This window comes from Lactuca saligna, chromosome 7 (assembly GCF_052625555.1).
Source record: "Lactuca saligna cultivar CGN05327 chromosome 7, ASM5262555v1, whole genome shotgun sequence".
NCBI lineage: Eukaryota > Viridiplantae > Streptophyta > Magnoliopsida > Asterales > Asteraceae > Lactuca > Lactuca saligna.
This window is the reverse complement of record NC_136423.1, coordinates 139242536-139386714: the sequence shown is the minus strand read 5'-3', so window position 1 is coordinate 139386714 and position 144179 is coordinate 139242536. Positions and strand designations below refer to the sequence as shown.

The 144179-nt window shown below is 39.0% G+C and overlaps 7 protein-coding genes and 1 long non-coding RNA gene across 17 annotated transcripts; 4 read left to right on the top strand and 4 right to left on the bottom strand.

Moving 5' to 3' along the window:
• The first annotated feature begins 35964 nt into the window (after positions 1 to 35964).
• LOC145004858 (uncharacterized) lies at positions 35965 to 38460 on the top strand. Its single transcript, XM_078963863.1, has 9 exons — positions 35965 to 36377; positions 36744 to 36824; positions 36922 to 37042; positions 37144 to 37238; positions 37323 to 37394; positions 37487 to 37684; positions 37755 to 37863; positions 37946 to 38126; positions 38210 to 38460. The coding sequence occupies exons 1-9, from the start codon at positions 36354 to 36356 to the stop codon at positions 38298 to 38300; spliced, it is 972 nt and encodes a 323-aa protein (XP_078819989.1). The 5' UTR covers positions 35965 to 36353; the 3' UTR covers positions 38301 to 38460.
• A 1903-nt stretch (positions 38461 to 40363) lies between these two features.
• Positions 40364 to 43093, top strand: LOC145004859 (transcription factor bHLH84-like). 4 transcript variants are annotated; one of them, XM_078963867.1, is made up of 6 exons: positions 40364 to 40782; positions 41859 to 42052; positions 42137 to 42310; positions 42430 to 42495; positions 42582 to 42647; positions 42754 to 43093. In XM_078963867.1, the coding sequence occupies exons 2-6, from the start codon at positions 41978 to 41980 to the stop codon at positions 42844 to 42846; spliced, it is 474 nt and encodes a 157-aa protein (XP_078819993.1). In that variant the 5' UTR covers positions 40364 to 40782; positions 41859 to 41977; the 3' UTR covers positions 42847 to 43093. The 4 variants fall into 4 exon arrangements, with proteins under 4 accessions (XP_078819993.1, XP_078819992.1, XP_078819991.1 ...); XM_078963866.1 differs by having other exon boundaries at positions 41727 to 42052; XM_078963865.1 differs by having other exon boundaries at positions 40364 to 41726.
• Positions 43094 to 43140: 47 nt separating this feature from the next.
• LOC145004857 (vacuolar-sorting receptor 1-like) lies at positions 43141 to 46638 on the bottom strand. The gene is made up of 12 exons (XM_078963862.1): positions 46152 to 46638; positions 45286 to 45978; positions 45123 to 45211; positions 44982 to 45051; positions 44792 to 44875; positions 44622 to 44698; positions 44455 to 44536; positions 44281 to 44363; positions 44099 to 44165; positions 43881 to 44009; positions 43683 to 43792; positions 43141 to 43434 (listed from the first exon to the last, which is right to left on the bottom strand). Exons 1-12 carry the CDS (start codon positions 46465 to 46467, stop codon positions 43336 to 43338), a joined length of 1899 nt encoding a protein of 632 aa, XP_078819988.1. The 5' UTR covers positions 46468 to 46638; the 3' UTR covers positions 43141 to 43335.
• A 2184-nt stretch (positions 46639 to 48822) lies between these two features.
• On the bottom strand, positions 48823 to 50998 carry LOC145005155 (uncharacterized). Its single transcript, XM_078964206.1, has 6 exons — positions 50322 to 50998; positions 50112 to 50241; positions 49802 to 49971; positions 49442 to 49733; positions 49176 to 49360; positions 48823 to 49052 (listed from the first exon to the last, which is right to left on the bottom strand). Exons 1-6 carry the CDS (start codon positions 50908 to 50910, stop codon positions 48892 to 48894), a joined length of 1527 nt encoding a protein of 508 aa, XP_078820332.1. The 5' UTR covers positions 50911 to 50998; the 3' UTR covers positions 48823 to 48891.
• Positions 50999 to 81733: 30735 nt separating this feature from the next.
• LOC145006386 (Radical SAM superfamily protein) lies at positions 81734 to 84095 on the top strand. Of its 3 annotated transcripts, none has more exons than XM_078965471.1 (8): positions 81734 to 81904; positions 81990 to 82152; positions 82263 to 82373; positions 82525 to 82659; positions 82735 to 82839; positions 82934 to 83103; positions 83173 to 83296; positions 83744 to 84095. In XM_078965471.1, the coding sequence occupies exons 1-8, from the start codon at positions 81813 to 81815 to the stop codon at positions 83972 to 83974; spliced, it is 1131 nt and encodes a 376-aa protein (XP_078821597.1). In that variant the 5' UTR covers positions 81734 to 81812; the 3' UTR covers positions 83975 to 84095. The 3 variants fall into 3 exon arrangements, with proteins under 3 accessions (XP_078821597.1, XP_078821599.1, XP_078821598.1); XM_078965473.1 differs by lacking the exon at positions 83744 to 84095 and adding an exon at positions 83408 to 83689; XM_078965472.1 differs by having other exon boundaries at positions 81735 to 81904; positions 83173 to 83272.
• A 138-nt stretch (positions 84096 to 84233) lies between these two features.
• Positions 84234 to 85932, bottom strand: LOC145006384 (endo-1,4-beta-xylanase 5-like). The gene is made up of 3 exons (XM_078965470.1): positions 85826 to 85932; positions 85630 to 85733; positions 84234 to 85543 (listed from the first exon to the last, which is right to left on the bottom strand). The coding sequence occupies exons 1-3, from the start codon at positions 85875 to 85877 to the stop codon at positions 84380 to 84382; spliced, it is 1320 nt and encodes a 439-aa protein (XP_078821596.1). The 5' UTR covers positions 85878 to 85932; the 3' UTR covers positions 84234 to 84379.
• Positions 85055 to 92639, top strand: LOC145006387 (uncharacterized). 2 transcript variants are annotated; one of them, XR_013662882.1, is made up of 4 exons: positions 85055 to 85191; positions 85311 to 85457; positions 91111 to 91677; positions 91810 to 92639. It is a non-coding gene; the product is annotated as an uncharacterized LOC145006387 (long non-coding RNA). The 2 variants fall into 2 exon arrangements; XR_013662883.1 differs by lacking the exon at positions 85055 to 85191 and having other exon boundaries at positions 85335 to 85457; positions 91810 to 92265; positions 92431 to 92639.
• Positions 92640 to 96147: 3508 nt separating this feature from the next.
• LOC145006643 (DNA/RNA polymerases superfamily protein) lies at positions 96148 to 99490 on the bottom strand. 4 transcript variants are annotated; one of them, XM_078965721.1, is made up of 12 exons: positions 99309 to 99490; positions 98879 to 99051; positions 98589 to 98762; positions 98367 to 98490; positions 98177 to 98277; positions 97905 to 98087; positions 97705 to 97825; positions 97501 to 97629; positions 97317 to 97408; positions 97132 to 97243; positions 96608 to 97049; positions 96148 to 96513 (listed from the first exon to the last, which is right to left on the bottom strand). In XM_078965721.1, exons 1-12 carry the CDS (start codon positions 99406 to 99408, stop codon positions 96396 to 96398), a joined length of 1869 nt encoding a protein of 622 aa, XP_078821847.1. In that variant the 5' UTR covers positions 99409 to 99490; the 3' UTR covers positions 96148 to 96395. The 4 variants fall into 4 exon arrangements, with proteins under 4 accessions (XP_078821847.1, XP_078821848.1, XP_078821849.1 ...); XM_078965722.1 differs by having other exon boundaries at positions 97501 to 97611; XM_078965723.1 differs by lacking the exon at positions 99309 to 99490 and having other exon boundaries at positions 98847 to 98980.
• Between the last annotated feature and the right edge of the window lie 44689 nt (positions 99491 to 144179).

Below are 144179 nucleotides of genomic sequence, written 5' to 3'. Positions count from 1 at the left end.
GTCAAGTGAAGGACTTGGAGATCAAGTACACAAAGTTGTGTGTTGATCAAAGTCCACCATAAGAGTAACAAAGATATTCGTCATGATTTGCTAAAGGTTTAGTAAATATGATTATACTTACAAGATTAAGTGTAATTCTGAATTGATTAAAGGGTTTAGATCAATAGTGAAACGAATAAGAAGAATCAAGTAGGCAGAAAGATAAAAGTTTCTCCATTCTAAGAAGAAGGGAGAGTAGCTTTTATGCTTTATGATAAGTCTTAAAGATTAAGAACCATATCTCAATTGATCCTCTAAGTGAGTCTTAGTACAATTGTATGTTTAAGAAGAGGAATCAAGGATTGAAGAAATGGTTAGATCAAGAAGTCTATCATACTTCGTTCCAATAACAAGTCTTAAAGTTAAGATTGTGGCAATGAGTGAAAAGTATTAAAGGTTTATAACATTCATAAAATGTGGAAAGTTATGATGTCTTGAATAAGACAAAGACCAACTTGGACCAATTTATGAAGTGTTTTGATAAAAGATACACTAAGGTGCTGTTTGTTTTTTTGGAAAAAAACCTCTTCAAACCTCTTATTGCTGCGCGGCGCAACACTTTTCATCTCGCAGTTGTTTGTTTTTTAGAAGTCTTCTGAGTCAAAAACCTTTGCGCGTGCTCTGTTTGGCGCAGCACTTGTACTGCCTCTTCCAACCTCTTCTTCTTCTTTTTTTATTGCTGAAATTTTGATTATATGTTATTAAAATTTTATTTCACATTTTTTCCCTTTTTTTCGTTTATTCTTATTGAATTTATTTTTCATTTTTTTTATATTCAATAATGATAATTTCTTGATGAAATATCATTATTTTTTACTGAAAATATATATATATATATATATATATATATATATATATATATATATATATTTGAAATATTATTCTTTTTTACTGAAATATCATTAATTTTTACCGAAATGTTATACATTATTAAATTTTACGTATTAAAAAGCTATTTTCGGTTTATAAAATTAGTTTATTTTAATTTTTTAATATCTGCAGCAGTATGCAGATGTTAAAAAAACAAACACGTTTCTTATTATAGTCTGCAGCCATTTGGTCCACCTCTTCTACTGCAGAGGATTGCAGAGGTGGTCCGCAGACTTCATGAATTTTTGCTTCAGAAAATCAAACAACACCTAACTCTTGAATATTTGGTTGTCAACAAATGTTTATTGACAAGAGAATCTTATATGTCAAGGAGTCAGTGGGAGTCTTAATGGTCTTGAAAAGTTTCAAGAACAAATCAAATAAACCTTATCGATCATTACTAGCACACGAGTTGAGTTTTACAACCTATCGTGTTGACGATATTTTGATTCTGTGCTGTTCCAATTGAGTTAATTATGCATGTGAGTCCTATGCGTACTCATTTTGAACGCATAAAAGGCAAAGCACCTTGATCAATGAAAGGTACATTGATAGGAAAAGGGTGAGATGCTTAACTACTTGGAAGACGTGGTGTGCAGCTGTGCTACCATAAGGCAAGAAATCAAGATTAAAAAAGGCTCGGTCCATATGAGTTTGAATTTGTCGTAAACTTTGGTTTTAACAAATTCACATGGATATGAACAAATACACCATTTAAATCTAAGTGTCATAAGATTTCCTCCTTCATGAAAATGATTGTGAGGAAATGCTTTCACTAAGAAAGATTTTAAGAAGATAGTGATTGTAAAATTGCATTCTCGAATTCGATCATGGTTACGGTATCCCTTTCCATAATTTGAATTGTGAGGTTTGGCAATTAGTCTTAATTGTTAAGACACACATATGAACTATCTAAGGCAAAGGTGTATAAGTTCAAGAAGCCTTGATAAAATATTATCAAAGCACTAAGTATTAGAAACATGGACTTAAGAAATTCAATAGGTATTGTCTTTCTGAAAGTTAAGATGTTTATGAATACATGTCGAAGCTAGTGGGAGCATAAGTGTTATGTTTTATAATAATCATCATGATAGTGGGAGCATAAAAGTTATGATTGTATGATTATTATGGAAAGTATTGCAAGTTGGCAATATTAATTATAGAAAAACAAGAGTTATACCTTGCAAAGTCGTAAGGGTAGTAGAGTTGTTTTGCTATAATTAAGGGAGAGAATATTATGCTTCATCTCAAATCTAAAGGATTAGGTTGTGAAACGTTAATAGATTTAGTCAAAGCTACATAGTGTGTTCTTAAAATTTCGATTATGATTACAACATTCCTCTTCACAATTCGAATTTTGAGAACATAGCAAATAAAACATTGTGCATCGTGTGATACGCTTCGGATATAGGATCGATTGCAAATGCTTTAATGTTTCATTCTTAAATTTTCCAAATGTCTAGCGCATTTAGAGGGAAAAGGGACTAGAATCGGTTTTGACTAAAATAATTAAACAACTGTCAAAGAACAATCTAAAGTTCGACGAGGATTGGTTGCTTGTGAGTAGTTGGAAGCATGGTATTGAATGGACCATATCGACATTATTATGAATAGACAAGATTCTATTAAGAATGAGTTGTCAAATGGAAAATATGGAAGCGTGTCCATATTGGGAATTGAATATTGAAAATTTATGACTATATTAGAAACTTTTTTGCAAAAGGATGTTCAAAGGAATGTACTTTGAGTGAGAGACATCATATCTAAGGAATTGTCTTGTAGCGATCTCCGTTAGAGAACTTTGTAATATCATTGGCAATAGTCTTTGTGACTTTGATGCAATGACATTACGAAAGGATCGTTGCATAAAGTGTTAGAATCTGACATATTCTATAAGTAGCAAGAATTTGATGTTCTTTCACTTATGAAAATGGATTTGGAGTTGTGAAATGAGAATGATTGGAAATGTATACAATTTGATCTATTTCACAAAGTAAGAACCATAGGTAAACATTGTGTGCATGCTAAGAGCATGGGACAGGTGTAATAATTCAAGTAAGAAGTTGATTACCCGAAACGACAAATAATGAGTAATCGATATGGTGATAAATAAAAGGAGTTTTATTTATACTCAAAGGTTTGAGGCCATATGGGATTAGTATTATTCTTGTGTTTCACATTTGCATGTTTTGACTTCCAGAATAATTAAGTTTATTAAGAATAATCGAATTATTCGAACGTGCCACAGTCATTCATATGTTGGAAGTAGATATGAATGAAGACTGTCGTGAATTGGTGTGTGGATTGTCTAGAAGAGTATTAGACATAAGCAAATGTTTGCTGCAATGTTCATGAGTGCTTACGAATATGATTTGAGCATTGGATTAAACCCACGCTCACTTGGATCACTCCATGAATTGTATTACGAGTGATTGGTGAGATGATAACATCTTATATTCTTGAAACCGAGATCTTTTGGGCCCCTCGATGGTTTAGTGATGACAAACGTAAATGCTCGGCCGAGCTAGGGCTAATTTGATTTGTTCAATTAGTCTGTCTTCGTAAATTGGAAATTGATATATAGTACAAAGAGAATGGTTTAAAATCATATATCATACGATATATAGAATGGAGGAATATATGATCCCTTATCTAAGGACACGCGTATCTGATAGGATCAGAGTTGACAGCGGCTTTGGAAAGCTATGATTGCAGATCAGGATCTGAAGTCATACGCAGAATAGTTATTAGACTTATCCAAGTGGGAGACTGTTGGATTAGTGTCTAAGTCCATAACTATTTTGGTATGTACTTGACCCGATGGTGCATGGTCCTTTTGGGTTGCCTTCACCAAAGCAACTTGATTGGAGAAATAAATAAAGAGAGAGAGGATATTATGATTTATTAATATGTTATAAGAATAATATATTAAAGGAGAAATCATATTTGTTTAATTAATATTGGTCAATAATTAATTAGGAATTAATTTTGTGATCAAGTGTAATTAATTAAACTAGAGGGGCTGATTTGTAATTATGTGATAGTTACAAAATAAGGTAAGTGATAGGTGCATTTTATGCACCTATTTTGCATGTTTATTTCCATCTTTTTATAGCATTCTACTTTATAATTCTTGCATTTAGTTGATTATTAGGGCAATTGCATATTTCATTAAGAATGTCTGGTACTTCACTATTTTTGATTTATTTTGTAGGCATTATGGAGAATGGAACGTGGAGCTTGGATGCATGGATGCTTGGAGCATAGAGCTTTGGAACATGAAGAGAAGATGAACCGGTCATTCCGTGCCAGAAAACATGAAGATGGAGCCAACATGTGAAGACTTTTTGGAATTTTAGCAAAAAAGCATGGGCCATGCCAAAAACACATGGGCAAAAGGCATGGCCATGCCAAAAATGCATGACCTTATGGCAAGTCACGTGAACTTTAATTAAAAGAGCAGAAGAACGTCATTTGAAGGGGAAGAACGGTTTTGGGAGCAGTTATTGGCAATCTAGGCCAATTTTGGGAAAATTCTTGGAGCTTTTGAGAAGACTTAATCATTGCAAACATTTGGATTTCACTTTTGTAAGGATTAAACATTCCAATTCCATCTTATTCTTGTTTGATTTGTTCTTAGCCATGTGTGGCTAAGAAACCCTAGTTCTAGTTCTTGTTCAAAAAAATGTTGATTGCTTGACTTGAAGCATATGATTTGATGTTTGATTTGTGATTCTATTCTAGTGATTATGTTTTTGTTTAAACTAGAATCCTTGAATTTGATTTGTGTTTGATTGGCCACTTTCATGAATTGAATTTTTGTGCAGTTAATTAACTTTCAGGGAACCTAATCGTTCTATTGAGTTAATAATTGGTAACAAGCAATAAGTTTTCTTATTGTAAAACATATATCACATGTTTTCACACTTCCGAGCGTATGAGAAGAAATGAACATTGTTGGGAAGCTTGTACAAAACTTAATGCATTTTTTCAATACAATCTAAGAGCGTGTTTAGGTTGAATTAGTAAAGCTAGGTCTAATCAAAGAGCGTGTTTTGGTTAGATAATTTGGCAAGCGAGAGTTATTAGAGCGTGTTAATATCTTTCAGTACCAACATAGAATAGCAATCTTGAATTAGATCAAGTCATAATCAAGTTGAACAACAACATTGAGAACTAGAACTAGAACCATTCAATCAATTTGTTTACAAATCTATTTCATTTTGTGCATGCTTTTAAAGTAGATTGTTATTTAGTTATTTACTTTTGCAAACAAACCCCCTCTTTGTGACCAAAGTACCTTGTGCAAAAAGGTATAGACTTTTGTCCCGTGTCTCTGTGGTTCGACCCTGCTTGCCTTGTACTACTTTTTAGTGCATTAAAGCAGTGTATTTGGAGTCTATTGTACCCCTTTTATTTGTTGGGTCTGACACGCCTAACAAATTGGCGCCGTTGCCGGGGACACGGTGTTACTAATTGTTTATGCCAAGATTTTTGTAAGCAGGTACATCTCTATTAAAAAAAAAGTGTGGCTTGGAAATGAATACTCCTTACATGGAAGACCAACTTTCTGAGCTTGCTCAGTTAGTTATGATGATTGGAAATGACAGAATTGTGCAACCCACACCTATTCCTTGTGATTTTTGCACTCAAAATGGACATCACACCAACATGTGTCCATATTTACAAGGGGGATGGGAGGAAATGCAGGAAAGGGGAAGCTACTACTGGCCAAATCAATGGAGTTATAATCAACCTCAATATGATCAAAGTTGGGAAAACAAACAAGCTTGGGGAAACAACCAATGCCAAAACCCATACCAAGATTGGGGAGATGACCAATACCTACCAACTCCAGAGTTCCAACAACAATATCCTCCACCTCTTCAACAAACTGAAAGTTCGAGCATGTCCTTGGAAGACATGGTGAAAAGCATTGCTACTACCACCCAAATCTTCCAAGAAACAACCAAAGCTAGCCTCAAAAGCTTAGAGGAACAAATTGCAAAACTTGCACAATCTGTGAATATATTGGAAACTCAAGGTAAATTACCATCACAGACTGAAGAGAACCCAAGGCATACCGTTTATGCCATCACCTTGAACAATGGGAAAAATTTTGATGACCCAAGATTGCAATTTGAAGATGGGTAAGAAGAGGAAGAAGTAGAAGTGGAGAAGGTTGTCAAGGAAGAAGTAGAAATTGAGAAGGATGACATGGAAGTTGTAGAGGAGTTGGAGGTTGACAAAAAAGAGGCTAAGCCGTCCACTACTAATGAGAAACTCCTTTCACCGGTAGACCAACTACAAGAGCCGAAAACGATAAATTTGTTGGAACCTTCAAGGGATATGTACTCCGAGAAGGAAGACACCCAACCAGTCATCAAATCGACCACCTTATCAAAGAAGGAAGATTTAACCACCATACTGGACAAGTACAAGAAAGGGGTCGGCTGGACGATTGTTGTCATTAAGGGTCCAACATGGTTCCCACGCAAAAAGAAAGTCAAGTACAAGATACTTGTTCCATTGAAGGAGGCAACGAAAAGTTCAATGAGTTGGAAAGCCCCAACATTCAAAGAATAACATATTCCAAGGGCCAAGTCGAGCCAAACACTTGAAACAAGGGCGGCTAATCGAGAGGCAACTCGGGGAGTATTTTCTTTCCATTCTTCTTTTATTTACTTTATTTTGTTGTGTTGCAATGTTTTTTTAGTCTTTTTAGAGTTCCAAAAAAAACTATCTAAAAGATTGAGAGAGAGTCATGTGTTAAAAAAATGTTTGTGTGAGGTTAACAGTAAAAATAAATAAAAAAAAACCCTTCAATTTTTTAGGTTAACAGAAAAGAAAAGCATGGGCATGTGAAATTGGCATGGGCAAGACTCAAAAACACATGGCCTAATTTTTTGACCATGCGTGATGACGAGGATTTCAAAAGAAAAAAAAATTCTGCATGGGCCATGCTAAAAAATGCACGGGCAAGGACAAAAACGCATGGGCTGAAACTCACGGCTTAATGCAAAAACTCAGGGGCCATGCTAAAAATACATGGGTTGGACTGAAAACACACGGCCTAGCTTGGACCATGTGTTTTGTGTCCTTCTTCCACCTCACAACTCACAACCGTGGACTCTCTCCTCCTAAACACTCATAAACTTTTGACTTTCATCAATCAATCCAACATTAAAGCTCAAAGGTTTGTTGTTTTAAGTTCCTAACTCCATCTTCTTCTTCATCTAGGTAGAATTCCCTCCATGAAAGTGTACAAAATCGAATCTTGCATAAAACCCTAGTTTTTTTTCTTTGTAAATTTTGACTTGATTCTTGTATTAGGTTTCAAAATTCTTTTGTAGGGTTTCAAGAGCAAGCTTGGGGAAGTATTTTGTAAAGAAGAAGGGAAGCTTTTACCTCCGTTTGTGCATTCCACCATTGAAGAGCTCAACTTTTTCTTGAGGTTGAAGATGAAGTGAAAAAAAGTCAAGCACACATTACAAATTCAAGCATTTGAATGGTACATTCCTTCCATATCTCAAGTTTGATGCATGAATCCTAAGATTGTTTGACTAGAATTGTTGAGAATTCGTTCATATGCTCTATATAGTTAAACATTCATGGTCATTAGGTTGCCCTTCCCTCTCCGAGCATCGAGGACGATGCTTGATCTTAAGCTTGGGGAGGGGTCTTTGTACATTAGGTTCTAGTTTCTATATTAGGTTCTTTGTACATTAGGTTCTAGTTTCCATATTAGGTTCTAGTTTCCACATGCATTTCATCAAAAAAAAAAAATCAAAAAAGATTTTATTTTTCTTATTTTCATTTTTTTTCATGCATTCATTTCAAAACATACAAAAAAAACATTCAATCTAAAGAAACCTGATCTTCTTGAATAAGTTGAAGTGGTAAATTAGTCGTGGCTTGAGATTAGAACTTGTTCGTTTTTCAAAAAAAAAAAAAAAATCTTGATATGATTTGATCACGCACGAACACGTCTCCCGAAGCCACTCGTGCAAAACAAAAAATGATAAAGTTATCAACACCGCATCATAAAGACAGATATAGTTTAGCCCTTGGAACACACGATCGATCTTATGAGTTATTGCTCATTCATATCCAAACTCCAAATTCAAAAGAGTCATAAAATGAATATAAAATTTCAGTGACTCGAATCCTTCAGCGCTCTAAAAAGTCTTTTCTACCTACTCCCTTCTAAATACCCTGCTTGGGGACATTGTTTCCAACTATACCTACGGGTCTTTTCACATTTACATCAGTCCCAACAATAGGAAGAGTCAAGGTCGAAAAATAAAAATAAAAATAAAAAATAAAATTAAAATTAAAAAAAGGATAAAAAATTAAATAAATAAATAAAAATATTATTAAGTTAATCTATGACCTTTGGGACTCGAATAAGTAAACCCCGAGGGGTGTTCTACACCTAATTGCCTAAAGCAAATTTGTTTGGGACTGATTGGGTTAAAAGTTCGCTACACGGGTTCCATAGAAAGTCATGAACTTAATAATAACAAATAAAGCTAATCTGTGGCATTTGAGGTTCGGGCAAGTAAACCCGAGGGATCTCTTTAAATCTAGCACACTAAGGTCATCTGATTTGGATGTGTTGGTTGGAAGCCCGTTACATGGATTTCAAAGAAAGCCATGAGCTTTATTTGTAGAAAATTATAATTAGATAGTTTATATATATATATATATATATATATATATATATATATATATATATATATATGTTTATATTTTAATTGAATAATGTGTTTGAAAAAAAAATGTTTGGTTGTAAACATTGGGACTGACTGTAAACCACTTTGACTGGTGTAAGTGGTTTGAAACATGTAACCAATCTGGGTAAATATTAGGGAATTTTTAGAAAATATTTTTTTTAGAAAAAGATTGTTGTTAGTCAACAAATAGCTGGAGTCGGTCATTGTCATGCTTTGTAAAATGAAAATGATTGAGCATATTTTGCATCACATGTTTTCACAAGAGTAAGACCACAATTTGTTCCATGTGCTAACCCAATACCTGTAAAAGTGAACAAGTGTTGTAACTTCTGATTTTGTTGAGTTGCATTAGGGAATGGCTAAAAACCTTGTTTTACATGTTATATATCTTTGTGAGGTTAATGTCAAGTCATCTCAAGACCCGACAGGTACACCTTCGACTGTATGACATAATGAGGTTAATTAGATTGAATATGTTCGTTTTGTTTTGTTTATTGCATTAATGTTTGAAAAAAAATCTTTTTGTACATATGTTATTTTCATTAGTTCTTCTTTTATTGCATGCATGCACTCTTAATTCCATTTAGTCCTTTTCGTTCCTTCCATTCTTTTCATCTTGGTTTCTTTTTAGTCACCTGTCGTCTTCTCTAGGTAGATTCTCGATTTCGTTCTTTCTTGAGGACAAGAAAGGTCTAAGCTTGGGGAGGTTTAATAGGTGCATTTTATGCACCTATTTTGCATGTTTATTTCCATCTTTTTATAGCATTCTACTTTATAATTCTTGCATTTAGTTGATTATTAGGGCAATTGCATATTTGATTAAGAATGCCTGGTACTTCACTATTTTTGATTTATTTTGTAGGCATTATGTAGAATGGAACGTGGAGCTTGGATGCATGGATGCTTGGAGCATAGAGCTTTGGAACATGAAGAGAAGATGAACCGGTCATTCCGTGCCAGAAAACATGAAGATGGAGCCAACATGTGAAGACTTTTTGGAATTTTAGCAAAAAAGCATGGGCCATGCCAAAAACACATGGTCAAGACAAATGGTCATGCCAAAAACACATGGGCAAAAGGCATGGCCATGCCAAAAATGCATGACCTTATGGCAAGTCACGTGAACTTTAATTAAAAGAGCAGAAGAACGTCATTTGAAGGGGAAGAACGGTTTTGGGAGCAGTTATTGGCGATCTAGGCCAATTTTGGGAGAATTCTTGGAGCTTTTGAGAAGACTTAATCATTGCAAACATTTGGATTTCACTTTTGTAAGGATTAAACATTCCAATTCCATCTTATTCTTGTTTGATTTGTTCTTAGCCATGTGTGGCTAAGAAACCCTAGTTCTAGTTCTTGTTCAAAAAAATGTTGATTGCTTGACTTGAAGCATATGATTTGATGTTTGATTTGTGATTCTATTCTAGTGATTATGTTTTTGTTTAAACTAGAATCCTTGAATTTGATTTGTGTTTGATTGGCCACTTTCATGAATTGAATTTTTGTGCAGTTAATTAACTTTCAGGGAACCTAATCGTTCTATTGAGTTAATAATTGGTAACAAGCAATAAGTTTTCTTATTGTAAAACATATATCACATGTTTTCACACTTCCGAGCGTATGAGAAGAAATGAACATTGTTGGGAAGCTTGTACAAAACTTAATGCATTTTTTCAATACAATCTAAGAGCGTGTTTAGGTTGAATTAGTAAAGCTAGGTCTAATCAAAGAGCGTGTTTTGGTTAGATAATTTGGCAAGCGAGAGTTATTAGAGCGTGTTAATATCTTTCAGTACCAACATAGAATAGCAATCTTGAATTAGATCAAGTCATAATCAAGTTGAACAACAACATTGAGAACTAGAACTAGAACCATTCAATCAATTTGTTTACAAATCTATTTCATTTTGTGCATGCTTTTAAAGAAGATTGTTATTTAGTTATTTACTTTTGCAAACAAACCCCCTCTTTGTGACCAAAGTACCTTGTGCAAAAAGGTATAGACTTTTGTCCCGTGTCTCTGTGGTTCGACCCTGCTTGCCTTGTACTACTTTTTAGTGCATTAAAGCAATGTATTTGGAGTCTATTGTACCCCTTTTATTTGTTGGGTTTGACACGCCTAACAGTAAGGATTATCTTAAATATAGGGTGAACAGATTTGAGGTGATAAGGCCTTAGAATTCGACTATGATAAGGATTCAAGGATTATCTTATGGGTTGCTTTGTGGATAAGCAACTAGATAAGGATAATGACTGAAACCCTATCTCTACACCTATATAAACATCCCTTGGCTCATGAATTCGTGTATCCCTTCCCAAGGAGTCCTAAGGACGAATTCTAACCTCTCTCCTCTCTCTTTATACCTTCTCCATTTGCTCTTGGTGTTTGTAAGCCATTAGAGGAATGACACTTGTGACTCTAAGCATTCCAAAGTCATTACAAGGAGATTTGGGATTGTTATTGCTACATAACAATCAAGGTATGATCTTAAACCTAATTACATATTAATATGATTATTTGTATGCTAGTATTAGGGTTTGAAGTCTTGGATTCAAAGCATGTACAATAGAGAAACCTAGATCCAAGCTTTAGGGTTTGTATGAGCACATAGGATGTCTTATGACCAAAATCCATCAATCATTTCATGTGAAAACTCTAATTTGGGATTATGGGCATGGACTTATCGAGACCCACATTTGGGCCATTTGAATAGAATTGTGTGATTAAGCCCAATCACACCATATGACTTATTTAGAAGAATGATGGACTTAATGGATTAAGTCCTTAGAGGAATAATTCCTTAATGGGTTAAGTAGGAAACTTAACCCTAATCGGCATTTTATGTGAAACCCTAACTTCACTTGGGTTTATTGTTGGGACTTTATATTGGGCCTTAATGATTGGATTATTAATGGGCCATCCAAGAATAATTATATGGGCTAAAATAATTTAATGGGCCTAGGGTAAGTCCCATGTAAGGGGTTGGGCCCAATTTGGAAAATTGGGCCATAGATGACCATAGTTGGGCCTTAATGATTGTATTATGTTGGGCCATAAGACCACATATAGGCCCGGGCCCAATTTGGAAAATTAGGCCATATATTGGGCTTTGATTCCTAGTTTGCTTTGGGCCTATGGTTTGGGCTTTGGGCTTGAATAAATCCAATCTTAGGGTAATGTAGTAATTATCCAAGTATGTATTTATGGTTATGTGTTGCGACCCAATTATTAATTGGGTGTTATTTTGGTGTTGACAGTTTGAGAATATGTCATCCAACAGCTGGAGTTGAGTCTGCGGGACTTCAGCAGTGTGGGGTTGTGTCTACGGGACTTCAGCAGTATGAGGTGAGTTACCTTCCAGTAGCGGTAGGTCTAATGCCACAATGTCGACCCACCGGTAGGAGATGTATGATAGATGATTTGTCTTTGTGATATCATCTGGGTTTTCTACTACCTGATATGTTATATGCTAGCATGATATGTTGTATGTGATAGTAGTAGAGTTCGGTTGTTAGAACCGAAGTGTAGTCAGACACCCCAGGTACGCCTGACAGTATGTGATGATATGTTTGCATGCTGGCTTGTTATGTTATATGAGATAGAGGTAGGAGGAGGGGACCAGTCCCCGAGTTTGGTTGTTAGGACCGAAGGGTAGCTTAGGCACCCCAAATATGTCTGATAATATGTTTATGTTATGTTGTATGTGATAGTAGTAGTAGGGGTGAAATAGTCCCCGAGGTTCGGTTATTAGGACCGAAGGGTAGTCAGCACCCCAGAATGGCTCGACATGGGTAGGTCAGCGCCCTAGAATGGCTTGACACGGGAAGGACGGCACCCCAGAATGGCCGCATGGGTAGGTCGGCACCCCAGAATGGCCGTACCGGGTAGATCCGGGCACCCCATAAATGCCTGGCAGTATGTATGTGATATGATTGTATGGTATGTGGTATGATGGGGGAACTCACTAAGCTTCGTGCTTACGGTTTTCAGTTTTGGTTTCAGGTACTTCGTGTTTAAAGGAAAGGAGCCGGCTTGATCGCAATGCATCACACTATGGTTTTCCGCACATGAGATATTTGGGATTACACTCTGATATTGTTTTATGATAACATGTTTAATTATTTCTACTTTGGTTTTGACATGACATGGCATTATAAATGTTTTATTACACTGTTGGTTTTATATGACGTATTTAATAGTGAAATTTTTGGCATGTATTTTTGGCATGTTACATAAGGTGTATGGATTCCTTGAATTCGTCCAAGCCTTATTCTAGAAGGATCCTTGGATTGCTCAAGGCCTAAGTTATCCGATTAGGGTTTCAAGCTGTAACCCTAGCAGCTCAAGTATTTAAAGATCCCAAGGGCTATAGAAATCGATTACCATAAAACCTAAGGAGTTCCTAGAGCCGATTTTGTGCCTACAACCTCTCTCCAAATCATCCTCTTGCTTCTTGGTGTTTGTAAGCCATTAGAGGAGTGACATTTGTGACTCTAAGCTCCAAGGATAACAAGATTAAAGCTTTCAAGAAGAGGTAATCATCTAGATCTATTTTGTTATGTCAATTTCGAATTGTTTAATCTAGATCTAGGGTTTGCAAGTCTTGGATGAAAATCATGTTCATTAGAGAAACCTAGATCCAAGCATTAGGGTTTGCATGTGTAGATAGGAATGTTCTTATGGCTCAAACCCATCAGCGCGACATACACTCTCTGGCGTTTTGTTTGGGGACACTTTGATTTGATGAATAACTTATATGATGTTATGGATTTTGAAAATAACTGTGATTGGAATTTTATAACTTATGGAAATGAATTTCTTAATTAAAAATAAAATTTTTTATTGAGATTTTGGGTTGTTACATCATGCCATACACCAAGGTATGAAATAATCCCCATGCATACTTGTAACACCCGTTACAAGTATTTTTCATTTCAGCCCTTGTATTTTTTTATTTTTCATATTAAGTCCGTACACTGGGCGTACTAGGGAAATGTCGAGCGTAAGTCAAACAATTTGGGACGGGTCATAGTGTGAGTACGTTGGGCGTACATAAGCGTACTCATGTTGTTTCCAAACACTAAATTTCAAGGTGTGACCCCTATTTAATCATCTTATCCCTCACTTGGACATTCTCTCATCCAACCTCTACTCCCTCAAAACCCTAGGACGAAACCTTAGCTTGTGTATGAGAGATTTGAAGCTTGGAAAGTGAATATTGAGTGTTTGGTGCTAGGAAGATCATTCTCTTGTGCACCTTTTCAAGGTATAAAGTTTGAAACTTGGATCTTATTTAAATACATATTGGCTAGTCTTCATTTTGGTTCTTTTATCCCAAAGCTTGGATCTTTGTGAATATTGAGTACTCCAAAGCTATTAAGTCATCCTTTCAGACATTCTAAGATGTATTGAGTCCTAAAAATGCTATCTTGGCCATTTCCTTTCTTCCATGCAATAGTTGTGGAAGGTTTTATGAAGTAAAAGTTATGGGTTTTGGGTTTTAGCTCCTTGTAGCCATGCAGAGGCATAAAGTTGGAGACTTTATGGATTAAGACATTCTTTAGGAGTCATATCTGTGTTTAGAATGGATGTCTTTTGTCACACCCCCAAACCAAGGATGGCGGAAATGTCCGTGAGTGGAGGACTTCATGTATAGTATCATAACCACAATTGCAATAGTAATTTAAGCAACACAAACAACATATATATAATTGAAAAAGTTACATCAGTGTATGAGTTACATGTTTCCAAATCAATTACAATATGTTAACAAAAACATGATATGTTGATGCCTTAACGTCCCATCCTCAAAATGCACTTTGGTACCTGTTTAGTGATTACCTGAGAATACAAGTTGTTTGGAAAAGTGTCAACACAAAGGTTGGTGAGTTCATAAGTTTTTGTTTTCGAACTTGATAAAAGTATTTCTCTTGTAAATGTCACGTTTGTTTCAGAAAAATCCGATATTTTCCTTAAAATCTGTGTAATGTAGTCTTATAACCGAAGACCAAAATATATAAGTAACCTCTCTTACTAATAGAAAATGATATGTGTTTAAATCGACATAAATGAGTTTGAATTAAATGAAGTTCCCGTAAATTATTATGTTTGTTAATACTTTCTGTGAGTTTATTATAACCATGCTATGACCTAGTTGGCCTGAAACAACGTTCTCCAAGCGTCGAAACTGTTTATGACATTTGTTACCCCAGACCTGCCGGTCTAACTGTTGCATGCAGTTAAGGTGTGGGTTTGTCAAACCCAATATAGATCTATATACAACTATCACGCTCTCCCTCCAGGAGACTCTGGTTACAATATAGGACTTAATGGTAAGTGTAAAGAGAATGTCTCACAAAGTCCTTAACGAATTTACATGTAACGTAATGAAAATCCTTTATCGTATAAATGTACAATTCTTGTATGCGTGTGTTATGTAGTGTATCATAAACCATAACTATTATAGTTTATCAAAAATAAGGGTATTAATGGTAACGTACGTAATCTATATTCAACGTAGTTCGTTCATTTGCTTGAGTAAAATGGATGTACTTTGTTTATAATAGTCGTGTTGTCCTTTATATTTCATATGTATATCTATATCAAAATCCATTTATTAATTGTTGTATGTTCATATACCAAGAAAAAATATCGTTCTTTTGTAATAACATACATTCTCATAAGGATATATACCTTGCTCAACATGATACAAGGTGATAATAATATGTTAGCATTTTTCTGTTTGTAACAGCTTCGATCACTGTTATTAGAAAATTTATAAAAACTTAATAAAAGATCCAAATCAGAATCTGTAAATTATGAGAGTTTGGTTAATGAGTCCAGTTTGTTCATAAATTTTTCCATGATTTTTAGTGACCTCCAACTTAAGTGAAAACATCCATAAACACAGATTGGTCTGGTTTGGTTCTTGAAATGATAGGCAGTTTTGCAAAAATCACCATAAAATGTAGAAAAATCGTATGGAGATGTGCAAGTAGTCATTTTAAAGCTAAGAACTTGAACTACTTTCTCCTTGTACAGTTTTGAAAAATAAAATGTTTTAGTTGACAAAAACAGTCTATGAATGGAGTCCAACTTTTCTGATGTAAGCTGTTAGAAATATTTAGTTGTGTTCTTGATGATTTGACTTGTATTCTCCCCCTTAAAACATAAGAAAATATGAAAATATAGGGGTATGAACTCACCTTATGTGATTTCAGTAGATGATTGTTGAAAAATGGAAGTGATCAACTCAAGAACACTTGAAGATGCCTTGAAGATTTTCGAGAAACTAACATCGAAGTGATGGAGTTTGTGTAAGCAATCAATGATTTGAGTAGAATGAAGTGCAATAATCACAAGGAGGATGAATTATACTTACCAAGGGGAGGATAAAGCTTGAAGATCAGCCTTGGAGTCTTGAAATAGAGAGCTAAAGTTTGAGAGAAAAGTTGTGTTGTATCTTTGGTGAAATGAGATAAAATGAAAGAAGTGAGGAGAGAGGATGGGTTGTTCCAGCTCTAAGAACGTGGGAGATGCTGAAAATTGAGTGGGAAAGGACATTGAAGTGACCTAGGTAAGGTGGGAATGTGTGGCTGGTCATAGAGTAGGTATGGGGGTGGTTGCTTGTGTCATAAGGTAAAGTAAAGTCAACACTCCACCTCTTTGTACTTTACCCACTAAATTTTATTCTTTAAATAAAGGTTTCCATGAAAATATGTTTAAATTATGAATATTTAGTGTCTTTTATATTAAAATATGATTTTTGGAGAAAATCCAACGTTAAAATCACGAAAACGGGCTCAAAATGCGAAAAATATTGAAAATGGGCCAAAAATGTCAAAATTCCGAAGTCTGCCCGGAGGTTCGGCCTTCTGGTCGTTGGAACCGAAATTAGAACAGAGGGACCGAGAGGAGAGGAGAAGAGAGGACCGAAAGTAGAAGAAGGAACCGAGAGAAGGGGAAGGAAGATCGAGACTTGGTCTCTGTTCTTGGCGGGTTCGGCTCTCGGGTTCGGTTATAGGTCTCGGTTCTCAGGTTTCGGCTAGGGCAGCGAGGTTCGGTCTCGGCTGCTGGTCTCGGTTCTCAGGTCTCGGCTCCATTTCTCGGTTTCGGTTGCTTAGGGTTTCGGTTCTTTGCTGCTTTCGGTCCAAAGAGTTCGGCCCTAAGAGGCTTCGGCCCTATAAAGGGTTTTTCGGTTCTTTTAGGGTATTTTACTCATTTTAACTTCGTTTTAAGTGGTTTTTGACCCGGTTAAAGGTCGGAATGACCCGAATGACTTCAAAAAGTTACGAGAACCATTGAGAAAGATTTGGGAGAGATTTCAAATAGAAAGAGATATAGTGAAAACGATTGAGAAAGGTTTCGTTTGTGCCCTTTTTGATTGTCCAACTTCGCAACGCAAGGTCCGTAAACCTCATTAAGCCATGTTTTAGTGTCTTACACACTCCCTATGAGTGTGTATTTGTGGTTTATCGCTTTGGTTCATTGTTTACCGCATTTAAGGCTTAGGAAGAATTCAATCACATGGGTTTTTTCAAATGATGCTTTCTCATTAAAATAGCAGATTGTTTAGTAAATACACCACGTAAACCCTAATATGCTAGAGCTAATTGAGTCGTTCGGTTTAACTTATTGACTTTGTTTGACTTTGACTTGACCCGAATTTGACTATTGTCACATCTTTATGGATTAAGACGTTTGCATGCAGAATATAAGAACAACGTGTGCACGTTGCATGTACGCTTGGCGACCCCCCGCGTAGCCTTATGTGAGTCCTTTTTCTGGTGATGCATTCTACGCCCAACATAAAGTCAAGTACTGTAGGATCCAATTTTTTTAATAATTAAAATAATAAACCCGGAAGGCCGAGAAGTAATTTCATTATTATTTAAAATTATTATAAGCCCAAGATCGAATAATAATTAGTGGGTGTTGGTTTTAGGAACTCAAATGACAAGAATTGAACCTCTAGGGGTTAAAGTATAATTTTGGGACTTAATTTGTAAAGATTCTCATAATTCAAGGGGTGTTAGGTATTATTTGGACCATATTTGAGAATAATTTGTAAAGAAGGGGTTGAATGGTAATAATGGGACTAAATATGAAAGGAATTATATGAGCAAAGGTAGGAAGTGTAAATTATGGACTTGCGTGAAAAGAATCATATGAGGAGGGACCATTTATGATATTATGGGAACTAGTTTAAGGGTTCGGGTATTTAACCCTTCATTTCCGTCACCCTCAAAACCCCTAAACCTAAATGATGCAGCCGCCACTCCTCCTTATACCTCCCTTAATCTCCAGCCGCCACTTTCAATGCTGCCATGTCCGGTAGCCTCCTTGCCAACCGATGGAGTCGATCGAAGCCAATATTCGGGGTAGCCATGACAGCGACGAGGAATTCTGGTGACGTTGGTAGAGGGTCGTCGGACTACTTAACACCGCTGCCGGTCGAGTGCAAGCACTTCGTCGCACGCCGCCGTGTTGGAGAGTGTTGTCACTACATTTCTCGGTTGTTGCTGCTGCCCGGTCCCGTCTAAGAGAAGATGTCGCCGTTCCCGTAGCTGCTGTTCCAAATGGAGAATAACCACCGCCATTTCCATGCCGTGTTCGTCTTCTCTCCCCCTTCTCCGTTCCTTTACCGTTGTTGCTGTTGATTCGAGGCAACCATCAACGTGGGGGAAATTCTGCCGCCAAGGGTCGCCACTGCTGCTTGGGCCTTGAATTGGGCCTAATTGTCATTTTATGTGAAACCCTAATTTTGCTTGGGCCTTGAATTGGGCCTTCCTAGTGGGCTTTGGTAATTAGATTATTAATGGACTTCCAAGAATAAGCAAATGGACTAAATAATTATATGGGTTTTAGAATAAGACCTATGTGAGAGTCTTGGGCCCAATTTGGAAAATTGGGCCATAAATGGGCCTTTATGATCATGTGATAGGAATTGGATTGGGATAATTGGATGAGCCTTAAGGAAAGACCATGTAGAGGTCTAGGCCCAATTTGGAAACTTGGGCCATATGTTAGGCTTTGGCCCATCATTTGGCTATTGGGCTTTTATAGTGTGAGTTGAACCTTGGGCTTGTAACCCAATTATTAATTGGGTATTGTTTGATGTTGATAATGCAGGAATCTGTCAACCAGCAGCTGAAGTTGTATCTGTAGGACTTCAAGAGTGCCAGGTGAGTTATCCTCACTATACTAAGGGGTCTAAGGCACCAAGGCAGGCCCATTGGATTTGATAACCTAGTAGTTGTTGATATGTTGAGTTGAGTTAGTAATGTATGCCACTTGATATGTGTTAGGTGCATTTGATGTACCCATTTTGTAGCTTTATTTCATAAAAGTACATTGCATATAGGCTTAAACTCATGCATTTTGCATGTTTTTTGATATTTTTGTGATATTTCAGGGACTTTTGGAGGTAGGATATTGTTGGAGGAGGTAAATAAAAGTTGCGGACAAAATTTCAGGACTTGCGGAGCACCGAGGAGCAAGATATCAAAGAAATGAGGATTTTGGCTTTACAGACGTTTACACGGCCGTGTAAATTTACAGCTTTGATTTACACGGGCCGTGTAAACGTATATGCAAGGACATTCTACTTCGAAGACCTGGAAGAATTAAGCATTCTACTTTTCTTGTTTACACGGCCGTGTAAACCCTCACCTTTGATTTACACGGGCCGTGTAAACGTCTCGACAGTTTTAAAGTGGTTTTTGTCTTCTTATAATTGAGACAATCAGTTTGGATGGGGGTTAGGTTGGATTTTGGGAGGAGAAGAGACGATTTTCAGAGCTTTTGCAAGTAGATTAACACTTGGAAAACACTTTAATTTCTTTTTGTAAGTCAATTTGAAGTTTAAACCTGTTTGATTTGTAGTCCAACCTAGATATGTGTGGTTGATTTTATTATCATTTCCGAATCTGAATTCTTAAGTATGTGTTGTTAGGCTGTAACTTGAATTCAACTTATGTTTAACATCTAGTAATCTTTGATTTGATCTTAATCATGTGTTTGGTTAGTTCTCTTTTTCACTTGATCAATGAACTAGGGTTCTATTCAATCTAGTTAATCAAATCATGAAATTCGTATATGTTTTATGATTTGATGTTAGTAACACTCACTTACTTGGTTGTAATTAGATCAAAATTAGTGCAATCAAAGATTAAATGTTTATATTCCCAAGCTTAAGAGGAATGTTAAACATTGTTGGTAATTAGTGCAAGAACTTAATGTCATTTAATGATTTAATGCAAGAGCTTATTTGGGCTGAATCAAATAAATGAAATTTTATTTAAAGAGCTTATTTTGAATAGAATACTTTTGCCAATTTGGATATTAGAGTTTATTAATATCCAACTTACCAACCTAGATTGAACATGAGTTATAATCATATTACATCTTTCAACATAATACATATTAACATATATAAGAGTCAGAATCGGAAATGTACTTCTTTTACTGCGTTTGTTTTCAATCTTTCTTATTTATGAAGTTTAATTCAAGTTTAAATACAAACCCCCATTTCAATATTACTTGTGTTATGTGTGAAAATATGGTAAGATGAAAAGTCCCGTATCTCTGTGGACCGACCCTGCTTACTCTATACTATCTTTAGTATTAGAAATACCAGTGATTTGAGTTATATTAATATTATTTTATCCCATCATTTGTTGGTTTGACACCCAAACAAATTGGTGCCGTTGCCGGGGACACGGTGTTACTAATTGTTTATGCCAAATATTTTGTGAGCAGGTGCTTTAAAAAAAAAAAAGTCAGGTAGAAGATAAGTTTTCAATTGAAGGAAGTGACGAGAAGGTTAATGTGTTGTAAAGGCCCACCTACTTAGAACAAAGCACATTCAGGGGCCAAGTCGAGCCAACGACTTAAAACAAGGGCAGCTAACCGGGAGGCAACCCGGGGTTTTTTTTTCCTTTATTTTAACACTTTTTAGTCTTTGGTAAATTTCAAGTTTTTGTTAATGTCCCAAATGGTTTTAAACTTATTTTTTATGCCTAGAAAATGAATCTCCTACTCCAAAAATACTTCATGGATAGCATGGGGAGGATGAAGAGGAGGTTCGCACCACAATTGTGAGGCACCAAGAACGATTTGGTAAATTCTTTCCATATCTTTAATCGTTCATATTTTACTTAAAATTCAATTTGTGTGCATTTGTGACTGTTTTGGACCCATTCCCAAATTAGCTACCATCCTCCACCATCTGACTCTCAATAGGCCGACTATACCTCTCTCCAAGCATCGAGGACGATGCTTATTTTAAGCTTAGGGAGGGGCATCCATCCATGCATTATCCCGTTGCATGTAGGTTGCATGTAAATTTTGTACATATTGCATTGCATTGCATTATTTTTCTTTGTCATTTTTTAGAAAAAATTTCAAAAACCAAAAAGATTTTCTTTCTACTCTATTTTTATTATACTTTTTGCATTTTGCATCTAAATTTTTGCATTTTCATTTAACTTGAAAAAAAAAAAGTAAAATTTTTTGATCCAATTTCAAGCAGCCAAATCTTCTCAAAACAGTTGAGATGGTAAGTGAGTTGTGTGCCTTGAGATTTTACTTGCTATTTTTATTAAAAAAAAATCTAAAAGCAAGTTAATCACACACGAACACACCTCCCGAAGCTACTTGTGCAAAACAGAAAATGAAAAGATTGTCAACACTGGAGCATAATAGTAGGTATGAGTCAATTCTTTAGGACATATGACCGGTCTTATGAGTAGTAATGCTCAATTGAACTTAAAATGCCAAATTCAAAAGTTTATAAAAAGAATGCGAAATCTTAATGTCCCGCCTTCCAGCGCTCTTAAAAGTCCTTTCTACTCATTCCCTTTTATATACCCTGCTTTGGGACACAACTTTCAACTATACTTACGGGTTTTTGCATGTTAACATTTAGTCCCCCGAAAAATGTCTTAGAAGTCCTCACGGTAATAGACCGTGAGATGTCCCACAATAGAAAAGTCAAGGACGGAAATATAAGGAAATTGGCCAAATAAATAAATTAATAAGAGTGTTATGTGTTAACTTAGTTATTTGTATATGTGTTACATTAAAAAAAAAACTATTATTAAGTTAATCTGTGACCTTTGGGATTCGAACAAGTAAACTCTGAGGGGTGTTTTACACCTAATCACCTAAAGCTGAATAGTTTGGGACTGATTGAGTTGAAAGTTCGTTACACGGGTTCCATAGAAAGTCATGAACTTAATAATAGCAAATAAAGCTAATCTGTGGCCTTTGAGGTTCGGGCAAGTAAACCCGAGGGATCTCTTTAAATCTAGCACACTAAGGTCATTTGATTTGGATGTGTTGGTTGGAAGCCCGTTACACGGATTTCAAAGAAAGCCATGAGCTTTATTTGTAAAAAAATATAATTGAGAAGTTTGTATATAATTGTGTTTATAGTTTAATGGAATATTGTGTTTAGGAAAAATACTTAGCTGTCAAAAGATTCCCTTGGACTTGGATTTGAACTTATGACATTGGACTGAATGTTAATTACTTTGACTGGTGTAAGTCGTTTGAAGTTTGTAACCAATCTGGATAAATATTAGGAAATTTTTAGAAAAGATTTTTCAGAAAAAGATTGTTGCCAACCAACAAATAGCTGGAATGGGACATTGTTATATATTATGAAACAAAGATGGTTGAGCATGTTTTGTCACATATAATTTCACGAGAGTAAGACCATAATTTGTTCTAAGAATTGACATGATGATATTGAAAAGGAATAAGTGTTGTGATCTTTGATCCTGTTGAGTTGTATTAGGGAGTGGCCAATGAAACGACCCAAAAACACGACCCAAAAATTTTCGTTTTTCCATATAATCAAAACCATAATATAAGTATCATAACATAAACACATGCGATGTATTCCCAAAACATAATAAAATATTGTGCGGAAAACTGTATCATACTACATCAACTCAAAATGTCAAGAGACATCCCAGGATAAAAGTCATGCTGCGGTGTGTGCGATGCTGTCACCCCGAGCTCTTCCCTTTGCTTGCGAAAGTACCTGAAACCAAAACTGAAACTGTAAGCACGAAGCTTAGTGAGCTCCCCCAAACTACCACATACCATACAATAACATATAAACACATATTGGGCCTTGCCCACTGCATCGGGCCGAAGCCCGGAAACTGCATCAGACCGAAGTCCGGAACTGACTAGGATCTTGTCCCCTGCATCGGACCGAAGTCCGGAACTGACTGCATCGGACCGAAGTCCGGAACTAACTGCATCGGACCGAGGTCCGGAACTGATTGGGACCTTGTCCCCTGCATCAGACCGTAGTCCGGAACTAACTGCATCGGACCGAAGTCCGGAACTGACTGACTGAACATGGCATGGCATAACACATCAATTAGCATAACACATATACGACATGCTACATCGGGACGTGGCCCGGAACACATAATACTTAACACATAAAACATAGCACACAAATCCTGTTCGAACCACGAAGGCGTCGAACATACTAACTGCTGCATCGAACCTAAATCCGGAAACTACTGCTAACTGAACGGGCCGGCATTGTGGCCTTAGACCCGTTCCTACCGGAAGGAAACTCACCTCGTAAGCTGGCTGCTGAGTGTGTGGCTCGGAAAGCTAACGGCGGCTGCTCCTGAATCTCCTCGGCTACAAGTCCATAAACACACTCAATCAAATACTAAACACTGCACTTGGGGGGTAAAATGACTCTTTTACCCTTGGTCAAAGTCAACTCACTCTGGGCTGACTCGCCGAGTCGGGCTACCCAACTCGCCGAGTCCTAGTCTCATCTCTCAGCTCTTCACGCTGCTACTCGTCGAGTGGGGCATCGACTCGATGAGTACCCTCTGGATCCAAGAACTCAGACAATCTTCATCCGACTCGCCGAGTCGTATGAACAGACTCGACGAGTGGTTCTTGATCCCCAAGAAGATTGCCTTGGACTCGCCGAGTTGTATGAACAACTCGCCGAGTCCCTCCATCACTGAGTCTACTCTCAACTCGCTGAGTCCACTCCCTAACTCACCTCGTACACTCGACACTGATAAAACTGAAGAACTCGGGACTCGCGACCCAACTCGTCGAGTCGCCGCCATGCAACAGATTTTTACTTGATTTTGTTTGAATCCAATGCATACAATTGATAGATCTGAGTCCAATAAGCTGTTTTACCACGTAAAGTTTCCAACTTTACGTGCACAACCTCATGAATGAGGGAAACAAGGCTAAAAGATGCATAAAATGGGTAGATTTATGGCTAACATGCAATATAACCCCAAAAAGACAGTAGATCTGGGCTCTACAACACCCCAACATTCAGATCCATAGATATATCGACTTAATAAGACGTTCATGCAAGTGTAAGGCTTGAAACAAGCACCAACTAGCTCTTAGGAGAGCCCTAATGGAAGTTTAAAGCATAAAATAAGATGGAACTCCGAAAATACCTCAATAAACTCTGATTTGGCCTTGGATCTTTGCACTCCAACCCTTCTCCTTGCTTCTTCCTTCTTCTCCTTCTTCACACCTTCACAAAGAGGGCACCAAACACAAATAAGCTCTTCAATAGAGGTTTGGGGCTCTAACACTGTGTTCTCAGGGTGAGGGAGGCGAGAATGGGGGCTATAAGGTGGTATAAATAGTGGGCAAACCGGGGATTTAGGGTTTCACCCAGACGGATGGACTCGCCGAGTCCATATTATGGACTCGTCAAGTCGCCGGCTCACGCGTGCCCTCAGACGCGACCCGACTCGGCGAGTCAGGCTAGAACTCGCCGAGTCCCTCTAGGAAAACTCACTATAATTACCAATAAATCAACATACCGGGAACGGGTCGTTACAATTCTCCCCCACTTGTCTCAGACTTCGTCCTCGAAGTCTGCTACGACTGGATCTGCAAATAACTCCGGGTAGTGCGCTCTCATCTCCTCCTCAGCCTCCCACGTCCATTCAGACCCCTTCCGGTGCTGCCACTGCACCTTTACTAGCTGAATTACCTTGTTCCTCAAGGTCTTGGTCTTCCGTTCCAGAATCGCGACCGGCTTCTCGATATAATTTAGGCCGCTATCAACCTGAATGTCCTCTAAGGGAACGACTGCCATCTCATCCACCAAACACTTCCTCAACTGCGACACGTGGAAGGTGTTGTGTATCAAACTAAGCTCCTCAGGAAGATCTAACCGGTAAGCAACCCGACCCACCCGGGCCAAAACCCTGAAAGGACCAATAAATCTGGGGCCCAATTTGCCCCTCTTCCGGAACCTGATGACACCTTTCCAAGGTGAGACTTTCAGAAGAACCATATCTCCCACCTGGAACTCCAAGTCTGAACGCCTCCTGTCGGCGTAGCTCTTCTGCCGACTCTGCGCAGTCTGCAGCCTACTACGGACCTGCTAGATCAACTCCGTCGTCTTGAGCACCACTTCGGTGCTCCCTATGACTTGCTGACCGACCTCACCCTAACAAATCGGGGTCCTGCACTTCCTGCCATATAACATCTCAAAAGGAGGTCGATCAATGCTCGCATGATAACTGTTGTTGTACGAGAATTCCGCTAACGGAAGATACATATCCCAACTGCCCCCAAAGTCTAGAACACATGCCCTAAGCATGTCCTCGAGAGTCTGAATCGTCCTCTCGCTCTGCCCGTCAGTCTGAGGATGGAAAGCGGTGCTGAAATGGAGACGAGTACCCATCTCGTCGTGGAACCGCTTCCAGAATCTGGAGGTGAAACGAACATCTTGGTCTGACACCACCGATACCGGCACTCCATGACGTGCCACAATCTCTCGCACATAGATATCGGCTAACTTTTCCGCCGATATACTCTCCTGAATCGGAATAAAATGGGCACTCTTCGTCAACCGATCCACTACTACCCATATCGAGTCCACCCCGCGTGCGGTCCTAGGGAGTTTGGTGACAAAATCCATGGTGATATCCTCCCATTTCCACACGGGAATGTCCAACGGCTGCATCTTGCTGTGAGGTCTCTGGTGCTCCGCCTTAACCTTCCGACAGGTCAAACATCTCTCCACATACCAAGCGACATCTCGCTTCATGCAGGGCCACCAATAATCCGATCGAAGATCTCGATACATCTTCGTCGCCCCTGGGTGGATAGAAAACCGAGACTTATGAGCCTCGTCCATCAATACTTGCCGTACCCCACCCCAGTACGGTACCCATATCCTACCATGAAGTGTCAACAAACCACGACTGTCGTAATCAAATGAAGCTACTCGGCCCACTATCCTCTCACATTTCTGCCTCTCCTCCTTGAGGCCCTCCACCTGAGCCTCCTTGATCCGCCCCAACAACGGAGTGATCACTGTCATCCTCATGCACAGATCCCTGATAGGGGCCACCGACACCTTGCGGCTTAGGGCGTCGGCCACCACGTTGGCCTTCCCTGGATGATAAAGGATCTCACAGTCATAATCCTTTAGTACGTCCAACCACCTCCTCTGCCTCATGTTCAGACTCGGCTGATCCATAAGATACCGCAAACTCTTGTGATCCGTGTAAATAGTACAGCGGACCCCATAAAGGTAATGTCTCCAAATCTTGAGGGCGAACACAACTGCCCCCAGTTCCAAATCGTGGGTAGGATAATTAGCCTCGTGAGGCTTCAACTGTCTCGAGGCATAAGCTACCACATGGCCTCGCTGCATCAATACTGCTCCCATACCTGTGATCGAAGCATCACAATAGACTACGAAATCCTCTACACCCTCTGGCAAGGTAAGGATCGGAGCCTCGCACAATCTCTGCCTGAGAGTCTCGAACGCCGCCTGCTGCTCAGGCCCCCAACGAAAAACCACCGACTTCTTGGTTAGTCGGGTGAGCGGCACCGCTATCTTGGAGAAGTCCTGAATAAATCTCCGATAATACCCTGCCAATCCTAGGAAGCTCCGAATCTCAGATGGAGACCTCGGGACCTCCCACTGCATCACGGCCTCAATCTTGGCCGGATCAACCAAAATACCCTTCTGGTTAACGAGATGCCCAAGAAACTGCACCTCGCGCAACCAGAACTCGCACTTGGAGAACTTAGCGAAAAGTCTCTCCCTCCTCAAAGTCTCCAACACCTCCCGCAGGTGCTCCTCGTGCTGCCCCTGAGTCTTGGAATATACCAAGATGTCATCTATGAACACGATCACCGACCGATCCAGCATCGGTCTGCACACGCGGTTCATGAGATCCATGAACGCGGCTGGGGCATTAGTGAGCCCAAATGGCATCACCACGAACTCATAATGACCATACCGGGTCCTGAAAGCAGTCTTCTGTACATCCTCATCCCTGACCCTCATCTGGTGGTAACCGGAGCGTAGGTCGATCTTGGAGAACCAAGACGCTCCCTGAAGTTGATCAAACACGTCATCTATACTGGGAAGTGGGTAACGGTTCTTCACCGTTACTTTGTTCAACTCCCGATAATCAATGCACATACGATGCGACCCGTCCTTCTTCCTCACAAATAAGATCGGCGCTCCCCAAGGCGAACTGCTCGGCCGAATGAAACCCTTGTCTAACAGCTCCTGAAGCTGTGTAGACAACTCCTGCATCTCAGGGGGAGCAAGTCGATACGGTGCTTTGGCTATCGGAGCCGCACCAGGAACTAGGTCGATCCTGAACTCAACCTGCCTCTCTGGAGGTATCCCCGACAAATCCTCGGGAAACACATCCGGGTAGTCACGAACAACAGGAACATCATCAATCGCCGTCTTGCCCTTCTCCCGGGCATCCAAGACGTAAGCTACAAAACCGGCGCAACCCTGCTGAACATAGCGCCTCGCCCTCGCGGCGGAACAAAAGATCGGTCCTCGCTGGGGCCTCTCGCCCTGAATCACTATCTCTCCCCCGCTGGGGGTGCGAACCCTCACTAGCTGTAGCTCACAATCAATCACCGCCCCATTGGGGCTCAGCCAATCCATGCCCATAATAACTTTATTCCCACGCAGGGGAATAGGAACCAGGTCCACTGAAAACTGCTCATCAAATATCTGAAGGGAACACCCTCTATGTACTCTGCCGACCCTCACGGTCCTATCATCTGCTATCTCAACCTCTAGTGGGCAATCCAGCTCCTCGGGAGCTCTGCTAAGTCTCTTGCTAAGCGCAAGCGATACAAATGATCGGGTAGCCCCCGAATCGAACAATACCAAAGCAGGGATGCCGTTCACCGAGAACGACCCTAAATAAAACATATCATCAAGTAATATTCAAGCAATATAATAACAAGAGATGAAGGAAAGATTCATACCCATCACCACATCAGGAGTCGCTCGCGCCTCCTCTGCTGTCATCTGAAATGCCCTGCTCTTCGCCACCGGCGCATCAGCTCGGCCCTGCCGACCATCCGTAATCCTCAGGGTGGCAGGGGCAGGTGCAGCCACCTTCCCTACTGCAGCTAAACTGGGACACTGGGACCTTTTGTGTCCCCTCTGATTGCACTGAAAGCAAATCAGATCTGATGCTGAAACCGCAGTAGCAGGGGCCGTACAATCCCTGCTCATATGCCCAATCCGACCGCACTTGTAGCAGCCGGAACTCCCTGCCTTGCACGCCCCCTCGTGCATCCTCCCACACTTGCCACACCGACCGTGGCTCTGCTGACTCCTGGACCTGTGATCTGAAACCTTGGGCTTTTTGCCCACACTGCCTAAACCCGAAACCGCCTCCGGTTTCCTCTTCTTCTCCATCTCGAGATCAATCTCCCTCTCTCTGGCTCTAGCAATCATGTCGTCCAGTGTTTTGCAACTGGACCGGCTCACAAACATACGAATGTCACTCCGCAACATCTCGTGATAACGGGCCTTCTTCATCTCCTCATCGGCTGCATACTGAGGAACAAGAAGAGCCCTCTCCCTGAACTTGGTGGTGATCTCCGCCACTGTCTCTGTAGTCTGGGTAAGATCCTGGAACTCCCTAGCTAACTGTTGCACCTCGATGACCGGTGCAAACTCCGCTCTGAACCTGGTAGAGAAATCAGCCCAGGTCATGGCATCCAATGCCGCATCATCCCCGATGGCATGTCCGACCCCCTCCCACCAGTCTCGTGCCCTGTCCTTCAGAAGATAGGACGCCAATCTGACCTTGTCCCCCTCGGGACATCTGCTAGTGCGGAATGCGTTGGCCACATCCGCCAACCACCTGGTACTCGCTATGGGGTCCCGTGCCCCATGATAGTCAGGAGCCCCGCATGCCCTGAACTCCCTGAACGTAGGTGTGCACGACCCCATCACGGCCGCCATCTCAGCACGGAAAGTACTTAATCTCTCATCCATCAGCTCTAAAATACCCTCCTTGATCGAACCGAAGATCACAGGAGTCTGCTCTAGTATGATGCGGGTAACCTTAGAAGAAAGGAACTCCCTAGTCTGCTCATCCATCTGCCCGGCCTCCGGGCCTGATCCCGATCCTGATCCCCCTCCGGCATCTGAACTGCCGGTTGCTGGCCTCGGACGCAAAACTACCATTCTGAAACATATCATAACAACATCAGAACACTGAAATATCTCAAGGGATCATGATGCTACTACTAGCTTCCTGGTCTTGTCTTGGCCTTCCTTAATTCGAGTACGGATCCTCTGCTTTCAGTAATATGGGCCCCTACTACCTTCCACATCTATCCGTACTTTCCTCAGGAACTGCCTTGACTCCACCAAGTCACTTCTACCGCTGCTATTCTCTGCTACTCTCATCCTAGGCTTGCCCTAGGGAAACTTCAAGCTCAACGCGACTGGTCCTCAGCTGCTGTAGGTCTCCTCATAATGCCAGTTAGCCACCACCTAAACACCATCACATGTGATGAGGGTCAGATAATCCTTCAAGTAAAGGATCCGTCCCTACAACGGTTGGACTCAAACAAGAGCTGCGCAGTAGAGCCAGTTCCAACACTCTGGGATTATTCAAACCTGATCACATGTGGTGTGACGTGTTCACCTAATGGCTAACTCCCACTACTCAGAATCCCACTAAGCACGAAGCAAGCAGCATTCGGACACGGGAAACAGACTCAGGCAAAACTATTCTTATAACAGGAAACTGCACTAGCATAGAATGCTAAGCTCGTACTTATCAGGCATAACCTACCAGGCTATCCTACTGCTGTCTACTCAATTCTAGCATGCAATACTCATAAAGCTGTAACACATAAACAGGCACATAAGGCATTCTCCTAGATCCTTAGCCCTATACTAGCATGCTGTTCTACTGAAACTGAAACTGAACAAATAATTTGTATGGGTAATTTGGGAGTACTTACTTGAGCTCGGCTGACCGCATGCACACACCTTTATCTTGTTAAAACAATTCTTTCTTTCTAAGTGTTTTCAAAATTCTGTTTGTAAAACATTTTATTTTATTAAAATCTTTTATTTCCCTTAGTTTGAGTTCAGATACACCCGAAAGTGTATCCGAATCCCTCAAACCAGGGCTCTGATACCAACTTGAAACGACCCAAAAACACGACCCAAAAATTTTCGTTTTTCCATATAATCAAAACCATAATATAAGTATCATAACATAAACACATGCGATGTATTCCCAAAACATAATAAAATATTGTGCGGAAAACTGTATCATACTACATCAACTCAAAATGTCAAGAGACATCCCAGGATAAAAGTCATGTTGCGGTGTGTGCGATGCTGTCACCCCGAGCTCTTCCCTTTGCTTGCGGAAGTACCTGAAACCAAAACTGAAACTGTAAGCACGAAGCTTAGTGAGCTCCCCCAAACTACCACATACCATACAATAACATATAAACACATATTGGGCCTTGCCCACTGCATCGGGCTGAAGCCCGGAAACTGCATCAGACCGAAGTCCGGAACTGACTGGGACCTTGTCCCCTGCATCGGACCGAAGTCCGGAACTGACTGGGACCTTGTCCCCTGCATCGGACCGAAGTCCGGAACTAACTGCATCGGACCGAGGTCCGGAACTGACTGGGACCTTGTCCCCTGCATCGGACCGTAGTCCGGAACTAACTGCATCGGACCGAAGTCCGGAACTGACTGACTGAACATGGCATGGCATAACACATCAACTAGCATAACACATATACGACATGCTACATCGGGCCGTGGCCCGGAACACATAATACTTAACACATAAAACATAGCACACAAATCCTGTTCGAACCACGAAGGCGTCGAACATACTAACTGTTGCATCGGACCTAAATCCGGAAACTACTGCTAACTGAACGGGCCGGCATTGTGGCCTTAGACCCGTTCCTACTGGAAGGAAACTCACCTCGTAAGCTGGCTGCTGAGTGTGTGGCTCGGAAAGCTAACGGCGGCTGCTCCTAAATCTCCTCGGCTACAAGTCCATAAACACACTCAATCAAATACTAAACACTGCACTTGGGGGGTAAAATGACTCTTTTACCCTTGGTCAAAGTCAAATCACTCTGGGCTGACTCGCCGAGTCGGGCTACCCAACTCGCCGAGTCCTAGTCTCATCTCTCAGCTCTTCACGCTGCTACTCGTCGAGTGGGGCATCGACTCGACGAGTACCCTCTGGATCCAAGAACTCAGACAATCTTCATCCGACTCGCCGAGTCGTATGAACAGACTCGACGAGTGGTTCTTGATCCCCAAGAAGATTGCCTTGGACTCGCCGAGTTGTATGAACAACTCGCCGAGTCCCTCCATCATTGAGTCTACTCTCAACTCGCTGAGTCCACTCCCTAACTCACCTCGTACACTCGACACTGATAAAACTGAAGAACTCGGGACTCGCGACCCAACTCGTCGAGTCGTTCTTCCGACTCGACGAGTCGCCGCCATGCAACAGATTTTTACTTGATTTTGTTTGACTCCAATGCATACAATTGATAGATCTGAGTCCAATAAGCTGTTTTACCACGTAAAGTTTCCAACTTTACGTGCACAACCTCATGAATGAGGGAAACAAGGCTAAAAGATGCATAAAATGGGTAGATCTATGGCTAACATGCAATATAACCCCAAAAAAACAGTAGATCTGGGCTCTACAACACCCCAACATTCAGATCCATAGATATATCGACTTAATAAGACGTTCATGCAAGTGTAAGGCTTGAAACAAGCACCAACTAGCTCTTAGGAGAGCCCTAATGGAAGTTTAAAGCATAAAATAAGATGGAACTCCGAAAATACCTCAATAAACTCTGATTTGGCCTTGGATCTTTGCACTCCAACCCTTCTCCTTGCTTCTTCCTTGTTCTCCTTCTTCACACCTTCACAAAGAGGGCACCAAACACAAATAAGCTCTTCAATGGAGGTTTGGGGCTCTAACACTGTGTTCTTAGGGTGAGGGAGGCGAGAATGGGGGCTATAAGGTGGTATAAATAGTGGGCAACCCGGGGATTTAGGGTTTCACCCAGACGGATGGACTCGCCGAGTCCATATTATGGACTTGTCGAGTCGCCGGCTCACGCGTGCCCTCAGACGCGACCCGACTCGGCGAGTCAGGCTAGAACTCGCCGAGTCCCTCTAGGAAAACTCACTATAATTACCAATAAATCAACATACCGGGAACGGGTCGTTACAGCCAAAGTCTTATTTCTATTATCATATAATATTTTGAGACTAAAGCCAAGTTGACTCAAGGCATGATAGGTACATTCTCTACTATAATACAAAACATGGTAATTGGGTTGGATCTTTTCATGTTTGTTTTGATTTCATGCATTAAGTTTCAAATAGTTTTAACTTTAATTTTATTTTCTTCTATTCTATTTTATTTTCTCCAGTTTAAATCTTCTTGTTCTTTCTTGAGGACAAGAAAGGTTTAAGCTTGGGGAGATTTGTTAGGTGCATTTGATGTACCCATTTTGTAGCTTTATTTCATAAAAGTACATTGCATATAGGCTTAAACTCATGCATTTTGCATGTTTTTCGGGATTTTTCATGATGCAATTTCATTCAAATATTTTTGTGATATTTCAGGGACTTTTGGAGGTAGGATATTGTTGGAGGAGGTAAATAAAAGTTGCGGACAAAATTTCAGGACTTGCGGAGCACCGAGGAGCAAGATATCAAAGAAATGAGGATTTTGGCTTTACAGACGTTTACACGGCCGTGTAAATTTACAGCTTTGATTTACACGGGCCGTGTAAACGTATATGCAAGGACATTCTACTTCGAAGACCTGGAAGAATTAAGCATTCTACTTTTCTTGTTTACACGGCCGTGTAAACCCTCACCTTTGATTTACACGGGCCGTGTAAACGTCTCGACAGTTTTAAAGTGGTTTTTGTCTTCTTATAATTGAGACAATCAGTTTGGATGGGGGTTAGGTTGGATTTTGGGAGGAGAAGAGACGATTTTCAGAGCTTTTGCAAGTAGATTAACACTTGGAAAACACTTTAATTTCTTTTTGTAAGTCAATTTGAAGTTTAAACCTGTTTGATTTGTAGTCCAACCTAGATATGTGTGGTTGATTTTATTATCATTTCCGAATCTGAATTCTTAAGTATGTGTTGTTAGGCTGTAACTTGAATTCAACTTATGTTTAACATCTAGTAATCTTTGATTTGATCTTAATCATGTGTTTGGTTAGTTCTCTTTTTCACTTGATCAATGAACTAGGGTTCTATTCAATCTAGTTAATCAAATCATGAAATTCGTATATGTTTTATGATTTGATGTTAGTAACACTCACTTACTTGGTTGTAATTAGATCAAAATTAGTGCAGTCAAAGATTAAATGTTTATATTCCCAAGCTTAAGAGGAATGTTAAACATTGTTGGTAATTAGTGCAAGAACTTAATGTCATTTAATGATTTAATGCAAGAGCTTATTTGGGTTGAATCAAATAAATGAAATTTTATTTAAAGAGCTTATTTTGAATAGAATACTTTTGCCAATTTGGATATTAGAGTTTATTAATATCCAACTTACCAACCTAGATTGAACATGAGTTATAATCATATTACATCTTTCAACATAATACATATTAACATATATAAGAGTCAGAATCGGAAATGTACTTCTTTTACTGCGTTTGTTTTCAATCTTTCTTATTTATGAAGTTTAATTCAAGTTTAAATACAAACCCCCATTTTAATATTACTTGTATTATGTGTGAAAATATGGTAAGATGAAAAGTCCCGTATCTCTGTGGACCGACCCTGCTTACTCTATACTATCTTTAGTATTAGAAATAGCAGTGATTTGAGTTATATTAATATTATTTTATCCCATCATTTGTTGGTTTGACACCCAAACAATATGCTAGTCGGGTAGATCTGTAGGACTGCTTGTGATACTGATTGATTACCTGTATGTGTAATTATCTGTTACATGTCGACATGTTATGTGGGATGGGTTGAGGTTGTACTGCTCCATGCGGTAGCCAACAAACCCTAGAGTATTCCAGATATGAGATGAGGGCCCGGTAGGCATTCTAGACTCATACTGAGGACTCGGGAGCATTCCAGATATGAGCTGATCGGTAGGCATTCCAGACTCGTACTGAGGGCTCGATGGCATTCCAGATACGAACTGAGGGCCTGGTAGGCGTTCCAGACTCGTACTGAGGGCCCATGGGGGTAGTCCAGCTTGTAAAGTTGTCGACTAGTGCATGCTGTTCTGTTCAGTTGTTATGATATGTTATTTGTTCATGTGTTATTGGATTGTATGTGTATCAGTATTTTGGGGGTAACTCACTAAGCCTTCGAGCTTACATTTATTGATTATTGTTTCAGGTGCAGCAGATGACCCCAGGAAGGCAAAGACGTGATCGTACAACTCCTCATTTTCATGGGTTTTATGATTTGATTTTGGGGATATTATGATGTTTAAACTATTTTGAAACCAAACTATAATAACTTAACGGTTTTTAAATGTAATAAAAAGTTTTAAATTGGCTTCAATTTTATGGGTGTTATAAGTACGCCGAGCATACTGCCCAAGTTGACTTTTTTTGACTTTTGTGGAATTTGGACAATTGAGTATTAGGTGGATGGTGAGGGATTTGTGAATGATAAAATGGTCTTTTACTCTAAGTGTAGACTAGACTTGACTTGGACTTAGTAGTGTGTGTGAAAATACTTTAATTATTAATTAAGGTTAATTGGTGTATTTAATTAGGCGTAGTCTTGTTTCGGCAGTTTGGGTATGAATTCTATCAGTCATTAGTTCAAGTGAGTTTTCTCACTTATTCTTACCTGTGGATGTTTATATATATATATATATATATATATATATATATATATATATATATATATATATATATATATATATATATATATATATATATATATATATATAAGTGTTGTAAAAATCGGTCTAGGCGGCGCCTAGGCGCTAGGCGGTCTGCAACTGATTACGATTAGGGGTCTAGGCAGAAATTGGTCAATATCGGTCAAACTCGGGCTAGGCGGTCCTCGGCGGTCCTTGGCGGGAAGATTTTTAAAAATTCAAATTTTCAAATTTTCAAATATTATACCAAAATTTTCAAAACTTCAAAATTTTAAATTTTTAAATATTCAAATTTTCAAATATTATACCAAATATTTCAAAAATTCAAATTTTAAAATTTTTAAATTTTCAAATATTATTTTTTCTTAGGATATATTAAGTTTTAAAATAGTTTTATTAGTAATTTATGGTCCCCGATTAATCCTCCGATTAATCCCCGCCAAACCGATTAATCGCTTGACCCCAGTCGACCGCCGAGCTACCGCCGATCAATTTTTACAACCTTGATATATATATATATATATATATATATATATATATATATATATATATATATATATATATATGAGAGTGTGTGTGTGTGATGAGCTGGGTTTAAGTGCTATTATTGTGTATGTGTTGTTTATATGTGTTGAAACTTCGAGTAGTCTGCAGGGTTGCTGATAACTCATAGTTGTCATATGTGGTGTGTTGTATGTGATATCTTGAAGAACTCAGTAAACTTTGTGCTTACAGTTGTTGATTAATGTATTTCAGGTACTTCTGAGGATCGCGAAAAAACGAAGACTTGATTGTCACATTCGCTTGGAGATTTTGTTACTGAATATTTTGGGACACTTTGATATTTTTATGTGAAATTATATTTGACATTATGATTATTCTGAGTTGGTTTTAATGAAAACTGCTTTTATGTGGATTTAGAAATGATTTTTTTTTTTTGACTTGTAACTTTGAATGTTAGAATAGCATATGATACAATCTATTACTATCTAAAGCCCTATCGAGTCATACAAAAAAATTAAAAGAAACTTACATAATTAATAATTATTTTAAAACATATAAAATTCCGAGCCAATGACCCAACTAAAAAGTGTTCCAAGATCCAGGTGCGTGGTGCGCCAAGTCGCACACTATTATTTCCTCCGTGTAGCAAACCGAAACCCATCTCTGATATTAACGCTACCCTGAGAACCGAATTACTTCTGATCATGAAAGATCATCTCAGAAATCCAAATCCTTGAACATTGAAATCAAAGCACCAGATATACTATTCAACATCTCTAATTGATCTCCTCATCATCCTTTTTTAAAGATCTCTTGCACGGATCTTCAATTTTTATCTACTTAAAACCCTAAAATATTCCACCGAAAACCATACCGTATTAAGAAAGTTTGCGTCTATTCAAATCGAAATCATACTCAATACTAAAATTGATGTTTCAATTTTAGGTTTTCAGCTGTAAAACAACTTATAGTTAATGCGATGGTGGTCTGCAAGTGCCGAAAGGTATGTGCTAATTTCTTCCTCTTTTATCTCAACGTAATTTATAGGTTTATATACCTAATGCTAGGTTTTAATTTGGGCAATTGAATTCGTCGAACATGTTCACTAATGATTAGAGCTCTCAGATCAGATCGAGCTAACAAATTTGTGTCGCCATTGCTGCGAATCTGGGATCTTAGATCCCAATTCGCATAGATTTATTTCTTCTAGAAGAGTTTGTAATCCTTTTAGATCTAAATACTCGATCAAGTAACTTTGTTCGATTCACCATGAAATTTGACCTCAGTTGACGACGGGAGTATGCTGAGTGTAATTTATCATGTTTATTGTTAACTCGAGTACTAACCAAACCGGATTTGTTGCTCACAGGCAACTAAATTGTACTGCTTCGTGCACAAGGTTCCAGTTTGTGGAGAATGCATCTGTTTTCCAGAGCACCAAATTTGTGTGGTACGTTGTAATATCTCCTACATAGCAGTTGTTTCTATCTATCAAGATGATCACCTTTTCATAGATATCATCTGAGACCATTTAGTTGATTTCTTAGGTTCGTACATACTCAGAATGGGTAATTGATGGAGAGTATGACTGGCCCACAAAGTGCTGCCATTGTCAAGCTGTGCTTGAAGAAGGTGGTGGCTCTCAAACTACACGTCTGGGATGCCTGCGTATGCTATTCTACACTCAAGAAAACTGCATCATTTTGTTTTTTTAGTTTCATAAAATGTTGAAATTACTCCATCTTATGTAATTTCTTTCTTTTTCTCAGATATCATACACACTAGTTGCTTAGTTTCAAATATTAAAAGCTACCCTCCACACACTGCTCCAGCTGGATATGTTTGTCCTCAATGTTCAACTTCAGTAAGCTATACTTGTATACTGCATTACCATTACTATTACCTGTCTATATTTTACTAATCACCAAATATTACACTTTCTTCACAGATATGGCCTCCTAAAAGCATCAAAGATTCAGGGTCACGTTTACATTCACAATTGAAGGAAGCGATTATTCAGGTAATCCAATTTCAAAAGAAGTATATGTTTGGTTTTTTCTTTTTTCAAGATTTTCTTCTTCACATAAGTATTGATCTTGTTATGTTATGCAGACTGGAATGGAGAAGAATGTGTTTGGAAACAATCCAGTTTCATTCCCAATTCCTGCTATATCCTCAGAGCCTTTGACAAAAGATCCCTCCTCTGTGAATGGTTCTTCTTCTTCTTCTTCTAAACCTTCAACCATAGACATTGTGGAGATTGATGTTCCCAATTCAGCAAATCACTCAAGAAGCCCAACTTCTGTTGTTGTAAGTACTTTATCTTAAGCTTTCCATTTCCATCTTTAAGTATCCAATTCCAATTCCAATTCTAATGCAGCCTGGTGCTACAACAAGAAAAAGTGCACAACAAGTAGAAAGGCAAAACTCTGAGGTTTCTTATTATGCAGATGATGAAGATGCTAATCGGAAGAAGTACACTAGGAGAGGTGAGAAATTTGGATCTTTTAAATACCAAGGGCATTTTAGTCTTTTTCACTATATCAAAAAATAAAATTTTGTAATTTGTAGGGACATTTCGGCATAAGTTTCTTCGGTCATTGATACCATTTTGGTCAAGTGCATTGCCAACTTTACCAGTGACTGCACCTCCTAGAAAAGATGGAAATACAGAAGAGACTCAGACTCATAGAGCCCACCATAGGCCTTCAAGGATGGATCCAAGAAAAATACTTCTGGTTATAGCAATCATGTAAGATGATAATTAGATCTCTTCATTTAAATTTATATATATTTTTTATAAATTATAATCATAATAATATAATTTGGATGCAGGGCGTGTTTAGCGACAATGGGAATTCTGTATTACAGAATTGCACAACGAGGGTTTGGGGAAGAGGTGGTGGGCCAGGAGGAGGAACAGTGAGGATGATTTTAGAGGGTTTTGGTTGTCTGTGTTTCATCTCATGATGGATGATATTATAATTTGGATGGTTATGAAAAATGAAAGGATGGATTGATATCACATTGTTTGTTTTGTGAACACATATATTAGAAGTATAATACTGTTTTGTCTCTTTCTTTTATTTTTATTCCATTTAATTGTTACAACTTACAACCACTTTTTCTGTTTGTTTAGCTTACGTTTCCATTTTGTGCTTATAAAACATATATAAAAATATAGAAAGCTAGAAAGATATGTAACTTCTGAAAATGAAGAATAACAAATTTAAAAAAGCCAATACAATTACTTGTTAATTTCCATTTTGTGTTTGTTTTGTAATATGATATATGTATTACTTGTTACTTTATAAACTATTTGTACATTTTAAAAGTAAACATTTTAAAGAATTGAATAAATTTTGAAAACGGAGACATGTTTAAATTGAATTAACATTATCTAAGACGCTTTATGTTGCATTCATTGATATAGTTGGGTATGAATCAAGAGATTGTTGTGGTCTGGACACTTAAAAATAGACTTGGATATCCACATAACAAGAAAAAGTTGTGTGCCATTCTAGAAGGCCTTCATAACATGTTGGATCTTGCAAAGCCTTCGTGTGGCACATGTGTGATTGTGCACATGTTACTTAGTGTATGATGTTTGAGCCTTGCTTACTTGGTATGCTTTAACTATGACAACAACTCTATTTAGCCACTAAATTTGTGGAGATGGACCAATGAGTCTTTTAAGAGACCAAAGACATATATACTTGAATCCCTTAGACTATCTCGATGACCAACCCATGCCAATCCAAATTTTCTATTAAAAAAATATTTTCTCTTTCTTGCACCTATACAGGTATACAACTAAATCCAATATAATTTTCATCCCATTAACAACCCAACCGAAACCAACTATTTATTATATAAAAAAATTAACATGAATATGAATTATATCGATATTATACGAGAACATTTTTTACAAAATTTATTATTTTTTTATTAATTTTATTTAGATGATATTTGATGTCAAGATTACAAATTCAATGAAAACATAGAATATGACATATAAAAGAAAAGGAAAATAAATTAAACGAGCATGTGTGTAAGCTGAGTTGTGATGGTAGCATAGTTCACGATTAATCATTTAATTTTTATTTTCTTTTTTTTAAAATAATAATGAGCTGCTGGCTTAAAATTCCCCAATACGGGTCCGATGATAAAATGATCCCATTGTAGGACTCTCCTTTGCTCTCTTTTCTCTTCTTTTTATTTTATTCTTTGTATTAAAAAATAAAAATAAAACAAAAGTGAAACATAAGTATAACCCACTTTGAAAGACACAACTAAAATAATGTGACAGTGATGTAAATATGAAAGATGATTTTGAGAATAAGTAATACATATTTTGAAGAAGAGGAGATAGTAACATTTATAGCCAGATGTTTGGGGCTAGAAATAGCTTGATTTTCACATCCTTTAATGAAACTGATTTGTACACACAATTTAGGTCAATTTTAGAGAAATATCTAAACATTAAAAAATCTAAGTAAATATCAAGAACATCAACCCCAATTTCTTTCACTTGCTTCAATTAAGCTCAAATAGCCAACATCTATCGATCATGAGACATTTTAGGTCAACCTATCCAATTCAGATCCATAGTTGGACAAAACCAAAACCAAAACATTATTCATAGATTTCTGTTAATATGCAAACTACATGTGACCGTATTAACAAATCACCAATAAACCTGAAATGGCCACCGTTGATTGAGGGCATATTTCTACACCAATAATTGATTGGATTATCAAGAACAAAAATAGAAGTTCACTAATAAAAAACATCTTAAATAAAAATTATTAATCAATATGTAAACGGTTTTAATGATTGAAATATATAAAATTAAAGAATAACTGCCAGTATGAGAGTATGAATAATGCCAATATAATAACTCTATTAATTCACATATTAAAACTAAATTCACAAATTATAATATTAAATTAATACGTTATAATATAAAATTCGCGTTGAATTCATACGTAATCCCGAACACCCCAATATTCAAAAGAAAAAGAATGGCAGAGTTCCTAACAACTCCCATGGAAGCTTTCTCCTCTAAAACCCACGAAAACGTGCAATCACAACCCTTTAATGGAGTTCTTCATATTCAGAATCAATCTATCGTATATAATTTATGCCTCTTTCGTCTTCGCAATATTAGTTTAAAATCGGAGATCGTGCAAATGGCCGGCATATGTTTCCTAAACAATTAAGTTCCATCACTATCAATGCCAGATCTATCCAGGGTTTTGCTCCATGACTTCACCTAAATCACTACACGAACACGTAGAAGAAGAAGAAGAAGGTGAAGAAATATATTTATGTTCCTTATTCAACATGCGACAACATCGCCGGGAATATCTCGGAACGCGGTTTCGCACCTCCTTCTTCAGTGACTGGTGTGTTTTTCTTCTTTCGTCACCAACAATTACGAGTTTCTTCTTTTTTCAGATCTTTTTTTATACAAAAAACCTGAGAGATCTCTACAGCTCATTGAAAATCTCTCTTTGCCTTCGTCAAATTTAATTTATAGTTTCAGTATAAGACTCTGTCGTACGTCATCAATATGCAAGTTGATTGTGTTGTTATCATTGAAATCTGTAGTTAACCTCTTTCAGTTTCAAAATCGTTAACACATATTTGATATTTGTAACTACATATCAATCATATACAGAGTATTGGAATATAAATCATTTGGAAAATTAAGAACAAAATCGATCAAATGTTGCAATGAGAAATTCATTTGGTAAGTAATCTGAGTTTTATCGGTTTTTATCTAACAATTAGCCAAATGTAGGAAGATTTTGATCATTGCTTCAGTAATTTAAGATGACAATAAGTGTAATCTAGTAGCTACACATTTATCTTGATATCTCTTCTGTGTCTTGAAATGAAGAATGAAGTTTTTTAGATAAACAATTGACGATTATCCCCTTCTCAATTCTCAATGATGCCCCTTCTGACACGTATCCCTGTCAGCATGTTGATTAATCTGATTCAAACCCTATGAAAGGTCACGTTAGCTGTATTAGCACCTAAACAAACACATTCTAATGATTGTTTATGACATAATCAAATTCTTCTATTATATTATGAACATAATATGGTGATTAAACAAACTAAACCAATCAACTGACACATAATCCATCCATAAATAGCTTCTCTTGACACTTGTGACATGACAGATAACTCCAAACATTTATTCTTTCATTTCTATTTCTATTTTCAACTATACAAAAAAAAAAAAAAATGGAATCTGTGTCTACTCTTTTGGAAGGAGAAAGGAACTACTTTAGTGGAACATATGTTAGTGAAGAAGCTGATTTCATGGCACAATTACTAGGTAACTTTTCAACTAAATCACCTAAAACTTCCACCTTTGAAGATTCTTCTTCCTCTACTTCTGCATTTTGGTCACAATCACACCATGAATCCACCATGAAAGATGATTACGAAGCTTCAATATCCATTTCAGACAATGCAAACACCAATAGTCTTCTTTTTCCCACTTCAAGTGGGGAAAGCTACCTCTCAATCTCCTCTTCAGGGGGCAACAACAAAAGGGGTATTTCCATCATTCCTTTTTTCTCAAAAATGGAAGGAGAGGAAGCAACAGAGTTTGATAACATGACACCAAGCTCTAGGAAACGCTCTTATAGCTTCGATGATGTATGTTTAACATAGATCAAATTTTGTTTATACAATTTACTAAATCTAAAAATGTAATTGTTTTTTTTTTTTAATGATTTGTAGGTTCAAATGGGTTGGAAGAAGACAAAGTTTACAAACATGAATGACTCAGATGATGACTCAAATAGATTGCAAGATTTAAGTCCAAGACCACAAGGGGTTCCAATGGCAAATTCAAGTGGCAAGAAAAGAGCAAGTAACGGCTCAGCAACTGATAGTCAAAGTGTCTACGCGAAGGTATGCTGGTTACAGTGTAGGAGTTTCAGTTCCAATACAGATATTTGGACACTGTATTTTGGGCTCTTATGTTATTCAGAAGAAAGCTGATAAAGTAACTTATTTTTGTCTTTTTACAGAAAAGAAGAGAGAGGATCAATGAAAGGTTGAGAATATTACAAAGTCTTGTCCCTAATGGTACAAAGGTACGCAGTTGTTTTTTAAGTTATATTTTTTTTACTACAATTTCGTGAAAAAAAAGGGTTTAATATATTTTTTTTTGGTAATGAAGGTTGACATAAGCACGATGCTTGAAGAAGCTGTTCAATATGTTAAATTTTTACAACTCCAAATCAAGGTTAGTAGACATTAAACAAACACAAACAACAAGATTAAAAGGAATTTCAAATAATGAATTGAGATTGAAGATTGAAGATGGAAGCTAATGATATGTTTGTTTGCAGCTTTTGAGCTCTGATGATCTATGGATGTATGCTCCTCTTGCGTACAATGGTATGGACATTGGACTTGATATAACTCTTCCTTCATCAAGATAATACATGATTCCATGATTCTATATTGTTTTTTTTTATTCAAGTTTTTGAGTCCATAAAAAGATGTGCTTCTATGTTCAACCTTCATGGGTTTTTTTTTTTCATGAACATGGTGTCTTAAATGTTTATGGACATGAGCTTTTTCTTGAGTTCCTCGTAGTTTTTGTATGAAAAAATGTTTGCTAATTTGTTGCAAACAGAGTGTTGAGCATTTCTTGATAAATGAAAATTGTCAATTTGTTCTTCTCAATTCTCATGTTGTGTTACTTGGTATTTTAACGTTTTTTGATAAACGAGGAACAAAAAACTAGGGCTCACATTTGATCTTAGTCATATGTGCAAAAGACATGAATGCCCTTGTCATCCTTATCATTGAAAATAGCCCTAAATGTCTAAATCTAATTCGAATTGGACACAGACCAAGTTTTCTACAGTTCTACACTAGTCTATATATAGATGTGTGTAAAGTCTTCAAGGGATAATTATGTCTTTTCACGCATGATTCTCGTTTACATGATTCACCACTCCACTTTGGTTGTCAAGAGGCATGTATTGTGCCATGATAGCTCTAATCTCTGAATCCATGTATGACTGAAAAAATGAGATATAAATGTCATTTAATTTCAAGAAAAAGGGCAAATACATAACATAATTTATCATTTAATCGATTTAGGGTTTATTTCTTTCTTACTTAATATTGACAAATGACTTAATGTCTTAATGAACTAAGCCAAAAAACCTAACTTAATGCAAGGGTAAAATTGTCATTTGGTGATTAAACCAAGATACTTTTTTTTATTACCATTTTGAAAAAGAAAAAGGTGAAAAGACCAACTTACCCTCCATCTATACTTGTATACGAGATATGCTCCACCTGCAGCCATTGCTAAGCTCAAGAAAATAATCCACATGGCAGCCCATGAAGATTTACCTTTGCCAGCTGTCTTACCTGCAACAAATCATCATTTACATTTTATAATAATAATAATAATAATAAATACTGAAATAAAAAAATTAAAAAAAAATTAAAAACATACTTATGCAGGTATCATGGTCTTTATAATAAAGAAAATCACCACTACAACTACACTCATAGCTTCCCCAAGTATTCTTGCAACTGCATTCTGGACATTGACATGCTTTCTTCTCTTTACATTCATCAACATCTGTGTTCAACAATTCATCTTATTTACCAAATTACCCTTCTAAAACTCTTCCACCTTTTCATTATTTCAAAAACATAAAATTTATTTACCTTCACAACTTTTCACACCATCGCCTTTAAACCCTGAAGGACATGCACATTTCCCGTTTTCATTATCCTGTTACAAGAATCCATGATTCCATTCCATACTTTTGTGATTCCATTCCATTCCATTCCATCATATTCATATTCATATTCATACCAAAAAGTATAGAGCAAAAGAGAGCACAAACCAGACAAGCTGAGAATGAATCACCATTTCGGCTTTCATGCCAACATCCTCCATTATTGATCTTACAATGCCCTGGCCCACTTGCTATAAAAAAACATATACTTAATTACCAAAATACCCTTGAAGAAAAAATTTTATATTCTTGACTCAAAAAATGAAAGTATTAGTATAATACCTACACATGAGGTATACCCATCTCCTTTGAATTGTACTCCATCAACCAAAGGACACTCACAAACTCTCCCACGAAATGTATCCTGTATAAAATTTATAAAAAAAATAAAAGATTTTTTTTTTTTTATAAATTTGTGAGTTATGAGATATAAAAATAGAAAAAGGTACCTTGCATGCAGTGACATTGGCGGATTTATCATGCCAGCAACCACCATTATTCTCCAAGCACTCGTTTGTTTCCACACCTTTTTATATTTTTTTTAGTAAATAAGAATTCTTGAATATTTGTTTAAAAAAAATAAAATAAAAAAATGAAGATTATAGATTTAGGGTTTTACCATCACTAAGACAAACAGCAGGCTCGGTTGTTTCTTCAAAACCAGAGCAAATGGCCTTCAAAACAGCACCTTTTTCTAACTTTCCTGTGAACAAAGATTGAGTAATGTAAGGAATGGAATGGAATGGTTGATTCCATTCCTTCATTCTATTCCATTCCACTCCATTCCATCAATAAATGTAAAAACTAACCTCGGTATTGTCTATTATTAACCACAAGTGTGGGCAATATGGTTACATCACCTCTTGACCCCTTCCCAATCTGAAAATTCCATAGTTCTCCATTAATTATATATAAATATCTAAAAATATATATTAAAAAAAAAAAAATACTTGAGCATCTTGTTCTTCTTTAAGGACAATATTGTCAGAATCGGCATTAGGGTCTCCCATACACTTCTCAATCTTTCCCAAATCAAGCCCTACACATTCATAAAAAAAAAAAAAACATATTACTATAAATAAACCATAAACCCTAAACCCTAAAATACTTTACCTAGGGATTTGATGACCTCATCAGCACACTCTTTATTATACTTCTTCTCTTTCATGGGACACCTTATTTGAAAATCTGTAACATAATCCCACCAAATCCACGCTTTTCTACTCTCATTTGCCACTTTAAACACACACAATTGTCTCAAATTTTCAATAACCACATCTTTTCCTTCATACCCTGTGCTAAAATCCTGTTCAGGATCAGGTGCACAATACCTTCCATGATTGATACACTGTGATTTACACTGTTTACTAATGGTAAACGCTTGAGGACAATACCATGTGATATAATGAGGGGTAAAAAGGGAATATCCACCCTTCTCAAGAATTTGTGCTGCCCCTTTGAAACTCTTCACAAACTCCATTAACATGTCGCATTTAACTCCACATTCATCGTTGCTGTTTGTCCATAGTTCATATTCGACTCGATCATCTGGATGTGGAACGGATTCTCTCCAATCAAGATTTAGGTTTACCATGTCGCCGTTACTGATTGCTTTTTTCAGGGTTTCACCGAAGTTATTGGAGATTAATGCGGATGGGATTGTTATGTTTTCTATGTATTTTGAAGAGGAACCATCTTCTTCAGGTCTATCCATGGTGATTAGTGGTTCGTCAATGTCGTCTGCAACAAGAACAGCTGATGCACCAGCGTTTTGGGCGTTCCATACTTTCAAAGCAAAAAAACAATCTGCATAACAAACAAAATTTTGAAGGAGATTACAAAAATCAATCAAATAAACAATGAAATGATTTAGATTGTGACACTTGATTATAAAATTAGCTGAATCCCAAATTCGTATTTGTCGTATCACCAAAAACAAATCATAAACTAAGATCTTCAAAATTAAATTAGCAACATACCTCCACGATCGAGAAGAACAAATTTGGGCAATGCGCCGGGATTTGCTTTGAAAGAAATCCCGAATTCGTCGAACTTTCGACAACCTTTTTTGTTTTCTTTCGGGTAATCGACTGTTCCGGCCATACTACCGCCGTACTGAGGAATTCCGAAGTTGCCAATGGCACTGTCGTGATTTCCTTTGATGGATTCAGGAGAAGTAACTGTTAAGCTGTTTTTTTCGACTACAAACCTACCAATTGCTGATTCATGATGCATGCAGCTCAGTAGCATAAACCCTAGAAGGAGTTTAATCATCATCGATTCTCGATGCGCCATAGTAGAAATTGTTTCAAGAAATAAATTGAGGGGTTTTGGTTTTGGTTGAAGAAACGTTGTTCACTTCATCAGGTGTATGATCCTTCTATGCTCCATTGAAATTAATGGGAGAACTAACTTTTCAACTTCGGTCATAAACTTCTACAAATTTTCTCGTGACCAAAATGGAAAAAGACAAATACTTTAGAAAACCTTTTTAGAAATGTATAAAATATATGTTCTTTTTGGTTGTTTGGTTTGTGGATTTGGTAGGATTTGATGGAATTGGATTTGAATTCCGGGAAATTCTCATGATTTGTTGCAAAATTATAGAATTGAATATGTTGGAATTAATGAAATACTTGGTTTCAATATTTCCTCCTAAAATATATGGCTATTTTGGGGTGATAATGGTTGTTTGAGGGAAGAAAAGAAAGGTAGATGGTATTGTGAATTGTTAGGTACCATTAAAATGACAAAGGTTCCATGTATTTGGCTAATGGCTACTGATTATGATTTAGATATATATAAAAAAAAATTTAAAATCTCTAGGCATATTCCATTGATTTTTCACCAAAGATTGATAGTTATGTGAATTGGTGTTTTAAAAGCATTTCAAAATATAACTATAATACCATAAAATATTAGTACTTGTAATGTATGTGTTGTTTATATCGAGTTAGCATAATTTAAGATTAATTTTTTGATAGATAAATAAAAAAAGAAAGAATACTTGTAGGGAAATATGATTTAGTGGAGTCCGAACTTAGTTCCTACTAAACTTCGCTTTATAATGATGTCTTTGTTGATTAAATCCGATGGATGGATTTTTACTAAACCTGACAATGAAGGGAGTTTTGATCCTGATCCGTTTCAAACCTGTGCAAATTTAATGAGTTTGAATCATATTTTATAATTCGTTTACCCGTTAAGGACCTGTACACGTTAATCATTTTATTAAAAGTGTCGGGTTTGAATCACTATCGATCTGATCCATTTATGACTTGTCCCATCTAAAATTTTGAAATATAAATTAATTATTTATAATCTATAATACATTTATCAATCTTCACGTAGAGAAATCGAGGAGTTAGATTGTTAGACGTTCCACTTCAACTTCCCAGTTCAGTTCCTAATCCAAATGACCAATTGCAATCGACTCCCAATATAATCGACTTTATAATATTTGAAATCAATATTCTACAATTAAGACTCAAGAGCAAGAAGAAAAGAGCTTCAATCAAGATTCAAAAACAAGAAGAAAATGTTGCAATCGAGTGATCAACATTCAACAATCATAATACATTAGAAAGTTATTTATGTAGCTATAATTGAAGTTTATTTTGGAATGAACGTTATTTGGTTTTAGTGATCATATTATGGTATGTGGAGAGATGTTTGACTTGCAGGAAAGTCAAGGCCGAACGTCAACGATCTCAAAAGAAAGTGGAGTTGTTGGGAGTTCCTATTTGAAATGGGAAGAGATTACGATGAATTTCATCACAAAGTTACACTGGATGACGTGCAGAGTGGATTCAATATGAGTCATCGTTGATCGGTTGACTAACGCGTATTTCATTCTGATTCAGGAGAGTATTTCGGTGGAAAAGCTAACCGATACTCTTGAAGGTGTCATCTTGGAAATGTGTTATCCAATTCAGGAAGTGGAACAAGTTGGGCCCCAAGTATATTGATCCTTTCAAGGTATTAGCCCGAGTTCGTATACGTTCCATCGACGTTCCATTTAAACGATGTTCCATGGACCAAAATAAACGAAAAAGAAAAGAAAAACTCATTTAAATAACGTTCCATGGATGTTCGTCGCACATGATTATTCACTCGAGGTCCTATTATGTTTCATGGACGTGCATCGTGTGCGAACACATCACAACCAAGTAAATGAATTTGACGTTTGTGTCATTGACGAATTGATTGGTAGAGAATAGTCTTCGCGGTTCCTACCAATTTTTTGATTCCTACAGGATCCGGAACCTATATATATATATATATATATATATATATATATATATATATATATATATATATATATATATATATATATATATATATATATATATTGGTGTAGTTAGACGGCATAAAACCGCAACTGCATCGGAAAATTACGGTTTTTGAAAAATTAAAATTGCAACATTGGTTGTACGTTTAGTTTTGTTCTTCCGGTCTTTTTTTGCAGTTTTTTTTAGTTTGAGGTTTTGTTTTTGCTAAGTGCTAACCTCTATATTTTGACATTCAAAACAATGTTACAAACAAAAAATGTACGAGTATAATCCACATAAATGTCCATATATTCATGAAATTATAAATACGTTCGAAAATAATAAAAAACATACTCAACAAATGAAATATTTACCATTTGTATTACATCCTTAGAAACGAAAAACGAGACTGGAACTCAAATTGCTAGATAATTGTATACAACTTAATTTAGACGAGATTTTTTAGGATACCCACAATTAAGATTTGTGCTTCAACAACCAAAGTGTCGTTCCACAAGAAGCCCTTTTTGGAGTCATGAAGATCGCTTAACAGCATAAAACAAGGGAACCCCCAACCATCCGACGTTTTGCAAAACCAATGGTCAGCTTCTGCAATGTATAGACTCCATCAAGAAAAGAATACATATATACAAATAGCAACATCAACAAGATTTAGTGACGAAAAATGAAGTTTTAGCTTCAAATGAGAGGAGTTTATGTATGATCTTATACCTTTACTTTCATGGGTACCGCTGAATTCATGGGTTTTTACCCGAATCTTGAATTTTGCATAAACTCTCCACTCATCCGATCCAGAACCAGAACCAGAACCAGATCCAACATCATGTGGTCTTAGAAAGATTGAAAGATTTGTGTTTTTTCCTGTTTTGGATCCTTTAGGATACAACGACAATTTCCTGTTTCACACATATTCAAATCAACAATGACATTATGTATCAGAGCAAAAACTAACGAGTTATCAAAAGAAACGCACGTACCATTTCACTTGGCCAACTTTGAAATCCTCAGAGTACAACGCTTCATCTTTTAAAGCCGAAAAATTAGCAATTGTCCAAATGTGTGTATTCATAGTTGTTGGGGGCTTGATCATCGACAAACATTGATCTTTTTGCGCATATTTTGGGACAACAAAAACCTCGGCTCCAAACTCACATGAATCCCCAAAAAGGTAACCGTTTTCAGCCTCCTTAAACGACTCTAGTGACATGAGTTTCCTGAAGCCCCATCTCGTTTTCTTCTCATGGAACCTCGTACGTTTCCCATCCCCACCTATAACCATATACAACAACATAAACCCTAAAACCCCATTGTTTGGTCTCAAAGTACAAACCTTGTACCTTGAATGGTTAGATAGTTGTGGCGTATATGATCGTAAATCAAGATTTTGAAGTACACATAAACCTCCCACCCTCTTTCAAGACTTTGTGTGTCACATATGACAAGATAAAGAGAAATGTGGTCTTTTATGTATTCTTCCTCGTTTCCTTTTGGATATAGTTCTAGTTTCCTGAAAATTTTGATCCTCGAATATCTCATTATATAATCATTGTATTTATATATAGTCTCTAGGGACTACTATTATCAACATATAAAATTGTCCATCCACTTATATACAATCATATAATTCAATGAGAAAGAAAAACTAACCATTTGTATCCGCTAGCTTCAAAAACATCGGATTCATACTTTACTATTCCAGCTTCAAACAAAAGAGAGAATGACTCGAGCTTCAGTTTGTAGTGTGCGGGTTCGTTGTTTCCACTTGATATAGATACACCTGCAATAACCCAAATCATTCTATTCACGAACACTCCAAACCATTGTTGCAATAGTAATTATGACAAAAATGGTTCTTACTTCTAGAAAGCGACGTTGTTTCTTGAACTTCCATAGCTTTCGTCCTACAAATTTGAGTCTGATACATTCGATCAACAACTTCAGTAAACGCTTTCTCCACATTCGTATCTCTCAAAGCAGATGTCTCAATAAAATACAAAGATTCTTTCTCAGCAAATGACTTTCCGACCTCCGTCAAAACAGTAACCGAGTGTCTAACATCGGATTTATTCCCGATCAACGTCAAAACCATATTCGGATCTGCATGGTTCCTCAAATCTGCTAACCATCGTTGTATGTTTACAAATGTGATGTGTTTAGTAACATCGTAGACCAGGAGTGCACCGGTTGCGCCACGGTAGTAGGCGTCGGTGATGGCTCGAACTTTCTTGTGGCCGGAAGTGTCCCAGATTTGAACCATGATGTGCTTTCCGTCGATGTGGAGGGTTTTGGTGGCGAATTCGACTCCGATGGTGGAGTTGAACTCGAGGGTGAATTTGTTGTCGCAGAATCTGGAGAGTAAGTTGGATTTTCCGACATGGGAGTCGCCGATTAGAATGAGTTTGAAGAAGTGGTCGTGGGTGTGATCTTCTTCCCGGCGGCTTGTCATCTTTGAGATCAGATTAGGGTTTTTTGCAGAGGATTTAAAGATCGTTTGTTATGAAAACATGATGTGCTTCTTGTTGGCATAGAGAGTAGAGACGAACACGTAAAGACGTGAAGGAAAACAAAATGCATAGAAATGTACGAATCATGGTAAAAAAAAAGGATATATTAATCGCTTGGAATAAGTTAAGAAAACAATGACAAAAGTTTCATAGAACGAGATATGGTAACACACTAACACTACATTTTTGTTTATTACATTTAACCTTTTAAGATAGTTTATTCTAAAACATTAATTAGTATTTCAAAAGTTTTTGTATCGGATCATAAGATCCCACATTTCAAAATATTAGTATCGTTTTTTATATAAGATCGTATATGGGGTAGTTGGAACGGAAGCCGATCTTATCCTATCACATTTGAAATTCTAAATTCGATGATCTTTAGTTGTTACCCAATAAGTCAAATGGTTTAACTTTGGAGTTTATCGAAAATGACTAAAAGTATCATATGATTCCTTTCCTCCAGTTCAACACTTGAGACATGAACAAATCAAAGTATCGCACCCTTAAAAATCGATGGTAGAATCTGAGAAATTTGTTTCGCATTTTTTACCGAGTTCTCGTTGGTTCAAAATCAACAACATATGTGAGAAAATCACTTTCTAATTCTTGTCTAAGGCTACTTATTGTTGGTTATTGTAACTCTAGATTTCCTATTGGATATTTAATATCTCTATTGGGTATCATCATCCAATAAACTGATTCTTATGTACTCTAATAAATGAATTTTTTTTTGATAAATGTCATTTTCTTATTTATTTGGATATATGATATTTTTTAAAATTTTTAAATTTTCTATTTTCCATTTGTCATTTTATTGTATTTTTCATTTTATTAAATTAATATTTCACATTTAATATGTAAGGTAATATATATAAGGTATTTATTAAAAATGGTGTATATATGTAATGTATTAAATAAATTAAAGTCTCATTAATTTTAATAATTCAAAATTTTTCTCATTTTTCTTATAAATTCAAACCTTTAAAATTGTTAAATTTTTTTTTTTTTTTTAAATAACTCATGTAATACATGAGTTTCACACCTAGAATAGAATGATTATATTTAGGTGGACAAATAAGACAACACCTTAGAACTGACATACATGTGGCTTTAAATAGCCATTTTTAATAAAAACTAGGAGATACACCCGGACGTATTTTTTTTTTTTTAAAATTGTTTTTTAAGGTATGTCATCTAAAAAAAATGCATTTACACGCTTTACTATTCCATTTATAAATTAAATATGATTCCAAAAAACTATTATTAACATAAATTACATTTTTTCAATAAAAACAATTTAGGAAAGATACTTGTTAAATGAAAAAGAGATAAACCACATAATGTCATAAAAATATAGGAAAATTAATGAAGAAAGTAAAAAGATTAAAGCTTGTAACAAACCAATCAAAAAACCCACCATAAACGGTCTTCGCTAAAGTATCACGGCTCGCAATTACAAGTTTACAACATCACAATCAACAACCTTTACTTACTATAGTCCCTTCACGAATCTAAATAGAACGTGTGCACAAAGTTTTCAGTAAAATTTTCAAATCACATTTCAAAAGCATGGCAGGTGTCTGTCAATGAAAATTCGATTTTTCATTTTTCATCCTTCACATCTGATGAATCATGTTCTTTCCCTGGTTTAAACACCACGTTCCCTAAATAAAGAATTGCATCAACGTTAGTTTAGTCATCTTTCATCTTTGTGACAATGTGATACAGATAAGTTGTTTGACCTATTGGTGGTTGTTACATCAATATTGCTAATGTAAACTCATGGAAAGAACTTTTTAATTAAAACTCACTGCATTGGATACAAAGTCTATGGACATCTTGGTGACACTTCTAAGATTGAAGATGATTCACAATGGGAGACAGTTGACAATATTGTCAAACAATGGTTATATGGCACTCTCATTCAACCTATTATCCGGTCTATCCTCAGACCCAATGCCACAACAACAGATGTATGTAAGACCATTGAAGATTTATTTCATGAGAATAAAGAAACAAAAGCTATGGAATTAGATGATGAACTTCGTACCATCACCATTGGAGATTCTTCAGTTATGGAGTATTGTACTCACATCAAGTCCATCTCCGACCTTTTTACTAACATTGGCTCCCCGGTACCTGAAAGAAACCTTGTCATTTATGCCATCAATGGCTTATCTCAGAAATTTGCTCACGTCGTCACCACCATCAGACACTAGAAGCCGTTTCCCACTTTCCTTGAAATGCACTCACTTGAAGAACGATCCATGCTTAAAGACTGCCAATTTCACGCTTCACACCAAGATAATGCATCGTCACGTATTGTTCTCGCAACAGAGCACCAAAATCAGCGAGGTCGAAATCACCGAGGTGACAGCAGAGGTGGTCGGAATGGTGGCAGAAGTGGCAGACGACAAGATATAGGCGAGGCCGATGGTTTTAGTTACGGTCCAAACAATTGGGGAGGGGGCGCCTCTTACCCTTGGTCGACGACGCAAAGTCAACAGCAACAACGTGGGCTGCTGCCACAACCACCGACCCATCAGGCTCAATGGCCCAATAGTTCAACTTCTTCTTTCCCTCAGCATTGGCCCACTTCGAATCCAGCTTCAGCCCAACAACATGTTTTTTTATCCATTGCACAACAACCCACTAATCAACCCAATAATTGGTTTCATTACTCGAATAATATGGATCAACCGACTACCGTACAACAATCGTTCAATACTATGACCCTTCAAGATCCGGGCAATGCAGATTAGTACATGGACACCCGAGCAACCGCGCACCTTCATGCTGATTCAGGTACTCTCAAGTCTTTTAGCAATATGTGCAACAATTCAAATTTATCGGTGTTAGTCGGCGATGGATCTCGTATTCCGGTCACTAAACTTGCTCAATCTCATATTTATTTAAATCATTTTTGTACTCTTGTCCTAAAAAATATTATTGTTACACCACAAATTATTAAAAATCTTATTTATGTGCACCAGTTCACTCGTGATAACAAATGTTCTATTGAATTTGACGAGTTTGGTTTTTCTGTGAAGGATTTTCGCACCAAATGCATCCTCCTTCGATGTGATAGCAAGAGTGATCTCTATCCGGTGTCCATCACCACTCCTCAAACCCTTCTCAGTATCAGCTCTTCTTTGTGGCACCAACGACTTGGTCACCCCGGTCAACCCGTGTTCAAACATTTAATTTCTAGCAATTATATTTCATGTAATAAAAAAAATTATCCTTTAGTTTGTCATGCTTGTCAACTTGGCAAGCATATTTTTTTGTCATTTCAGTTATCAAAAACTCATGCTTCGTTTCCATTTCAAGTCGTTCATTTTGATGTGTGGACTTTACCATTACAAAGTCACAGTGGAATAAAATATTATGTTATTTTTCTTGATCAATTTTCTCATTTTGTATGAGTTTATCCTCTTAGATTAAAATCTGATGTATTCTCTAAATTCCTTCACTTTCGTGCATATGTTCAAAATCAATGTCATACAACATTTCAATGTGATAATGGTAAAGAGTACAACAATGCTCAATTTCATCAACTATGTGACTGTAACGGTATACACATGCGTTTCTCATGCCCTTACACTTCACAAAAAAATGGAAAATTAGAATGCATGTTTCGTACTCTACAGAATATGATACGTACCCTCTTGTTTCAAGCCCATCTTCCGCCTACATATTGGGTGGAAGCTCTCCACATGGCCACACATCTTTTAAACATCCTACCATCTACTAGCCTTCACAACGATACCCCTTATCGAAAACTCTTTCATACTAAGCATATGTATTCTCATCTCCGTGTGTTTGGTTTTCTATGCTACCCACACCTACCTAATACCAATAAACTTGAACATCGTTCTGTTCCGTGCATCTTTCTTGGTTATCCCTCCAAACACAAAGGCTTCCGTTGTCTTAACCTTCATACCAGACAAATTATTATCTCCCGACATGTCACCTTCGATGAAACAAATTTTCCTTTCGGGTCTATGACTCCGAATGAATCCCCATCATATGATTTCCCTTATGTTCCTGACTCTCACAACTTATTTAATGACCCAAACACCCCTCCAAAACCCTTTCACCATACCACATCATATCACTATTCTCCAACCATTGACACTCTTCATCCCGACCTTTTTGTCAACGCCAACACCAACACTTCTTTTGGTGACATTAGTTCCACACTGGAGCCTTCCTCCTCCTCGATATCATCCAACACTCTTCCTCATCCTATTTCTTCATCTCAGCCTCCTCCTACCACCCCAGTTTCCCCTCGGCCTCCACCCTCTCATTCCACAGGCACCCATTCCATGGTTACTCGTGTCATACAAGGAATACATAAACCCGTTGATCATCTCAATATTTACACTGACACCATTTCCTCATTTCCTATTCCTCTCAACTACTCTCAAGCCTTTCAAGACCCTAACTGATTAAATGCCATGAAAGATGAATATGATGCACTTACTTCTAACGGAACTTGGGTACTTGTACCTCGACCTTCTAATGCTAATGTGGTTAATTATATTTGGTTGTTCAAAAAGAAACTTAATGCATATTGATCTTTAGCTCGATACAAGGCACGTTTGGTTGCAAACAGTCGTAGTCAACGCCTGTGTATTGACTGTGATGAAACCTTTAGTCCGGTTGTTAAACTAGCTACTATTAGGATTGTTCTCAGTCTTGTTGTCTCCCATCACTGGCCTATTCATCAGCTAGATGTGAAGAATGTGTTTTTTTACGGTCACCATCAGGAGCCCGTCTGGTTTTCGAAACTCGTCACTTCCTAATCATGTTTGTCTTTTACAGAAATCGCTTTATGGTCTTAAACAGTCCCTAAGAACGTGGTACCATAGATTTGCTCAGTTTATCACTCGGTTTGGATTCATCAACAACAAATCTGATTCCTCCCTTTTCATTTACAGACGGGGAGTACATATTGACTACCTTATTCTTTATGTTGATGATATTGTGTTAACTGCTTCTTCCACAAGTCTTCTTCAACAGTTCATAATGTAACGCCCGGGTTTTCAGGGCTAAGCATTTTTGTCAATGTAATAGTCTAGGTCAACTATTGTAACTCTTTTTGAAGTAATAAATATGAAATATTTGAGTATTATGTGAATTATGTGTGATTGTGTGTTTATTGTTTAATTATAAATGTATAATTAATAAAGAATAAAAATGAGCGTCAAAATTAAAGTGTGAGATAATCCCGATATCTCTACATAAAGTTGTAGAATATGTCTCAAGGTTTCCGTACATATAAAGAACGCCGAAATCCGAGCTATAACGAAGAAGTTATGACCAGCCGAAGTTTTACGGCAAAACCGACACGGCACCGGAAAACATAAAATAGTGAATTTACGATAGAAGACTTTTTAGCCTTAGAAATATAAACAAAAGTCGTAGAATATGTTAAACTAAGAACATCGATAAAAAGAACGCCCAAATCTGACTCCGTATGAAGAAGTTACGATTTTTCGAAGTTTCGGACTAGCAGTGTACTGCCCGAAATTCAAATGTTTGATCGAGCGGTTTTTAGCCGACACGACCTAAACGAGAATCGAAGATCTCGTTAAGAGTAACGTAACGAGAAAAAGATGGGCAAAAATGGATGTCGGATGAAGAAGTTATGAGGATTTAACAGACCAATCCTATCCCGACCCGTTGATAAAATAAAATTTAAAATCGAGTCAAAATTAGCCAACGAAGTCTAAACGAAAGTTGTAGAGTATGTTCCCACCTTCGCGTGGATATAAAGAACGTTAAAAACGGAGCTCGTATGCGAAAGTTACGAATTTTTGAAGTTAGGACTCGAAAATGCGAAACCTGTTGCAAAGATGATGACGTGGCCGCTTCTGAGCCGTTGCTTGCTGACCAAGGCTTCGCTCCGGATCGCGCCACGACGACTCGCATTACGCCCCGCGTATGAGGTCCGGTACGCCCCGCGTACCTTCGGCCTTATCCGTCCGAGTCCGAGTGCGAGCCAGCTGTTGCGAGCTGGCAGCCACCTCCGAGCTACGCCCCGCGTAGCGCTGCTAGACGCGCCGCGTATCCGAGGCCCTCGTGCCTATAAAAGGGGGCCGAAGGTGCCCTCATTTTTCACACCATTTCTCATTCTCTCTCTAGTTTCTTTCTCTCTCTAAGGTTCCAAACCACCCCTAAGCCCTAGTTAAACCCCTAGCACCCTAAGGAAGCCCCGAGGCTCCCGGAGTCCCGAGAAAAAGGAGTTTTTCGGTTTCGAAACGCTGCTCCAATTAAGTCCCGGTTTTCGATAAAATTCGCTGTAAGTATGCTACGCTTATGCAATTTTTAATATAGCTTTCAAATAATTATAGGAATGTTATTAGGTCCTTAAAATAATTATTTGGGCTATTATTATGAGATATATCAAGTATTATTAATGCTTAATAATACTCAGACAATTAATTTGTCACGGTTATCATTAGACTAAACCCTAGTGGTATCGATACTAGGTTTTATCGAAGGAATATCATTTTGAGAGTATCGAAGCGCTGTCCGAGTGCTGAGTCACCACCTAATCAGGTGAGTGCATAGTTACCTTCAACTTACACATAGATATGAAGTATTTTATATAAATTACGTGCTATGTGTGCATATTATCTGAATACTTGCTATCTATGCTAGATGAACGTTGTTATACATGTTTTCAATGATTTAAACTGTATATGTATTTTATATCTACGAAAATGTTGGGGTAAAACATGGGTAGATGTAATAGGTGATGTGTGATAAAATGATGAGAGGCCTCGATGTTGTTGTTGTTGATCCAGTCATCTAGCGGAGTATAGATGACGACCACGGACTCTTCTAGACAGTCCAGTGGAACACTAGCAGGCTCGCAACCTGTAGGTGTTGTGAACGATGTGTTCACCGGTGTACTCCATCCCCCACATGGTTGCCTATTAGGACATTTATTGTTGAGGAATCCCCTTAGCAGTAGTGTCCGTCCCGATGATGATCCTTAGGCTAGGTCCCTTATGATAGGTGTTTAGGGACGTAAAGTGAGGATAACGGGAACGGGTAATCGGGTTATTGTTGATTGATGAAATTAATAAACTTATTTATTGTGGGTTGAAAACCCTATGTGCTCACCAGGCTCCCAAGCCTGACCCCCTCAGTTTTATGTATTACAGGTAGTGGCGCATGAGCATAGGTGTGATGTTTTGGACGAGGGATTACGAATATAAGCCTGTAGATATGAAATAATGTAGTAAGGCTTATATTGTACTGTTTATACTTTTGATCTGTACGAACATGACATCCCGAGTCTTTTAATGAAATACATTTCTATGGAAATGCTTTTGATAAATCTTTATCATATTATTGTTTTGGGACAAATTCCGCAATCCTTTTATTAAAAGATAACTCTGATTTTGAAATAAAGTATAAACAAAACCGGTCTTTTCTGGCCGTGATTTTGGGGATGTCACAGTTGGTATCAGAGCATTAGTTTAAGCGAACTAGGAATTTGTAGGATTTCTAGACTTAAACTTAGAATGCTAAGCGATGATTGTGAGGTGTGAGCACTAGCTTATTTTAGGAATTGTGCCTAAAATGCTTTTATGTGCTAAATGCTTTATGCATGATATGCTGTTATTTTGTTCGGATATATGGTCTGTTACCGACCGGATCTGGAAACCTTATGTGTTTAGGATTCTAAACGTACGACTACGCTATTAGAACTAGCATGTAAACGTTTCGGAGTGATAAGGACGATTTAAAACGTCTCTCCTAAATAAAGATCTGAATTCACCTTATTCAGTGTATAGATCAAGATGGTAAGGACCCGTAGCGGAAACGTAAACGCAAATGGGAACGGACACCAACCCCCCGTGATCGAGCAAATACCAGTTGTGGAAGCCGTTGCCGGACCAATAACGATGGCTAGAGTGCAAGCGATGATCTAGGCAATGTTGGATCGTCAAATGGAGGAAACCAGGTGTTTGCTCCAGCAAAATCGAGAGGAAGCGACTATTCAGATCGAATAGCCCGAGTTGAACGAAGGGCAGACTGAAGAAGGAAACTACAGTGGGACTATTGGTCAAGCCAACCCACCGATAGTTAGGCAAAACCACCAGGATGGAGGAAATGATGGACGTGGATGCAAATACAAGGATTTCATGGCATCCAAGCCACCGAGTCTATCCGGAAGCCCGACGCCGGTGGAAGTCATGAACTGGATCTCTGAGATGGAGACAATGTTTGAGAGCTGCGAGTGTAGCAATAGGCAGAAGACTGCTCTTGCAGTTCCTCTATTGAAATCTGGAGTACTAAGCTGGTGGAAGCTATTAGCTGATTCAATGCCCAAAGGTGAAGCAAGCAAAATGTCGTGGGAGGATTTTATGGTACAGTTGAAGATGCAATACTGCTCTGAGCAGGATCTTTTGGAGATCAGCAACGAATTCCAGAATCTAAAGAAGGGAAGAATGAGCGTTACTGAATACGCTGCAAGCTTTACTGAGGAAATGAAGCTTGTTCCTCACCTCGTCCCAACTGAACTCTCCAAGGTTAACAAATTTGCCCTCGGATTACCAGCGGACTTCGGTCCAATGGTCAAGCAAACTACCACTCTAAAAGCTGCCATCTGGGCTGCTAAGAATGTGGAGACCCAGATACGAGAAAAGGGTCTGGAGAGAGCGGAAGTGGGAGAGAAACGGAAATTTGACGGATCCTCGAGGTCCGGTAAGAAAGGTAGATTCTCGAAGTCTAGTTCGAGAGGAGGAGGATCAGAAGCAAAGTGGTGTGACAAGTGCAAGAAGAAGCACTCTGGGAAGTGTGATGGAGGGGTCACTTGTTACAAATGCGGAAAGCCTGGGCACTATGCCAATGAATGCACCCTTAACCAGAAGGCCTGTTATGGGTGTAATGAAGAAGGGCACATTTTGAAGGACTGCCCGAAGAAGAAGGAGGCAGGAAGACCCAACATACCACCGAAGCCGAAGGCGAGAGCCTTCCAGATGACGCTCGAGGCTGCAAAGGAGGCAGCAGACGTCGCTTCAGGTACCTTTCTTGTAAATGGTTTGCCTGCAAATATACTGTTTGATTCTGGAGCCAACTACTCCTTTGTGTCGCATAAATTTAGTGCGAAATTAGCATTACCTGTAGAAAAACTTGATAACGCCCTAATTGTAGAAGTTGCCAGTGGCAAATTCGTACCTGTTAGTAATCGTATTAGGAACATCGTCATTGACCTAAACGGAAACGAATTCCATGAGGAACTATTACCCATAGAGTTAAACGGTTTCGACATCGTTTTGGGTATGGATTGGCTTAGCGCCAATGATGCCGAGATATTATGCCGAAAGAAGATAGTTAGGATAAACCCACCCGGAAAGGAATCATTTATGGTGTACGGGGACAAACGCAGAGTAACTTCTGGAATCATCTCCCTGATGAAAGCCAGGAAATGTTTGTCCAAAGGATGTGCATCATACTTGGCATTCGTAATCGATGCTAAGAAGGAAAAGAAAGAGGTGCAGAATATACCGGTTGTGTGCGATTATCCAGAAATCTTTCCCGAAGATCTTCCCGGATTACCACCTAATAGACAAGTGGAGTTCCGTATAGACTTGTTACCAGGAACAACACCGATAGCAAAGGCACCTTACCGATTAGCACCGACGGAGATGAAGGAGCTCATGACGCAACTTCAGGAGTTGTTGGACAGCGGATTCATTCGACCTAGTTCATCACCCTGGGGAGCTCCGGTGTTATTCGTGAAGAAGAAAGACGAAAGCATGAGGATGTGCATAGACTACCGAGAGTTGAATAAGGCAATGGTGAAGAACAAGTATCCATTGCCGAGGATTGATGATCTATTCGATCAGCTGCAAGGTTCGAGCTACTTCTCAAAGATCGATCTTAGGTCAGGATATCATCAACTGAAGGTGAGAGAGCAGGATATTGAGAAGACTACATTTAGAACAAGATATGGACACTACGAGTTCTTGGTTATGTCATTCGGACTAACCAATTCTCCTGCAGCATTCATGGATTTGATGAATAGGGTTTGTAAACCATTCCTCGATAAATTTGTGATAGTGTTCATCGATGACATTCTCATTTACTCGAAAAGCCAGGAGGAGCATGGCAAGCATCTACAAGAAGTATTGGAGGTGTTAAAGAAGGAGAAGCTTTTTGCAAAGTTCTCCAAATGCGACTTTTGGATACGGGAAGTCCAATTCTTGGGTCATGTTGTTAACCAAGAAGGAATAATGGTTGACCCCGCCAAGATCGGGGCTGTAATGAAGTGGGAACGTCCGAAGAGTCCCACGGAGATTCGAAGCTTTCTAGGATTAGCCGGATATTATCGACGGTTTATCCAAGGTTTTTCTTCGATAGCTGCTCCATTAACAGCTTTGACCCATAAAGGAGCTACGTATACATGGAGTGAGAAACACGATGAGGCGTTCGAGAAGCTAAAGAAGAAGTTATGTGAAGCACCGATACTTTCTCTACCCGATGGAGTCGAAGATTTCGCAGTTTATAGTGATGCATATGGAGTCGGGTTGGGTTGTGTTCTGACCCAAAGAGAAAAGGTGATAGCATACGCATCTCGACAATTGAAAGAGCACGAAAAGAACTACCCCACTCATGATCTAGAGTTGGCAGCGGTAGTATTTGCCTTAAAGATATGGAGGCATTACCTCTACGGCACGAAGTGCAAGCTCTTCACTGATCATAAGAGTCTCCAGTATCTCTTTAATCAGAAGGAGTTGAACATGAGGCAACGACGCTGGCTAGAACTTCTCAAAGACTACGACTGTGAGATACTTTACCACCCAGGTAAAGCAAACATTGTTGCTGATGCTCTCAGTCGGAAAGTCAATCTTGAAAGAGAAAGGCCAAGAGCGTTAAGAATTGAAGTCGTCTCGACGATTGTGGAAAGTATCAGGAAAGCTCAAAAAGAAGCCTTAGAAAAGAATGACCGAAAGGAAGAACGTTTGGGAAAAACGTTAGTGTTCGGTACGAACAGTCAAGGACTGAAGGTATTCCAAGCTCGAATTTGGGTACCTAAGATAGGAGGAATAAGAGATCTTCTAATGGAAGAAGCACACAAGACCATGTACTCGATTCATCCCGATAGCACTAAAATGTATAGGGACCTAAAACCCTACTACTGGTGGCCGACGATGAAGCTCGATGTTGCGAAGTATGTGGCTGAGTGCGTAACATGTGTGAGGGTTAAGGCACAACATCAGAAACCGTATGGGAGTTTAGAACCTTTACCTGTACCCATGGGTAAATGGGAAGACATCACCATGGATTTTGTGACTAAACGGCCCAGAACAAAGAACGGACACGACATGATTTGGGTAGTCGTGGATCGTTTCACCAAGAGTGCACACTTCATAGCAGCCAACGAGAAGTGGTCTATGGATAAGCTCGCAAATGCTTACGTGAAGGAAATTGTAAGACTTCACGGTGTCCCTCTTACGATTGTGTCAGATCGTGATAGTCGTTTCACGTCGAGGTTTTGGAGGAGTCTACAAGAGGAGTTGGGTACAAAGTTGTGTTTGAGTACTGCTTACCATCCGCAAACTGATAGTCAGAGCAAAAGAACGATTCAGACGTTGGAAGATATGCTGAGAGCATGTACCCTCAAATTCCAAGGGAATTGGGACGACCACTTACCTCTAGTAGAATTTTCCTACAACAATAGTTTTCACTCGAGCATCAAGATGGCACCTTATCAGGCCTTGTATGGACAGAAGTGTTGTACGCCGTCTTGTTGGCTTGAAGCCGGAGAGAAGCAGTTTATGGGCTCCGAGATAGTCCATGAGACTGCTGAGAAATTGAAGGTGATTAGGGAAAGAATGTTAGCAGCTCAGGATCGTCAGAAGAGCTATGCCGACAAGAAAAGACGACCGATAACCTTCGAAGTTGGGGATGCCGTTTTACTTAAAGTCTCACCGTGGAAGGGACTTATAAGATTTGGGAAACGAGCAAAGTTGAGTCCAAGGTTTATTGGACCGTTCAAAGTTCTTCAGAGGATTGGGAACCAAGCTTACAAGCTGGAATTGCCTGAAGAACTCAATGGTATTCATAACACCTTCCATGTGTGTTATTTGAGGAAATTCATGGGAGATATTCCCGACATAATTCCAATCTCAGAGTTAAGGATGGATGAGAATAAAAGGCTGATCGAAGAGCCCGAGGCAATTGTTGACCGTAAGACTAAGAAGTTACGACGCAAGATGGTCGACTTAGTGCTAGTCCAATGGAAACATTCGGATGGGCCGAATCTCACTTGGGAAACAGAGGATGACATGATGAGTTGTTATCCACATCTGTTTGCTGATGCATGATTCCGGGACAGAATCATCCTAAGGGGGAGAGAATTGTAACACCCGGGTTTTCAGGGCTAAGCATTTTTGTCAATGTAATAGTCTAGGTCAACTATTGTAACTCTTTTTGAAGTAATAAATATGAAATATTTGAGTATTATGTGAATTATGTGTGATTGTGTGTTTATTGTTTAATTATAAATGTATAATTAATAAAGAATAAAAATGAGCGTCAAAATTAAAGTGTGAGATAATCCCGATATCTCTACATAAAGTTTTAGAATATGTCTCAAGGTTTCCGTACATATAAAGAACGCCGAAATCCGAGCTATAACGAAGAAGTTATGACCCGCCGAAGTTTTACGGCAAAACCGACACGGCACCGGAAGACATAAAATAGTGAATTTATGATAGAAGACTTTTTAGCCTTAGAAATATAAACAAAAGTCGTAGAATATGTTAAACTAAGAACATCAATAAAAAGAACACCCAAATCTGACTCCGTATGAAGAAGTTACGATTTTTCGAAGTTTCGGACTAGCAGTGTACTCCCCGAAATTCAAATGTTTGATCGAGCGGTTTATAGCCGACACGACCTAAACGAGAATCGAAGATCTTGTTAAGAGTAACGTAACGAGAAAAAGATGGGAAAAAACGGATGTCGGATGAAGAAGTTATGAGGATTTAACAGACCAATCCTATCCCGACCCGTTGATAAAATAAAATTTAAAATCGAGTCAAAATTAGCCAACGAAGTCTAAACGAAAGTTGTAGAGTATGTTCCCACCTTCGCGTGGATATAAAGAACGTCAAAAACGGAGCTCGTATGCGAAAGTTACGAATTTTTGAAGTTAGGACTCGAAAATGCGAAACCTGTTGCGAAGATGATGACGTGGCCGCTTCTGAGCCGTTGCTTGCTGACCAAGGCTTCGCTCCGGATCACGCCATGACGACTCGCATTACGCCCCGCGTACGAGGTCCGGTACGCCCCGCGTACCTTCGGCCTTATCCGTCCGAGTCCGAGTGCGAGCCAGCTGTTGCGAGCTGGCAGCCACCTCCGAGCTACGCGCCGCGTATCCGAGGCCCTCGCGCCTATAAAAGGGGGCCGAAGGTGCCCTCATTTTTCACACCATTTCTCATTCTCTCTCTAGTTTCTTTCTCTCTCTAAGGTTCCAAACCACCCCTAAGCCCTAGTTAAACCCCTAGCACCCTAAGGAAGCCCCGAGGCTCCCGGAGTCCCGAGAAAAAAGGAGTTTTTCGGTTTCGAAACGCTGCTCCAATTAAGTTCCGGTTTTCGATAAAATTCGCTGTAAGTATGCTACGCTTATGCAATTTTTAATATAGCTTTCAAATAATTATAGGAATGTTATTAGGTCCTTAAAATAATTATTTGGGCTATTATTATGAGATATATCAAGTATTATTAATGCTTAATAATACTCAGACAATTAATTTGTCACGGTTATCATTAGACTAAACCCTAGTGGTATCGATACTAGGTTTTATCGAAGGAATATCATTTTGAGAGTATCGAAGCGCTGTCCGAGTGCTGAGTCACCACCTAATCAGGTGAGTGCATAGTTACCTTCAACTTACACATAGATATGAAGTATTTTATATAAATTACGTGCTATGTGTGCATATTATCTGAATACTTGCTATCTATGCTAGATGAACGTTGTTATACATGTTTTCAATGATTTAAACTGTATATGTATTTTATATCTACGAAAATGTTGGGGTAAAACATGGGTAGATGTAATAGGTGATGTGTGATAAAATGATGAGAGGCCTCGATGTTGTTGTTGTTGATCCAGTCATCTAGCGGAGTATAGATGACGACCACGGACTCTTCTAGACAGTCCAGTGGAACACTAGCAGGCTCGCAACCTGTAGGTGTTGTGAACGATGTGTTCACCGGTGTACTCCATCCCCCACATGGTTGCCTATTAGGACATTTATTGTTGAGGAATCCCCTTAGCAGTAGTGTCCGTCCCGATGATGATCCTTAGGCTAGGTCCCTTATGATAGGTGTTTAGGGACGTAAAGTGAGGATAACGGGAACGGGTAATCGGGTTATTGTTGATTGATGAAATTAATAAACTTATTTATTGTGGGTTGAAAACCCTATGTGCTCACCAGGCTCCCAAGCCTGACCCCCTCAGTTTTATGTATTACAGGTAGTGGCGCATGAGCATAGGTGTGATGTTTTGGACGAGGGATTACGGATATAAGCCTGTAGATATGAAATAATGTAGTAAGGCTTATATTGTACTGTTTATACTTTTGATCTGTACGAACATGACATCCCGAGTCTTTTAATGAAATACATTTCTATGGAAATGCTTTTGATAAATCTTTATCATATTATTGTTTTGGGACAAATTCCGCAATCCTTTTATTAAAAGATAACTCTGATTTTGAAATAAAGTATAAACAAAACCGGTCTTTTCTGGCCGTGATTTTGGGGATGTCACACATAACCACCTTGAGTTCAGAATTTTCGATGACTGACTTGGGCTCCTTAAATTACTTTCTTGATATTTCGGTCACTAGAGATCGTCATGGAATGTTTCTATCTCAAGAAAAATACACTACGGAAATTTCTAGCCCGAGCAAATATGTCTAATTGCGAACCCGCTCGAACTCTAGTTGAAACCACTGCCAAATTTGATGTGTTTTATCATCCAAACACACCCCACTTAATCCATTAAGTTCTCACTGAAGCCTTTAAGGATATGATGATCTTTGAGCTTAAATGAAGGTTTAACTAGGCTAATTTCCAATTGCACATTCTAAAATTCACATAGTTTTCTCCTAACTCGTTGAATACACATATGAATGTTTTCAAGTACATAAAACCACAATTACTCTCATTGTAAGTACCTAATGTAACTATGGAATCCTCAGTTCCATTCCATGTTCCCAAATTACCCTTGGGCTAAAACACTCACTAGAGTTAGAACTTCACTAGCATCCCGTCAAGTTAATGCTCCAATAACATGTGTAGAGTGTCAGTTCATTTTAATGAATGGCATTCACTTCTTAGATGCCAATCATTATGTATTTATCATTGTCATTCACTTCTTAGATGCCCTTATGGTCAATAACTCCATTTATCAACCTAGGAATCAAGTAAAACCTTCTGTTTTGAATTCAAATCATTCCAAGAGTATCCATTTATGATTATGGTTTACTTTACTCATAAATTGCTCAACTACAAAGGATTCCATTGGTTTCAACATATTGTCCCCAAATCCACTTCAATCCTAACTTATACATGATTCTACCATCACGGACGTGTTTGAGTATTCCAATTGGATTCCTTTTCATCAAACAACATCTAGGTGATGGAATACAATCCAATTTCACCATCAATTGCAATATCCCCAATTTGGGTTTCTAGGTTTTATGTGGTTTTCCGGCAAATCCTCAAATCCATCAAAAAGATGGTTGTATTGTGTTTATAATCATCAAACCAACCCAATATAGGTTAGAAAACAAAAACCTAATAGATGGAGCTGATTTCAAATTTGGGGTTTCCCCTAATTTACGAAATTGAAAATAGAGCTAAGAGAAGAAGAGTTTTGTAACACCTTAAAAATTTGAACAATTTTTCACTTTTGAAAACCATAAAATATCATTTGTATTCATAAATAAAAACATTGTGTCAACATTGTATCAGTACAAAACCCAAGATCAAAATACATAAACTCCGGTGTGCGTGTGTACGAATCATGCCGACGCCTTCCCGCGATCATCACTGGTACCTGTAACACATAACACATAACACTGTAAGCATAAATGCTTAGTGAGTTCCCCAAAATACCACTCTAACACATAATAGCCACTTGAGGCTGTAACTCTGTTGACCCTCAGGTCTATGTGTCTCAGTGGGGCCCTCCAGCCCCAACTCTCTATGGGCCCTCTGGCCCTAACTCTGTGGACCCGAAGGTCCTAACTCTGTAACTCTGAATCATGCATAGCACATATCACAATAAATAACATGCAATTACACTGGCATATAACTCTAAAATACTCCATCACATAACTCGGTTACCACACTAGGTAAAGTATAGTGAAAAGACTCACCTCGGGTATCTCGGTAATCTCTGACTCAGTAACGCTGGTCTAACCTCCGCCTAATCATATAAAATAAATACCCTAATTATTATAACTCTCAAAGGCTGGACTATGTCCTCTTATGACACTCTCAGAAGGGTAAAAGACCATTTTACCCCTCTCACAACTCAAAAGGCCCCACAATAGACCATACCCTAAAAGTCAACCCAAAAGTTAACTTTCTGGGTTACGCTGTGCGTACCAGATGTGTACGCTGAGCATACCCGGCTGCATCTCAGGATTGGGGAACGCCACCCAGTACGCGGCGCGTACTGGGATTACGCCCGACGTACTCCCCAGCTTCAGCCCCTTAACTCTTTAGGTCTTAAATAGTTAAGACTCACGTCGAAATTCTAGATCTGACCACATATAAGCCTCTTAATCCATAAAGTTGATGACTTTATGCCTTTGCATGGTTGAACAAGCCACCAACTCCCATAATATTCCATCCTCTAACACTAGAAGGCTTATTACTCAAGCATGACCTCAAACTAACACTAAAGATGGAAACTTTATGGCTCTAAATCACTAATATGTGACATCCCCAAAATCACGGCCAGAAAAGACCAGTTTTGTTTATACTTTATTTCAAAATCAGAGTTATCTTTTAATAAAAGGGTTGCGGAATTTGTCCTAAAACAATAATATGATAAAGATTTATCAAAAGCATTTCCATAGAAATGTATTTCATTAAAAGACTCGGGATGTCATGTTCGTACAGATCAAAAGTATAAACAGTACAATATAAGCCTTACTACATTATTTCATATCTACAGGCCTATATCCGTAATCCCTCATCCAAACATCACACCTATGCTCATGCACCACTACCTGTAATACATAAAATTGAGTGGGTCAGGCTTGGGAGCCTGGTGAGCACATAGGGTTTTCAACCCACAATAAATAAGTTTATTAATTTCATCGATCAACAATAACCCGATTACCCGTTCCCGTTATCCTCACTTTACATCCCTAAACACCTATCATAAGGGACCTAGCCTAAGGATCATCATCGGGACGGACACTACTGCTAAGGGGGTTCCTCAACAATAAATGTCCTAATAGGTAACCATGTGGGGGATGGAGTACACCGGTGAACACATCGTTCACAACACCTACAGGTTGCGAGCCTGCTAGTGTTCCACTGGACTGTCTAGATGAGTCCGTGGTCGTCATCTATACTCCGCTAGATGACTGGATCAACAACAACAACATCGAGGCCTCTCATCATTTTATCACACATCACCTATTACATCTACCCATGTTTTACCCCAACATTTTCGTAGATATAAAATTGAAAACATGTATAACAACGTTCATCTAGCATAGATAGCAAGTATTCAGATAATATGCACACATAGCACGTAATTTATATAAAATACTTCATATCTATGTGTAAGTTGAAAGTAACTATGCACTCACTTGATTAGGTGGTGACTCAGCACTCGGACAGCGCTTCGATACTCTCAAAATGATATTCCTTCGATAAAACCTAGTATCGATACCACTAGGGTTTAGTCTAATGATAACCATGACAAATTAATTGTCTGACTATTATTATTATTATATAAGCGTTAATAACACTTAATATAACTCATAATAATAGCCCAAATAATTATTTTAAGGACCTAATAACATTCCTATATTAAAACATAAGCTAAACTAAAGATAGGATAGGTACAGCTCACTTACAGCGGGTTTTTCTCGAAAACCGGGCTTCGCTGGAGTAGCATTCCCGAGCCGAAAGGCTCTTTTCTCGGGACTCCGGGAGCCTCGGGGCTTCCTTCGGGTGCTAGGGGGTTTACCTAGGCTTTTAGGGGGGGTTAGGGAGCTTAGAGAGAGAGTTTAGAGAGAGAAATAAGAGGGGTGAGGGGTGAGGAAATGAGGGAACCCGACACCTCTATTTATAGGGGAGGATTCTGATGGACTCGCCGAGTAGGGGGGACCTACTCGCCGAGTTGGTCCATGTGGTGGCCTTCTGGTGGTGCCACGTGTCCAATTCTGGTGGTGCGACGTCACCCCTATCGCGTGTCAGCCCTCAAACTTAGAAAAATCATAACTTTCGCATACGAGCTCCGTTTTCGATGTTCTTTATATCCACGCGTAGGTAAAATCAAGATCTACAACTTTCGTTTAGACTCCGTCGGCTAATTCTCGATCGATCTCAAATTTAACAGTAGGAGGCGTTTAGACTGTTAAATGACCGCGAAGAGTTCATAACTCCTTCATACGGACTCCGTTTTCGTCTGTCTTTTTACCGTTGAGTTCCTATGAATGAGATCTTCAACTCTCATTTAGGTCGCGTAAGCCAAAAACCGCTTGAACTAAAATTCGAGTTTCGGGCCGTGCACTGCTAAGCCGAATCTTAGAAAAATCATAACTTCTTCATACGAAGTCAGATTTGGGCGTTCTTTTTATCGATGTTCTTAGTTTAACATATTCTACGACTTTTGTTTAGATTGCTAAGGCTAAAAAGTCTTCTATCGTGAATTCACTATTTACGTCTCCCGGTGTCGTGCCGGTTTTGCCGTAAAACTTCGGCGGGTCATAACTTCTTCGTTATAGCTCGGATTTCGGCATTCTTTATATCTACGGAAACCTTGAGACATATTCTACAACTTTGTGTAGAAATATTGGGATTATCTCACACTTTAATTTTGACGCTCATTTTTATTCTTTATTAATTATACATTTATAATTAAATAATAAACAGATAAACACACATAATTCACATAATACTCAAATATTTTATATTTATTACTTCAAAAAGAGTTACAATAGTTGACCTAGACTATTACATTGACAAAAATGTTTAGCCCTGAAACCCGGGCGTTACATAATAGTACTGAATGGGGACAGATCTCGGACCATGGAGCACTTTACACTCATAAAGTCTCCACCTTTAGGGTTTTTAGCCCTAGCAAAAGCACATGCAACAACAAATCAAAAGAAGAGGAAAGTTTTGAACTTTATACCTCTAAGTGTAGTCCCTTGCTCTGTAGATCTCAGATCCAAAATGGCACCTCAAGCTTTAGCTTCCAAGAACTCCTTTCCTTCTTCTTCACTAAGTCACCAAAGCACAATTAGCTCCAATAACAATCAAACACACTAAGGACGGTGGGAAGATCTCTTTTAGGGTTTCACTCACTGATATGGAGGCTGAGAAATGAGCCTTAGCACCCTTTAAATAGTGCACTAGACGAATTAGGGTTTTGCACCTAGGCCGGGTACGCCCGACATAACTCTGGGTACGCCTAGCGTACCTTGGCGATATCGCGTTCAATTTAAGCGCATGAGTACACGCAACATACCCCTCTGGTACGCCCAACATACTCACTTGCTAAAGAAAAACTCCACTCAAGGAATAAACATGACCAATCCACAAAGAACAAGGATGAAAGAAATGTACCTGAATCTCGGGGTGTTACAATTCTCCCCCACTAGAACCAGACTTCGCCCCCGAAGTCTCATTCCTCGAACAACTTTGGATGCTGCCCTCGCATCTCTGACTCTGTCTCCCAAGTCATCTCAGGCCCCTTCCGATGTTGCCACTGAACCAAAACCAGAGGCACATCCTTGTTCCTCAAAACCTTGATCTTCCGATCCCTGATCGCCACCAGTCTCTCAGCATAATTCGGACTCGCATCCACCTGAATATCCCCCAACGGCACCACTGCCGACTCATCTGCTATTCATTTTCGTAACTGCGGCACGTGAAAGGTGTCATGAATCTAACCCAACTCTGCAGGTAGCTCCAAGCGATACGCTACCCTGCCCACCTTTGCGATCACTCTAAACAGCCCAATATACCGGGGTCCCAACTTGCCCCTCTTCCTAAATCGGATCACTCCTTTCCAAGGAGATACCTTCAGGAGCACCAAATCACCGACCTTAAATTCGAGCTCAGATCGTCGCCTATCAGCATAACTCTTCTGGCGACTCTGAGCGGTCAACAACCTCTGCCTGACCTGCTGGATCTGCTCTGACATCTGAAGCACTATCTACGTACTACCCATCAGATGCTGCCCCACTTCTACCTAACAAATGGGGGTCCGACTGTAACGCCCGCAGATTCGGGCTAGTCAATTTAGAGGCAATAGGGGTCAAAAATGACTTTTCGACAAAAGATTATTTAGAATAAATAATCTTAACCAAGTTGTAGAATATGTCACAAGGTTTCCGTACATATAAAGGACGCCGAAATCCGAGTTATAACGAAGAAGTTATGGCCCGTCGAAGTTTTACGGTAAAACCGGCACGGCACCGGGAAGCGTAAATAGTGAATTTACGATAGAGCAAGATTTATCCTTATCAATCTAAATGAAAGTCGTAGAATATGTTAAACTAATAGCGTCGATAAAAAGAACGCCCAAATCTGACTTCGTATGAGGAAGTTATGATTTTTCTAAGATTCGGCTTAGCAGTGTACAACCCGAAACTCGAATTTTAGTTCGAGCGGTTTTTCACCTACGCGAACTAAATGAGAGTTGAATATATCAATAATAGGAACTCAACGGTAAAAAGACAGACGAAAACGGAGTCCGTATGAAGGAGTTATGAATTCTTCGCGGTCATTTAACAGTCTAAACGCCTCCTACTGTTAAATTTGAGATCGGTCGAGAATTAGCTGACGGAGTCTAAATGAAAGTTGTAGATCTTGATTTTACCTACGTGTTGAAAAAAAGAACATCAAAAACGGAGCTCGTATGCGAAAGTTATGATTTTTCTAAGTTTGAAGGCTGATACGCGATAGGGGGTGACGTGGCACCACCAGAAGGCCACCACATGGACCAACTCGGCGAGTAGGTCCCCCCTACTCAGCGAGTCCATCAGATTTTTGCACTATAAATAGAGGTGTCGGGTCTAGCCTTCTCTTCACACCTTCAAGCCCTTCTTTCTCTCTCTAAACTCTCTCTCTAAGCCTCCCTAACCCCCCAAAGCCTAGGGTAACTCCCTAGCACGAGGCGGAAGCCCCGGAGCGCCCGACGACTCTGAGAAAAGAGCCTTTCGGCTCGGGAAACGCTGCTCCAGTGAAGCCCGGTTTTGCGAAAAACCCGCTGTAAGTGAGCTACACATACGCTAGTTTTAATATAACTTCTAATTAATTATAGTAACATTATTAGGACCTTAAAATAATTGTTTGGGCTATTATTATGAGTTATATTGAGTTTTATTTAACGCTTATATAATAATAATAATAGCTAGACTATTAATTTGCCGCGGTTATCGTTAGACTAAACCCTAGTGGTGTTGGTACTAGGTTTTATCGAAGGAAAGTTGTTTTGAGAGTATCGAAGCGTTGTCCGAGTGTTGAGTCACCACCTATCAGGTGATTGCATAGTTCCCTTTCATCTTACACATAGATATGAAGTATTTTATTATAAATTACGTGCTATGTGTGCATATTGTCTGAATACTTGTTGTATGTGCTGATGAAAGATTTTATACATGTTTTAAATGATTTAAACTGTATATGTATTTTATATCTACGATAATGTTGGGGTAAAACATGGGTAGATGGAGTATGAGTTGGATGATGAGTTGAGAGGTGAAATAGACCGTGAGGTGAGGATGAGAGGTGGACGATGTGAGAAGCCTTTCTCCCAAATGATGGCCCCGTCATTCAACAGAGTATGGATGAAAACCACAGACTATTCTGGATAGTCCAGTGGAACACTAGCAGGCTCGCAACCTGTAGGTGTTGTGAACGACGTGTTCACCCGGTGTACTCTAAATCCTGGTGATCATGCAGACTTGATGCCTAAACCCTGGTGATCATGCAGACTTGATGCCTAAACCTTGGTGATCATGCATACTTGATGCCTAAACCCTGGCGACTATGCAGACTTAGTGCCCGTTGTGTAAACCGTGGCTATGATGTACTTTGTGCCGATTCCTTAGGATAATCCTTAGGAATAAGTGAACGAGAAATAGCTGATTCTTAGGGTAGATCCTTAAGAGTAAAGAAGATAATGGGGATGGGTAATTGGGTTTAATTGCTTGATTGTTTAAACATAATAATTATATTATTGTGGGTTGAAAACCCTATGTACTCACTAGGTTTCCCAACCTGACCCACTCAGTTTATTTATATCATAGGTGTTGATACGAAGTCACTTTACACTGAGAGATTTAAAGAGATGTAGGTCACTAGTGTAAATAAATGTAAGTTCTGTTTATGCTTATGTTTCTGTATTAACGATGACACCCCAAACGTTTTGAAATGAATAAAATACGTTTCTCCGAAAATGTTTTAATAACGTATTTATCATGTTTTTCTAGGAACAAATTCCGCAACATTTTTATTTAAAGAAGAACTCTGATTTTTAAAAGGCATAAACAAAATCGGTCTTTTCTGGCCGTGAAAATGGGGATGTCACAGTTGGTATCAGAGCATTAGTTTAAGCGAATAGGAATATGGATTTATTTCTAGACTTAAACTTAGAATGCTAAGTGATGATTGTGAGGAGTGTGTCAAATAGATTTAGGTAATGCACCTGAATAGACACAAGCACTAGCTTATTTTAGGAATGATGCCTAAATTCCTTTTACGTGCTAAATGATGCTATAGTTTGATCGGATCTATGGTCTGTTGCCGACCGGATCTGGAAACCTTATGTGTTTAGGATTCTAAACGTACGAATACGATATTAGAACTAGCATATCAACGTTTCGGAGTGATAAGGATGATTTAAACGTCAATCTTAAGTAAAGGTCTAGATTCACCTTATTCGGTGTATAAATCAAGATGGCAAGGACCCGTAACGGAAACATGAATGCAAATAGGAACCGAAACCAACCCCCAGTGATTGAGCAAATACCGGTTGTGGTAACCGCTGCTGAGCCAATAACAATGGCCGGAGTGCAAGCGATGATCCATGTGATGTTGGATCGTCAAATGGAGGAAACCAGACGTTTGCTCCAGCAATATCGAGAAGAAGCAACCATACAGATCGAACAGCCCGAGTTGAACGAAGGGCAGACTGAAGAGGGAAACTATAGTGGGACTGTTGGTCAAGCCAACCCACCGATAGTTAGGCAAAACCACCAGGATGGAGGAAATGATGGACGTGGATGCAAATACAAGGATTTCATGGCGTCCAAACCACCGAGTCTATCTGGAAGCCCGACGCCGGTGGAAGTCATGAACTAGATCTCTGAGATGGAGACGATGTTTGAGAGTTGCGAGTGTAGCAACAGGCAGAAGACCGCTCTCGGGGTTCCTTTGTTGAAATCTGGAGTACTAAGCTGGTTTGAAGCTACTAGCCGATTCGATGCCCAAAGGAGAAGCGAGCAAGATGTCATGGGAGGATTTTCTGGTGTAGTTAAAAATGCAGTACTGCTCTGAGCAGGATCTTCTGGAGATCAACAACGAGTTTCAGAATCTAAAGAAGGGAAAGATGAGTGTCATCGAGTATGCTGCAAGTTTTATAGAGAAAATGAAGCTTGTTCCTTATCTAGTTCCAACTGAGCTCTCCAAGGTCAATAAGTTTGCCCATGGATTACCAGCAGTCTTTGGACCAATGGTCAAGAAAGCAACCACTTTGAAAGGAGCCATCTGGGCAGCTAGGAATGTTGAGACCCAGATTAGGGAAAAAGGTCTGGAGAGAGCTGAAGTTGGCGAGAAAAGGAAGCATGAAGTATCTTCAAAATCCAACAAAGAAAGGAAATTCTCAAAGACTGAAGAAGGAGGAGGAGGTGAAACCAAGTGGTGCGAGAAGTGTAAAAAGAAGCACTTCGGGAAATGTAGCGAGGAGGTGACTTGCTACAAATGTGGAAAGACAGGGCATTACGCTAGCAAGTGTGCGTCCAACAAGAAGGTGTGTTATGGATGTAGCAAGGAAGGGCATATTTCTAGGGACTGCCCAGGGAAAAATAAAGCAGCAAGACCAGAAACGTCACCGAGACCACGGGCATTCCACATGATCCTCGACGAAGCAGAAAACCGTGCGAGGAATCAAGGATGAGGACTTCATATCCGAAGATCAAGTTATGCAGTAGCCATAGTGTCGTATGATGTAGCCTATTAGAGGCATAGTCTAGGGTGAAATTGAACACCTATGTAATAGTTTCAAGATATAATAAAACCTTCGTTTTGTTATCTGATGTGTTAAACTCTTATGTGATTTTCTTGTATAGTGACTTGGGAAAACTGCGAGACAATACTTGGGACGAGTATGAGTAGGTGTGAAAGGTAGTAGATGCATATACTACCGGAAGCACATGACTCACGCTTGGATCAGGGAAAGTCACAAGGTTACCAAGAAGCTAGTAATTGATTTCATTTTATTCAAGTATGTCGTTACCATTGTTTCGGTAATGACTAAGAAAATTGTTGTTATCTCGACCCTAGTGGTCATATCACATTGAGTCCGACTACGATGAGTAGGTTATGTGGTTCAGAGAACCAAGTTTGATGTAGCGTTCGACTTAAACCAAACAATTGAAATCAAAACAATCAATAGAACTATCGCGCTCGCTATTAAAGAAGTTGGTAGCTAGAAATGCTACATGTTAAAGTGTGATTATATCACATTAAAACATGAAGGGAGGCATACTCTATTTTAGAATTTAACTCTACAAGACCTGAGTCTAAACGTGCATCACATGATGATAGGTCACAATTTGGAGTCTAACCTAGGGTAGAGAGCAGGTGCACTATCAAGTACTGCTTACAGTCAATAAGTCTAAGAGATAGACTCGAAGGAATAAAGAAGTTATAATTATTACCTAGGATGAAGAGATGACGTATGGAGTCATTATACGAGCCCTGTTTCGTTGATGATTCCGGGACGTAATCATCCTAAGGGGGAGATAATTGTAACGCCCGCAGATCTGGGCTAGTCAATTTAGAGGCAATAGGGGTCGAAAATGACTTTCCGTACATATAAAGAACGCCGAAATCCGAGTTATAACGAAGAAGTTATGGCCCGTCGAAGTTTTACGGCAAAACCGACACGACACCGGGAAGCGTAAATAGTGAATTTACGATAGAGCGAGATTTATCCTTAGCAATCTAAATGAAAGTCGTAGAATATGTTAAACTAATAGCGTCGATAAAAAGAACGCCCAAATCTGACTTCGTATGAGGAAGTTATGATTTTTCTAAGATTCGGCTTAGCAGTGTACAGCCCGAAACTCGAATTTTAGTTCAAGCGGTTTTTGGCCTACGCGAACTAAATGAGAGTTGAATATCTCATTAATAGGAACTCAACGGTAAAAAGATAGACGAAAACGGAGTCCGTATGAAGGAGTTATGAATTCTTCGCAGTCATTTAACAGTCTAAACGCCTCCTACTGTTAAATTTGAGATCGGTTGAGAATTAGCCAACGGAGTCTAAATGAAAGTTGTAGATCTTGATTTTAACTACGTGTTGAAAAAAAGAACGTCGAAAACGGAGCTCGTATGCGAAAGTTATGATTTTTCTAAGTTTGAAGGCTGATACGCGATAGGGGGTGACGTGGCACCACCAGAATTGGACACGTGGCGCCACCAGAAGGCCACCACATGGACCAAATCGGCGAGTAGGTCCCCCCTACTCGGCGAGTCCATCATATTTTTGCACTATAAATAGAGGTGTCGGGTCTAGCCTTCTCTTCACACCTTCGAGCCCTTCTTTCTCTCTCTAAACTCTCTCTCTAAGCCTCCCTAACCCCCCAAAGCCTAGGGTAACTCCCTAGCACGAGGCGGAAGCCCCGAAGCGCCCGATGGCTTCGAGAAAAGAGCCTTTCGGCTCGGGAAATGCTGCTCCAGCGAAGCCCGGTTTTGCGAAAAACCCGCTGTAAGTGAGCTACACCTACGCTAGTTTTAATATAGCTTCTAATTAATTATAGTAACATTATTAGGACCTTAAAATAATTGTTTGGGCTATTATTATGAGTTATATTGAGTTTTATTTAACGCTTATATAATAATAATAATAGCTACACTATTAATTTGCCGCGGTTATCGTTAGACTAAACCCTAGTGGTGTTGGTACTAGGTTTTATCGAAGGAAAGTTATTTTGAGAGTATCGAAGCGCTGTCCGAGTGTTGAGTCACCACCTATCAGGTGAGTGCATAGTTCCCTTTCATCTTACACATAGATATGAAGTATTCTATTATAAATTACGTGCTATGTGTGCATATTGTCTGAATACTTGTTGTCTATGCTGATGAAAGATTTTATACATGTTTTAAATGATTTAAACTGTATATGTATTTTATATCTACGATAATGTTGGGGTAAAACATGGGTAGATGGAGTATGAGTTGGATGATGAGTTGAGAGGTGAAATAGATCGTGAGGTGAGGATGAGAGGTGGACGATGTGAGAAGCCTTTCTCCCAAATGATGGCCCCGTCATTCAGCAGAGTATGGATGACAACCACGGACTATTCTAGACAGTCTAGTGGAACACTAGCAGGCTCGCAACCTGTAGGTGTTGTGAATGACGTGTTCACCCGGTGTACTCTAAATCCTGGTGATCATGCAGACTTGATGCCTAAACCCTGGTGATCATGCAGACTTGATGCCTAAACCTTGGTGATCATGCAGACTTGATGCCTAAACCTTGGCGACTATGCAGACTTAGTGCCCGTTGTGTAAACCGTGGCTATGATGTACTTTGTGCTAATTCCTTAGGATAATCCTTAGGAATAACTGAACGAGAAATAGCTGATTCTTAGGGTAGATCCTTAAGAGTAAAGAAGATAATGGGGATGGGTAATTGGGTTTAATTGCTTGATTGTTTAAACATAATAATTATATTATTGTGGGTTGAAAACCCTATGTACTCACCAGGTTTCCCAACCTGACCCACTCAGTTTATTTATATCATAGGTGTTGATACGAAGTCACTTTACACTGAGAGATTTAAAGAGATGTAGGTCACTAGTGTAAATAAATGTAAGTTCTGTTTATGCTTATGTTTCTGTATTAACGATGACATCCCAAACGTTTTGAAATGAATAAAATACGTTTCTCCGAAAATGTTTTAATAACGTATTTATCATGTTTTTCTGGGAACAAATTCCGCAACATTTTTATTTAAAGAAGAACTCTGATTTTTATAAGACATAAACAAAATCGGTCTTTTCTGGCCGTGAAAATGGGGATGTCACACCGACACCTCCTCCCATACAACAGCTCAAAGGGTGGCATGCCAATGCTCGAATGATGGCTGTTGTTGTAGGAAAACCCCGCCAAGGGTAAGTTCGTGTCCCAACTCCCTTCGAAGTCCAACACACATGCCCGGAGCATATCCTCGAGCGTCTGAATTGTCCGCTCACTCTGTCCGTCAGTCTGGGGGTGGTACGCGGTACTGAAATGTAGTCTAGTACCCAATTCCTCATGGAATTTCTTCCAAAATCTAGAGGTGAAACGCACATCTCGGTCTGAAACAATCGAGATCGGCACTCCATGCCGTGCTACCACTTCCTTCACATACATCTCTGCCAACCTCTCTGCGGAAGAGCTCTCGCTAATAGCGAGGAAATGAGCGCTCTTCGTCAACCGGTCTACAATCACCCAAATTGCATCGACGCCCCTCGCAGTCCTTGGAAATTTAGTGATAAAGTCCATGGCAATCTGTTCCCACTTCCACTCGGGAATCTCTAACGGCTGCAACTTGCCGTGCGGTCTCTGGTGCTCGGCCTTAACCCTGCGACAGGTTAGGCACCTCTCCACGAACCATGCAACGTCCCTCTTTATACAGGGCCACCAATACTCCCTTTTCAGGTCCAAATACATCTTAGTGGCCCCGGGATGGATCGAGAACTTCGATCGATGAGCCTCTTCCATCAAAATGGTACGCGTTCCGCCCACATGCGACACCCAAATCCGACCTTGAAACGTCATAAGCCCCCGACCATCGATAACGAACTCCGATACTTGCCCGATAACCCGCTCTCTCTTCTGGTTTTCTGGTCTAACGGCCTCAGTCTGAGCTCCTCGAATGGTGTCCAACACCGGAGTCATCACTGTCAATCTCATACAAATGTCACGCATCGGAACACTCTCCGCCCTACGACTCAAAGCATCGACCACCACGTTGGCTTTCCCCAGGTGGTACAGGATCTCGCAATCATAATCCTTTACCACATCCAGCCATCTCCTCTATCGCATATTCAGGTTGGGTTGATCCATCAAGTACTTCAGGCTCTTATGATCCGTGTATATGGTACACCGGATCCCCATATAGATAGTGACACCAGATCTTGAGTTGGACTCACAACTCGTCGAGTCACTCAATAAATATGAAAATTAAACACACAAATAATATACCTGGGAGTTCGAATGTTACAATATCGATTATTTTAAAACATACAGTCTCATCATATTACAACAAAGTTTAAAACATGTAAGAACCCTTACCGGGTCCTTTCAACCTTTAAGTGAACATTTATCTATTTTCTTACTTAGGTTTTGATTTGCCTAAATATGTCCCTTTGCGCTCAAGTGTTTTTTACTGGTTCCAACTATGCCTTGCCACGTTATTGAGCCACTTATGGCTTTCAATGGCTTTAACCGAGCATGACATCATGCTCTTAACAATATCAGGTTTCTTACATTTAAATAAGAAATATTTGATCGAAAAGTGTCTAATTTCTCTAAAATAACTTGTATTATCAAAGCTTAATTTTGGCATAAAAATGTTACGTGGTACATAGAGTTAAAGAAATCGAATTATACTTACAACTTGTTGTAAGTTACATCTTCTTTCCAACTAAACATAAAATTTTCCTGACAAAACTACAAATTTGGTCCTTGTGGTTTGCAAAAATCTTTGGATGGGGTCCAAAAAGTTTTCAGCTTGCACAGAAGGTCCAAAATCAAGGTTTTTCTGGGTTTTTAGTCCAAAAAAATTTGAAAAGACGATTATACCTTTTTATTTTATTTTTTACAATTATTATAATACCATTTTAACTTAAAAATAAAAAGAAAAAATTGTATTATCCTCTCTCTCTCTCTCTCTCTCTCTCTCTCTCTCTTCTTCTTCTTCTTCTTCTTCTTCCTCATTTATCGAATCCGGAAAAAAAACCCAAATTTTTTCTACTGGGCTACAAGATTATACAGATTGGTTTGTTAGAATCTCAATCAACGACATGAATGAAATCATCATAATGTGTAACATGTTACAATATCCATGTGTTGATCTTAAATTCCCTTGCTGCAGCAAGAAGGTCTCTCTTGATTTCAGATTCAACACACATGTTTATAGATTTAGATATTGTTTCAGGTGTTGAGGTTCATAAACAATTGCAGGTTCTGCCCCAAAACAAACATCATTAACGAATTATCTGATAACGAAGACACATACGTTGATGCAGGTTCAACACCACCATCCCATATTCTTCATTCTCGCATTCTCCTGCAAATGAAACCTCTCGCATATACATCTTACAAATCAAACATCTCACAAATGAAACCCTCTGATGAAATCGCTCACCTACCCACTTCATCTTCTCCCCCCTTGGTTTAAATATTCTTCTGGGTTTTCGGTTTACATCATCTCATCTTCTGGGTTTTTGATTTTCACTAAGAGGGGTAAGACCAACAACCAAAAAACCCTTTAATTGCAGGAATGGAGATCAAATCAGGGGAGCCACAAGTTTTAGCTTGTTAGTGATAGGGGCTTAAATTCGTCGGAGACACCGAATCACGTTTTTTCAACGAGGCACAAGATATAGATGAGGTAGGTGGGTTCAATCGGTTCACTCGAGGGCGGGGGTGTTTGATTAAAATGGGAATAAAAGATGGTCGAGAAATGGGCAATTTCTTATTCTAATTTTGACATGGATTTGCTTACTGATCTATTTTTTTTTCATTTGATTACAAGTGAAAGTAAAAAGCGTGGAAGAAGAAGAAGAAGAAGGGGAGAGAGAGAGAGAGAGAGAGAGAGAGAGAGAGAGAGAGAAAGAAGGGATATAATTATTTTCTTTTCTTTTTATTTTTAAATTAAAATGGTATTTGAAAATTTAAAATATATATATATATATATATATATATATATATATATATATATATATATATATATATATAAAGAAAGTAAAAGGGTATAACCGTCTTTTCAAGTTTTTTTGGACCAAAAACCCAAAAAAAACCTTGATTTTAGATCTTCTGCACAAGCTAAAAACATTTTGACTCCATCCAAAAAATTTTACAAACCACAAGACCAAATTTGCAGTTTTGTCAGTTTTCTTTTTCATTTTTCTCAATGCAACAAGATGTAACTATAGAGGTCGAATTGAAATAAGATCAAAGAGTGGTGGTCTTATATGAAAACATAAAAGTTTAGTGTTTAATAGCAAAGTTAAAGGGGCAGGTTTGCTGGTCCTGGTACGTCCTTCATGAACCCTAAATTTTAAACAAACTTGAATTGATTCTAATCAGAAAGAGGTTCGCTATGACGTTTCGATCTGTGTTCGATGCTGCCTTCATTAGAACTGAATTCGATCAAGCTGGAATCAATACTCAGTTCATCCCTTCAATTTGGAAGTAAATTCTCATCTTCCCTACGAATTCCGGATTTTTTCATTTTTTTGGTTAATGTATTGGTTAGGTTGATTAATTACTTTTGTAGATATGTCGTACAGAATCCTAACTGTGAATGGCGAGAGATTCCTTCATTGCCTTCCGCAGCTTACTCGTTACTTTCTTCCAAGTTCAAACCCTGCACTTCTGTCGTCGACTCCGTTCTCGACTCCATTGATCAAATCACCACCAAGCTCCTCATTAAATTGCAGGTATGTTCCCTCATTCTGCATTTGTACATCTTAAACTGTGTAAATATGCGATACATAATCTCGTTTCATTGGTTTCACACTATTTTCTTTCCGATTTTTGTTGTTTCTAGAATGGAGCATCGGTAGAAGCTGTGATTATGAGATACGATACTCGTTTAGGGAAATATGGAGGCAAGCCTCGTCTCGGTGGTCCAAGATCTACCTTATGCATATCCTCACAGGTAAACCCTTTCTCCATCCATTCCTTCCAAACTGAAATTCTTTCCTGATTTGAGTTCTTCAGTTGATAGATTCAAGCGACACTTTGCTGTATATCTATCTGTAATAAACTTAATTTCTTGATTCTTCAACACAAATCATTCTCTTCAACAGGTTGGATGCAAAATGGGCTGCACATTCTGTGCAACTGGAAGTATGGGATTCAAGAGCAACCTCTCAACAGGAGAGATTGTAGAACAATTGGTGCATGCTTCTCGATTATCACCCATTCGCAATGTTGTTTTCATGGTAAATACCTCAAAAAAAAACTTATTTTCCTTGAAATTTATGTCACTACAACTGATATTATCATCTTGTATCCAGGGAATGGGAGAGCCATTAAACAACTACAATGCTTTAGTTGAAGCTATTAGAGTAATGACAGCATTCCCTTTTCAGCTTTCACCTAAGAAAATTACTGTCTCAACGGTTTGTTTTGTTTGCTCCATTTTACATCCTCAATATATAGTCTTTTTAAGAACATTTCTTGATTCATATATATCATTCTGATAATTTCTTGTAGGTTGGAATAATTCATGCAATAAACAAGCTTCATGGTGACTTACAAAATATAAACCTAGCAGTGTCTCTTCATGCACCAGTTCAAGATATTCGGTGCCAGATAATGCCTGCAGCTCGGGCTTTTCCTTTAGAAAAACTAATGAATTCTCTAGCAGAATATCAAAAGAAAAGGTATCTCTTTTTTTAATTTCCTCAAAGTGTAAAATTACTAAAATACCCTTCTGGTATTTACTTTTATAGTCAGCAAAAGATTTTCATTGAGTACATAATGCTGGATGGTGTGAATGATGAGGAGCAGCATGCTCACCAGCTTGGTAGATTGCTTGACACATTTGAAGTGGTGAGATTCAAATTTGTTTTTAGAGTAAGTTACAATTTTGGTCCCTGAGCGTTGCTGATTTTTTCAATTTTGGTCCCAAAAACTTTTTCTCTTGCAATTTTGGTTCTTATTTAACGTTTTTGGTCTCTGTTTCAGGCAAAATAACTATATTTTCGGAACCAAAATTGTGAAAATCAGATGCACTCAAGCCCCAAAAATAGTCATTTTACTTGAAACATGTACTAAAATGTTACAAGAACATCAAATAAGGGTGAAAAGTGCAACACTACTTTTTGGGACGAAAATTGCAAAAATAGATATACTTAGGGACCAAAGTATAGTCATGGACCAAAAAGTTAAAAAAAAAAAAAGAAGTCAAATAAGGATGAAATTTGAAAAAGTCAGCTATATTCAGGGACCATAAGTGTAATATACTCTATATGTTGTTCCTCTTTGACAACTTCAAGTTTAAACATTGTTTTTTTTTTGTAGGTGATAAATTTGATACCTTTTAATCCAATTGGGACACTTAGTAAATTTGGGACTAGTGGAGATGAAAAAGTCACAAAGTTTCAAACAATTTTAAGGAGTAGTTATAATATACGAACTACTGTTAGAAAGCAAATGGGACAAGATATAAGTGGTGCATGTGGACAGCTTGTCATTAATTTGCCCAACAAGAAACCTCCTACATTAACCGACATTGAAGATCTTCATCTTTAACTACATAAACTGCCACGTGTCACGTGTTGCTTATGTAGTTAGTTGAATAGACTTGTACAAGCATATAAATTTTGTCATTATTATTATTCCATCACCATTAAGAATATCATGTTTGAAATTATCTTTGTTTGATTGTTAGGATTCTATGTGTTTTAGTTCTTAAAAAAATTATCTTGTTGTTTAATAAGGAATTCCATATAGAAATACTAGGGAATGATAATATATGTAAAAATATATAATTTGAGTTTTTCAAAAGTAATTATGCTATCAAATAATACCTTCATTCTATCTCATTCAAATCAAGATAATCTTAATACAACTTTTGACACATGCTTGTCACAAAAAATGCTCCAAAATTGAAAACCAAAGGAACAAATTAAATAACATTATTAAATCTAGTATCAATTAGCCCATAATTTGAACATGAACCATTTTATCAGGAATGCTAACTTTATCCACCTTCAAACTCACGCAACTAGAAGCATTACTCACAGGATCCACCACCTTGACTTCATACCCACCATTAAACACCGAAACTTGACAACTTCCATTAAAATCCGCCATAGCTTCAATCTCCCCAGTTCTCCATTCTTCCATTAACCCATCAATCAAATCCCCAATTGGCGTATTCACCAAATTCTCATCAGCCATACACATCACATCACATCCATCAATCGACGCACCTGTCCATATAATCATCGCCTTCACAGCTTCATGTGAAAACGACTCCCGAAGTATCTCCTCCAGATAAATCACCTGTAATCCACTCGAATTTCTAAGGTTCGGATCCATTTTAACATCCAATTCAGTCAACCATATCGGTAAACCCGTTTGACTCAACGAATCAAGCGAGCTTCTCACATAATGAAAATCAATCGGCTCAGCCCCATAATGCGATTCCAACCCTATCCCCATTTTGATCTCGCTATTCCCCGGAAACGACTGAATCTTCTTCATCCTTCTCAAGTATTTCACAGGAGGAGCGTATTCATCGTGTACATGTTCAGTGGTGTTAAATTCATTCATGAACAAAATCGCATTCGGATCAATTTTATGAACTCGATTGAAAAACATCGACGACGCGTTCTTCCCGAGTCTCTTCTCGAAGAAGTTATGATGCAGATTCTCGTTCATCACATCCCAACCAATCAACCTTCCTTTATATCGATTCACCACCGAATCAACTCTTCTGTTTGCAGCTTCCAACAATTGTTCAGGTGATAATTTTCTCACCCATTTTTGGTTGTATTTCACATCGTCCCATAAGATCGTATGCCCTCTCACGATTATCCCGTGTTCATCTGCAAATTTGATCATGGCGTCTGGATCTGCGTAGTTTTCTTGTCCCCGAGTTGCTTCAGTCCAATACCATTTGAGCTCATTGTGGAAATCTGCAGCTGTGAATCTCGAAGCAAACCATTTTTTGTAAGCAGTGTTGTTGAGGATTCTATGAGTCATTCCACAACCCCAGTGGAAATCGGAGGTGAGTTGCTTTATGTACAGTTTTGCCCCTTTGACTTTTGTTCCATTTACATAACTTACCTCGAAAGTTAACTCTGTTTTTCGTCCCTAATATGAAAATTTTGAATTAACCAAAGTTCAATAAGACAATAACCATAAACAGCCAATAAGATTATTTACAACGATTAATTTACCTCATTGATCTTCTTTTCTTGATAAGATCGCCATTCTTGTTTAGTATAAGGACTGAATAACGTTGCATATGGGTCAAAGTTATCATCGTTGACTTGGGCATGAACTGCATAAAATAAAAATAAAAATATTTTAAAGATGGATCGATAAAATGAGCAAATAAACCTACAAAAACACGTGAAAAACACACATAGTAACCTAGGAAAAGCAAAATGCATGGAAGAAGAAAGATTATAATGAGTGTCTTCATTGAGTGTTGGGTTTTTAAGATCCAGAAGTGAATGGGGGTCTATATCTTATCTTATTAAGCACGTGTGATTGTGAATGTGATAGAATCTTTTTGAGACTTTTTTTGGGACCCCAAAATCAAGTGGAATAAAGATAAATAATTGCCTCGTGATGCATATGCTGTTTTGTCAGTATTAACAAATAATAATAAGTTTCACCAAACAAAAAATACGTGTTTTTTAATTTATTTATTGATTTCATGAATAAATGTGATCAAATGGGAACTATAGATAAATTCCGATACCATTAACGAGAGGTCACGTCTAATTGTTGACTTATTTCTAATTATTTACATCGGATTTGCAAAATCTGGTAATCTGTATCTGTAATCCTTGTTTTTTCATCCTGGCTAGTGGTTATGGGGAGGGATGTTAGTCGGGTCGGAACCGGACCGACCGAAACCGAACAAGGGTAATTGCATGAACCAAAACCGAACCGATTAACCAATACGGGTTTGGTTCGGTTCAGGTATTAATCGGTTCGGTTCATTTGTTACCCGAATAACATATATATATATATATATATATATATATATATATATATATATATATATATATATATATATATATATATATATATATATATATATAAAAGATGATTAATGACCAAATATAACTGAAAAAAACCGAATAAACCATATTAGGATTCTATAACCCGAATGATAGAATAACAATGTATTTTTATACATCAACGTAAAACATTCAAAGACTAACATAACACAATAACACATTGAAAGAATAGCATTTACATAGTAGATTAACATAATGAAAATTAATTTCTTACTTCAGTTTCTTGAGTTGGCATCTAATTTTCCATGACTAGATAAATTATGAATTTGTGAATCCTTAGAGATAATAGGAACGGTCGATTTTTGAAAGTTTGAAACAATAGGAAGGATCAACAGAAGTGATTTCAAGTTTGGAAATAATTGAGAAAATTAGTCGATTTTGAAACGACGAGAATGAGCGTTTTTTTTTTTTTTTTTTTTTTTTTTTTTTTTTTTTATAAATGACGAGGACAGAAATGTGAATCGTGATTTTGATTTCTGTCGATAAGAGAAAGGGATGAGGATTGCTTATTTAGGTCAGGTATTTAGAACCGAATAAGCTTTTATTTGGGTATAACCCGAGAATCAAATAAGCATAATATAAATGATTATTGTCACTGTAGCCCAACAATGTTTAGTATATTAGTTTAAATGGTCCCTTGTGATTATTTTTTGCCTTTAAAGGGTACTAACTTGTGTTTTACCGGTTAATTTGGTACCTTTACCCATTTTTGAAGGTTACAGTGCCATGTCGGCTGCCAACTAGGCAGGTGAGTCAACAATGACTCAGTGGTGAGTCGACTCATCGTTGCCAGGTGTGTTTGTGTGGATTACCAGGTGTATTTGTGGGGTATCTTATAGCAACAAAAACCACCATTGATTCACAACCTCCAAAAATCACAACACCACTACCCCTTATTTGGGTACACATAAATCGATGGGTTCTTGGCGATCATCTTCAACTCCACGAGATATGGTTTTTGACGATGATTACGACGGAGACGAAGATGAAACAGATTTAGATGATAAGATGATTAGAGATGATAATAAGGTGATACCTTGGTCATCTTGGCCGCCTTCACCGACATCCAGTTCCTCAGGAAGAAAAGAGTACTTTAGGAGTTTACAAACCGATTTCAAGAAAACAACTTGATTTTCAAATTGATTTTAAGCAAACATCTTAGAAAAAAGGTTTCAGAAACTGATTTCACGAAAACATTTTGATTTAGAGAATTGATTTTATATGTCGGTTAAAACCACCTTCACCTCGTTGCAGACTAATTCTCCAGAAGTGAAAAGAAATTCGAAATCAGGGAAAACATCTGCAACCGCGTCATACATGTTGAGAATTCGAAAGAGTTTTTCTGAAGATCTTTGCCCAATTGCAATTGCTTCCCCAAAATTCAACAGCTGCATCACACATCCTTTTGTTGTTTCAACGAAACTAATTTCTTTGATAAGTTCGGATTCCCCAAAATTCAACAGCTGCATCGTTTTTCCCCAAAAAGAAGAACCTTGACCACGATTTTAATCGCTTGAATCCATTTCTTCATTTTCTCATCCAAAATTTTCCATTCAATCTTTTGTACTTCTTTAATACTAAGCCTTTCAACTCCTAGAATGGATAAACACTCGTTTAAGACATCACGTCGGACGTTACTGTAAACCTGACAACACTCTTTTTCATAGCCGGACCTAATCATCCGATCGGCGATGGCTTTCAACTCCTTGATTGCTACAGGATGGATCAAATCGACAAAAACATCACCACCTAAGCTCGGGCCTCTTTCGTGATGATACCCACTTCCGCTCCCACCATCTTCATCTTCTCTGTAGCTTTCAAAATCGTCCCCAATTTCAATCCCGTTTGACGGAAACGAGAATGAACCCTTGCGGATCGATCCATAGAGTCGATCTATGTCGAGAGGGACTGTGTTATGGATCAAAATATGAAGAAACTCATCTTCCAGCCTCGACATAGCTAACTGGAGCGCGTTTTCAGGGCCATTGTTGGAGCCGAAGAAGACAGTGACGGAGCCGGAGAAGACAACATCAGAGCAGGTGAAGATGGAAGATGGTAAGGGATTTGATTGGATTCGGTATCTAAAAAAAGCATTACATTAGGTGTTACACGTGGCAATTAAGTTGGCATTTAAACCTGCTGATTAGGATGGGTGTCACCGGGTGACCTCTTCAAATTTTCCAGAATGACCTTTTAAAACCTAAAAATACAAGTTTGTGTCCTTCAAATGCAAAAAATAGTCACGAGGGACCGTTTAAACCAATATACTAAAGTTTGTTGGGCAACAATGACAATAACCCTAATATAAATACCCGAAACCCGAATCGAATTGCTTATTCGGACCTAATTCGGTTTGAGTTTTGGTTCGGTTCAGGTTTCCGAACCAAATTCTCATCCCTAGTTATAGGGTTTTGTATTTTTATATATTTGTCGCTTTAAAATAATAATAATAATAAACATTACGTAATTAATGTAAGGAACAAACTTTTTTTGTTCTGTTTATATCCTTATGATCAGGTTTAACAGGTTTCACCAGTTAAGTTGATTTCCTTTGTTACAAAATGATTATGCTAAATATTTTTGGACACCACGGTTTTTAGGTAAACAAAAAATATATTTTTGATGTTCCCTTTCTTAAATATCTTTTGTCTTTTTATGTGAGCTTATTTTGGGCAATATCTCACATTTTAATAATTTGATTATTATTTTTAGATTGATTTATGTTAATTTTAAAAGACCCATTAATTAGGGATTAGGCTTTATCTTCTTTTGATGCCGTTCAGACTTTGGAGTCGTCATAAGTATCTTATTTGCTATTTGTTTGGGATTTTTATTTTTTTGATGAATAGAAAAGAACGAGACCTTTTCTGTTTGCATCTGTGATTCTTGACCATTTGAGTACTGTTTGCATCATTTGGTATTGCAAATGGTCGGACATGGACGCCCTCGCAATCAACCTCGTAGAGACGCCGATGGAGTCAACCATATTCCAACTATTAAGATTTAAGAGAGGTGCGAGAAGAGGAGACTGAGACATATTCCAATGCGGGAGGAAGGGGCGAATATGAGGAGATGATAACCAACGGAATTTTCAGAAGATCATGTACGCACTTTGGGTATCAAAGTTGAGATTCCTGACTTTGATGGTACCGCCCAGTCGCCCACCTTGATGATTTCAATTTCATTGATTGGTTGATGGTTGAGCACGAGCACGGTGGAACGAGTCTTCGCCAGGAGATAACCGATCATCTCAAGGTAATGAAACATACCGGTGGGATCACGTGAAAAAACAACGCATGCAAGAAGGGAAGTCGAATTAAGAATCAAAAACTAAGATTAATTCTGAAAATTGTGATTGTTGTTTTGTCTTGATTCTTGAGTCCTATAAATCATAACAAAAATATTGATTGAATGATTGTTCATTTGTTTGATAATGAAACATTTTTTTATACTTCTTTAGTTCTTGCTACTTTGAATGTACATTTGTCACTTGTCCTTTGTTACAAAGAAATCAGAATTGATTGTGTCAATTTCTATTACCTTACAATCTTAATCACCTAACCGCGTAGTGCAAGTTTGTTGGGAACTAAAGTTGAACATTTTTGGAACTTGGCACTAAAGGTTGACGAGTTGTTGGGTATTTTTCTATCAAAGTAGAGATGCAACTTTAAAAGCTTGTATGCGTGGAGTATTGTATAGTGATAGTTTTATCCATGTTATGGATGTCAACGGGGACAAATGGGGCGGGAGTTGCATCCCCCGCCCCCACCCCCACCCCCGAAATTCCCCCATTCTCCCGCCCCCGCCCTCGCCCCCAAAATTCCCCCATTCTCCCGCCCCTGCCCTCGCCCCCGAAATCTCTATCCCCCCCTCCCCCAGTTTGTTGTATTTTTTTAGGCTAAAAAAACTATTTTTTGTTAAAAAAATAGTTATATAAACTAGAATTTTCCATGTTAAAAATAAAAATATTATAAAATTTCACAAACGTTACACTAACAAGTTAAAAATATGATATTTTGTTTAATTTTAAAAGCTCAAAATTTATATATATATATATATATATATATATATATATATATATATATATATATATATATATATATATATATATATATATATATATATATTAACGGGCCCCCCATTGGGGGTTTGGGATGGGACTGCCCACCTCCGCCCCCACCCCTAAAAATAAAACGGAGGTTAACATTGTCATCACCTCGCCCTATCCCTGGTTTATTAAACAAATATCCCCCATACAAGACCAGGGTCCCACAGGTTCGGTGTCCCACGTGACTTTTTGACATCCCTAGTATAGTGAGGCATAACGTATTCATCTACGTTATATATATATATATATATATATATATATATATATATATATATATATATATATATATATATATATATATAGAGAGAGAGAGAGAGTTAGGTTCAGATATTTAAAGTAATTATTGTGTTATTGTATGCATCAATGTGGGTCAATCAAAATTAAATAATAAAAAAATAAGGGTAATTTAGTAATTTGTTTTGTAACTTCCAAAAATAATCCCTATAATCATGATATTGATTTATAAGTGGATCCACTTAAATGATTAGGGCTTTTAAACTCGTGTTCCTTTTGATCAGGCAAAGATGGACGAAGGCAGATCAACGAGCGCAGGTCACGGAGACTCAAGAAATCGGGTGCAAGAATCGTTTGGGGGTGCTGTCGATTGGTGGAAGGCCTCAGTTGCGTTTCCGGTGGTGGTAATCGATCACTCGTAATGGTGGCTTATGAACGGAACGGTCATAGTGAAGGCTCACAGGGCACAATGATTTGCCGATCGATTGCGAGCGGAGGAAACGACATAAGGCAGCGACTGAACGATCTATCGGGAAGAGAATGGTCGTCTCCGGGCTCGATGAGGCCGAAGACAAGAAACGGGAATCGCAGTGAGGCTGTTGTGGCTTCTATGGGTGTAACGAGGACTCAAGTAGCCTCTCGACTGTTTGCTTCGTTTCCAGTAGCAAGGGGCGAACGGGGAGGAAATCCAATGGTTTTTGTAAAGAGAAAAGGAGGAGATGGGTGTGAGGATTGGTTCGATTGAAGCGACAATGACCCCGGGAGAGTGTTCAGCGACATTTGTTAAATGGGAATAAACACGAAGAAATGGGAAACAATTGGATTGAAGGCTAAGGACGAAGCAACAATAGGTAATACTCTTGATTCATTCATTTTTTTTTGTGTCGACTGGTATCAATGGATGAACTGGATGTTTGGTTTTGAGTGTTTTTACATAAATTGATGGTTTAACGGGTGTTTGGGTTTATTGTTTTGCTTGACAGGAACAATGAAATGTAGAACAAGAGGTTCAACCTTGTGTTTCTTACTGGGAAAGCAACACCTCCAAAGGAGGTGTTCTTGGTTGATTCACGAACCAAAAAAGGAAGGGTAAAAAGGGAAAATAGTTATACATACGGGTATAGAACATACTTCATTCTACATGTTGCATGTAAAAGTTTGTGCTAGGCCACTGTTACATTACACACATACAAAAGGAAGGGTAAAAAGGGAAAATGAAGGGTAAAAGGGGAAAAAGAGTAATTACTAATGAGCAAGAGGGGTAAAAAAAATGGTATCATTTCATATCAAATTTACTTCTTCTTATATGACAAAAATCAATTTGTTTATGTAGATGATTCAATGGATGATATTGGTGAGATTCCAATTCTATTGGAATGGAATCACGAATTCCAATTATGTTGGAATAGAATCATGACTTCTAATTCTGTTGGAATGGAGTATGGATATTTTCTCACTAATTTATACATGTTCTATAATTCTTGGTTATTGGTTTTGGTGCAATTCACAAGCCCACATATTTTTTCAAAGGAATTTAGTTTTTTATCTTTCATTTGCTAATACATTATTGGAATCTAAACTACAATTTGATTTTGTTTTCATAGAAGTCGATGCTTGAAGAACGGACCACAAAGTTGAAAGTGATTCTAAGCAACATTATTCTTTTAGAATGTATTAGTATCGTTAGATTTTGATGTTTTCTTTCCCGTTTTGAAAGTTTTTTTAGTTTTATTCTTTAATAATAAATGTAATTCTTAACAATTGTTCCCCATATTCTATAAGAAATAATATATTTTTAGTTTTTATTCTTTAATTGATTGTTCAACAATTTGTTATTCTAAAAGAAGTTTTTAAAGTCATGATCAAGAAATATGTTCAATAATATTATTATTATTTATGGTTCAAGAATATTTTTATTTTTGAATAAACTCATAAACATATTCTATCAGAATGTCCGAATTAAAAAAATTATAATTCATAAAATCGGATTTTTAAAACTAATAGAATCTATGATTCCTTAAAAAATGCAATTTTCCTTTATTAAATCTATATTAATTGACTAAAATACCCTTGTAATTAATTTAAATGATATTTTTTAATTATATTTAATTCAATAATATATATTAATCATTTTCTTAAAATAAGTAAAATTGATTGGCTTATATTTATGCATACAATAACACAATAATTACTTTGAATAAAATAATCTAAGCTTATATATATATATATATATATATATATATATATATATATATATATATATATATATATATATATATATAGTGTGAATATATAACCAATTTTGGACCAATTATTTGATAGAATTATGATGGTAATTAATTTATAATTTAATATATTAATTTTAAACGAACTATCCTAAAATTATATGTAAATTAGATGAAGCTATTTTTTCTTTGAAGTCTAGAACGGGATAGTGAAGTAGACGTCCTCTTGGTACTCTAGAAGAAATAGTTAATTATTCTTGGTGTAAGATAGGTTTTGGAAGAAACACACAAAAAGAATATACATCTTTTCCATTTGTTTTGGATTTTATGACGTTAGATAAGAAAAACATAGAAAAAATGTTTTTTTTTTCCAATTATTATTGGTCGACTTTAAAACTTGTAAAATAATGTTTGGCGACCAAATCGGCTAACATCTATTAGAATTGGATTTGTATTTTCAAAATTATTGATTTTGTCAAATGAATCCTTATTATTTTAGAATTCATACAAAAAATTGATTATTTTATTGTATATTTTTCAAGACTATTCTATATTGTGTAAAATCTTTTGAAGTGTAAAATCTTTTGAAGTGTAATTTCTTTTCATATTCTTCAAGAATTTCTAATTGATCTATAGCCATGGTGAATCTGTAAAATGAATATTGTATGCATATCAAAAATATGTTATACAATATTTGATGAATTTTTTATGAGAGTAGATTGAAAAATCGTTTATCAATCAATGCATTTTTAGAGAATGAAATGTGATTACTAAAGAATTATGTTCCTTTCAAGTAAATTATTGATTTTAACGTAATTAAATTTCTGATTCTTTATTTCATACTTAGTGAGTACTGTATATTTTTTGTATTTTTTTTAAAATGGGAATGTAATCGTCTAAATTCTTAAAGAATAAAACATGTTTCATTAGATCGAATGATTCTTAAAGAATGAAACAAATGTTTACATTGTGCCTTATTGTTCAATTTTTTTTTATTGCAGGTATTATGATTTCCTGATAAATGATTTGAATTTTAAAAATAATAATCTAGATTTAATCGATTTAACTTGGTTTCCAAAAATTTAGTTACTTAATTTTTCTCTCTTAATAAAACGTTATACTTACTATTTAATAGGTCTACAATTAATTAGTTTTAATGATATTGTAAATGCTACCTCATATTAACATCATGCATCCTAAGATCATAATTATTTTTTTTTAAAATCAAATGGTCACAATTTAATCATACATTAGGATTCACATTAAATCAAATGGTCAAAATATATATATATATATATATATATATATATATATATATATATATATATATATATATATATATATATATATATATATATATATTAAGAAGAGTTAGGTTTTTATTTTGACCTCATAATATACTTTCCAAATTAATAATCTATAGGGGTGTTAATGGGTTGGGTTTTAATTAAATGAGTTTGAGAACCTTACTTAATCCAATCTCTTTAAGTAAACGGGTTGAGAATTCGTAACTCAACTCAATCAAACCCCAACGTTTTTAGTAAATGAGTTGAAATCATGTTAACCTGTTTATTATTTTTTTCAACATAACCTATTTATTACACAGGTTAAACCTGGATTAACTCGTTTAATTGTTCACAAAAAACACCTTAAAAATCAAATAATCCATCAAATAAAATTACCTACAATGTAAAAGGTATAATAATTGTTCAAGTTTGAAAATAATACAACAATAAGTTTATAACCCCATAACACAAATACAAATCAAGTGTTGACAATCATAAAACATTATAAATATTTAATTTCTAAATTCTGTGTAACTTGACTATTACTTTTACCAACTCGAATTCCAGTAACGGTTGCTGACCCATGGTTTTTGATAAATAAAAATAATCAAATTTAATGATAAACTAAATAATAATACCAAATAAATATAAATTAAAAAATATTTAAAAGTTTTAAACAGATTGACGGGTTGTAAACGGGTTAGGAATTTCAACCCTAACTCAACCCATTTAATTAAACGGGTTAGATGGTTTGACCTATTTAGTTAAATGGGTTCAAAAACTCAACCCAACATGTTATTTATTGGGTTGGGTTCAGATTGTATTGACAGTTTTGGGTTTGGATTATCATCCCTATGTATCTGATGCTCTGTCTGTTTTGCTATCTCTTAGAACTCTTAGTTAGGGTTTCATATTCTTGATCTTTGTTAGGATAGAACAATAGAACAATATTGAGGAAAGTGTAGGGTAGTATCTATGTAGTGAGATTTATCTTATAAGTAGACTTGTTTTTTAATGAGAAGTTGATAGTTTTATATTTTTTTACATAAGTACATGAATTTGATTTAAATTCACTACATGTTGATCTTATAGAAGGACCAAGTATGGAATATTATCATGGGAATCAAAAGGATGAAATTAGAAGAGTATACTTGCAAAAATGATATTGTTAACCTCAAAACCATGATTTTCATGATTTTCCACATCCTGATTTTGGAGGTAAAACTCGAATATTTAATATATCTTGGTTTGATGATAATAAATATTGGTTAAAATATAGTAGAAAATAAAATGTCGCATTCTGCTTATGTTGTTATCTATTCAAATCTAATACATAAAATCAAGGTGGATTGGATTATTTGGTGAAATCCATATTCAAAACCTGGAATAGGAAATCAAGACAAAATCTTCACAAAGTTGAAAATCCATACAATATTGTCGTCCAAGTATGTCAAAATTTGATGAACCAAACACATAGATCATGTATGTTTTTGAGAAACAAACTACTTTGCAAAAAAAAAAAAAATGTATTCGTTTGAATAGATTGCGTGTAGTAACGCTTCATCTTGTTCGTTTATCTTCTCTTGAAACTTGCATTATTCTTGCATGTTGCAACAACAAATGTGTTGAAGATAAAGACTCATATACTCAACAAAATAGATATCATTCTTGTAAGTGATAGTTTATTGTCAAAAAGTTGTTTTAGAAAGTATTATTAATGATATATACATCATTTTATCATTTTATAAAATTAACATCTAAACTTTGATAATGACCAATCAAGATAACTAAAATAGAAACAACTAGTCAATAAGAGAAAAAAATTATAGTCGAACTTTTAATATCAAGTCAAAAAAAAGAACACACTTACATGATATATATTTGTCATGTCTCCATCAAGTTAAAATTTTACACAATCTATTCCTCTTGGTAACCATAACTTTTTGGAACAATGATCACAATCATTAACTATGAACAAGATATACATAATTACATATATTAAATTATTAATTGTTGGATTATTTTACACATAAATATAAAATAAAATACTAAAAAATTCTAACTCCTTTTTGTAAAAAATGCATCAATGGGAATATGGTCACCATTTGTAACAGAATGTTTCTGCTTCTTCTTTCCTTTTCCTTTCTCAACACCACCATCTTTCCGACTCATCATCCTAACACACAACACGAGTCAAACAAACTACAGTTAAACACAAACACAGTACAACCTGTTCTCTTCTGTTTTAAACAACATAACATATTACACACCTATGTTTGAATGAAAGATTTTTGTAATTTTGTCCTGATTCTTCTTCCTGTTGAAGTTTTTGAGCAAGATGAAAATCAGAATGCTCTTGTCTTTCTTCCACAAAACTTGGAGGCAATTCAATCCCACATACCAAACACTTGTAATCATCCAACCACATCAATGATGATGATGATGATGATGATGATGATGAAGCCCCTGTTTCATTATTATTATCTGAACAACATGTTTCTATAACTTGTAAATTCTCATGATCATCATTTAAACTGCAAATCTTCTGATCATCAATTTCAGAAAAATGCTCAAAACATGGATCTGAATTCTCTTCATCAACTACAGTTTCCTTGTTAGATTCTCCAGATTTTATAAAATTCAAAAGAGTTCTTTGTGTAGGATCAGATAAACTGCCATCTTTATCTTCATTAAAATGAGACATGCGCAATCCTACAAAAAAAAAAAAAAAAAACATTTTTTTTATTATCGTTAATAAATATTATTATTTAATTTTCACACAATAAAACATTACCGATTAATCTAAGTGATACAGGAAGTTCAGCCTTGAGAAGCTTTGAAGCATGTTTCAGTATATCTTTACTTGACCTTATATAACTCTGCAAAGTCATCGCTCGAGTTCTCACCTAAAATTTTCAAAATTATTATCTCTAAAAAGACGAAAATGCCCTTCTATCAAAAAAGGAAGAAATTGTGTACCTCAAATGATGCGGTTTTTAGTTTGAGTGTCAGTGTCTTTCCATGTAGACCTTCTTTCTCCATGTCAGCAGAAAGCATCTCCGAAAGTTCAACTGCAAATTGAATTTTAACAAATATAAAACTCTGTAAAGAAATATAAAATATGAACTCTCATAAATGATAAAATGATAAAAAGATAAATCACCTAATTTCTGATTAAAAAAGGCCTCATCTTTAGTTGCAGAAAATGTTCTCTCATTGCTCATGCTTTTTCGTGATCTAACATTCGGTGCTTCTGTTCCCCCAAGTCCTAACCCTACAGACACAAAAAACTCTACATTGTACAAAAACCATCAGGGGTAGTATCGTCTTTTTACCAACAAAAAATAAAATTTCAAAAACATAATACCTGCAGATGAAGGAGAGAATAGTGCAAAAAGTAAGGAGCTTTTCTGCAACAAATCTTCACATGTCTTGATCTCAAATACATCTTTTAAGATATGTTCTGTTACTTTTCCAATTCCCCCAATCTAAAAGATTAAAGATCCAATCAAAGTAAAAAAAAAAGTGAAATTAGGGTAAAAGGGTATATAAGTCATTATGCAGTACCTTTCGTATAGGAAGTGAGGATATAAATGTCATTATTGCAACCCGATCATTAGGTAAAACAAACTGCCCGTTTGGTTTGTTTATATCTGAGCAAACTTTTGCAAGTAACCGATTTGGAGCAACTCCAGCACTACATGTTAATCCAGTAGCTTTATACACATTTTCTCTAAGCTCTACAGCAACCTTTTTATATATATTAAAATTTAAAAAAGACTTAAAATTTGTATTTTTTTTTTTCAATAGATATGAAAAGAAAAAAAAAAATGACTTACTTCTCCACCTGATAAATCTCTTTCCTTGCAGACTTTTGTGATATCTAAGTAAGCTTCATCAAGACTTGCAGCAGTGAAATTTGGATCATATTCATGATAGACTGATGATTTCAGAGGAGAATTTATGAAATATTTCATGAAAGAAAAGTATTTAGAGTGAAATGGAATAATGAATCAATGGAATTGTTACCTTTTCTAGTTAAGTCACTGTAATATGTGTATTTCTTGAAATCTGTAGGCACAAATATCAACTCTGGACATAATTTACTTGCAATGAAACCAGGCATTGCAGCTCGAACACCAAACTTTCGTGCCTGAAAAATGTGGAAATTAGGGTTTTGAAAGAGGTGATTTTATATTTTTATTATTTATATGAAGAAGAAAAGAAAAAGGAATTTATGAGTTTTGGAACCTCGTAATTAGCTGTAGAGATCATGGACATGCTGCCAACAGCCATTGGTTTTCCTTTTAATGAAGGGTTGCTTAAGGTCTCGACAGCTGCATAAAAAGCATCCATGTCTACATGCAACCAGATTCTTGATAGATCACGTGTAGTATCTAATTCTGCAATCCGTTTATCAGCAACCTATCATAATCATGGAGGAGATTCCTTTAATTCATACAAAAATGTTTTGTTCGATGCATCTTCTTGAATAAAAGAGGAGCATACAGTATGATAATGTTTTTGTTGCAGTTAGTTACCCTCTGATATTGAGATAGATCAGTAGCTTTTAGATTTGCAAGATGATTACGCATGTTCTCGATCTTCTGTTTCATATAAGCTTCTTTTCTTTCTTCATTCTCAAAATACTTTGAACCTTTGCTCATTTCATACACTATTCTTTGCACTTTTTCCTTATCAACTCCTTCCATACCTATCAATATGCAAGTTCGGTTAGCGAAAGATGCACTATCATGACCTTGCTCAGACGTTTACGCAATTACAAATAAACACGGTTACAAAAAAAAATAAAAAATTAGAGAGTTGATGAAAACTTCAGTATTGGAAAAGTGTCAGCGATGAAATTCAATTAATTAGGAAGTAATTTCAATGGTTTGTGGCAGCGATTAATTAGAGCATTTAGAATGCTTAGATAAATTATGGGTAATTGAAAGATGAGAGGTGAAATACCTGCTTTGGCGTTAGTATAAACAGTGTTGTAAGACTCCCATGGCCGCGGAGCTGAATCTACCATCGAAGATGATGATGATGATTGTTCGGATTTCGCCATGTCCGCTTTCAATTCAATTTCAAAGTTGCAGAATGCAGAAAGGGGCAAAATTAGTACCGCGAAACTTGTTGAAGAAGGAGTTGGGCTTTTATTTATATATCTTCAGTGCCCTTTTTGTCCGGGTTGGGCCTCTTCATATTAGATTGAATATTTAATTTTGAAATAATTACAAGATTGATTCTTGTTGTTTTTAAAAATGCATATTAAGGATAACTTTGGTTAATGTTATCTCTTTATGCGTAGCTCCATTAAAAGTTGGATGTTAAATGTAAAATATCAAAATACCATAATCTTGTATTTATGTTGTATTATTAATTAACTAGTTGGTGATTTTGTGGTAAACCACAGGTTACTTTTTTCCTAATTTGAAGACAATATTTTGGGCGTTTTCACTTTTTTTTTGTCCCTCTCCCATTTGATATGGTTTGTATTGATGTGCAATTTATGATTATCTTTCCGTATTGGAAGGACATCATTGGAAGGACAAAGGAATTACACTTCTTGGCTCATCACCTAAACAAAGAAAACAATATCACATACAGTTCTAAGGACATGTTCAAAGTATATGTTGAAAAATATCTAGAAAAATAAAGAAATTAAATTAAGTCTAACGTTTTACGAACTTGTCATCAACTATTTTTTCCATTTCACCAAATTAAGTCTTCATTTTTCTGAATATTTTTTAAAAGCCACTTATCCAGACATTACTTGAGAGAGAGAGAGAGAGAGAGAGAGAGAGAGAGAGAGAGGCCTTTTAATGAATTCGGATGATGAAGCAATAGATTTTTATTCGAACAACGGGTCAAAAAGTTCTTCAAGAAACCTTTTAATCCGAAAGTAAGGCAGAATGAAGGAAAATGAAATTTTGTGAACAAGGCTATTGGAGAGGAGAAGAAGAAGATTGAAAAGAAAGAAGGGAAAGTTGTTGAGGAGAAAAGTGGGAAGAAGTTGAAAGGAGATTCAGGAGTAGATTATCATTACTGCAACGGAACAAATCATCTTGCAAATGATTGCATGCTTCGTAAGAAAAATGAGAGGAAGAATAAGGTGAAAGATGAGGCGTATTACACGGAGAGGCTGGATGAAGTGAGAGCAAAGGCGAAGGGAATGTCTTTGGTGGCAAAAGGCGAACAGGATTAAGATGGTACTTATCAGATCTGGTCTTCGGGCTCAGATGATGATGAAATGCGTAATCCAACGTATGGTGCCATGTATGCAAAGTTTGAAGACAATTATGACGAAGAGGTCACAGGTCAATGCTTCGTATCTAAATCAGCTAATAAGTCTCCGATGACTACCAAGGTACGTTCTATTCTTGAATCTTTTAATATTCCTTTGAGTTCATATAATTCTAAAAGTGTTGCTTTTGATGATACTGTTGCTTACTTCGATTCAGTTGTGGTGTCTGCTAGTAACGAAGCTAAGAAACTAAGCACACAACTGTTAGAGACACAGAAGAAGCTATATTCGAAAATAACTAAAATATAGTGTTTAGAAATGCATGTTACAACCATCATGTATGACAAAGATTCTCTTTCTAGTGATGTAAAACTCTTATTAGCTCAAATAAACATTTAACGTAACTCTGCGAAGCGTCTTTATGGGAAACTTACTGCATTGTATCATTCGAGTGACATTAGCAAAGAACAACATAGAAAATTATTTCCTTTCTAGCATACAAAAGAGAAAATGTAGATAATATTTCGTATGATTGTGAGAAAAATAATGCTAAGTTTAATAAAATTCCAGATGATAAATATGTTTATGGTATAGTGAAAATTGATGAATGTCTTGATTTGAATGAATTGGTTAACATTGTAAATGAAACTTTGACTAAATCTGAACAAATCAAAATTCTGAAAAGACTGAGAATTTGACATATGATTCTCATTCTAATTTTGCTGATATTGAAGATAATTCTGATAATATTAGTGAAATTAGTGAGTTTGAGGAAGTTGATTGTTCTCAGTTATCTATCATTTATGTTGCATCAAAATCTAAAAGAAAAGAAATTTGTAAGGATTACTGACAAACCTTCAACTTCAAAAGTTTGTGATCCTGATTTGGTTGATGTTCGAGATAGTCAAACAGATGACAGTGATGATGAAAATGATGAAAAAGTTCAACGGGAACTTACATCCAACAAAGGTTCGAAAGAAACTGAAATTCCACGAATTGTAGTTGATCAAGTGTTTGGTGACACTGAAAAATTCGACAAAGTGTTATCTAAAAAAGGTGCTCATTATTTGGAAACCAACACTGTGGTTTATCCGAATTTTAAGTGCACTGATGATGTTATACTCCCAAATCAAGTATATGTTACCACTGGGAATGTTGAGAATGTCAAACCAGAATTCAAGAAATTAATTGAAGAAGACAACAAGAAAACAACAGACGAATGATTCTTTTCAAACCAAAGCATTGTCGAAAATAATCTAACAAAAAATCATATGTTTTTCAAAGACAAAAACCTCAACGAAAGTGGGTTGAGAAATATAAAGTTGTGAAAGAGGTTTTCAAACAAGTTGTTGTGGAAGATGAAAATGTTGTCAACTTAAATTCAAAAGAATTCAAAGAAAAAATAGTCAAATTTTTTAAAGATAGTAAATCTCAAAAAGAAAAGCACGAAAGAAGATTTTCTGGAAAACTATTGAGTCTCGAAAGACACAAAATGGTTTGAAAATAAATTCATCTGAAAACACAAAGACTCAATTTGTTAAGAACAAGTCTTCATCTTCAGACAAAAAGAAAAATTTTGCTCAAAGAAATAAATCAATGTTTGAATTCAAACCACAAAACAAGTTTTCAAAAGTTCAGAACACCTCATTTTCTTTAGGTGTTAACGATTCGTCAAAGAACTTTCAAAATCAAAAAGATGGAAATCGTTTTTCGTATCATCCACAAAAAAGATTTTCTTAAAATAAGAATCTAAAACCAAAATCATTTCCAAATCAATCGAAAAAATTTCAAAATAGATATATTCCAAAAACAAATAATGAAAATAAAGCTCATGGTAGATATGTTTAGGTATTTTCTCCAAAATCCAATGTTGATTTTATTCCACAAAAACTGAATTTTCCAAATCCTTCGGTGAAACAACCTTCAATAGTTTCATACAGAAAAGGGTTGTCTCGAGAGAAAAACATTTATCATTGGCTTGAAGGAAAATGACGAATGTATCAATCAAGGAATCACTCTCAACAACAAATCCAAGAAGCTTATGAGAAGTATGTGAATACTTCGTCAACTGAAAGCTCATCTTCAAAAGATTCAAATGTTTCAGTAAAGAAGTGGAGAGCAGTTGTGAAAGAAAAGAATGTTGAACCACAATCTAAGAGGAGGAAGGCCTACGTCAATGACAATCCCAAACTATCGAAAACTTATGTTTCGATTCCTTTACCTAGTGATGTGGACTTAGTTGATAGTTTCAAATCTAAATTTTGTGATTGGGTTAAGAGTATTGCATTTCATTCTGTTTTAGAAACTAATTTCCAAGGACCCAAAGAGCCTTGGGTACCTAAATTCTTTCAATGATCGCATGTACTTAGTGACGAGCAATATGATGAGAATGATGTATCGATAGTGGTTGCTCACATCACATGACTGGACGAAAGGAGAATTTGCGAGATTATCGAAGCTTGGATAATGCTGGAGTTGTGAAGTTTGGAAGCAACCATTAATGTCAAGTCAAACGATACGGAAAAGTAACGAATGGTCAATTCACTGTAAATCGTGTTGCTTATGTTGAAGGCCTTAAACATAATATGATAAGTGTTTCGCAACTAGTTGTGGACACTGGCAATCAAGTTGTGTTTAATGAAGAAGGAAGTATTATTTCAAAGATTGAAACAAACGAAGTGTTACTGAAATCTAAACGATATGGAGGTATGTTTACTCTTGATATAAAACCGATTGTTGGGAAACCATCAATTTTTTTACTTTCGAAAGTTACATCTGATGTTAGCTGGTTATGGCATCGACGTTTATCTCATTTAAATTTCCAAAATTTAAATAAGTTGGTAACTGAAGATCTTGTTCGAGGCTTACCAGTATTAAAATTTGATAACGATACTTTATGTGTAGCTTACGAACAAGGGAAACAACATTGAAAAGGACATCCAATTGTGATAGATTCGAAAATTGTGGAACCGTTGGAACTTCTTCATATTGACCTTTGTGGACCATCAACTGTTGAAACTCTCAACAAGAAACGATACATTTTAGTTATTGTTGATGATTTTTCACGATTTATGTGGGTGTATTTTCTCAGGTTAAAATCTGAAGTCGCTCAAACGATGATCGAGTTTATCAAACAAATTGAGAAAAGTTTGAAGAAAAGTGTTTGAAAGATTAAGAGTGATCATGGGTCAGAGTTTAACAACAACATGCTTGATTCGTTCTTGATTGAAAAAGGAATTTCGCAAGATTTTTTGTCACCATATACACCACAACAAAATGGTGTAGTTGAACGAAGAAATAGGTCACTTTGCGAAGCAGCCAGAACAATGTTGACATATGCGAATCGTCCTCAATATTTTTGGGCCGAAGCAGTGTCAACAACGTGCTTTACTCAGAATTGTTCTTTTATTTATCGATGTTTCAATATCACTCCATATGAAATAATCAATAATCGAAAACCAAATGTTAAATTTTTACATGTGTTCGGTTGTAGGTGCTTTATCATGAATCTCGAGGATAATATCTCGAAGTTTCACGCTAAGGCTGACGAAGGAGTATTTTGGGGATATTCGCACAATTCGGTTGCATATAGAGTGTTAAATATACGAACACAAAAAGTCGAAGAAACATCCAATATTACTTTTGATGAATATTGTGTTAAACAAGTTGGCAAACTCTTCGAACAAAAGCCAATTATTAATGAATCAAATGATGAATCTGAAATTGTAAGTTCATCTAATTTTGATTATGATTTAATTTTCGGTGTTCCTGACAGGGCTGTGAATGCTGAAGATCATGCAAATGATAATCATCAATTTGAATCTTCGAAGCATACAGGTGGAATGGATTTTACCCAAAGTCTTGATGACAATTATTCAACATCGAATTCTCCAAGATTTGGCGAAAGTATGCTAAATAATCCAGTGGAAGGGGAGCACTTGGATTCGAATACTCAAATTAGCATTCTTTCGAGGGGGGAAATGGGAGAATGAATGAAGATGTTGAGGGGGAGCATCAAGTTGAGGGGGAGCAACATAATCAAAATAATAGTGATACGATAAGTTTTGATTTAAATGATGAATTTCACGAAATAAATGATAATCTTTCTGTTGCATGTAGCACCTGGTTCCTGGTACGTAAAAATTTATCTAAGTAATTGTCATTTTAGACTTGGACTTGGTGAGTTGTAGGTCCGACTCGCCGAGTAGGGACGCGGTCCGGGGGCACGCTTAAGTTGGCGAGTCCATATTCTGGACTCGGCGAGTCACCGCTATTTGATGAAACCGTAAATTTCAAGGGTTTGCACCCTATTTAAACCCTCATTTCCACCCCAAGCTCGCCCCCATTCACCCTCAGAGCCCCCAACATCGTTTTTGCCCTTTTCCTTGTGAGATTGAAGTGTTTTGGGTGTGTTTTTGAAGTTTTTGAGGAGAAAGAAGAGTAGATCAAGAAGAGAAGAAGGAGGCCATGCTTATTGGTGTTATATCAGTGATTTCCTAGAGGTATAACTCATTTTCCCTCTGTTTTTATGCTTGTTGTCACTTGTAGCTCCATGAAAGTCTTTCTTGAGCCTTTCCCCAAGCTTGTTTGTGTATTAGAGTGGATGATAAGTTGTTTAGCCTCTAGATCTAGGCATGATTGAGCTCCAGGAGCTTGGACCTACTGCCTTTATGGAATCATAGTGCATGTAAGCCCTAGATCTACCCTTTTGGTGCATTTTGAGCCCTAAAACTCCCATGGATGTTTATTTACACGTAAAGTTGGAAACTTTACGTGTAAACCAGGCCCTAGGAACCCAGATCTATGAATGGCATGAGCTGGATCCAAGAAAAATCGCGTGTATAGTTTTTGCATGTGGCCGACTCGGCGAGTCGGGTCACGAGTCCCAGGGTTGTTCCCTTTTGTGTTTGCGAGTTGGAGTAGTGAGTCATAGGGTGTTACTCAATGGGTTGGAAGCCAGACTCACTCATGAAGTCACTCGGCAAGTCAGTGCCATGACTTGGCGAGTTCATGGCAACCTTCTTGTCTCAAGAACAACTCAACGAGTTGTTCATACAACTCGGAGAGTCACAGCTTAGAGTGTTCTTCGGATGAAGGTGAACTCGGCGAGTTGTTCATACAACTCGGCGAGTAGGATGAAGGACTTTTGGACTTGGCTATAGAGAAAGGGACTCGGCGAGTCTGGTCAACTGGCAGTTGACTGTGACTTGACTCATGACTTGTTAAGGCTAAATGGGCAATTTAACCCGAGGGCGGTTAGCAGTATTTGACTAGGTGTTTGGTTGGAATTACAATCAGAGGATTTCCGGAGCAGCAGCAAACAGACAGACTATTCCCACACAGATCAGCAGCTACTACGAGGTGAGTTACCTTCCAGTAACGGTGGGTCTACGGCCACAATGTCGTCCCACCAGTAGGAGTTGTATGATGGATGATTGTCTCTGTGATATTCATCTAAGGTTGCTACTACATGTGATATGTTTATGTGCTAGTATGATATGCTGCTATGTGCTAGTGATAGTAGGGGGAGATAGTCCCCAGATTACCGATCGATAGGGCCGAAGGGGCGATCATGCCCAGCCATGCTAGATAGATTATGAGATATGTGTGTTATGTGGTAGTAGTAGGGGGTGAAGTAGTCCCCAATATCCGATCGAGAGGACCGAAGGGGAGACTAGCACCCAGATATGCTAGTCAGTATCCGGTCGAGAGGACCGAAGGGGAGGCAAGCTCTCAGTATGCTAGATAGTATCCGGTCGAGAGGACCGAAGGGGTAGGTCGGGCACCCAGATATGTCTGACGATATATGCATGTTATGTGATTGTATGGTATGTGGTACGTTGGGGGAACTCACTAAGCTTCGTGCTTACAGTTTTCAGTTTTGGTTTCAGGTACCTCTTCTTCAAAGGGGAAGGAGCTGGCACGGTAGCGGCCCATCACACACATGCTTCGTATTCCGCATCATGAGATCTTCCTAGGGATTTTTACTCTGACATTTTTATGTTTTATGAAATGTTTTCCAGACATGCGATATCTTATTAAAATATTATGATCAGTAAACATTTTAATTCGAATGTTTTGCTAAACATATGTTTTCAAAAATGAAATTTTTGGCTCGTATTTTTGGGGTGTTACAAGTTGGTATCAGAGCCCTGGTTTGAGGGATTCGAACATACCTTTGGGGGTGTTTGAACTCAAATCGAGGGATTAAAAGATTTTGGAAAGAGAAAATGTTTTCTAAAAGGCTAAGTAAAGGGTTTTAAGAAAGAACAAAGTGTGTGATGTGCGCGACCGGCCGGGCTCAAGTAAGTATTCCCCAATGTACCCATACAAATTTATTTATGTTTATCAGTTTATGTAGAACAACATGCTAGAATAGGACTAAGGATCTAGGAGTGATGCCTTATGTGCTTGCTTTATGTGCTTCAGTATATGAAAGAGTTTCATGCTAGAATTGAGTAGACAACAGTAGGGTAGCCTGTTTAGGTTATTCCTGATAGTATGAGTTTAGCATTGTATGCTAGTTCAGTTTTTCTCTACAAGGATAGAGTTGCTTGAGATTGTTTTCTTTATGTCCAAATGTTGCTTGCTTTGTGCTATGTGGGCTTTGAAGTGATGGGAGTTAGCTGTTAGGTGAATACATTAAAGTCACATGTGATTAGGGTTGAATAATCTCAGAGTGTTGGATTTGACCCTATTGCGTAGCTCTTGTTTGAGTCCTAACCATTGTAGGGATGAGTTCCTTACTCGAAGGATTATCCGAGCCTCATCACATGTGATTGTATTTAGGTAATAGCTAATTGGCATCACCAAGAGGCCTTCAGTAGCTGAGGACTGGGTTGGGTGGAGTCAGAGGTTTCCTAGGGTAATCCTAGGATAAGAGTAGCAGTGATCAGCGGTAGTGGAAGGGACCTGGTTGACTCGAGGTGGTCTTTGGGGAAGGTACGGATAGATGTGGAAGGTAGTATGGGCCTATACTACTGAAAGTAGAGGATCCGTACCCGAACCGAGGAAGGCTAAGATAAGACCAGGGGACTTGTAGTGGGTGTGATCCCTCCAAGGGTATCAGTATCACTAACAGTTGTTATTTCTTTGTATTTCAGAATGGTGGTACTACGCCCAAGGCCAACAGTTGGCAGTACAGGAGAGGGATCGGGTTCGGGACCAGGTTCCAAGCCAGTAGATGAGGGACTACGCGAGTTCATCGCGTCAGAGATCACCAGAGGCATCCTTGAGTCGACCCCCATTATCTTTGGGTCGATCAAGGAAGGGATATTGGAGCTGACGGAGGATCGCCTATGTGCATTCAGGAGCGACATGGCATCTGGCCAGTCAGGACCCCGCACACTATCCTTTAAGGACTTTCGGGGCAGTGGTGCACCGGACTTTCATGGGGCGATGGACCCCACAGCTGCCAGACGATGGATTGCAGACATTGAGTCTGCACAGTTGACTAGCTTCTTCCCTGAGGGGTCGAAGGTGATATATGCAGCAGGATGTTTGAGAGATCGAGCTAGGGATTAGTGGGAGTCCATCGGTGACTCGTTGGGAGCCTCAACTGTCGAGGCTATGACATGGTCGGACTTTGTGACCAGGTTCAGGGCAGAGTTTGCGTCGGCTATCGAGCTTCAGCAGCTGGCCACGGAGTTCCTGGATATGAGACAGACGACGGAGACTGTGGCGGAGATCACCGCCAAGTTCCGAGAGAGGGCGTTGCTGGTGCCCCCGTACGCGGGTGACGAGGATATGAGGAGGACCCGCTATCATGATATGCTACGAGCTGATATTCGGGAGCATGTCAGTTTTTCAGCTTTCCCTACCCTGGACTCTATGATTGCCAGGGAAAGGGAGAGGGAGATAGATCTGGAGCACATCCGGAAGAGGAAGACGGAGGAGGGGCATGTTATGGGGGCTTCGGGGAAGAAGCCCAAGGGATCAGATGTGGGGCCGAAAGGCCAACAGGGACGGGGCCGCTGCAGGAAATGCGACAAGACGCAAGAGGGAGCATGCAAGTTGGGATCGTCAGGCTGCTACAAGTGCGGCAAGTTAGGGAACTTCAGTAGGGATTGTACCGCCCCTACACCTGTGATTCAGACATCGGGGTTGCTGTGTTTCCACTGCAACCAGAGGGGCCACAAGAAGGCCGATTGCAACCGGAGGATTTGACTAGGTGTTTGGTGGGAATTACAACCGAAGGATTTCCAGAGCACCAACAGACAGGCAGACTATTCCCACACAGATCAGCAGCTACTACGAGGTGAGTTACCTTCCAGTAGCGGTGGGTCTACGACCACAATGTCGTCCCACCAGTAGGAGTTGTATGATGGATGGTTGTCTCTGTGATATTCATCTAAGGTTGCTACTACCTTTGATATGTTTATGTGCTAGTATGATATGCTGCTATGTGCTAGTGACAGTAGGGGGAGAGTCCCCAGATTACCGGTCGATAGGGCCGAAGGGGCGGTCATGCCCAGCCATGCTAGATAGATTATAAGATATGTGTGTTATGTGGTAGTAGTAGGGGTGAAATAGTCCCCAGTATCCGGTCGAGAGGACCGAAGGGGAGACTAGCACCCAGATATGCTAGTCAGTACCCGGTCGAGAGGACCGAAGGGGAGATAAGCTCCTAGTATGCTAGACAGTATCCGGTCGAGAGGACCGAAGGGGTAGGTCGGGCACCCAGATATGCCTGACGATATATGCATGTTATGTGATTGTATGGTATGTGGTACGTTGGGGGAACTCACTAAGCTTCGTGCTTACAGTTTTCAGTTTTGGTTTCAGGTACCTCTTCTTCGAAGGGGAAGGAGCTTGCACGGTAGCGGCCCATCACACACATGCTTCGTATTCCGCATCATGAGATCTTCCTGGGGATTTGTACTCTGACATTTTTATGTTTTATGAAATGATTTCCATACATGCGTTATCTTATTAAAATATTATGATCAGTAAACGTTTTAATTCGAATGTTTTGCTAAACATATGTTTTCAAAAATGAAATTTTTGGCTCGTATTTTTGGGGTGTTACATTGCAGGTTCAGAAAATGAAGATTTATACGAAGATGCACATTTGGATTTTTGATCTAGCATATCCACCACTCGAAAAATGGACAAAAGATCATCCGAAAGAACAAGTAATTGGGAATCCACAATATGGAGTTTTAACAAGAGCTCAACTTCGTGCAAAGAATGAGGTACTGAATACTCATCAAGAATTTTGCATGTTCAATGTTTTCATTTCAAATATCGAACCAAAGACAGTTAAGGATGCAATGGAACACTTTGATTGGGTTGTTGCAATGCAATCTAAATTGACTGAGTTAAAACGAAATAAGGTTTGGAGATTAATTCCTAAATCTGAAAATATTTCGATTGTCAGGTTAAAATGGATTTTCAAAAATAAAACTGATAAAGATGGAAACATTAATTGAAACAAAGTTAGGCTTATTGTAAAAGGTTACTCACAACAAGAAGGAAAATACTATGAAGAAACTTCCATCCCGGTCGCAAGACTCGAGGCTGTTCGTATATTTCTAACTTATGCAACTCACAAAGATTTCGATGTATATTAAATGAACGTGAAGTGTGCATTTTTGAATGGAGAACTCGAAGAAACTGTATATGTGGAATAACCCCTAGATTTTGTTAATAAATATCATCCTGATTATTTTTATATATTAGATAAGCATGTATATGGGTTAAAACAAGCACCGATGTAACGACCCGTTTCCGGTATGTTAATTCCTTGGTATTTGTTTTGAAGTTTTGCAAGAAGGACTCAGCGAGTTCATAGCCTGACTCGCCGAGTAGGGTCGGGATTTCGAGCACGTGTTAGCTGGAGACTCGACGAGTCCATATTCCGGACTCGGCGAGTCTGTCCGTCTGGGAGAAACCCTAAATCCCCGGGTTTCCCACTATTTAAGCCACCTTATGGCCCTCATTCTCGCCTCCTTCACCCTCAGAAGCTGTGAGAAAAACCCTAATTCGTCCTTGAGTGTTTGTAAGTGATTTTTGTGTGCATTTGTGAAGGTTTGAAGAAGGAGAAGAAGAAAGGAGCAAGAAGAAGGATTGTGGAGCAGAGATTCAAGGGAAAGCAAGAGCTCTTTGAGGTATTCTTCTAGTTTCTTTCCCTTTTTTATGCTTAAAAGCCCTTTTGAGATCTAGTTGGTGCCTTTCTCAAGCTTTGTGTTGATATGGAAGCCTTCTTATGCCGAGATATCTTTAGATCTGTATATTTAGGAGTTGTAGAGCCCAGATCTATTGCCTTTTTGGAGCTATTTTGCATATTAGCCCTAGATCTACCTCCTTTACGCATCTTTTAGCCTTTATTCCCTTATTCATGTGTTTGTGCACGTAAAGTTGGAAACTTTACGTGGTAAACCAGCTTATTGGACTCAGATCTATCATTTGTATGTTCTGGATTCGAGCAGAAACGAGTGTAGAATAGTTGCATGGCGGTGACTCGGCGAGTCGGAAGAACAACTCGGCGAGTCGAGTCGCGAGTCCCCGATTCCTTCCTTTTGAGCGGTGTCTGTCGTGTGGGACCAGTGAGTAGTAGGGTGGACTCAGCGAGTCGAGGGTAGACTCAGTAATGAAGGGACTCGGCGAGTTGTTCATACAACTCGGCGAGTCCAAGGCAATCTTCTTAAGTTCAAGAACAACTTGTCGAGTTGTTCATATGACTCGGCGAGTCGAATGAAGATTGTCTGAGTTCTTGGATCGAGAGGGTACTCATCGAGTCGATGCTATACTCGACGAGTAGCAGCGAGTAGGGTTGAGGTGGGAGAGTAGAGACTCGACGAGTTGGCGGCCCAACTCGGTGAGTCAGGTCAAATGAGAGTTGACTGTGACCAAGGGTAAAAGAGTCATTTTACCCAAGTGCAATGTTTAGTATTTGATTGAGTGTGTTTATGGACTTGTAGCCGGGGAGATACCGGAGCAGCAGCAGTTAGATTCCAGAGTCTTACACTCAGCAGCCAGTTTACAAGGTGAGTTTCCTTCCCGTAGTTAGGGTGCTTGAGGTCTTTGTGATACAAGCATGTTTGTGTTATGAGTTCCGGACTCTGTTCCAATGCAGTGTGCAGTATATGTGATTATGATAGTATATGTGTTATGCTATGCCATGATCGGTTAGTTTCGGACTTCGGTCCGATGCAGTCAGTTCCGGACTTCGATCCGATGCAGTTAGTTCCGGATTTCAATCCGATGCAGATAGTTCCGGACTCGGGTCCGATGCAGGGGACAAGGTCCCAGTCAGTTCCGGACTTCGGTCCGATGCAGCTAGTTCCAGACTTCGGTCTGATGCAGCGGGCAAGGCCCAGTATGTGCTTTATATATATATATATATATATATATATATATATATATATATATATATATATATATATATATATATATGTTGTATGGTATGTGGTATTTTGGGGGAGCTCACTAAGCTTCGTGCTTACAGTTTTGGTTTCAGGTACTCCCGCAAGCAAAGGGAAGAGCTCGGGGTGATAGCATCGCACACACCACAGCTTTAGCTTTTATCCTGGGAATTGATTTAGTTTGTTTTGATTTGACATAGTATGATACAACTTTCCGCACAGTGTTTTTATTATGTTTGGGATACATCACGTATGGTTTTATGATATGACACTCAGATTATGGTTTTGGTTATATTGAAAAACGAAATTTTTGGGTCGTTTCAATTTGGTATCAAAGCCCTGGTTTGAGGGATTCGGATACACTTCCGGATGTATCTGAACTCAAACTAAGGGAAATAAAAAGATTTTTTTTTTTAAAAGAAAACGTCTTCTAAAAAGAATTTTGAAAGCACTTAGAAAGAAAGAAATTTTTTTCGAGATAAAGGTGTGTGCATGCGATCAGCCTAGCTCAAGTAAGTACTCCCAAATTACCCATACAAGTTATTTGTTCAGTTTCAGTTTCAGTAGAACAACATGCTAGTATAGGACTAAGGATCTAGGAGAATGCCTTATGTGCCTGCTTTATGTGTTACAGATTTATGAGTATTGCATGCTAGTATTGAGTAGACAGCAGTAGGATAGCCTGTTTAGGTTATGCCTGATAGTATGAGCTTAACATCCTATGCTAGTACAGTTTCTTGTTATGAGAATAGTTTTGCTTGAGTCTGTTTCCCATATCCGAATGCTGCTTGCTTTGTGCTTTGTGGGGTTCTGAGTGATGGGAGTTAGCCATTAGGTGAACACGTCACACTACATGTGATCAGGGTTGAATAATCCCAAAGTGCTGGAACTGGCCCCATTGCGCAGCTCTTGTTTGAGTCCAACCGTTATAGGGACGTGTCTTTTACTTGAAAGATTATCTGATCCTCATCACATGTGATGGTGTTTAGGTGGTGGTTAATTGGCATTATAAGGAAACCTTCAGCAGCTGAGGACCAGTTGTGTTGAGCCTGAGGTTTCCCTAGGGCAAGCCTAGGATGAGAGTAGTAGAGAGCAGCAGTAGTAGAAGTGACTTGGTGGAGTCAAGGCAGTTCTTGAGGAAAGTACGGATAGATGTGGAAGGTAGTATGGGCCCGTACTACTGAAAGCAGAGGATCCGTACTCGAATCAAGGAAGGCCACGACAAGACCAGGAAGCTAGTAGTAGTATCATGACCCCTTGAGATATTTCAGTGTTCTGATGTTGTTATGATATGTTTCAGAATGGTAGTTTTGCGTTCAAGACCAGCAGTCGGCAGCTCAGATGTCGGAGGGGGATCAGGATCAGGATCCGGCCCGGAGGTCGGGTAGATGGATGAGCAGACCAAAGAGTTCCTTTCTTCTGAGGTCACCCGCATCATACTGGAGCAGACTCCTGTGATCTTCGGTTCGATCAAGGAGGGTATTTTAGAGCTGATGGATGAGAGATTGGGTATTTTCCGTGCCGAGATGGCGGCCATGATGGGGTCGCGCACACTTACGTTCAGGGAGTTCAGGGCATGCGGAGCTCCAGACTATCATGGGGCGCGGGACCCCATAGCGAGTACCAGATGGTTGGCGGATGTGGCCAACGCTTTCCGCTCTAGCAGGTGTCCCGATGGGGACAAGGTCAGATTGCCGTCCTGTCTTCTGAAGGACAGGGCGCGGGATTGGTGGGAGGAGGTCGGACATGCCATCGGGGATGATGCGACATTGGACGCCATGACCTGGGCTGATTTCTCTACCAGGTTCAGGGCGGAGTTTGCACCGGTCATTGAGGTGCAGCAGTTAGCTAGGGAGTTTCAGGACCTTACCCAGACTACAGAGACAGTGGCGGAGATCACCGCTAAGTTCAGGGAGAGGGATCTTCTTGTTCCTCAGTATGCAGCCGATGAGGAGATGAAGAAGGCCCGTTATCATGAGATGTTGTGGAGTGACATCCACATGTTTGTGAGCCGGTCCAGCTGTAAAACGCTGGATGACATGATTGCTAGAGCTCGGGAGAGGGAGATTGATCTCGAGATGGAGAAGAAGAGGAAACCGGAGGCGGTTTCGGGTCCAGGCAGTTCGGGCAAAAAGCCCAAGGTATCTGATCACAGGTCCAGGAGTCAGCAGAGCCATGGTCGATGTGGCAAGTGTGGGGGATTGCACGAGGGAACGTTCAAGGCAGGGAGTTCTGGCTGCTACAAGTGCGGTCGAACTGGGCATTTGAGCAGGGATTGTACGGCCCCTGCTACTGCTGTTGCAGCATCAGATCTGATTTGCTTTCAGTGCAATCAGAGGGGACATAAAAAGTCCCAGTGTCCAAGTTTAGCTGCAGCAGGGAAGGTGGTTGCACCTGCCCCTGCTACTTTGAGGATTACAGATGGCCGTCAGGGCCGAGCAGAGACACCAGTGGCTAGGAGCCGAGCTTTTCAGTTGACAGCAGAGGAGGCGCGAGCGACTCCTGATGTGGTGACGGGTATGTATCTTTCCTTCATCTCTTAATTATTATTATCGTTGAATATTACTTGATGGTATGTTTTATTTAGGGTCGTTCTCGGTGAACGGCATTTCTGCTTTGGTATTGTTCGATTCGGGGGCTACCCGATCATTCGTATCGCTTGCGCTTAGCAAGAGATTTAGTAGAGCTCCTGGGGAGCTGGATTGTCCATTAGAGGTTGAGATAGCAGATGATAGGACCGTGAGGGTCGGCAGAGTGCATAGAGGGTGTTCCCTTCAGATATTTGATGAGCAGTTTTCAGTGGATCTGGTACCTATTCCCCTGCGAGGGAATAAAGTTATTGTGGGTATGGATTGGCTAAGCCCCAATGGGGCGGTGATTGATTGTGAGCTTCAGCTAGTGAGGGTTCGCACTCCTAGTGGGGGAGAGTTAGTGATTCAGGGCGAGAGGCCACAGCGAGGACCGACCTTTTGTTCCGCCGCAAGGGCGAGGCGCTATGTTCAGCAGGGTTGCGCCGGTTTTGTAGCTTACGTCTTGGATGCCCGGGAGAAGGGCAAGATGACAGTTGATGATGTTCCTATTGTTCGAGACTACCCGGATGTGTTTCCCGAGGATTTGCCGGGGATACCTCCTGAGAGACAGGTTGAGTTCAGGATCGACCTAATTCCTGGTGCGGCTCCGATAGCCAAAGCACCGTATCGACTAGCTCCCCCTGAGATGCAGGAGTTGTCTACACAGCTGCAGGAGCTGTTAGACAAGGGTTTCATTCGGCCGAGCAGTTCGCCTTAGGGAGCGCAGATCCTGTTTGTGAGGAAGAAGGATGGGTCGCATCGTATGTGCATTGATTATCGGGAGTTGAATAAGGTAACGGTGAAGAACCGTTACCCACTTCCGAGGATAGATGATTTGTTTGATCAGCTTCAGGGAGCGTCTTGGTTCTCCAAGATCGATCTATGCTTCGGTTATCATCAGATGCGGGTTAGAGATGAGGATGTACAGAAGACTGCTTTCAGGACCCGGTATGGTCATTATGAGTTCATGGTGATGCCATTTGGGCTCACCAATGCCCCAGCCGCGTTCATGGACCTCATGAACCGCGTGTGCAGGCCGATGCTGGATCGGTCAGTGATAGTATTCATAGATGATATCTTGGTATATTCCAAGACGCAGGAGCAGCACGAGGAGCACCTGCGGGAGGTGCTGGAGGCTTTGAGGAGGGAGAGACTTTTCGCAAAGTTCTCCAAGTGTGAGTTCTGGTTGCGCGGGGTGCAGTTTCTTGGTCATCTCGTCAACCAGAAGGGTATTTTGGTAGATCCGGCCAAGATAGAGGCCGTGATGCAGTGGGAGGTCCCGAAGTCTCCATCTGAGATTCGGAACTTCCTAGGGTTGGCAGGGTATTATCGGAGATTTATTCAGGACTTCTTCAAGATAGCAGTGCCGCTCACCCGACTAACCAAAAAGTCGGTAGTATTTCGTTGGGGGCCTGAGCAGCAGGCGGCGTTCGAGACTCCCAGACAGAAATTGTGCGAGGCTCCGATCCTTACCTTGCCAGAGGGAGTAGAGGACTTCGTAGTCTATTGTGATGCTTCGATCACAGGAATGGGGGCAGTATTGATGCAGCGAGGCCATGTGGTAGCTTATGCCTCGAGATAGTTGAAGCCTCACGAGGCTAATTATCCTACCCACGATTTGGAGCTGAGGGCAGTTGTGTTTGCCCTCAAGATTTGGAGGCATTACCTTTATGGGGTCCGTTGTACTATTTACACGGATCACAAGAGTTTGAGGTATCTTATGGATCAGCCGAGTCTGAACATGAGGCAGAGGAGGTGGTTGGACGTGCTGAAGGATTATGATTGTGAGATCCTTTATCATCCAGGGAAGGCCAACGTGGTGGCCGACGCCCTAAGCCGCAAAGTGTCGGTGGCCCCTATCAGAGATCTGTGTGTGAGGATGACAGTGATCACTCCGTTGTTGGAGCGGATCAAGGAGGCTCAGATGGAGGGCCTCAAGGAGGAGAGGCAGAAGTGTGAGAGGATAGTGAGCCGAGTAGCTTTGTTTGATTATGACAGTTGGGGTTTGCTGACACTTCACGGGAGGGTGTGGGTACCGTACAGGGGTGGAGTACGGCAGGTATTGATGGACGAGGCTCATAAGTCTCGATTTTCTATCCACTCAGGGGCGACGAAAATGTATCGAGATCTTCGACCTGATTATTGGTGGCCCTGCATGAAGCGGGACGTCGCTTGGTATGTTGAGAGATGCTTGACCTGCCGAAAGGTCAAGGCGGAGCACCAGAGGCCTCACGGAAAGATGCAGCCGTTGGACATTCCCGTGTGGAAGTGGGAGGATATCACCATGGATTTTGTCACCAAGCTCCCCAGGACCGCACGTGGAGTGGATTCGATATGGGTAGTAGTGGATCGGTTGACGAAGAGTGCCCATTTTATTCCGATCCAGGAGAGTATATCGGCGGAAAAGTTAGCCGATATCTATGTGCGAGAGATTGTGGCACGTCATGGAGTGCCGGTATCGGTGGTGTCAGACCGAGATGTCCGTTTCACATCTAGATTCTGGAAGCGGTTCCACGATGAGATGGGTACTCGTCTCCATTTCAGCACTGCTTTTCACCCTCAGACTGACGGGCAGAGCGAGAGGATGATTCAGACTCTTGAGGACATGCTTAGGGCATGTGTTCTAGATTTTGGGGGCAGTTGGGATACGTATCTTCCGTTAGCGGAATTCTCGTATAACAACAGTTATCATGCGAGCATTGATCTACCTCCTTTTGAGATGCTGTATGGGAGGAAGTGTAGGACCCCGATTTGTTGGGGCAAGGTCGGTCAGCGAGTCATCGGGAGCACAGAAGTGGTGCTCAAGATGACTGAGTTGATCCAGCAGGTCCGTAGCAGGCTGCAGACTGCGCAGAGTCGGCAGAAGAGCTACGCCGACAGGAGGCGTTCGGACTTGGAGTTCCAGGTGGGAGATATGGTCCTTCTGAAGGTCTCACCTTGGAAGGGTGTCATCAGGTTCCGGAAGAGGGGCAAGTTGGGCCCCAGATTTATTGGTCCTTTCAGGGTTTTGGCCCGGGTGGGTCGGGTTGCTTATCGGTTAGATCTTCCTGAGGAGCTTAGTCAGATCCACAACACCTTCCATGTGTCTCAGTTGAGGAAGTGTTTGGTGGATGAGTCAGCAGTCGTTCCCCTAGAGGATATTTAGGTTGATAGCAGCCTGAATTATATTGAGAGGCCGGTCGCGATTCTGGACCGGAAGACCAAGACCTTGAGGAAAAAGGTAATTCAGTTAGTGAAGGTGCAGTGGCAGCACCGGAAGGGGTCTGAGTGGACGTGGGAGGCTGAGGAGGAGATGAGAGCGCACTACCCGGAGATATTTGCAGATTCAGCTGTAGCAGACTTCGAGGACGAAGTCTGAGATAAGTGGGGGAGATTTGTAACGACCCGTTTTCGGTATGTTAATTCCTTGGTATTTGTTTTGAAGTTTTGCAAGAGGGACTCGGCGAGTTCATAGCCTGACTCGTCGAGTAGGGTCGGGATTTCAAGCACGTGTTAGCTGGAGACTCGACGAGTCCATATTCCGGACTCGGCGAGTCTGTCCGTCTGGGAGAAACCCTAAATCCCCGGGTTTCCCACTATTTAAGCCACCTTATGGCCCTCATTCTCGCCTCCTTCACCCTCAGAAGCTGTGAGAAAAACCCTAATTCGTCCTTGAGTGTTTATAAGTGATTTTTGTGTGCATTTGTGAAGGTTTGAAGAAGGAGAAGAAGAAAGGAGCAAGAAGAAGGATTGTAGAGCAGAGATTCAAGGGAAAGCAAGAGCTCTTTGAGGTATTCTTCTAGTTTCTTTCCATTTTTTATGCTTAAAAGCCCTTTTGAGATCTAGTTGGTGCCTTTCTCAAGCTTTGTGTTGATATGGAAGCCTTCTTATGCCGAGATATCTTTAGATCTGTATATTTAGGAGTTGTAGAGCCCAGATCTATTGCCTTTTTGGAGCTATTTTGCATATTAGCCCTAGATCTACCTCCTTTACACATCTTTTAGCCTTTATTCCCTTATTCATGTGTTTGTGCACGTAAAGTTGGAAACTTTACATGGTAAACCAGCTTATTGGACTCAGATCTATCATTTGTATGTTCTGGATTCGAGCAGAAACGAGTGTAGAATAGTTGCATGGCGGTGACTCGGCGAGTCGGAAGAACAACTCGGCGAGTCGAGTCGCGAGTCCCCGATTCCTTCCTTTTGAGCGGTGTCTGTCGTGTGGGACCAGTGAGTAGTAGGGTGGACTCAGCGAGTCGAGGGTAGACTCAGTAATGAAGGGACTCGGCGGGTTGTTCATACAACTCGGCGAGTCCAAGGCAATCTTCTTAAGTTCAAGAACAACTCGTCGAGTTGTTCATATGACTCGGCGAGTCAGATGAAGATTGTCTGAGTTCTTGGATCGAGAGGGTACTCGTCGAGTCGATGCCATACTCGACGAGTAGCAGCGAGTAGGGTTGAGGTGGGAGAGTAGAGACTCGGCGAGTTGGTGGCCCAACTCGGCGAGTCAGGTCAAATGAGAGTTGACTGTGACCAAGGGTAAAAGAGTCATTTTACCCAAGTGCAATGTTTAGTATTTGATTGAGTGTGTTTATGGACTTGTAGCCGAGGAGATACCGGAGCAGCAGCAGTTAGATTCCAGAGTCTTACACTCAGCAGCCAGTTTACGAGGTGAGTTTCCTTCCCATAGTTAGGGTGCTTGAGGTCTTTGTGATACAAGCATGTTTGTGTTATGAGTTCCGGACTCTGTTCCGATGCAGTGTGCAGTATATGTGATTATGATAGTGTATGTGTTATGCTATGCCATGATAGGTTAGTTCCGGACTTCGATGCGATGAATTCAGTTCCGGACTTCGATCCGATGCAGTTAGTTCCGGATTTCAATCCAATGCAGATAGTTCCGGACTCGGGTCTGATGCAGGGGACAAGGTCCCAGTCAGTTCTGGACTTCGGTCCGATGCAGCTAGTTCCAGACTTCGGTCTGATGTAGCGGGCAAGGCCCATTATGTGCTTTATATATATATAGGTTGTATGGTATGTGGTATTTTGGGGGAGCTCACTAAGCTTCGTGCTTACAGTTTCAGTTTTGGTTTCAGGTACTCCCGCAAGCAAAGGGAAGAGCTCGGGGTGATAGCATCGCACACACCACAGCTTTAGCTTTTATCCTGGGAATTGATTTAGTTTGTTTTGATTTGACATAGTATGATATAGCTTTCCGCACAGTGTTTTTATTATGTTTGGGATACATCACGTATGGTTTTATGATATGACACTCAGATTATGGTTTTGGTTATATTGAAAAACGAAATTTTTGGGTTATATTTTTGGGTCGTTTCAACCGAGATCCTGGTATGCAACTCTTACCTCCTTCTTAAAACAATCGAAATTTAAACAAGTATTAGTTGATCCCACATTACTTCGAAAGAAAGTTGGGAATCATCTTATGCTTGTTCAAATTTATGCCGTTGATATTATTTTTGGCTCTATAAACCCTGCTTTGTCTAATGAATTTGAAAATATGATGAAAAACAAATTTGAGATGAGCATGGTGGGAAAATTTAATAATTTTATTGGTCTAAATATTTATCAAAGCATAGAAGGAACTTTTATCAATCAAGAAAAATATACGAAGAATCTGCTTGAAAAGTTTGGATTGACAAATAGCACAAAGTTACGAGTACCAATGGCAACTAGATCAAGGCTTACACCTTCGTTAGATAAACCAGCAGTTGATTTAACTTTGTACTGAAGCATGATAGGTTCATTACTATATCTCACAACAAGTAGACCTGATATCATGTTTTCTGTTTGTAATTGTGCTAGGTACTAGTCAAATCCACGAGAACCACATCTCACTACAGTCAAGAATATTTTTCGTTATCTCAAAGGATCAATTTCTTTAGGATTATGGTATCCTTCGAAAACAGGTTTCTTTATTCAAGCTTTCTTAGATGCTGATTTGGGAGGTTTCAATCTTGATCGAAAAAGCACGAGTGGAGGATGTCAATTACTTGATGGGAAATTGGTGAGCTGGCAATCAAAGAAGGAAACATGTGTTTCAATTTCGACTGCTAAAGCAGAATATGTTGTTGCTGCTGCTTGCACATCACAAATAATTTGGATTCAAAGTCAATTGCGTGATTATGCAATAAACATGAAGAGAATTCCATTATATTGTGATTCTCAAAGTGCAATTCGAATTTTTCATAATCATGTGCAACGTTCGAAGACTAAGCATATTGCTCTTTGTTACCATTTCATAAAAGATCACGTAGAGGATGGTAATATTGAAGTGCATTTCATGAAAACCACTAATCAATTGGCTGATATTTTCACAAAACCGTTAGATGAAAATCATTTGTCAGAGTCAAAGGTTACTTTTCATAGCCAATGCTTCGATACCCTTCGTTTTCGTAAATAGGAGCTGAAAAATTCGTGTGTCTGGTACATTTTCAATATTTTTGTTAAGTTGATTTTATTTTCGAAAAATAACAAAAACAAAAAAAATATTTTTCATTTGTTTTGTCATTTCTTTTTGAAAAACACAAAAACAACAAAAAGGTTTTTATTTGTTTTCTATTTTATTTTCGAAAAAATCAAAAATCACAAAAATATTTTGTTTTGTATTGTTTTGTCTTAGTGTATTGTTTCAGATAACAAAGATGATTCTCCATGGTTAATGCTTGTAGTTCTAGGGCCAGGTAAATATTATGAAACTTTTGTACGAGTTAAGGTGTCTCTAGAAGCATGATGCAGCATGTTGACCAAAGCCTTGAATGAATCTATGTGTGTTTAACGAAAGCCTTAATGAAATATTTCATACGAAAATTTCTTCCTAAGTCAGACTTGTATTCACATTAGTCACATGAGCTACCTGACTCTTCTCACATAAGTTAAGAGTTACTGTTTTGTCCAAAATAACAGAGGTACAAATGATTTCTTAAACCAATCTTTTTCATATAAACGTTCTTACACGATCACACACGAAGGCATATTTCCAAGATGTCTCTGATCAAACCCATTGAGACTTCGACATATCAAAAATTTGTGTTTATGATATGATATCATGAGACTGTGATGAAAGTGAAGCCCAATTCTCTAAATTTTTAAGGAATTGACGGGGAACTTTGTTCCAATATTTAACGAAACTTTTATTTCTGTACCGAGATTCGAAACTCCAAATCATATTCATTTCGTATGAGTGATCTTGATCAAACTATCGAAACCCACGATGTTTGTTACCCAATAGGATCCAACACAATTTTTTTTTTCTTGAATATGATTTCTGTGGGAGTTTCATTTGATTTCTAAGTCACTTTCAAAATTAACCAAAGCATACTTGTCATCAATTACACTGATCAAACAAGTGATTTCTATTACAATTACTCACCATATGTTTTGGATGATATGTAACGAAATCGTGTATCCACCTATGAAGCCTTGAAAAAGAAGCCCTTCAAAACTTCTCGATAACTTTTCGATTGTAATTCACGAGAAAACACACAAGCAGTTGATTATCTTTCTTGATAATTAACGAAGTAACTTTTGTCCGGGGTTTAACTACTTTCGTGTCAAAATGATTTTGACATCACAAATCCAAAGTTTATTTTTTTATTCTTATCTTTTTCTTTGGAGCACTGCACTCACGAAATCGTTGAGGTTCTGAGTAATACCAACTCAGGCTGATGATTTCGAATGTCTGGCACATGACTTCGCTTTAAATCCAAAAGTGAAAGAGCCTAACCTCCATCCGAAGGTTGATGACGGTTCAAATTCCATTGGGAGAAATAAAAATGTTGTTAGAAGTGACGTCTTGTATTCTATCTAGTTTTCAAGGAGAAGTGACAATTACTTTTTCACACGTGGCTACTTTATCAGAATAGTGGTGCGAGTTTCAAGGTGCCATATTGGATTTCATTAAATGCATATCCCGCTTCAAATTCAAACTTTAGGGATACATATAAAAGGGGATTCAAGGATTTTTGATCAGTTTACGCTTTCAGAAGAAAATTTTTCTCTGCAAAATTGATTTGTTCTTCATAAAGTTCCAAAACCCTACTCATGGCTACTCAGGCTAATGTTGATGCACCATCCCAAACCACTATAGACATTACATCTCAACTGATCATGAAGATACAAGGAACCAACTATCAAGTCAAAGAAGACGTATCTCTTTATCCCGATGATTTGAAGATGTTGGTGGTTTCTCTGAAGAGTTCTATTCTTTCCACCGCAATGTTTAACTCTTCTGTTGTTCCTCTATCCTGGCTCTCGATAGTAAGATCAAATGATACCTATAGCAAAGCCCTAGATGTCATTACATTTAATCTGGTAAATGACAAGAAGGGTAGATTGACGAAGAAGTTATTCTGTCAGATTCTGGAAATTCCAAACACACCACCATTCACTGCTCTTTTTTTTTCCAAGTCAATCACATGTTCAATGAGATGGGTCATCAATGCCCACTCACCAAGATAAGTGGCTTTAAGAATTCTGGTCTTCCAACTGTCTAGAACTTTCTATTTGGAATATTTTTACGCTGCTTGACTGGTCGCAGTGGGGGTCTTGATAAAGGGAGAATGGAAGTCCACGCCATGGCTGCAGGAGTATATTATGATATCCCGGTGGACTACTCTACGCTGTTGTGGAAGGAATTTCAGAAAAGTGTCGAAAATATGAATGTCGTACAACGTATATCGTGTGCAAGATATTGGAGTCTTATTCTTAGGTATTTCTATGATAAAAAAGGGATTCAGGTGTCTGATGAAGAGGAAACTGCTGAGTTCATGAAATATCACTTTCCGAATGAGGTTTCTGATGATGCTACGATTTTCACACATGTTGCACGAATTCTTGATGCAATGTTGAAACGTGTTGATTTGAAAAATTATGTGCTAATAGAATATATGATGACTGTTGATCCTAAAATTGAAACCAAGAAGTTGTTAACGAAAGAAGATGCAGGTCCTTCGAAGAAAGCCAGGTCATCAAAGAAGACTGTGATCATTACTCCTGAGCCAACAGTTCAAGAAACAAAGAAAACAAAGTATCCTAAGAAAACAACGAAGCCAGATGATCAAGTTTTGACTGTTTTAGTCAGTCTAGTTGAAATCGTTGAACCTGTTGTTGACAAACCAACTTCAGTTACTATTCCATCAAAGACTGGAGTTTTTCGAAGACCGAAGAAGAAGTATGGCGGTTCTCCAACTTCAAGTGTGGTTCAAAACCCTCATCATACTCAACAGGGAGTTCTTATACGCAAAGTCCCAGCTCCTGTTTCTCCTTTATCAAAGAAACGAAGAGTTGAAGATATGGGAAAGAGGATTTCAAAGAAGAAGAAGAAGACAAAGAAGAGGTATCTTGTTATTCCAACGCAATCTTCTGAAGACGAAGATGTGCCAGAAACACCCGAAGCTATTCCTATTATTGAACCTTCATCTCCTGAGAACACTTTTTTCATACCACATGAAGTTTCTTTTATCAAATCTTTACATGAGGAGGTACAAACTTCAGACATCACTACAAACTTATCTAATACGGATGTAAATGTCACCATGGGTGAAGGAGATTTATCTAAAGAAACTTCACAATCTCTCCAAGGTACTCCAGTTGTTATTCCTATCGAACCTGTTTCTACTAATTTTGTTTCTTTACCTCCATATATCATCCATGCCACTTCCACCACCGAATCACCCACTTTTAAAAAACATTATCAATCAACCATTCACATTTATTTTCTCATCATAATCCACTGATCCACCAAAACTTATGGATGAGTCTGAGAATGAAGAAGGAGGTTTTGGAGGAACATTCGAAGCCTTGGAATTTGATGATGATGAAGAAGAATTTCCTAATCATATGCTTATGTCTATGAAGCAGTTTAAAATTTTGAATAAGAAGATGAATTCTATTCTTCGAACTCAAGCAAATATGGGGGAGGTAGTTCAGTTTCTAGTTTTGAACTTGATGGGTTGATGAAGGCATTTGAAGCTCGAATGGTGACCAAAGTCTCGGGCATGATTAAAGACACCGAGTCCAGAATATTAGAGAATGTTGATCACACTGATCAAACCATTGAGTTAAAGGTGAATTCTCTCAATTCAAAGTTTGTGGGGTCTGTAAAGGAATTAACAAATATTAAAAAAGAACGACATACTTTATTTGTTCTGGATATGAAGAAGGTCAGATAAGATGTTAACTTTAAACTTCAAGAGCTTCGTGACGATATGATCAAAGAAGTTGCTAGTGTTTAACAAGACTATGCAACTTTACATAAGAAGGTTGACATTATTTGTGATGCAGTAACGAAGTATGTCACATTGTACGAAAGTTTGAGTCCTCAAATTACTCAAATTTCTACAAGTGATAATCAACAGTTTGGGGAGATTCTTTCGTTGTTAAAAGAATTAAAAGCTTCAGTACTCAAGTCTGCCTCATCTTCAATTATTACACCAGAGTTCTTATCTCAAAAGTTTTCACAATTCGAAGCTATTTTGCATAAGCAATTGGCTCCCTTATCTCAAATATTGAATCTTCTGCCAACAGGTGCCCCGCCTGTTCGTACAGTGGTGCAAGGGGGAGAGAAGAAAGTTGGAGAAGCTTCTCATGCGAAGGTTGGGGGTGAAGCTTCGCATGGTGAGATTAAAGTTGTTGGAAAAAATTTCCCTTCGAAACTTCCATCAACTAAGCCAATAATTTCGACTATTGGGCCAGTTACTTCAACAGTTGTGACATCAATGCCAACCACAAAGCCAATCTCAAAAGGGATTATAATTGGTTCATCCATTGGTCAAGGTGATGCTTCGAAAACAAAAGATGTTACAGAAAGTTCAATAGACTAAGGGAAGCTAATTGTTGTTGAAAAATCAAAGGAGGAGAAGAAAGCTGAGGCCGAAGCTGAGATTGAAAAATTAAGAGTTGTACAAAGCATCATGAGGTAAAGAGCAAGTGATCCTCCTATATTGAACAAGGGAGATCCTTCAAAACATTACAATTATGATACCATAGAAGCGAAGGTGGCATATAATCACATGTATGCGTTTGAAAAGAAACCAAAACAGAGTTATGTGGTTTCGAATGCAGACATGAGCCAGCTTGACTTCCCAATCAATGAAATGATGTTCCTGATGCGTCAGTTCAAAATTTATGATAAATTCAAGAGCAAAGATGACTACAACTACATGAAGCTTCGTTTTCATGCTGTTCTCGCAAAAGCTCCAGAGGAAATTTGGTCATTAATCAAAATAAAGAAAGTGGTTAGCATCAAGATGAATGTTTTATTCGAAGATATGATGCAAAATCTGAGATTTTTTGTAGCAAGAGCAAATGGTCAAACTTGTGATTTTACAGTGGCTGATTTTCCACTATTGAACTTGTATGATCTTATACAAGTTGCATTACTCTTAAAAGACAAAAATTCTTCATACCTTCAAGAAACTGATCCTAAAGTTTTTTGACTTGGAGTTTCTCACATCAAGATCTTTTTGGAGAATTACTATGAGTGTTTGGCTCTTACGTATGTGGAACTTGCAACTGTGAAGGGTTTAGAAGTTAAAGCTCCAATGGAACCTATAAAGTCCCAATGTGAATTGAAGAAGTATGCAGATAGGGAAATATGTTTAAAACCTGTTGGAATGGTTTTTGATGGAAAGGATGAAGGTGTAAAAACCAAAAGATTTTTGTTCCAAGCTTGTGAAATCGAAAGATATACTACGCCCCAGTATACGAACTTCATTGTTCGTATGAATAATTGCAAGAAAAATAATGAAGGGGACAAGAAGAAGCTTAAGAAGATTATTTCATGGTACACGGAAATCCGAAGGGTGATGATGTATGTCATACAGATTTTCACAAACTGAGAGAAGTCGACTTCATTACAAAGGGGGAGATTGTAAGGGCCGAAATTATGTTGTAACGAGTCGAAGTCTGTACCCTTCATATATTTTGTAATGTATTTACTAAAGTGTCTAATATTCGAAGCTTAATGTCTATGTATTAGTATTTTTGTATACCTTCATGTCTCCTATAAATAGGGACTTTACTTAGAGTTAGATAAGAGTCTTGACAGTACTTGTCTTTTTACTCTCTGTAAAATTGTGAAAGTATAATTGAGCTAAAACAAGATTATATTTACTCCTCATGTTCTTTTTATATTGATATTACTCTGATTTGATTCTCTTTACTCGATTATCACTTCATCACCCTTTGGTCGTGAACCCTTCATGGTGTGGCCATGAACTCCCCTAAATCAATCACATGTGATTGTAACACTTCATTTCAAGTGTTTCCTAGCCACTAAGGTTGTTTCCTTGCGTGCTAGTTGTTTTAAACACTAATTACATGGCTATATATATGCCATTATATGTCATTTAGGACTTGTTTGTGTCTCAGAAATTCATTCGTGGAACTTCTCATCCTTACACGAATATTCAATTAAATCACCCACATAAGGTGAGTTTCATACCCCTATAATCAATCTTTTAAATGTTTTTAAATGCTTTTAGGGGGGGGGGAATACAAGTTGGACACAGTGATAATTGTGGTAATGTTACCTCTGATAATCATCACATTAAATAGATTTCTTATGCTTTTGTAAGTGATCAAATCAATTCGACATCTCTTTTATAAAAATGTTAGTTTATTGTTTATAAAAACTCTGTTTTCAAAGTACATGTATAACTCAATAGATAATCGAGTATTTTCTACAAATCAGGGACAGTTCAAAGCTAACATATTAGTAAACTATAAAGGGTATAGTTTAGGGGTTTAGAACATACTATAACAAGAACAGGAAGGAACATATACAATTACATATACATTTATAGAAGGAACATATACAATTTCAAAAGGAACATATATAATATAACAAGAATAAGATAACAATAATGTGAGATCCTACTTCATGGCATAGCAATGCACTTGTTGTGTCACGTTTTTGTAACCAGAGTCTCTTGGAGGGAGAGCAGGTATTTGTGTGTATAGATCTATACGGGACAGATACTCCCACATCCCGACTGTTAGCTATAGTCCTAGTCGGCAAGGCTAAAGGGTGACAAAATGTCACGTTGTTTCGATGCCAGATGATTGGCGGAAAGATGACCAAGTCACCCTTCACTGGCACTTGTGAGAGGGGTGAGGGTTTATTGGATCTCATACACACCGATGTGTGTGGGCCCTTTAGATCCACCACAAAGGATGCGAGCCGCTTTTACATGAATTTTACCGATGATTATAGTAGATATGGTTATATCTTATTAATCAAGCATAAGTTGGAAACTTTTGAAAAGTTCAAAGATTTTAGACAAGAAATGGAGAATTAGTTGGGTAGGTGTAACATCCAGGAATCGCAAGAGTAGAGTTGAAGGGCTAAAACTGTAAGTTTCGAAGGGTGACTCAGCGAGTCCATGGATAGACTCGGCGAGTCAGGTCGCGACTATGGTCGCGTATCAAGTGGCCTACTCGGCGAGTCCAAAGATGGACTCGGCGAGTAGGTGCTGTGTGGAGGAAACCCTAATTTTCGGGGTTGAGCCCTATATAAAGATCATTATGCCCCTCCACAGCCTCCTCTATTCCCCCCCCCCTTGAGTCCCAGAAACCCTAATTTCGTGGAGAGCCCCATTGTTGAGCAAATTAGAGCTTGGAGAGGTGTTGGTTGAAGAAATCTTGAAGGAGAAGTGGCTTGGATCAAAGGGCTTTGCTTGGATTCGAGTTTCATTGCTGTTGAGGCATCCTTTGGAGGTAATACTTTCGTTCTTGGGCTGTGTTCTCCTAGTTTCTCATTTTGGGGTTGTGTGGGGAGCTTAGTTGTGTGGCATCTTGATGTTTGGAGGATGGATCGGAGGTTGCTACCTCAGATCTGGAGTGGAGAAGATTTTAAGAGCATTAAAGCCCCTGTTCTTGTGTTGTTAATGGAGCTATCATGTCCCAAACCTTGGTTCTAAGGTGAATAAGGCCTAGATCTCTTTAGATTCACGTAAAGTTTGCCACTTTACGTGATGGATGGATTGTAGGAGCTTGGATCTATGTTTTGGATCAATTGCATGGCCTGAGACGCTTCTGTATGGATTTAGACCGGTGGTACTCGACGAGTCACATGGGTGGACTCGACGAGTTGCTTGAAGATGGCCTGGAACTCGCCGAGTTGGAAGAACAACTCGGCGAGTAGGTTGAAGATAGCCTTGGACTTGGCGAGTCTTGTCGAGGAGTCCCAATATTTCTGGTTGAGTCGATGAATCGGTGAGTCAAGGGATGACTCGGTGAGTTGGGTGCGAGTGGACTCAGAGTTGTTGGACTCGACGAGTCTTGGGGTGACTCGGCGAGTTGGGTCACTAATTGAGGGAAGTTCTGAGCATAAGGACTCGGCGAGTCATCGGGTTGACTCGGCGAGTAGGGTCAGTCAGGGGTTGACTTTGACTTGTCCAAGGTTGACCAGTTGTCTTCCAGGGGTATTTTGGTAATTAAGGGTATTTATTGAGTTGTATGTTTTGATGTTCAGTGGAGGAGTTCGTGTCAGAGTTCGGAGCAACGGGATCTTATCCTTTCAGCCGGCAGTTTCGAGGTGAGTTATCCTCACTGTATCAACAGGGTCTAAGGCACCAAGGCCGGCCCTTTATTGGATTGAGATTCGGATGTGGTTAGTATGTTATTGTTTGATGTGTCTGCATCCTGGTAGCTAGGATGGTACATGCTAGGAGACCTTGTTAAGGTCAGTTTCCTGACATATATAAAGTGATGCTATGCTAGTGACCGGTTAGGTCGGTAACCTGGTTAGGGTAATGATATGCTATGTGATCTGCTTGCTCGGTTTGTTAGCTATGACTGTTATATGATTGTATGTTATGTGCACATGGTTGTTTGGACTGGAGATGGGTTGAGGCGGGTCCTGCTTTGTGCTGTAGGCCGAGATACCCAGGGCAGACCGGTTATTCTGAAGGCCCAGCGAGCGGTCCGGATAGGCTGTAGGCCCCACGAGGGCGGACCAGACGTGCCGAGGCTCGCAGAGTGGACCAGGCCGACTGAAGGCACGATGCGGGCGGACCAGTCACACTGTAGACTCAGAGAGTGGACCAGGTGGGTTGAAGGCCCGATACGGGCGGACCAACCCCACTGTAGACTCGAAGGACATGACTAGACCTGGAGGATGGATCCGGTGGACTGAAGGCCCGATATGGCGGACCAGTCACACAGTAGACCCGATATGCATGGCTGTTCTATGTTCTGTTATGTTATGTATGTTTTATATGTTTTGGGCCGGAAGGCAATATGTTTTGGACCGGAAGGTCGCAGCCTGGAAGGGCGTATACGTGGTTGGTATTTTGGGGGTATCTCACTAAGCTTTCGGGCTTACAGTTGTGGTTTAATGTTTTTCAGGTTCTTCAGGAGACTGTGGCAAGGCGAAGGCGCGATCGTACCGCTCCTCATGATTTTGTAGCAATGTGGTTCTTGGAATACTCTAAATGATTTGTATTGAAAACTTTTTTGTAAACAATTTAATGAAAATCGGGTTATTTTGAAAATTTTAAATTGGTTGTATTTTTCGGATGTTACAAGTTGGTATCAGTGCCTTGGTTTGAGTGAATTGGAGGAACACTTGTGTGACTCCAGTCTCAAATCGAGGAGGGTTTTCAAAAGAGAATTTAAAATGGTTTTCAAAGTAAGTAAAGGAGGACGTGGAGGTACGATCAGCCGGAGCCAGTAAGTAACCCCAAAGTACCATACATGACAATTGTTTTATTGAGCTTTGATAGAACAGCATGCTAGAGTTAGGCTAGGGATCTCCAGGATTTCTTGATGTGTTGCCTGATTTATGATGCCTGCTAGCCTAGGGTTCCTTGTGAAAGATTTCTAGTGTTCCTCTAGTTGTGAGGATAGAGCGTTGTTATGTATGTCGCTAGGGTGTTGTGGGAGTGCTTCATACAAATATGGGTAGGTGTGGAAGGTAGTATGGGCCTGTACTACCGAAAGCACGGACCCATACGCGTATCAGGGAAACCATGACCTCTAGGGTTGGGATGAGAGCTGGATCCCGGGATAGTGGAAAATGTCTGAGATTTTGGTGTTTTATTTTCAGTATGGAGATTTCAGGGCATGCTGGGAGTGGATCCGTGTCAGGATCAGGAGCAGGAGAGGGAGTTCCGGGTTGGTCTGTACAGCCCGAGGTTGTCAGTCAGATGAGTACGCACGAGTTGGATGCGAGGATTCGTGAGATCCTGCATGATGAGGTTGCTGCATTGTTTCGGGCTGAGCTGCCGGAGCTGTTTGGGTCAATCAAGACCGCCATGGTGGAGTATTTTGATGAGCGCTATGCGGCTCTCATGGAGACGGCTGCCGCGGCGGCTACAGCAGTTGTAGCGGCGGCAGGGGGAGGATCTAGTAGAGGTTTTCAGTATCGGGACTTCGATAATACGAAGCCTCCCACTTTTGATGGAGTTTAGGATCCGATCGTTGCTATGAGATGGTTATCATATGTGGAGGGATGTTTCTTCACGTGTTCATGCCCTGCTGATCAGAGGGTGAGGTGCGCTCTGAACCTGTTAAGGCTCGGGGCAAAGGATTGGTGGAGATTGACCACGGGGTCGTACTCGGATGCGCAGAGGGCTGCGATTTCATGGGATCGGTTCAGAGAGATGTTCAGCACTCGATATGTTTCGCAGGTCGAGAGGGAGAGGTTGGCTCAGGAGTTCTTAAAGCTGAAACAGGATTCGGAGTCGGTGACGGAAATCACCAGGATGTTTACTGAGAGGGCGATGTTTTGCCCTGAGTTCGCTTCGGAGCAGGCTCAGATGTCCCGATATCTGAGTATGCTAAAGAGAGACATCAGGCAGTTTGTGTCTGCGCAGAGGTGCGAGACTTTGCTGGAGTTGCAGGAGGCCGCCAGGCGGCGTGAGTTAGAGATTGAGTTACAAATGCGTGAGCTGAGCAAGCTCCAGTTCAGTCGCAGCCGGCGACGAAACGGTCTAAGACCGTTGATTCCAGGATGGGAGATCAGGGTAGCCACATCTGTGGAAAGTGTGGAAGGGGTCACGCCGGAGTTTGTCGGTCCGGTGGAGCATGCCGCAAGTGCGGAAAGGAGGGACACTATGCGAGGGATTGTCGGCAGTCAGTGTCGGTTCGGGATTTGAGGATATGCTATCATTGTCATCAGGTTGGACATTTGAAGGTCAACTGTCCACGGCTTGCTGCAGGACCGGTGCAGGCTCCAGCACCTGCTACGTTGAGGATCACAGGTGGAGGTCAGGGTGGAGCGGAGCCCCCAAGGGCTTAGGGTCGTGTTTTTCAGCTGGCTGCTGCGGGTATGTTTCTTTCTGTTGTTTTTTATTATTTATGATTATTGTGGAGTATTGTTATCTGCTAGTTTCGTTGGTTGGTTATGGAATTGCGTTTCGGGTTTTCGTGTGGTATCCATCGTTCCTTGAGGGTTTGGCGAGTTGTGATCAAGATTTCGTTTTGGTATCCTTTGTTCCCTGAAGGATTGATATGGTTATGGATTAGTACTTCGAGCTATTATGGATTATCTCTGTGGGGATTAGTGGCGGATGCGGTGTTGGTTTGAATGTCAGGTAGCCTTTGCAGTCTGAGGGATGGATATTTGAAGATTGGGTTCTTTTCGAGTGGGTTGTTCAGTGTGGAAACATGATTTTTATGAAAGTTGTTAGCGTTGGTGAGGAACATTTTGCGTGTGAGTGTTGATTTTCTGCAAGGTTGCTTTGGGAGATCGGTGATGGCGACCGGTGATTAATTGTCAGTGTCTTAAGTAGGATAGAATTGGAAATTCTCCGGATGATCGTTGGGCCTGAGAGGTTGTTTAGCTGCTTGGGGAATTCAACGGTATTTCTATCAGCCAAGAGCAGGCTCGTATGGGTGAGTAACTGGTGTGCAGGGCGGAATACAGACCTAGAGCAATTGATTGTGGAAGGCATGGGAGCAGGCCGGGATCGAGTATGTATGATGGAGATAGAGTTCGGAACCCCTAGAGGGCTAGAACGGTATGCACGGGAGGATTTACCGAAGGGATAGTTCGGAATGATGAATGCTAGTTGAGCGGTCCGGATAGACTGAAGGCCGGTAGGCGTACCAGTCAGGCTGAAGGCTCGGAGGACGGTCCAGTCAGATTGGCTGAAGGTTCTGAGAGTGGTCCAAATTGGCTGAAGGCCTGGGGAGGTGGTCCAGTCATGCTGAAGACTCTGCGAGTACTGTTGGATCGGTTCGAGGTTATGGGTTGCGTATGTTGCAGTGTGATTACATTGGGAGGTCTGGCCCCGGTTAGCGATCTTGAGCAGTGAAGATAGTACATGGGCTTGAGAGTCCCTGCGATGAGAGTCAGAGTAGTGTTGATGTATGGATGTCGGGTGCGCTTTAAAGAGATGGTGTAGCGTGGGGTGAGCACCATAGTACCTGTCATGGTGATAGGGCGGACGAGTGGTTTCCTTGGTAAGGAAAGAGGGAGGAATGGGATTCCGAAAGGAAGTGCAAACTAACGGAAGTGAAAGCGGCAATGTGGAGTTATAATTGGAGTGGTCCGACGATGGTTTTGAGTAGCGTGTTGCGGCAATGGAATAAAAGCTCATTTGACTTGAGATGTCTGCTCAGGGCGCGGAGGGAATTCTGCAGGCGTAGAGCCAGGGAGAGGGGTGTAACATCCCAAAATATCAAGAGTAGAGTTGAAAGGCTAAAAGAGTAAATTGGGAAAGAGTGACTCGGCGAGTCCATGTGCGGACTCGGCGAGTAGAGTCGCGACTTGGTTGCGTGTTAAGTGGCCGACTCGGCGAGTCAGTGTAATGGACTCGGCGAGTAGGCGCTGAGTGGAGAAAACCCTAATTATCGGGGTTGAGCCTTATATAAAGATCACTATGTTTTCCTCCCAGCCTCTTTATCACCCCTTGAGCCCCAGAAAACCCTAAATCACGGAGAAGCACCATTGTTGAGTGGATTGGAGCTTGGAGAAGTAATGGTTGAAGAAATTTTGGGAAGATTGAAGGCTTGGAGCAAGGGGATTTGCTTGGATTCGAATTTCATTGCAGTTGGGGCATCACTTAGAGGTAATATCTCGTGATTGACCTGTTGTTATGTTGTTTCTTCATTTTGGGGTTTGTGAGAAATTGTCTATGGATGAAATGGGAAGTCTAGAGGTTAGATCTGAGGTTGCTACCTCAGATCTGGAAGGGAGAAGAATCAGAGAGCTTGAAAGTCCCAGTGTTGGAGTGTTTAGTGAAGCTTACATGTCCCAAACCCTAGCCCCAATGTGCAAACAGCTTAGATCTCTTTGGATTCACGTAAAGTTTGCCACTTTACGTGATGGATGAGTGGTAGGAGGCTAGATCTATGTCTTGGAGCAGTTGCATGGCCTGGAATGCTTCGGAATGTATTCAGACCGGTGGTACTCGGCGAGTCACATGGGTGGACTCGACGAGTTGGATGAAGATGGCCTGGAACTCGGCGAGTTGTATGAACAACTCGGCGAGTAGGTTGAAGATAGCCGTAGACTCAGCGAGTCTGTTCTTGGACTCGACGAGTCTTGTCGAAGAGTCCCAAATATTTCCTGGTTGAGTCGAGAATCGGTGAGTCAAGGGATGACTCGGTGAATTGGGTGTAAGTGGACTCAGAGTTGTAGGACTCGGCGAGTCTCGGGGTGACTCGGCGAGTTGAGTCGCGGATTGGGGAAGTTCTGATTATGCGAACTCGACGAGTCACAGGGTTGACTCGGCGAGTAGAGTCAGTCGGGGGTTGACCTAGACTGAGGACTTTGATTTCGACCAAGGGTTGGCCGTTGACTTTTAGGGTTTGGACAGCGATGTGGCCTTTGGGCCAAGAAAGAGGTAAAATAGTCTTTTACCCATAAGAGGGTGTTATGAGAGGATTTATTCTAGCCTCGAGAGTTATATTCATGAGAGTATTTGCCTTACGTGTTAGGCGGTGGCGAGTTCGAGATTCAAGTGTGGGGATATCTGCTTTCTGTTTGCCAGGTGAGTCTTCTCACTATACTTTACCTTGAGTAGGTAACCAGAGTTATGTGATCAGAATATTTGTATGCTATATGTACGTGATGTGTTGTACTGCATTATTTCTATGTGATTTATGATGTGCATGTTTATAGAGTTGGAACCGAAAGGTTCCCAGAGTTAGAACCTGAGGGTTCACAGAGTTTGGGTGCATGGACCCATAGAGTTATAGCCTCGAGTGGCTAATATGTGTTATGTGTGGTATTTTGGGGAACTCACTAAGCTTCGTGCTTACAGTGTTTTGTGTTATGTTTTTCAGGTTTCTTTCAGTATCACAGGACGACACCGGCTTGATTGTACACACCAGAGAAAGAGTCATATTTTGGAGGATCCTGGTTTTCTATGCAAGTGAAAATGGAGTCATGTTTTGTAAATCGACTATGAATGAGATTTTAAACAAGTGTTTCTAAGAATAAAATGATTATTTTAAATGAAAAATTTGTCTTGAAATGTACGGTGTTACAAGGGGTTCGGAAGGGATGTAGGGAGAGAGTCTTGGGCTCTCAGTGAGATTCTGATCATGGTTGTGGGTATGTATTAGCGGTTCATCCTGGAAGGATGTTTGAGGATATCATCAGTGTATCAGGTTTTCCAAACCTGAGGGTGCTAGAGCTAAATCAGCATGTGTGTGTGATTGCGAGCGGAGAACTCGGGGGAGTTGCTCCGGAATTAAAGAATGGGTCTTTCTGTCGTCATGGAATGGATAGAATGGGATTCAGATCGGGGATCCGATGGTTCATGGTTTTCTAGCCATATGAGTCAAGTGAAAGATGAGAATTGGAGCAGTAAGGCATCATGGGTAATTCTCGGTTGTTAAGTGCAGCTATCGGAGGGTACAGCTGGTGCCCAGTTTGAGTAGGTGGCTGTGACACCGTATGGAAGGAGAAAGTGAGCTTCTGGTTTCTATGGTTGTGCCTTGAGGGACTTGGTTCGGTCAAGGTCAGGTGGCGCGTCGTGAGAAGTAATTTGAGGATAAGATGCCGTAGGCTTCGAGGACGAAGCCTGATTTAAGTGGGGGAGAATTGTAACATCCCGGAATCGCAAGAGTAGAGTTGAAGGGCTAAAAGTGTAAGTTTCGGAGGGTGACTCGGCGAGTCCATGGATAGACTCGGCGAGTCAGGTCGCGACTATGGTCGCGTATCAAGTGGCCTACTCGGCGAGTCCAAAGATGGACTCGGCGAGTAGGTGCTGTGTGGAGGAAACCCTAATTTTCGGGGTTGAGCCCTATATAAAGATCATTATGCCCCTCCACAGCCTCCTCTATTCCCCCCTTGAGTCCCAGAAACCCTAATTTCGTGGAGAGCCCCATTGTTGAGCAAATTAGAGCTTGGAGAGGTGTTGGTTGAAGAAATCTTGAAGGAGAAGTGGCTTGGATCAAAGGGCTTTGCTTGGATTCGAGTTTCATTGTTGTTGAGGCATCCTTTGGAGGTAATACTTTCGTTCTTGGGTTGTGTTCTCCTAGTTTCTCATTTTGGGGTTGTGTGGGGAGCTTAGTTGTGTGGCATATTGATGTTTGGAGGATGGATCTCAGGTTGCTACCTCAGATCTGGAGTGGAGAAGATCTTAAGAGCATTAAAACCCCTGTTCTTGTGTTGTTAATGGAGCTATCATGTCCCAAACCTTGGTTCTAAGGTGAATAAGGCCTAGATCTCTTTAGATTCACGTAAAGTTTGCCACTTTACGTGATGGATGGATTGTAGGAGCTTGGATCTATGTTTTGGATCAATTGCATGGCCTGAGATGCTTCTGCATGGATTCAGACCGGTGGTACTCGACGAGTCACATGGGTGGACTCGACGAGTTGCTTGAAGATGGCCTGAAACTCGGCGAGTTGGAAGAACAACTCGGCGAGTTGGTTGAAGATAGCCTTGGACTCGGCGAGTCTGTTCTTGGACTCGGCGAGTCTTGTCGAGGAGTCCCAATATTTCTGGTTGAGTCGATGAATCGGTGAGTCAAGGGATGACTCGGTGAGTTGGGTGCGAGTGGACTTAGAGTTGTTGGACTCGACGAGTCTTGGGGTGACTCGGCGAGTTGGGTCGCTAATTGAGGGAAGTTCTGAGCATAAGGACTCGGCGAGTCATCGGGTTCACTCGACGAGTAGGGTCAGTCAGGGGTTGACTTTGACTTGTCCAAGGTTGACCAGTTGTCTTCCAGGGGTATTTTAGTAATTAAGGGTATTTATTGAGTTGTATGTTTTGATGTTCAGTGGAGGAGTTCGTGTCAGAGTTCGGAGCAACGGGATCTTATCCTTTCAGCCGGCAGTTTCGAGGTGAGTTATCCTCACTGTATCAACAGGGTCTAAGGCACCAAGGCTGGCCCTTTATTGGATTGAGATTCGGATGTGGTTAGTATGTTATTGTTTGATGTGTCTGCATCCTGGTAGCTAGGATGGTACATGCTAGGAGACCTTGTTAAGGTCAGTTTCCCGATATATATATAAAGTGATGCTATGCTAGTGACCGGTTAGGTCGGTAACCTGGTTAGGGTAATGATATGCTATGTGATCTGCTTGCTCGGTTTGTTAGCTATGACTGTTATATGATTGTATGTTATGTGCACATGGTTGTTTGGACTGGAGATGGGTTGAGGCGGGTCCTGCTTTGTGCTGTAGGCCAAGATACCCCGGGCGGACCGGTTATTCCGAAGGCCCAGCGAGCGGTCCGGATAGGCTGTAGGCCCCACGAGGGCGGACCAGACGTGCTGAGGCTCGGAGAGTGGACCAGGTCGACTGAAGGCCCGATGCGGGCGGACCAGTCACACTGTAGACTCAGAGAGTGGACCAGGTGGGTTGAAGGCCCGATACGGGTGGACCAACCCCACTGTAGACTCGAAGGACATGACTAGACCTAGAGGATGGATCCGGTGGACTGAAGGCCCGATACGGCGGACCAGTCACACAGTAGACCCGATATGCATGGCTGTTCTATGTTCTGTTATGTTATGTATGTTTTATATGTTTTGGGCCGGAAGGCAATATGTTTTGGACCGGAAGGTCGCAGCCTGGAAGGGCGTATACGTGGTTGGTATTTTGGGGGTATCTCACTAAGCTTTCGGGCTTACAGTTGTGGTTTAATGTTTTTCAGGTTCTTCAGGAGACTGTGGCAAGGCGAAGGCGCAATCGTACCGCTCCTCATGATTTTGTAGCAATGTGGTTCTGGGAATACTCTAAATGATTTGTATTGAAAAAAATTTTGTAAACAATTTAATGAAAATCGGGTTATTTTGAAAAATTTAAATTGGTTGTATTTTTCGGATGTTATAGCAGGAAATCAAGATGCTTCGATTCGATCGAGGAGGAGAGTACCTAAGTCTTGAATTTCACGACTACCTCAAGGAATGCGGAATTGTTTCGCAATTGACGCCACCAAGGACACCACAATTGAATGGTGTAGCTGAGAGGTGTAATCGGACCTTGCTAGACATGGTTAGTTCCATGATGAGTCGTGCTTCACTACCTATCTCATTCTGGGATATGCCTTAGAGGCTTCCACCCATATCCTTAACTTAGTCCCTACGAAGAAGGTTGCCAAAACACATCACGAGATGTGGACAGGGAAAGCTACCTCATCAGCACATATCAAGGTTAGGGGTTGCGAGGCTTTCGTAAGATGAGAGACTCATGAAAAGCTCGAACCTCGTAGTAAGCGATATATTTTCATCGGCTACCCGCAAAATTCCTTTGGATATCTCTTCTATAGACCAAGTGACATTGTTGTCTTCGTTGTGAGGAGAGGGGTTTTCCAAGAGAGAGATAGAACTCATAAGCCAAGGGATAGTGGGAGGCCAATCAACCTTGAAGAGATTCGCGAGTAGAGCGATGAAGGAACCTCTAACGCTGGCGCTCAACCCGAGGAGGAAACTCCGATTGAACCGACTGACGAGTCCTTACCTCTTAGATATTCCGAAAGAGTTAGGGTTCAACCCTATTTTTATGGTTTCAATATTACTATGGAAGGGGATACGTTCATTAGTGATAGTACACTAGTGAATTTGGACGAGCCTAACAACCATAAGGAAGCCATGGCAGGTCCAGAGTCTGCAAAATGGAAAGAGGCGATGGACAGCGAGATTCAGTCCATTTATGCCAACCAAGTTTGGAATTTGGTTGACCATGTGCCCGGACGTAAGACGGTCGGGTGCAAGTGGATCTTCAAGAAGAAGACCGACATGGATGGGAATGCGCACACTTATAAGGCGCGATTGGTTGCGAAGGGATTTACTCAACTTCCCGGAGTTGACTATGATGAGACCTTCTCACCAGTTGCGAAGATAAAGTCTATTAAGGTGAGGCTGGCCATTGTTGCATTTCATGATTATGAAATATGGCAGATGGATGTCAAAACCGCTTTGCTTAATGGGAAGTTGGCTGAGGATGTTTACATGGCTCAGCTAAAGGGTTTTGTCAATGCAAAGCATCCCAATAGAGTGTGCAAGCTTGAGAAGTCTATTTATGGAATTAAGTAAGCGTCTCGCAGATGGAATCTTTGTTTCGATGAGAAAGTCAAAGAGTTTGGTTTTCTGCAAAGTGAGGATGAATCATGTGTATATGTCAAAGCCAGTGGGAGTATAGTGAGCTTCCCCATATTGTATGTCAATGACATACTGCTCATAGGAAACGACATCCTGACACTGCAGGAAGTTAAATCCTGGCTCGGGAAGTGCTTCGCTATGAAGGACCTCGGAGAAGCTGCATATATTCTGGGAATAAGGATAGTGAGAAACAGGAGTAAAAGACTAATAGGACATAGTCAAAGAACTTACTTGGATAAAGTACTAAAGCGTTTTAGTATGGAAAATTCCAAGAAAAGGGAGTTACCGATCCAAAAAAATATCAAATTGAGTAAGACTCAAAGCCCGTGTACCGAAGTTGAGATAGCAGAGATGAGCAGAGTGCCTTATGCTTCCGCAGTTGGCTCTATCATGTATGCTATGACTTGCACTCGCCCTGATGTGGCCTTCGCTTTGAGCACGGCCATTAGATATCAAGGGAAACCTGGTAAAGCACATTGGACTGCAGTCAAGAATATCCTTAAGTACCTTCAGAGGATCAAGGAATGGTTTCTAGTTCTCGGTGGGAGTGATGACTTAAAGGTGCGAGGGTACAGTGACACCAGTTTTCAAACCGACAGGGACAACTACTGTTCGCAGTCGAGTTGGGTATTTACCCTAAGTGGAGGAGCAGTGACTTGGAAAAGTTCCAAGCAAGAAACAGTAGTTGATTCAACATGCGAATCAGAGTATATTACAGCGAGCGAAGCATCCAAGGAGGCAATATGGCTGAAGAATTTCATCGGAGACCTTCGAGTTGTGCCAGCCATACAAGAGCCTATGAAAATTTTCTGTGATAATGAAGGAGCAGTTTCCTTGACCAAGGAACCAATGGATCATGGTAGATCTCGATATATCGACATAAAATATCACTTTATTCGACATCAGGTGGAAGAAGAACTCCTCGTAGTAAAAAGGGTATCATCAGAGGATAACCCAGCAGATCCACATACGAAGGGACTGAGTAGGGTTAAGCACCTGCAGCACGCTAGGAGCATTGGGCTAAGGGACAATGTTAGTTTAGATTAGATAGATTAGAAACGTGTAATAGATAAATGTAATTGACATTTGATGATTACATAAATGGTATTATTTATAAGTAAGGTTACTGTCTTGTGTTAATTGTTTACCTATTGTTTCATTTTGCATGTTTTGACTTCCTGAATAATATGATTATTCAAACGGTCCACAGTCGTTCATATGTTGGGAGTAGATATGAATGAAGACTGTCATGAATTGGTGTGTAGATTGTCTGAAAGATATTAGACATAGCAAAGTCTTGTTGCGACGTTCATGAGTGCTTATGAATAAGATTTGAGCATTGGAATAAACCCACGCTTGCTGGAATCATTTATGGAATTTATCTCGAGTGATCGCAAGACGATAATATCATATGGTCTTAAAACCTAGATATATGGTTTATTGTTTGCTGACTGGTTGTGCATTGATAATGCAAAAACGCATCAGTAACTTGATGTTATAAAACGCATTGTTGTGTATGATTTAATTAGTGAATATTAAATGCATATAAGTTGATGTTTATCTGTTCCTTTTATCCTAAGAGGGTAAAAGTGATATGAGGGCCCCTCGATGATTTGGTTTGACTTATGTGCCGGGCCCGGTTAGGACTAAATTGATGTGTTCAATTAAGTTCTATGTCAGACGAATCTGAGATCAAGAAATAAACTGATGGACAATAAGTATGACTATGTTCCATGTGATTGTCCGCATGATATCTAGAACAGAGGATCATTCGATCCCCTATCTAAAGGACAGGTTATTGATGAGATCAGAGTTCGACGTGGTCTTTGAGAGCTACGATTGCTAATCAGATTCTACTTGCATTTATGGTTACTAGACTTATCGATTGTTGGATTAGTGTGTAAGCCCGTAACCATATTTGGTAAGTACTTGACGTGGTTGTGCATGATCCTTTTAGGTTGCCTTCACCCAATCAACTTGACTGGAGAAATAATAGAGAAATATGTTATTATGGTTTATTAATATATTATAAGAATAATATATTAAAACAGAAATCATATTATTTAATTAATATTAGTCATAAATTAATTAAGAATTAATTTGGTGACTAAAAGAGATTAATTGAATAAAGGGACTCAAACTGTCAAATGTGTGATAGTTGGATTTTGGGCTGGGAAACCCAATGGGACAAAGGGATGAACGATATTATGATGGGAGCCCATCATATTTTCGTCCATGGCCTTATTCCAGAAGGTTCCATGGGTTGCTTAATGTCTAAATTGTCCATTAGGGTTTTGGAGGAAACCCCTAGCTGCTCACAGTATAAATAAGGCCCCTAGGCTACATAAATCGAACGCTTGCTTCTCTAAGAACCCTAAGGCCGAATTTTGTAGCCTCCTCCCTCTCTCCGTTGCCTCTCCATTTGCTATTGGTGTTTGTGAGCCATTAGAGGTACTACACTTGTGGTACTTGCTTTCAAGGGTAAGGAGATTCAAGATTTAAGTTGTTATTACTACATAACAACAAGAGGTATGTAATCCATCTCATCTTATGAATTTCGAAATTCATAGAAGCATGATAGGGTTCTTCATGTGTTCATAATGTTGTGTATCTAATAGTGAAAACATAGATATGTATCTAGGGTTGCATGCACACATATGATTGTTTGTATAAAACCCACCAGTTATGAAGCTAGAACACTAAAATCAAGCTAAAATGGAGACCTAGTGCATAGAATAGGGACATGGCTGAATAAAAGGTGGCAAATTTGAGCTTCTAAAGCTTAAGAGAGCCCATATCTGAAGTCTTAACTCCACCAAGAGCCCAAAACTCGGAAATAGCCTTGGAAATGGCCAAAAGTGACAACAAGCAAGCTTAAATGAAGATCTAAGTGAAAAAGAGCCAACGTATAAGCTTTATACCTCTAACAAGTCTGAAATGCAACCCAAGCTCTAGATCTTCTGCCTTCTCCTTGGATCTTCTAGCCTTTCCTTTCTCCTTTTAGCTTCAAATTAAAAAATGGCAAGAAAATAGCTCAAAAACACACAAGGTTGATTAGGGTTTCGAAAGTAGGGTTTGGAGATGATGGAGGCTGGGGTGAAGGCCGAATAATGTTCTTAAATAGGGTGCAAACCCTAAAAATTACACTTTCACCCTCGCAGCCCTACTTGTCGAGTCGAGGCTCCCTACTTGTCGAGTAGGTTACTTAAAATCTGCACATATACTGCCTTTACTCGACGAGTTAGGGCACCAACTCGTCGAGTCCTTCTTTCAAAATAATTAATTAATTAAATTAAATGCGTACCAGAAAATCAGACGTTACACACAGAAGAACAAACCGATCATGCATTTTCCATATGGTGCATTCTGGATTCGGTACAGTTGTGGCAGGTTCGACAACAACAACAAGTGAGGTGGCGGTAGCCAGAACTGCTTCAATCGCAGGTACAATGACAATTTTCAACGGTGGTTGGGGATTCAAGATGAAATCCTCCAACTCGAAAGTCTTGAGTGCCGAAACCATGGTGGTGCGCCTGAGCGAATAATTGGCTCGATCAGGTTTAATCGTGATTGTATGGATCTGGAAATTTAGGTTAGTGGTAGTGGTAGTGGCTAAATTAAGAATTAGGGCGTCTAGAAGCCATTGAGGAAGACAAAGGAAGAAAGTTTTTGAGGTTTAGAATGAGCGAAGCTCTGATACCATATGAACTTTAGAATTGAACTGTGTGTTATCATTCAATATTGTAATGTTTATATACATGGTAGAAACTAGGGCTGTCAAATATGTACCATGGAGAACCAACCAACATGTTACCAACCGAACCAAGAAAGTTGGTTACCAATATATTTGGTAGCCAACATGTTTGGTTGGTAGTACCGTACCAATTCAGTAAACTTGGTACGGTAATGGTATTAAATTTTAAATACCACGGTATTACCGTACTAACTAATTCATATATATATATATATATATATATATATATATATATATATATATATATATATATATATATATATAATCAAAATCGTATTTTTAAATGTCAAGTGTTTACTGTTTATGATTTTAAAAACTATGTTATTAGACATTAGATTTAGTCAATAGTTATTACCACATTAGATTAAAAAACTGAAAAGTTACTTATTAATTTTTTTAGTAACTAGAATAGTTAATTTACTAATTTATATTACTAGACGAGAAAAGTGTCCTATAACGTTACTAGTCTTTAACTTATATAATTGAAAGTTAGAACAAAGTTGGTAATATACCTTTACCAATTTGTACCAACCAAACTTGTTGGTAGCTAAACAAGTTGGTACCAAGTATAGTTGGTACGGTACTAGTAGCTAAAAATTTGTACCAATTATAGTTGGTATGGTACACGATTTGAGTAAAAATCAACTGGTACAGTACCATGTTCAGCCTTAGTAGAAACCAAAAAAGAGATATTTACCTCTATTCTAGAGCTAAGATTATATTGACTATTTGACCATTAGACTGGATCAATTACACACGTTTACAACTTTGTTATTAAGGTGTCACTAGACTTGACCATGCACATTCTTTGTTCAAATACGATCAACAAGAAGCCCAAAACATCTCTCCGTTTTGGAGGAACAAATCACTGACTACGTTCCCCTTGCCACATGTGTCCCTATTTTATCATATTCCAAATGATAACCATAATTTAGATGACATTAGTTTACGTTAAAGTGCATCATGAGTGAGTCGAGATAATAGGCATCTCATATCTATGGACAATATGATGCGTCATTATTTGATTCCTCTTTCAACTTCCTTCACACTTTATCTTCCATTTCTTTTTCTTTTAAAATCAACAAAAATATCTCTTCTACTTTAATCCTAAGAGATTTACAAATAGGTTGAACCGAGTTTTCATTTGCAAATCAAGAATACAATCAGGACAATTTTTTTAACAAATTATCCCCTCGGAATAGACATTCATCAATTGGTTATGACTTATGCTTATGCGTATGGTTAAAGAGCATCAGAAAGCGACTTCAGGAAAAGACAAATCAAAATTAAAAGAACATTTACGTTTTTTACACGACTCATGAGATAACTATGTACTGTTTCATAATATTTGTATTTGTGTTTTGATATATTTTTTTTTGTTACACTGTATATGTAAT

Bases quoted from the DNA above. Each gene is read 5' to 3' on its own strand.
- LOC145004858 (XM_078963863.1), top strand. From the start codon at position 36,354: ATGGTGGTCTGCAAGTGCCGAAAG. The intron at 36,378-36,743 runs GTATGTGCTAAT...TGTTGCTCACAG, and splicing joins TGGTCTGCAAGTGCCGAAAG to GCAACTAAATTGTACTGCTT. The intron at 37,685-37,754 runs GTAAGTACTTTA...ATTCTAATGCAG, and splicing joins GAAGCCCAACTTCTGTTGTT to CCTGGTGCTACAACAAGAAA.
- LOC145004859 (XM_078963864.1), top strand. From the start codon at position 41,633: ATGGAATCTGTGTCTACTCTTTTGGAAGGAGAAAGGAACTACTTTAGT. The intron at 42,053-42,136 runs GTATGTTTAACA...AATGATTTGTAG, and splicing joins GCTCTTATAGCTTCGATGAT to GTTCAAATGGGTTGGAAGAA. The intron at 42,648-42,753 runs GTTAGTAGACAT...GTTTGTTTGCAG, and splicing joins TTTTACAACTCCAAATCAAG to CTTTTGAGCTCTGATGATCT.
- LOC145004857 (XM_078963862.1), bottom strand. From the start codon at position 46,467: ATGGCGCATCGAGAATCGATGATGATTAAACTCCTTCTAGGGTTTATG. The intron at 45,979-46,151 runs GTATGTTGCTAA...TTTGTTATGCAG, and splicing joins TGTTCTTCTCGATCGTGGAG to ATTGTTTTTTTGCTTTGAAA. The intron at 45,212-45,285 runs GTAAAGTATTTT...ATGAATGTGTAG, and splicing joins TGAGGTCATCAAATCCCTAG to GGCTTGATTTGGGAAAGATT.
- LOC145005155 (XM_078964206.1), bottom strand. From the start codon at position 50,910: ATGACAAGCCGCCGGGAAGAAGATCACACCCACGACCACTTCTTCAAA. The intron at 50,242-50,321 runs GTAAGAACCATT...GGGTTATTGCAG, and splicing joins AACAACGTCGCTTTCTAGAA to GTGTATCTATATCAAGTGGA. The intron at 49,361-49,441 runs GTACGTGCGTTT...TGTGTGAAACAG, and splicing joins AAAGTTGGCCAAGTGAAATG to GAAATTGTCGTTGTATCCTA.
- LOC145006386 (XM_078965471.1), top strand. From the start codon at position 81,813: ATGACGTTTCGATCTGTGTTCGATGCTGCCTTCATTAGAACTGAATTC. The intron at 81,905-81,989 runs GTAAATTCTCAT...TTACTTTTGTAG, and splicing joins TTCATCCCTTCAATTTGGAA to ATATGTCGTACAGAATCCTA. The intron at 82,660-82,734 runs GTAAATACCTCA...TCTTGTATCCAG, and splicing joins TTCGCAATGTTGTTTTCATG to GGAATGGGAGAGCCATTAAA.
- LOC145006384 (XM_078965470.1), bottom strand. From the start codon at position 85,877: ATGAAGACACTCATTATAATCTTTCTTCTTCCATGCATTTTGCTTTTC. The intron at 85,734-85,825 runs GTTACTATGTGT...TATTTTATGCAG, and splicing joins ATGCATTTTGCTTTTCCTAG to TTCATGCCCAAGTCAACGAT. The intron at 85,544-85,629 runs GTAAATTAATCG...TTTTCATATTAG, and splicing joins AAGAAAAGAAGATCAATGAG to GGACGAAAAACAGAGTTAAC.
- LOC145006643 (XM_078965721.1), bottom strand. From the start codon at position 99,408: ATGGCGAAATCCGAACAATCATCATCATCATCTTCGATGGTAGATTCA. The intron at 98,278-98,366 runs GTAACAATTCCA...TGAAATCATCAG, and splicing joins CAGTGACTTAACTAGAAAAG to TCTATCATGAATATGATCCA. The intron at 97,050-97,131 runs GTAATGTTTTAT...TTTTTTTTGTAG, and splicing joins TGTATCACTTAGATTAATCG to GATTGCGCATGTCTCATTTT.